At 40.9% G+C, this 144,179-nt stretch overlaps 1 protein-coding gene and 3 pseudogenes across 1 annotated transcript; 1 reads left to right on the forward strand and 3 right to left on the reverse strand.

Annotated features, from left to right (window-relative positions):
* Positions 1-213: 213 nt before the first annotated feature.
* On the reverse strand, positions 214-57,663 carry LOC118918327 (cytochrome P450 3A12-like; annotated as a pseudogene).
* A 397-nt stretch (positions 57,664-58,060) lies between these two features.
* Positions 58,061-61,866, reverse strand: LOC118918352 (complex I assembly factor TMEM126B, mitochondrial-like; annotated as a pseudogene).
* Positions 61,867-70,082: 8,216 nt separating this feature from the next.
* LOC118918353 (cytochrome P450 3A19-like) lies at positions 70,083-88,012 on the reverse strand (annotated as a pseudogene).
* A 39,686-nt stretch (positions 88,013-127,698) lies between these two features.
* Positions 127,699-128,640, forward strand: LOC118918354 (putative olfactory receptor 1F12P). Its single transcript, XM_036897084.1, has one exon. The coding sequence runs from the start codon at positions 127,699-127,701 to the stop codon at positions 128,638-128,640; it is 942 nt and encodes a 313-aa protein (XP_036752979.1).
* Positions 128,641-144,179: the final 15,539 nt, after the last annotated feature.

The raw sequence follows: 144,179 nt of genomic DNA on the forward strand, positions 1-144,179 counted from the left end.
AAGTCATGGTGGAGTAACTCTCACCTATTAATGTAACATTGGATTTCTGAGACAGGCCCCCCACCCAGTGACTGGGATGGTCAAGAACATTGAGTCACTGGAGCTCAGTGGTTGGTTCTATAGATTCCCCCTAATGTACATGAAGACATCAGATAATACTTTGTGGAGATGTTTATTGTCTTGATCAGTGTAAAACAATATAGAAATTCAAAATAAAACATGTTATAATTATCACTGCAAAAATTCCTGTTTTCATCAGAGCTGGCTATGAAATTGTTGAGAAATTTCATTCCTGATCAGATCTCAGGAGGAGCAGAAGGTGCTCACTTGGGGTGGACAGAGAGAGTCCAGAGAACCAGGTAAGCTGGCGCTCATTAGTGTCCTCCTGCATGTTACCAGAATATATAATACTCCACTGGGACACCGGAAAGTGAAATGAACACTCGGAAGCCCTACTCATCACGTGCACTACATTAACAGCCTCTTCATCCCGGGTTTTATTCACAGAGTCAGCTGAGGTCTCTGGTGTTGTGGGATCCAGGTTCCCCGAAGAACAAAGCGGAATCTTTAGGAAAAGTCAGACGCTACTCAGATTCTGTCTCTCAACTCAATCTTTAGAACAATGGGATTCTGCGGTTGAGTAAGTCCTTGATTGCTTAATTTCAAGGGGATCTGCCACACATAATCAAACATATGAGAACCAGCTAATGGAGCCAGCCAAGAACAGAAGTAAGTAGACAGGATACTGTGGGAATTTATATATAAAGTATAAAAATCATATGTATAGTCACATCTGCCTTGATGGTTTGTTTATGGTTCATGATTTGTAGTCAAGACAGAAACAGTAGCCAAGACAGAAAGAGTTTCTGTGTTCGTTCACCATGAGGATTTATTAGTTATCTTTCAGAAGGTGAAACTGTTGAGAGTTGGACTTAATCAATGATTGTGCACGGAAACCCCAATATTGTTGTTAACAACCATTTCATCAATAAATATGAGAGATGCCTTCTCAGCACGACTCTTGCGCTGTCACGCCTTGAGTCCCCTGGCTGATCCTTAAGATCTTCGACAACCAATCGCGTCTCTTCCCTCATCTGTGGGTCAGAGACAGGGAAGGGACCCGACAGGATACATTAATAATACAAACATCTAACAACTATTTTTAGCATCATATATCTTCGATTCTGTTTTCTTAAACTACAATTCAATGCCTTCTGAAGATATAAGGGCAGACAGGATATCTATTTTTCCTTGCATGAATTTTAATACTTGCATCCTTCGATGAACTGGTCTATTTAATTTGTTATAACATACATGGACTTACAATTCTTTGCAGTATTCCCTTATTATCATTTTTCACAATTAAATTTTTTCCACTTTTGTTGAGATAATGGACATACAGCAGTGTATAAATTTTACATGTAAAACATTATGATTTGACTTACATAAATCAGGAAATTATTACCACTAATAGTTAACACTATCATCTCACATACATACCAAAAAGAGAAAGAAAAAAATTTTTCCTTGGAGTGAGAATCCTTAGCATCTCCTCTCTTCACACCCCTCACGTGTGCCATGTGGCAGCGTCAGCAACTGTCACCATGTCGTATGTGACATCCCCAGTACCTGTGCATCTTACAAGAGGACCACGTTCCCCAGCCCCCTCCCTGCTGTAATTCTCTGCACTTATTCTGTGAGCTGTGCCAGGACTGGATGGTGAAAGCTCATCTATCATTCAGTCAACAAATTATCTGTGGAGCAGCTGCTAAGTACCAGGATGGAGACACAATCATGTTGGCTTGAGGTCTGTTATAATTTAAAGTTTAAGTAAAAAGGATGTTTTTTTAAATGTAAGCCAAATTCTTAGCCATTAGGGCAAGTAATTCTGAAAAGCCACATCAAGTTAATTTTGTGTATGTTGAAACCTGCAATGTGATCCTGTGGGGGTAAGCAGATTTTATGGCAGGGCCACCCTCACTTCTAAAGCATCCCATCACCTAACCCAGTAGAACCATCCAGATCATGGCACAGGTCTCGGGAGGCATTACGCCTGTTTTCTAACATCTGGCCCCTGAGTGTAGGGTAAGTGGTGAACTTGTGAAGACCTGTAGGATTCGCACTGACACTCTGAGTGCCTTAAGTCTCCATCACTCCTTCATGTGGGGGCCCCCAGCAGAGTCACCTTGTAATCTCTGTGACTTCCGGGCAAGCACACTATCCTGGGGGGAGGGAAGTACCTAGCTGTGCATGACCAGGAGCTTATGGTAGGGCCTGCCCATCCCAGGCTGCTCTCAGAACCCACGTTCCTGTTTGTCCACACTTATAAGACAGCCACACAGCTGCACTAAAGTCACAAATGACAGGGAAACCCTGTCCATCCTCCTCCTCTCCCTGAGGGCCTGCATATTAAATGCATGACTGTGCCCACACACCCCGCCTTCCTATGCCCTGGAAACCGAATATAAACTTTGCTCAAGTTCAAAGGCCTGTGCATAATTACATCACAGTAACTGCAGGGGCCATAGGTGACCTTTACTACTGGCTCTTTGTAAAGCCACACAGTGCTCCATAGCTGAGGACCCCCAGAGCCATACATGGCTCCAGATAGATTCTCTGGCCTATGGAGCAAATGATTCTTTGAATAGAACACATTCCCTTATACAAATATAGACATATATATCTCTTAGTTAAGAAAAACTCCCAATGAACATTATTTATTCAGTGACTTATCAGTCTAACCTGTGTTTGTTTACAAGGTTTGAAGGAGAAGTGCTGCAGGACTCGACGATAGCAAGTTTCATGTTCAGGAGAGCAAACCTCATGCCGATGCAGTTTCGGGGTCCAGTTCCAAAAGGCAGGTATGTGTACAGATTTATGCCGTCCTTGTTCTTCTTACTGAACCTGGACCCACGATAGTAGATGAAGACAAGTTAAAGTAACATAAGAACCACAAAGGTCCACAGTGGGTTCTCACCCAGGCTCCCCAGCCAGGGGTGCACAGGGCCATGCTATGGGTGAGTCAGGACGTCCCACCCGGGCACTTGGTGTGAGAGCCCCAGCGACAGCCCCTCCTGTCCCCTCTGCCCTGCAGGGGCTTTCAGTCTCATTGAGGAGATGAGATGAGTGCTGTTTAAAAGAAATTCACCTTTGAATGCTGAAATGACATTCAGGGTGGGGAGATGCTCACACTCAAAGGCAAGTAGGAAATGAGGCTGACTGAAGGAAGAGGGGATTCCTGTCTCCCCCCACCACTTACCTGGCCAGATGCTCACAGAGGATGGAGCAGGAGACAGGCCTCCAACTGCTGCAGGTGGTATTTCCCCTTCTCTCCCCTTCCTGGCCCCCTCCCCCTGCTCCTCCTCTGCTCCCTCTCCCCACAGACCAGCTGAAGTCAGGTGATTGCTGTGGGCAGCAGGCTCTGCTCTGCTGCAGTACAATCCCTGCTCTCCTTGTCTGTCTGTTGCACTAGCTTCACATTCCTCCAAGGTTAGCCCCATGAGTTGTTCAAATCTCACTCCTCCATATCTGATTACTTTAAGGAAAAATGTGGATATGGGGAAAGTGATAATGGCAATGTAGTGATATATTAGTTAAAGAGTCATTATTATTTGGAAAACATTCTCGAATAGATACAAATGATATGCATGTGCCTTTGAATACTCTGGGAATTAGGAGAGTAGCCGTGGTGTGTTGGTGGGGTGGCTGACAAGGGTATGGTGGCCAGGCAGGCAGTGGGCTCACACAGATGCACTGAAAGTATTTCACAAACGTGTCTAGGGAAATGCTTGTGTATATGTCAGATACACATACACTTGAGCCAAAACCCCTCCAAATAGGCATTTTTTAACCATTAGATCCTCACTGCCTGACACCATCCCTGACACACAAGGGTAAGCACTTACTCTGTTTGATGCCTGAATCAATCAAAGAGGAGGGCAGTGAGTGGCCTCTGAGTTGTGGTTGTGAAGATGCAAGATGGGGAACTGATGAACATGGAGGAACCACAGAGGTCCTCTGGTCCAGAAAAATGAGGGTGGCTCTAATCTGACATCGTCGTTAGCAAGTACTATGGGTAGACGCTATCCTAGCACTGGGGAAACCTTGGCAAACAAGACAACATCCCACCACCCAGGGGCTTCTAGTCAGGGGCCAAAAAGCCTACATCCTAGGTAGTGCCCCACAGTTCATTCCAAATTCTGCTCACCTACACAGTACACAGGACAGCTTCGACTCTATGCAGAACTCAACCTGTGCTCAAAGCAGACCTTGGTTCTGTATTCCCAGAAAACCAAGCTCCAGGCCCATCCAGGGAGGATGTCTCAGTGTCTGAGGAGCATATGACTTCATTTTGGAAGAGTCACCCCATACCATACAGGAGGGAGCTGGCATGGGACTGCAGCCACGGGCAGTCCTGGGAGCCTGTGCCCACCTCCCCCACAGCAGGGGCTGCTCACCCAGCAGGGAGTGGGTCCCACAGGTCCTCAGCCTGCTCTCTGCAATAACTCAACAGCAAATGGGGGATTGTGGTAAAAAAGATGGTGGTACAGTATGGCAGGACGGAAAACTCCTCCCACATATACATGAAGGAAGCAACTACAGCAAATTCAACTAACCCTGAAAACTATCTGAAGACTGCAGAACAGACCATCCACACCTGGTGAAGAAGAGAAAACCACCCAGAGAAGGGGAAAGGCAGAGCCACAGTCCAGGACCCAAACCCTTCTCCCATTCTAGCCAACAAGTAGGAGTGAGCAGAACAGACTGGGGAGGGGATGAGTGCTCAGGAACCCTGAACACCTGGAGATATGCTCTGGGAACACAAGTTCACATTATACTGAGCCTCAGTGATGATCAGGGATGGACCCCAGGGAGATTGGGAGCCCTTTGGGGGGCTGAGACTGCTGCTGCTTGTGGCAGTAGGCACACTCGGTCATCCCACTGAGACTCAACACAGAAGCAGCAGTTTGAAAAATATGTCAGCAGCAGGAAGTGTGCCAAAGGGTGTGGATTGCTGGGAGCTCTCTCTGAAGGAGAACAGACAGGTGAATGATGCTCCCCCAGCCCTTTTGAGTCCAACTCCTTGGGTTCTCACAGGAGCCTGTTTCAGTTGTTCTATATCCTTAGTTGATGGGTCAGGCCTGAAGCACTTCCCTGTGCACCCTCCCACCTACATGCATGGTGTGCTCCAGCCAGCAGTCATTAGACACTGCTGCCTTGCAGGAAGACGAAGACCTTCCCCTATTCCCAGTCCTCTCTCAGCCCTAATGCTGAGGCATCTATAGGACCCAGCTCCAAATGCAGAATCCATCTCCCTTGTGGCTCAGCCCTGTGTCACACTCCCCTGTGTACCTGCTGTACCTGCACCACTGGCCCTGCAGTGGCTGCCATTTGCTGCCTGGCAGGCAGAAGGAGGCCCTGCTCACAATGATCCCTGCAGAAGCACTGCATCCCATGCAGTGGGGCACCCTGAGGGGATCTTTCAGCCTTTGTTGACAGAGACCATCCACTGCACCAGCAGGCAGGCTGAAAGGCTGTCCCGCCCACAGCCCACCAACAGGAACTGGGGCTCCACCATAAAGGAGAACCAGGCGCTGGTGAGAAAAGAGTCTTAAGCTTCTAGGAATCACAGGATGATATTTCCTCTCCCAGGAGGCAGAGCTGATCTATCTAATCTACATCCTTAGTTGATGGGTATAGAAAGGAAGATATACAGAAACCAAGAAAAAATGAGTAGGCAGAGGAATATGTTCCGTACAAAAGAACAGGATAAGACACCAGAAAGAGGGCTAAGTGAAGTGTAGATTACCAATTTTTTAATAAAGATTTCAAAGTAACAGTCATAAAGATGGTCACTGACCTGAGGAAAAGAATAGATGATTTCAGTGATAACTTCATCAAAGAGATAGAAGAATTGAAAAGGAGCCACTCAGAGCTGAAGAATACAATAACTGAAATGAAAAATAAAAAGGAGGATATAAATAGGAGATTGCTGGAAGTAGAGGAGAGACTCAATGATATGCAAGTTACAGAACAGGAAAACAACTGAGCTGAGGATTACAGAGGAAAAAAATTTCTAAAAATGAGGGGATGCTAAGAGAGCTGTGTGACAAATCCAAATGAAACAATATTCACATAACAGGGGTCCCAAAGGACAAGAGAGCCAAAGGAGTACAAAGCCTCTTTGAAGAAATAATAGCTGAAAACTTCCCCAATCTGGGGAAGGAAATAGACACCCAGGTCCTGGAGGCATAGAGGGCGCCTAACAAAAGGAACTCCAGGGAGACAACACTAAGGGGAACTCCATAAGGCCACCAGAAGATTCCTCAGCAGAAACTTTACAGGCCAGAAGGGAGTAGCATGAAGTATTTAAAGTATTGAAAGGGAAAAGCCTATAACTAAGAATCCCCTACCCAGCAAGGTTACAAGTCTCTCCTCTACTCCCAGCAATCTCCTATTTATTTCCTCCTTTTTATTTTTCATTTCAGTTATTGTAAGAATTGAAGGAGTGCTTATAAGTTTACCAGATAAACCAAGGCTAAATGAATTCACCACCACTAAACTGTTCTTACAGGACATTTTAAAGGGACTTCTGTAGATGAAAATGTTCATAAGTCTAAATATTTTTCATCAGTGAAAATAAACCTATGGTAAAAGTAGTAGACCAGTTACTTACTAAGTGAGTATGAAGTTAAAAAACAAAAGTAGTAAAATCAACTATACACAAAATAAGTCAAGGTATACACAAGAGATTTAGGTTTGACATCTTATACATAAATTATGGAGGCAGAAGAAGAATAAAAAAGAAGTACTTTCAGATTGTGTTAGAAATAGAGTGACCATCAACTTAATATAGGCTGCTATATATTTAGGAAACAGTCTATGAACCTTATGGTAACCACAAACCCAAAAAGTATGATAGATACACAAAAGAATTTAAAAAAGAAATCCAAGCATAACACTCCAGAAAGTCATCAAATAATGAGGGAAGAGATAATAGAGGAAGAATGGAACAGAGAGAAACTTCGTAACCAAAAAGAAAACAATAAAATGACAACAAGTATATACCTATCAATAATTACTCTAAATGTTGGTGGACAAGTGCATCAATCAAAAGATACAGGGTGGCAGAACAGATAAAGAAACAAGACCCATCTATATGCTGCCTACAAGACATTTCAGACCTAAAGAAATATAGGTCTGAAAGTGAGGGGATGGGAAATAATATATTTCATGCAAATGAAGAGAAAAAAACAGAAGTAGCACTACTTTCATCAGTCAAAATGAACTTCAAAACAAAGAAAGTAACAAGAGACAAGGAAGGACATTCCATAAACACAAAGGAGTCAGTCCAAGAAAAGGATATAACAATTTTAACTATGTATACACCCAACATAGGAGCACCTAAATATATAAAACAAATATAAACAGACCTGAAATAAGAAATAACAGCAACACAATCATATTAAGAGACCTTAACACCCCACTTACATCACTGGACAGATCATCCAGACAGAAAATAAATAAGAAAACAGAGACATTGGGGAACATATTAGAACAGATGGACTTAACAGATATATACAGAATGTTCAACTCCGAAGCAGCAGGATACACATTTTTCCTAAATGCACATAGAACTTTCTCCAGAATAGATCACATATTAGGACACAAAAAGAGCCTCAATAATTTAAAAAGATTGGAATTGTATCAAGCATCTTTTCATATCACAATAGTATGAAACTACAAATGTATTACATGAAGAAAACAAAAGAAATCACAAACACATGGAGGCAAAATAATCAATGGCTCAATGAACAAATCAAAGATGAAATCAAGCAATACCTGGAGACAAATGAAAACAAAATACAACAGTTCAAAATAGGTGGGCTTCTGCAAAAGCAGTTCTAAGAGGAAGTACGTAGCAATACAGGCTAACCTTAAGAAAGAACAGCAATCCCAAATAAACAGTCTAAATTCACAAATAAAGAAACAAGAAAATGAAGAACAAATGAAAATCAAAGTTAGAAGGAGGGACATAATAAAGATCAGAGCAGAAATAAATAAAATAGAGCAGATTGAAAAAAATCAATGAAACCAAGAGCTGGGTCTTTAAGAAGAGAAAGAAAATAGACAAACCCCTAGTCAGTTTTATCAAGAAAATTGATGTTGGGAAAATTGGACAGTTACATGCAAGAAAATGAAACTGGGTCACTGTCTAACTTCATACACAAAAGTAAACTTGAAATGGATTAAAGACATAAATATAAGACATAAAACCATATAACTCTTAGAAGAAAACATAGGCAAAAATCTCTTGAACATAAGCATGAGCAATTTTTTTTCCTGGACACATCTCCTTGGGCAAAGGAAACAAAGTAAAAATGTACAATTGGAACTGCATCAAACTAAAAAACTTCTGTACAGCAAAGGACAGTATAAGCAGAACAAAAAGGCATCCAACAGTGTGGGAGAATATATTCATACATGGCTTATCTGATAAGGGTCAACATGTAAAATATATAAAGAACTAATATGCCTCAACACCAAAAAATCAAATAACCCAAGGAAAAACTGGGCAGAGGACCTGAACAGACATTTCTCCAAATAAGAATTCAGATGGCCACCAGGCACATGAAAAGATGCTCCACATTGCTAATCATCAGGGAAATGCAAATCAAAATCAGAATAAGATATCACTCAGACGAGTTAGAATGTCCACTATCCAAAATACAAGAAGTAATAAGTGTTGGTGAGGATGTGGAGAAAAGGGAACCCTCCTACACTGCTGGTGGGAATGTAAATTGGTGCAGCCACTATGGAAAGCAGTATGGAGTTTCCTCAAAAAATTAAAAATAAAAATAGCATATAACCCAGTAATTCCAATTCCAGGAATTTACCTGAAGAAAACATAATCTCTGATTCGAAAAGATATATGCACCCCTATGTTTATCACCACACTTTTTGCAATAGCCAAGACATGGAAGCAACATAAGTGTCCATCAGTAGATGAACGGATAAAGAAGAGGTAGTACATATACACAATGGAATATCATCCAACCATGAGAAAGTAAGAAATCCTGTCATTTGGGACAACAACAATGGGCTTAGAGGCATTATGCTAAGTGAAATAAGCTAGATGGAGAAAGACAAATACCATATGATTTCACTTATATGTGGAATCTATAAACAAAACAAAACTAAATAAAACTGAACAGCAATAGATTCATAGACACTGTGAAGTGACTTGTGGTTACCATGGGGATGTGTTGGGGTGGGTGGGTGGGGTGGGTGATGGAGATAAATGGGCACAAAAATCAATCATAATATAAGTTGGTCATGGGGATGGAAGTGCATCATTAATAATAAAGTCAATGCTGTAAATGCTGGTATAGGGGAGAGCCTAGTAAACATAATATTCGTCATGTAAGTGTAGATTAATGATTTAAAAAAAGCAGTTCCTGTGTGGTGACCTCCACTGAGTTCTACACAATGATATAAAGGGCATATAAAAGTGTAGGCAAAGGGTCTGTTTGTGTTTATACAGAGGATCAAAGCCTAATTGGGCTACCCTGAAAATCAACTAAGATACGATATGAAAAAGAACTTCCAACATCTGCACTCTCTGGAAGACTCATGCCAGAAGATGATCATCAAAAAACCCCAACAAAGATCCACGCACTGCTACAGGTGTAGATGCACTCATCCCACCAGTTCCTGGACTTGCCATGGGAATGAAGAAGGAGATATCAAAGCTGGCCTGTGCATACAGTAAAACAACAAATTTGACTGGATCTATACTGTTGGAACTCAACCAAGAATTAGGAGAAGTGCGAATTGTAGCACTCCAAACTCTTACAACTACAGACTATTTACTGTTAAAAGAACATATGGGATGTGAACAGTCCCCAGGAATGGGTTATTTTAATTTGTCTGATTTCTCTCAGACTGTTCAAGTTCAGTTGGACAATATCCACCATATCATAGATAAGTTTTCACAAATGCCTAAGGTGCCTAACTGGTTTTCTTGGTTTCACTGGAGATGAATGGTAATTACAGGTATGCTTTGGTTATGTAACTATACTCCTATTATGTTAATGTGTGTGCACAATTTAAGTAGTAGCTTAAAACCTATACATGCTGAAGTTACTCCACAAGAAGATATGTCAAAGAAATAATCAATCTTCCCATGTTTTCTTCTGCCTGCTACTTCTATAGCTTTTCTTCTTCCTTCCTAATTACAACCCTTAAATAGAATTCGTGCCTCATATCAAATTTACTGAGTATCATAATTCTTCCAAGTGGTAAAGATACCTCAAGACAAATGCTGGGCATAGAAGCCACAGGGCATTAATATGCAAAGAAGTAAAAAGGAGTATGCAAAGAAGTAAAAAGCTAACCTTTTCAAACAATAAGGCTTCTCTCTCACTTACCAACTTTACATTTTCCTGTATGGCTCCGAAAGATGACTGGTTAACCAGAGATGGGTAAGATTCCTCAAGGGAGGAACAACCTAAGACAGGCACAGTCGCAGGGGGGCCATCAGGTGAGAAATTGGGGATCAACAGAGGTGAGGCCTAGAACCTCCCCCCCACCCCGTTCTGAGAGAAATCTTCTGCATACATGGATGTTTTATTGCCCTTGTCTAGCTTGGATTAACACATAGTCTACAGGCACACACCTGATCATCTACATTTGCTCTCTTACAACACTAAACTATGTTTTCTACCTTTATCTTGTATCTACCTACCACTTCAGCATTTTATTAAAAATAATAATAATAGAGAAATGTGGTATCCACATATAAATCAAGTATAAAAATCAAATGCGTATTCATATTTGAACTGACTGTTTATAGTTCATAATGCATGAGCAAAACCAAAACTTTTGACTTTTGTGATGACTGCCCTTGTACTGTTCACCATGTAACTTATTCACTATGTAAGAATTTGTTCTCCATGTAAGAACTTGTTCGTTATGCTTCAGAAGATTGGAGACTGACGAAAATTAGGCTTGGGGTAGATTAATGATTGTGCATTGAACATTGACTCCCCTATACAGAATTTTATTGTTGTTAACAACCATTTGATCAATAAATATGAGAGATGCCCTCACACACAAAAAAAGTACACACTTCCAATTGTAAAATAAATAAGTAACCGGGATATAATGTATAGCATAAGGAACATAGTCAAAATATTGTAACAACTTGGTATGGTGATAGCTGGTACCTAGAATTATCATGTATATAAATGTTGAATCACTGTGTTGTACACCTGAAACTGATGTAATACTGTGTGTCAACTACCCTTCAATAAAAAATAATTATCTACAAAAAAAAAAAAAAGAATATAGTCAATGGTTCTGTAACATCTTTCTATGTTGACAGATAGTAACTGCAGTAGTTGGGGTGAGGATTTAATAAGGTGAGTAACTGCTGAATCACTGTGCTGCATATTTGAAACCAATATAATATTGTATATCAACTATACCTCAATTTAAAAAAAATTTTAAGACCTAATCACAGCCAATGTTTAAAAACATGGAATATGGGAACATTGGTGTTAAATTTAGAGAGCTCAAGAGAAAAGCAAGGAAAACTAAAAGGAAAAAACCCTACACACATAAAATTAGACAGTGCTTAAGCATATTATGATATATGCAAACAATCACACCCACATACAGAATATTTTTAATAGTTTATAGTTTAATAAGGTAAGGTTAAAAGTCAAATAAGGTATAATACCATTCTAATTTTAAATATATATATATGTCCTAAAGGATAATATCACAACATCACATAATTATGAAACCTGTCTTAGGGTGTTGGTACTGTAGAGAGCTATAATTTTCTATTTCTAATCCTAAGGGTGTAACATTTTAGCAATACACAATGATTATTCTTGTAGTAGAAATCTCCCAAAAATGAATAAAAATATGTACAAATAAATGACTGCATAACCACCTGTTTGTCATCTCTGCTACAAGATGTCAAAATATGCTCCAACCAGAGAGCGTGGCAGCTGTGTAGGGACCAGCGGGACGCCCGCCGGGAGCTCAGGCTGCTGCTCTGCCTCTCCTAGTTTTACCAGAGTGTATGTTTCTAGGGGGATCACGAGAAGACGGCAGCATGAGTAGTTCAGAGGAAATCTCCTCCCCAAAACATATATATTTATGAAAATACAATAAATACAACTATTCCTAAAAGAGACACCAGTGGATGCAGTACAACAGCCAGGATACATCTACATCTGCGAGAACTCAGCATCATACGAAGGGGGTAAGATACAAGCCGTGGTCAGGCAGGACCTGAACGCTCCCCCAACCCAAAACCCGGCAGGAAGAAAGGAATCGGAATGGGGAGAGAGTGTAAGCCCAGAACTGCTAAATCATCAGCTCTAGAAACCCGCACCCAGAACTCAGACACAAGGTGCACGGGGTACTGGATATTAGAGAAACAGAAAAGCAAAACCTGTGGGCAGTTCCCTGCAACCAGTGCCCCTGAGAAAAAAGAAAGGCGAGTGCTTTCTGCAAGCCTTAAAGAGACAGGGACCCCATAGCTGGATGAAGTTGTCCTGGCACAATTAGCCAGCATCTGGGAATCCCGGGGAAACTTAGGCACCCTAAACCCTGGGAAGGCAGTGCAGCTCTGAAGTCCCTCACGGCACTAAGCAGTCTGCCAGTCATTCCTCCAACTGTCACAGACCCCTACATACTGGCCCAGTAGCGGGAGAGTGGCAGCATGTGCCGGGGACGGCAGCACCGGAAGGGACTGAGAGCAGATCCATGCACCAATGGCACCAGAGGAGACCAGGAGAGGCTTGTGCGAGCCCACAGCGGCACGACCAAACAGCCTGGGTGCGGCTCATGCACACCGGTGGCAGGGGAGCCAGAGGAGCCCGGTAGAGGCCTGTGTGCACCTGGAGCGGAGCCAGAGGGAGCAGGCATGCTCCCAGCAGCCAACAGGAATCCCAGCCCAAGGCACATCCACCCAGGCCAGACCCAAAGGCCGCTGCTGGTACAGAGCTGCCTGGCAGGGTCACCGCTAGCACAGAGGAGTGCACCTGGTGTGCCTGCCACTCCCCACAGGGCGCCACGCTGCTCTGATGGACACCCGGCCCACAGAAGCTTAGGGGACTAACCCGGTGGCTGCTCCAGGAGTGCGGGTAACCATCACAGGCAGTGGAGAAGGGCAAGGCATCCAGCAAGCAGGAAAGGACATTCTTCTCCCAGCTGAGACACCCGCAACCTGCCTACAGCCACTACTATCACCATGAAAAGGCAAAAAAATTTGGTCCAGTCCAAGATAGTTCAAACAACACCTGAGAAAGGATTTGCAGAGGCAGACCTAACCAGTATCCCTGAAAAAGAATTCAAAATAAAAATCATAAACATGCTGACAGAGCTGCAGAGAAATATGCAAGAGCTAAGGGATGAAGTCCGGAGGGAGATTACAGATGTCCGGAGGGAGTTTACAGAAGTGAAACAAACTCTGGAAGGATTTATAAGCAGAATGGATAAGATGCAAGAGGCCATTGATGGAAAAGAAACTAGAGAACAGGAACGCATAGAAGCTGATGCAGAGAGAGATAAAAGGATCTCCAGGAATGAAACAATATTAAGAGAACTGTGTGACCAATCCAAAAGGAGCAATATCCACATTATAGGGGTAACAGAGGAAGAAGAGAGAAAAAAAAGGACAGAAAGTGTCTTTGAAGAAATAATTGCTGAGAACTTCCCCAAACTGGGGGAGGAAATAGTTGCTCAGACTATGGAGGCACACAGAACTCCTGAGAGACGAGACCCAAAGAGGACAACACCACGACACATAATAATTAAAATGGCAAAGATCAAGGACAAGGACAGAGTATTAAAGGCAGCCAGAGAGAGAAAAAAGGTCACCTACAAAGGAAAACCCATCAGGCTATCATCAAACTTCTCAACAGAAACCTTACAGGCCAGAAGAGAATGGCATGATATATTTAATGCAATGAAACAGAAGGGCCTTGATCCAAGGATACTGTATCCAGCATGATTATCATTTAAATATGAAGGAGGGATTAAACAATTCCCAGACAAGCAAAAGTTGAGGGAATTTGCCTCCCACAAACCACCTCTACAGGGTATCTTAGAGGGACTGCTCTAGATGGGAGCACTCCTAAAAAGAGCACAGAACAAAACACCCAACATATGAAGAATGGAGGAGGAGGAAAAAGAAGGGAAAGAAACAATCATCAGACTGTGTTTATAACAGCACAATCAGCAAGTTAAGTCAGACAGTAAGGTAGTAAACAAGCTAACCTTGAACCTTTGGTAACCACGAATCCAAAGCCTGCAATGGCAATGAGTACATATCTTTCAATAATCACCCTAAATGTAAATGGACTGAATACACCAATCAAAAGACACAGAGTAATGGAACAGATAAAAAAGCAAGACCCATCTATATGCTGCTTACAAGAGACTCACCTCAAACCCAAAGATATGCACAGATTAAAAGTCAAGGGATGGAGAAAGATATTTCATGCAAACAACAGAGAGAAAAAAGCAGGTGTTGCAATACTAGTATCAGACAAAATAGACTTCAAAATAAAGAAAGTAACAAGAGATAAAGAAGGACATTACATAATGATAAAGGGCTCACTCCAACAAGAGGATATAACCATTATAAACATATATGTACCCAATACAGGAGCACCAATATATGTGAAACAAATACTAACAGAACTAAAGGAGGAAATAGAATGCAATGCATTCATTTTGGGAAACTTTAACACACCACTCACTCCAAAGGACAGATCCGCCAGACAGAAAATAATTAAGGACACAGAGGCACTGAACAACACACTAGAACAGATGGAACTTATAGACATCTATAGAACTCTACATTCAAAATCAACAGGATACACATTCTTCTCAGTTGCACATGGAACATTCTCCAGAATAGACCACATATTAGGCCACAAAAAGAACCTCAGTAAATTCCAAAGATTGAAATCCTACCAACCAATTTTTCAGACCACAAAGGTATAAAACTAGAAATAAATTGTACAAAGAAAGCAAAAACGCTCACAAACACATGGAGGCTTAACAACTTGCTCCTAAATAATCAATGGATCAATGACCAAATTAAAATGGAGATCCAGCAATATATGGAAACAAATGACAACAACAACACAAAGCCCCAACTTCTGTGGGACGCAGCAAAGGCAGTTCTAAGAGGAAAGTATATAGCAATCCAGGTATATTTAAAGAAGGAAGAACAATCCCAAATGAATGATCTAATGTCACAATTATCGAAATTGGAAAAAGAAGAACAAATGAGGCCTAAAGCCAGCAGACGGAGGGACATAATAAAGATCAGAGAAGAAATAAACAAAATTGAGAAGAATAAAACAATAGAAAAAAATCAATGAAACCAAGAGCTGGTTCCTTGAGAAAATAAACAAAATAGATAAACCTCTAGCCAGACTTATTAAGAGAAAAAGAGAATCAACACACATCAACAGAATCAGAAACGAGAAAGGAAAAATCACGACAGACCCCACAGAAATACAAAGAATTAATAGAGAATACTATGAAAACCTATATGCTAACAAGCTGGGAAACCTAGGAGAAATGGACAACTTCCTAGAAAAATACAACCTTCCAAAACTGACCCAGAAAGAAACAGAAAATCTAAACAGACCAATTACCAGCAACAAAATTGAATCAGTAATCAAAAACTACCCAAGAAAAAAACCCCCGGGCCAGCTGAATATACCTCAGAATTTTATCAGACATACAGAGAAGACATAACACCCATTCTCCTTAAAGTTTTCCAAAAAATAGAAGAGGAGGGAATACTCCCAAACTCATTCTATGAAGCCAACATCACCCTAATACCAGAACCAGGCAAAGACCTCACCAGAAAAGAAAACTACAGACCAATATCCCTGATGAATGTAGACGCAAAAATACTCAACAAAATTTTAGCAAACCGAATTCAAAAATACATCAAAACCATCGTACACCATGACCAAGTGGGATTCATCCCAGGGATGCAAGGATGGCACAACATCCGAAAGTCCATCAACATCATCCACCACATCAACAAAAAGAAGGACAAAAACCACATGATCATCTCCATAGATGCTGAAAAAGCATTTGACAAAATTCAACATCCATTCATGATAAAAACTCTCAACAAAATGGGTATAGAGGGCAAGTACCTCAACATAATAAAGGCCATATATGATAAACCCACAGACAACATCATACTGAACAGCAAGAGGCTGAAACCTTTTCCTCTGAGATTGGGAACAAGAAAGGGATGCCCACTCTCCCCACTGTTATTCAACGTGGTACTGGAGGTCCTAGCCATGGCAATCAAACAAAACAAAGAAATACAAGGAATCCAGATTGGTAAAGAAGAAGTCAAACTGTCACTATTTGCAGATGACATGATATTGTACATAAAAAACGCTATAAGACTCCACTGCAAAACTACTAGAACTAATATCAGAATTCAGCAAAGTTGCAGGATACAAAATTAACACACAGAAATCTGTAGCTTTCCTATACACTAACAATGAACTAATAGAAAGAGGATTCAGGAAAACAATTCCATTCACAATAGCATCAAAAAGAATAAAATACCTAGGAATAAACCTAACCAAGGAAGTGAAAGACCTATACCCTGAAAACTATAAGACACTCTTAAGAGAAGTTAAAGAGGTCACTAACAAATGGAAACTCATCCCATACTCCTGGCTAGGAAGAATTAATATCGTCAAAATGGCCATCCTACCCAAAGCAATATACAGATTCGATGCAATCCCTATCAAATTACCAACAGCATTCTTCAATTAACTGGTACAAATAGTTCAAAAATTAACATGGAACTGTCAAAGACCCCGAATAGCCAAAGCAATCCTGAGAAGGAAGATTAAAGTGGGGGGAATCTTGCTCCCCAACTTCAAGCTCTACTACAAAGCCACAGTAATCAAGACAATTTGGTACTGGCACAAGAACAGAGCCACAGACCAGTGGAACAGAATACAGACTCCAGACATTAACCCAAACATATATGGTCAATTAATATATGATAAAGGAGCCATGGACATACAATGGGGAAATGACAGTCTCTTCAACAGATGGTGCTGGCAAAACTGGACAGCTACATGTAAGAGAATGAAACTGGATCACTGTCTAACCCCATACACAAAAGTGAACTCCAAATGGATCAAAGACCTGAATGTATGTCATGAAACCATAAAACTCTTAGAAAAAAACATAAGCAAAAATCTCTTGGACATAAACATGAGTGACTTCTTCATGAATATATCTCCCCAGGCAAAGGAAACACAGGCAAAAATGAACAAGTGGGACTATATCAAGCTAAAAAACTTCTGTACAGCAAAAGACACCATCAATAGAACAAAAAGGTATCCTACAGTATGGGAGAACATATTCACAAATGACAGATTCGATAAAGGATTGACATCCAAAATATATAAAGAGCTCACACGCCTCAACAAACAAAAAGCAAATAACCCAATTAAAAAAGGGGCAGAGGAGCTAAATAGACAGTCCTCTAAAGAAGAAATCCAGATGGCCAACAGGCACATGAAAAGATGCTCCACATTGCTAATCATCAGAGAAATGCAAATTAAAACCACAGTGAGATATCACCTCACACCAGTAAGGATCGCCATCATCGAAAAGACAAACAACAATAAATGTTGGTGAGGTAGTGGAGAAAGGGGAACCCTTCTACACTGCTGGTGGGAATGTAAATTAGTTCAACCATTGTGGAAAGCAGTATGGAGGTTCTTCAGAATGCTCAAAATAGAAATACCATTTGACCCAGGAATTCCACTTCTAAGAATTTACCCTAAGAATGCAGCACTCCAGTTTGAAAAAGACAGATGCACCCCTATGTTTATCGCTGCACTATTTACAATAGCCAAGAAATGGAAGCAACCTAAGTGTCCATCAGTAGATGAATGGATAAATAAGATGTGGTACATATACACAATGGAATATTACGCAGCCATAAGAAAAAAACAGATCCTACCGTTCACAACAACATGGATGGAGCTAGAGGGTATTATGCTCAGTGAAATAAGCCAGGCAGAGAAGGAGAAGTACCAAATGATTTCACTTATATGTGGAGTTTAAGAACAAAGGAAAACTGAAGGAACAAAACAGCAGCAGAATCACAGAACCCAAGAATGGACTAATAGTTACCAAAGGGAAAGGGACTGGGGAGGATGGGAGGCAAGGGAGGGATAAGGGCGGGGAAAAAGAAAGAGGGCATTACGATTAGCATGTATAGAGCGTGGGGGGCACGGGGAGGGCTGTGCAACACAGAGAAGACAAGTAGTGATTTTACAGCATCTTACTACGCAGATGGACAGTTACTGTGAAGGGGTATGTGGAGGGGACTTGGTGAAGGGGGGAACCTAGTAAACATAATGTTCTTCATGTAATTGTAGATTAATGATACCAAAATAAAAAATAAAAAAAATCCTAAGTGGAGCTATAGTAAGTTGGGGACTGCCTGTGTTAAGTGTTTATGCCATTCACTTGCCAGTGTATTTGTTAATTTCAAAATAACTGAAGTATTTTTAAACTATAAAAAAAATGTTTAGGAGGGAGGGGCGGAAGATGGCGGCGTGAGTAGAGCAGCGGAAATCTCCTCCCAAAACAACATATATCTATGAAAATATAACAAAGACAACCCTTCCTAGAATAAAGACCAGAGGACACAGGACAATATCCAGACCACATCCACACCTGAGAGAACCCAGCGCCTCACGAAGGGGGTAAGATACAAGCCCCGGCCCCGCGGGAGCCGAGCGCCCCTCCCCCCAGCTCCCGGTGGGAGAAGAGCAGGCAGAGCGGGAGGGAGACGGAGCCCAGGGCTGCCGAACACCCAGCCCCAGCCATCCGGGCCAGAGTGCAGGGCCCTCGATACTGGGAAAACAGGGCAGCAAGAACAGTGAGCAGGCACTGGAGGCTGGGCGACAGAGGACATAAGAAAAGCGTGCTACCATTTTTTTTTTTTTTGCTTTTTTGCTGCTTTGTTTTGGCGAGCGCTTTTTGGAAGTCTTAAAGGGACAGGGACCCCAATACTAGGGAAACAGGGCAGAAAGACCAGTGAGCAGAGGCCTGAGGCTGGCACCGGAGAATAAAGAAAAACGAACGACCACCTATTTTTTTTTTTTTAATTAAAAAAATTTTTTTTTTTTTTTTAATTAAAAAAATTTTTTTTTCTTGTTTTTTTTTGTGGTCGTTGTTTTGTTTTGGCGGGTGCTTTTTGGAAGTCTTAAAGGGGCAGGGCGGGTCACTTAATCCAGAGGTAGGGAATCCGGGATCTCTGGGCACCCTAACCCCTGGGCTGCAGGGAGCAGGGAGGCCCCTTACGGAGATAAATAGCCTCCCAGCAGCTCCTGCTCCAACGCAACTCCACCATTTTGGAGTAGCTGCCCGAGCCAGGCCACGCCCACAGCAACAGCGGATATTAACTCCATAGCAGCCGGGCAGGAAGCAGAAACACTGTCTGCGTGCAGTTGCACAGCACAAGCCACTAGAGGCCGCTGTTCTCCCAGGAGAGGAGGGCCACAAACCAACAAGAAAGGAAGTCCTTCCAGCCGTCACTCGTCCCAGTTCTGCAGACTATTCCTATCACCATGAAAAGGCAAAGCTACAGGCAGACAAAGATCACAGAGACAACACCAGAGAAGGAGACAGACCTAACCAGTCTTCCTGAAAAAGAATTCAAAATAAGAATCATAAACATGCTGACAGAGATGCAGAGAAATACGCAAGAAAAATGGGATGAAGTCCGGAAAGAGATCACAGATGCCAGAAAGGAGATCGCAGAAATGAAACAAACTCTGGAAGGGTTTATAAGCAGAATGGATAGAATGCAAGAGGCCATTGATGGAATTGAAATCAGAGAACAGGAACGCATAGAAGCTGACATAGAGAGAGACAAAAGGATCTCCAGGAATGAAACAATATTAAGAGAACTGTGTGACCAATCTAAAAGGAGCAATATCCGTATTATAGGGGTCCCAGAAGAAGAGAGAGGAAAAGAGATGGAAAGTATCTTAGAAGAAATTACTGCTGAAAACTTCCCCACACTGGGGGAGGAAGTAATCAAACAGACCACGGAAATACACAGAACCCCCAACAGAAAGGATCCAAGAAGGGCAACACCAAGACACATAATAATTAAAATGGCAAAGATCAAGGACAAGGAAAGAGTGTTAAAGGCAGCTAGAGAGAAAAAGGTCACCTATAAAGGGAAACCCATCAGGCTAACGTCAGATTTCTCAACAGAAACCCTACAGGCCAGAAGAGAATGGCATGATATATTTAATACAATGAAACAGAAGGGCCTTGAACCAAGGATACTGTATCCAGCACGACTATCATTCAAATATGACGGTGGGATTAAACAATTCCCAGACAAACAAAAGCTGAGGGAATTTGCTTTCCACAAACCACCTCTACAGAACATCTTACAGGGACTGCTCTAGATGGGAGCACTCCTAGAAGGAGCACAGCACAAAACACCCAACATATGAAGAATCGAGGAGGAGGAACAAGAAGGGAGAGAAGAAAAGAATCTCCAGACAGTGTATATAACAGCTCAATAAGCGAGCAAAGTTAGGCAGTAAGATACTAAAGAGGCTAACCTTGAACCTTTGGTAACCACGAATTTAAAGCCTGCAATGGCAATAAGTACATATCTTTCAATAGTCACCCTAAATGTTAATGGGTTGAATGCACCAATCAAAAGACACAGAGTAACAGAATGGATAAAAAAGCAAGACCCATCTATATGCTGCTTACAAGAAACTCACCTCAAACCCAAAGACATGTACAGACTAAAAGTCAAGGGATGGAAAAACATATTTCAAGCAAACAACAGTGAGAAGAAAGCAGGGGTTGCAGTACTAATATCAGACAAAATAGACTTCAAAACAAAGAAAGTAACAAGAGATAAAGAAGGACACTACATAATGATAAAGGGCTCAGTCAAACAAGAGGATATAACAATTCTAAATATATATGCACCCAACACAGGAGGACCAGCATATGTGAAACAAATACTAACAGAACTAAAGGGGGATATAGACTGCAATGCATTCATTCTAGGAGACTTCAACACACCACTCACCCCAAAGGATAGATCCACTGGGCAGAAAATAAGTAAGGACACGGAAGCACTGAACAACACAGTAGAGCAGATGGACCTAATAGACATCTATAGAACTCTACATCCAAAAGCAGCGGGATATACATTCTTCTCAAGTGCACATGGAACATTCTCCAGAATAGACCACATACTAGGGCACAAAAAGAGCCTCAGAAAATTCCAAAAGATTGAAATCCTACCAACCAACTTTTCAGACCACAAAGGCATAAAACTAGAAATAAACTGTACAAAGAAAGCAAAGAGGCTCACAAACACATGGAGGCTTAACAACACGCTCCTAAATAATCAATGGATCAATGACCAAATCAAAATGGAGATCCAGCAATATATGGAAACAAATGACAACAACAACACTAAGCCCCAACTTCTGTGGGACACAGCAAAAGCAGTCTTAAGAGGAAAGTATATAGCAATCCAAGCATATTTAACAAAGGAAGAGCAATCCCAAATGAACGGTCTAATGTCACAATTATCGAAATTGGAAAAAGAAGAACAGATGAGGCCTAAGGTCAGTGAAGGAGGGACATAATAAAGATCAGAGAAGAAATAAATAAAATTGAGAAGAATAAAACAATAGCAAAAATCAATGAAACCAAGAGCTGGTTCTTCGAAAAAATTAACAAAATAGATAAGCCTCTAGCCAGACTTATTAAGAAGAAAAGAGAGTCAACACAAATCAACAGTATCAGAAACGAGAAAGGAAAAATCACGACGGACCCCACGGAAATGCAAAGAATTATTGGAGAATACTATGAAAACCTATATGCTAACAAGCTGGGAAACCTAGGAGAAATGGACAACTTCCTAGAAAAATATAAACTTCCAAGATTGACCCAGGAAGAAACAGAAAATCTAAACAGACCAATTACCAGCAACGAAATTGAAGAGGTAATCAAAAAACTACCAAAGAACAAAACCCCCGGGCCAGATGGATTTACCTCGGAATTTTATCAGACATACAGGGAAGACATAATACCCATTCTCTTTAAAGTTTTCCAAAAAATAGAGGAGGAGGGGATACTCCCAAACTCATTCTATGAAGCTAACATCACCCTAAAACCAAAACCAGGCAAAGACCCCAACAAAAAAGAAAACTACAGACCAATATCCCTGATGAACGTAGATGCAAAAATACTCAACAAAATATTAGCAAACTGAATTCAAAAATACATCAAAAGGATCATACACCATGACCAAGTGGGATTCATCCCAGGGATGCAAGGATGGTACAACATTCGAAAGTCCATCAACATCATCCACCACATCAACAAAAAGAAAGACAAAAACCACATGATCATCTCCATAGATGCTGAAAAAGCATTTGACAAAGTTCAACATCCATTCATGTTAAAAACTCTCAGCAAAATGGGAATAGAGGGCAAGTACCTCAACATAATAAAGGCCATCTATGATAAACCCACAGCCAACATTATATTGAACAGCGAGAAGCTGAAAGCATTTCCTCTGAGATCGGGAACTAGACAGGGATGCCCACTCTCTCCACTGTTATTTAACATAGTACTGGAGGTCCTAGCCACGGCAATCAGACAAAATAAAGAAATACAAGGAATCCAGATTGGTAAAGAAGAAGTTAAACTGCACTATTTGCAGATGACATGATACTGTACATAAAAAACCCTAAAGACTCCACCCCAAAACTACTAGAACTGATATCGGAATACAGCAAAGTTGCAGGATACAAAATCAACACACAGAAATCTGTGGCTTTCCTATATACTAACAATGAACCAACAGAAAGAGAAATCAGGAAAACAACTCCATTCACAATTGCATCAAAAAAAATAAAATACCTAGGAATAAACCTAACCAAAGAAGTGAAAGACTTATACTCTGAAAACTACAAGTCACTCTTAAGAGAAATTAAAGGGGACACTAACAGATGGAAACTCATCCCATGCTCGTGGCTAGGAAGAATTAATATCGTCAAAATGGCCATCCTGCCCAAAGCAATATACAGATTTGATGCAATCCCTATGAAACTACCAGCAACATTCTTCAATGAACTGGAACAAATAATTCAAAAATTCATATGGAAACACCAAAGACCCCGAATAGCCAAAGCAATCCTGAGAAAGAAGAATAAAGTAGGGGGGATCTCACTCCCCAACTTCAAGCTCTACTATAAAGCCATAGTAATCAAGACAATTTGGTACTGGCACAAGAGCAGAGCCACAGACCAATGGAACAGACTAGAGAATCCAGACATTAACCCAGACATATATGGTCAATTAATATTTGATAAAGGAGCCATGGACATACAATGGCGAAATGACAGTCTCTTCAACAGGTGGTGCTGGCAAAACTGGACAGCTACATGTAGGAGAATGAAACTGGACCATTGTCTAACCCCATATACAAAAGTAAACTCAAAATGGATCAAAGACCTGAATGTAAGTCATGAAACCATTAAACTCTTGGAAGAAAACATAGGCAAAAACCTCTTAGACATAAACATGAGTGACCTCTTCTTGAACATATCTCCCCGGGCAAGGAAAACAACAGCAAAAATGAGTAAGTGGGACTATATTAAGCTGAAAAGCTTCTGTACAGCAAAAGACACCATCAATAGAACAAGAAGGATCCCTACATTATGGGAGAATATATTTGAAAATGACACATCCGATAAAGGCTTGACGTCCAGAATATATAAGGAGCTCTCACGCCTCAACAAACAAAAAACAAATAACCCAATTAAAAAATGGGCAGAGGAACTGAACAGACAGTTCTCCAAAAAAGAAATACAGATGGCCAACAGACACATGAAAAGATGCTCCACATCGCTAATTATCAGAGAAATGCAAATTAAAACTACAATGAGGTATCACCTCACACCAGTAAGGATGGCTGCCATCCAAAAGACAAACAACAACAAATGTTGGCGAGGCTGTGGAGAAAGGGGAACCCTCCTACACTGCTGGTGGGAATGTAAGTTAGTTCAACCATTGTGGAAAGCAGTATGGAGGTACATCAAAATGCTCAAAACAGACTTACCATTTGACCCAGGAATTCCACTCATAGGAATTTACCCTAAGAACGCAGCAATCAAGTTTGAGAAAGACAGATGCACCCCTATGTTTATTGCAGCACTATTTACAATAGCCAAGAATTGGAAGCAACCTAAATGTCCATCAATAGATGAATGGATAAAGAAGATGTGGTACATATACACAATGGAATACTACTCAGCTATAAGAAAAGGGCAAATCCAATCATTTGCAGCAACATGGATGGAGCTGGAGGGTATTATGCTCAGTGAAACAAGCCAAGCGGAGAAAGAGAAATACCAAATGATTTCACTTATCTGTGGAATATAAGAACAAAGGAAAAACTGAAGGAACAAAACAGCAGCAGAATCACAGAACTCAAGAATGGACTAACAGGTACCAAAGGGAAAGGGACTGGGGAGGATGGGTGGGTAGGGAGGGATAAGGGGGGGAGAAGTAGGGGGGTATTAAGATTAACATGCATGGGGGGGGTAGGAGAAAAGGGAGGGCTGTACAACACAGAGAAGGCAAGTAGTGATTCTACAACATTTTGCTATGCTGATGGACAATGACTGTAAAGGGGTTTATAGGGGAGACCTGGTATAGGGGAGAGCCTAGTAAACATAATATTCGTCATGTAAGTGTAGATTAGTGATAGCAAAAAAAAAAAAAAAGGGCAGTTACTGTGTGGTAACCTCCAACGAGTTCTACACAAGGGTATAAAGGGCATATAAAAGTGTAGGCAAAGGGTATGTTTGTGTTTATACAGAGGATCAAAGCCTAATTGGGCTACCCCGAAAATGAACTAAGATACGATATGAAAAAGAACTTCCAACATCTGCACTCTCTGGAAGACTCATGCCAGAAGATGATCATCAAAAAACCACAACAAAGATCCACGCACTGCTACAGCTGTAGATGCACTCATCCCACCAGTTCCTGGACTTGCCATGGGAATGAGGAAGGAGATATCTAAGCTGGCCTGTGGATACAGTAAAACAACAAAATTGGACTGGATCTATACTGTTGGAACTCATCCAAGAATTTGGAGAAGTGCAAATTGTAGCACTCCAAAGTCTTACAACTACAAACTATTTACTGTTAAAAGAACATATGGCATGTGAACAGTCCCCAGGAATGGGTTGTTTTAATTTGTCTGATTTCTCTCAGACTGTTCAAGTTCAGTTGGACAATATCCACCATATCATAGATAAGTTTTCACAAATGCCTAAGGTGCCTAACTGGTTTTCTTGGTTTCACTGCAGATGGCTGGTAATTACAGATATGCTTTGGTTATGTAACTATACTCCTATTATGTTAATGTGTGTGTGCAATTTAAGTAGTAGCTTAAAACCTATACATGCTGAAGTTACTCTACAAGAAGATATATCAAAGAAATAATCAATCTTCCCATGTTTTCTTCCGCCTGCTACTTCTATAGCTTTTCTTCTTCCTTCCTAATTACAACCCTTAAATAGAATTCGTGCCTCATATCAAATTTACCGAGTATCATAATTCTTCCAAGTGGTAAAGATACCTCAAGACAAATGCTGGGCATAGAAGCCACAGGGCATAAATATGCAAAGAAGTAAAAAGCTAACTTTTTCAAACAATAAGGCTTCCCTCTCACTTACCAACTTTACATCTCCCTGTATGGCCCCGGAAGATGACTGGTTAGCCAGAGACGGGTAAGATTCCTCAAGGGAGGAACAACCTAAGACAGGCACAGTCGCAGGGGGGCCATCAGGTGAGAAATTGGGGATCAACAGAGGTGAGGCTTAGAACCTCACCCCCCCGTTCTGAGAGAAATCTTCTGCATACGTGGATGTTTTATTGCCCTGGTCTAGCTTGGATTAACACATAGTCTACAGGCACACACCTGATCATCTACATGTGCTCTCTTACAACACTAAACTATGTTTTCTACCTTTATCTTGTATCTACCTACCACTTCAGCATTTTATTAAAAATAATAATAATAAAGAGAGAAATGTGGTATCCACATATAAATCAAGTATAAAAATCAAATGAGTATTCATATTTGAACTGACTGTTTAGAGTTCATAATGCATGAGCAAAACCGAAAGTTTCTGTGATGACTGCCCTTGTACTGTTCACTATGTAACTTATTCATTATGTAAGAATTTGTTCTACATGTAAAAACTTGTTTGTTATGCCTCAGAAGATTGGAGACTGACAAAAATTAGGCTTGGGGTGGATTAATGATTGTGCATTGAGCATTGACTCCCCTATACAGAATTTTATTGTCGTTAACAACCATTTGATCAATAAATATGAGAGATGCCCTCACAAAAAAAAAAAAAAAAAAAGGACAGACTTCCAATGGTAAAATAAATTAGTAACCGGGATGTAATGTATAGCATAAGGAATATAGTCAAGATATTGTAACAGCTTGGTAGGGTGATAGCTGGAACCTAGAATTATGTATATAAATGTTCTACCACTGTGTTGTACACTTGAAACTCATGTAATGTAATACTGTGTGTCAACTACCCTTCAATAAAAAATAATTATTTAAAAAAAAAATGTTTAAACATAACGGATAAACTAAACTCCTCTTTGATTATTTCTCACACCCTCATTTCTCCCCTAAGTTTACCACTGTTGGCAGTTTCACTGAGGAGCCCTTTTAAATGTACATATAGGTACAACTGCATACATCATAGACAGTTATGTGTGTGTATAATGTATTATTCTGTAGAAATGTAATGCTTTCAATACTATGTATTACACTTCAAGTATGGCAAAATGGGGGTGCTATAATAACTGTCACAGGAGTAAAATAAAGATTACATGATATGAAAAAAAAAATGCTCCAACCAGCCCAGACCAGGGTGGGTTCCCTCTCCAGGGGCCCTGTACCTTTCAGGGCAGAACTCCTCAGGTTCTGGCCAGAGCTCTGGGTCTTGATGAAGAACAAAGATGGGCACCATCACCACTGTCCCCTTGGGAATGAGCACCCCTTTGATCTCCACATCTTTCTTACAGAGTCGCTCAAGTCTACCAGCAACTGGGAATAATCTGAGAGATTCATTCACCACCATGTCTAGGTACTCCATCTGCACCAGGGCATCGTAGGAAGGGAGCGTCTGGGAAGAAACAGATTTAGAGAAAGTGAGATTTGGGATCAACTCCCAACTCAGTCTAGGCAGTACTGCTGGAGCACAGGAACTCCAAGGGATAATTTATTTTGGTAAAGGACCTTCCCACTTATACACATTTTAGTATCTATCATGTCCTTTGACTGCTTAGTAGCCCATTATATGTGTGGAGAAGATAGGACAATGGGAGGCCACTGGGACAATCCCTAAACAGGCCCTGAAACCCCTCACATTACCACGTAGTGGTTTTTATCATTTGGACAAAGTGGCTCAAGACCATGACCCTCACTGCTAAGTGAAATACGCCAATGTCACTGTTTCCTTTTACAAGAGAGCTTGTGCATCTGTACCAAGGAGAGAGACCATGTAAAGGAGCAACTCCCCTATTCAATGTAAAGTTTATAGTGGAATCCTACTTACAAGCTGACTCTCTGATAATATATAATTTGGGGAGAAGCTCTATATTATATAAACCTCTATAAATAACTTAGGGAGAAACTAGTTCCTTTCCATACCTAATATGACAAATAAAGGGTATGAACGGATGCTACCAGCCACACAATTTTAGCTCTAAAGAGTGATATAAAGAGGATCACAACCCCACCCAAAGCCACTTCCTCTGTTGCTGAAATAGTCTCCCACTTGTCACTTCTGGGTTTGACCATAAGTTTTGAAGATCTCAGACAAGCCACTTGATCCCCAGAGGCAAGGTCTCCTCACACCACAAAGAATTCCAGTTCAGGCAGAGAGATCTGAAAACAGCATGACCAATATGTGGCTATCACTTGGTTTTATATTTAATGGGCGACATTGCAGGGGTTAAGTGTTTGGTTTGGGAGCCAGACATCCACCCATAACTTTGCTTCTTTACCAGTAGTGATAGGAGAGTGCATGAAAGATATTTCACCTTTCTGAAACTCACTTTTTTGGTATGATACTTGAAGATAATGGGAGTTGACCATCACAGGGTTTGGTGGCAGAGACATTCACTGCTCACCAAATATCCATTTGTTCCATATATTTCCAAGTGAACCTGAAGTTAGGGAACACCAGCTTGCAAATGGGCTGTGAACTGAGAGGATGTATGCTAGTTTTGACATAAAAATATTTGAAAAGCCAATGAGCAACACTCTAGGTCTTTATTCTCCAGCCAGAATGAAGGGTTCACATTCCAGAGTGATGTTCTAAGAAAGCAGAGTCTCTTAGCGTGAATCCCTGAGTAACTATGTGGAGAAGAGACTCACTCATCCATCCTCCACCTACAATTCATGTTGGACATAGAAATACAGCTTAGACACAAACCTTTCCTGTGTAAAACCACTGAGATTTGATGGCTAGTGTGTTCCTGAGGCATACCTTGGCCTATCCTAATACAAAATTTTAGCAAGACTGAATTCATTTATAAGTATAAAACATTTAAAACAGAAATACATATAAATGTTAGTAAGAAGCAAATGTTAGCTATTAGTGTTGTTGTAGACATTGTAATTGTTATTACAAAAATGGGGAAACACAGTGCTTAAGGTAAGCTTTGTCTCATAGTGACCTTTCCATCTTATTGCATTCAAAAGGATCACAATATGGGCTTTACAACAGAGAAAAAATAATCGCTAATTTAGGTAAGCCCTAAAATGTATCCTTACCTTGTATTTGAAGGACCTCTGACTCAGGAAGTTGATAACATTGTGAAAACCAGTTAGGAGTGAAACTCACATGTTCTATTTCCTGACCTCTTTCATCCATACCAGGCCTCTCCTGGTCTACAAAGCTATGCAGTGTGATAAATTGCTTCCATGGTTCCAATTCTCTACCCTTTCTGTGTCTGTGCCCTTTGCCATCTAATGTGGTGCCATCCCATTCTGACTTTGGGGTTGACCATGTGGCCTGCTTTGAAGCAATGGAATGGCCAAGTGTGATGCAAGCAGAGTTTGAAAAGGCACCAATAGATTGGGATTCTTGCTTTTTCTCTCTGTTATTACCCTGAGAATATACCCAAGCTAGTTTTCTGGAGTAGGAGAGACACATGGGCATGTGTGGCTTGAGTCTTCCTTGGCAGCCTAGCCAAGGCCACATTAGATCAGTCAACAGCCACACAAAGGCAGGTCAAGCAAATATCAGTAGAAATAACTATTACAGACACTTGCTAGACACCACTGAGGTTTTGGGATTTTTATTTAGCACTTTCTTTCTAACAGATGTTGATCTACCAGAACCAGTGCTTTTTTTGCAAAATATTTTATTTTTGTGAATAACATATATTATGTAAGTTCTCCCTTTGTTTTCTCTCCATAGATCCTTCCTAAACACACAGGTGTAAGAACTGATACTTCTGTGTTTTGCAAAAATCCTCCTAGGAAATGCTGAGGAGTCCTTCTTACCAAACCTTCGCCTTCTCCCACCCTCTCTGGGTATCACCCTCTCACCTTATTTGGGAAAGTTGCATCAATCTCTTCCTGCAGCTTCTGCTGGGCATCAGGGTGAGTGGCCAATAAATACATAAGGAAGGAAAGAGCACTGCTAGTGGTCTCATAGCCAGGAAAAATAAAGATAACAGATTGGGCCACAAGCTCCGTATCAGTCAGAGCTAAAAGGAGAGAAAGACACTGAGGTAAAGCAAGTGAGTGTACAACATCACAGGTCAGATGTGGGGAAATCAAAATTGAACTCCCAAATCCTTAGGGGTAGAAATGGAAACACAATTCAGAGTCCAGCTGGCGGTGGTTTGCGCTCTGATGTCTATCTTTCCGAGCCAAAAAAAGGCCAAAGTGGTCTTGATTCAGTTTTTTCCAAGGCTAATACTATTCTTGGCCTTCTGTGCTTGGTTATAACACCCTCTCTGCCAATATGAATGGGTAATTTCATGACCTAGCATTTCTGTCTATTCCAAACATACATGGGTGATCAGCATATCCCCTGAAGAATCCTAAAAGTACTTTAGCTATAAGGATATGGGATAGCATTCTCCTCCAGGAAAAATTTAAATAATTCTAGCTAATGTATAGCTGATTTTGTTGAGAGATTTTACAATATAAGGCTTCATTGTAAGGAAAAGAAAAAGATCTTTCACCTACACATGTTTGCTGGAACTTAAGACAAAAATAGTGGGCTACAGATAAACTCTTGCTACTCAACGAATGGTCCATGGACCAGCAATACTAGTAGCACCTGGGAACTTATTAGAAATGCAGAATCTCAAACCCCATCATAGAACTCTTGAATCAAAATCTGAACATTCTTGGTATGGGTGATTTGTGTGCACACTCTAATTTAGGAAAAATGGATTATTGTACCTTTAAGAGGTATCAAGTAACAGAAGACCAGAGGCACAGATTTTCAATGAATGATCTCAATAATGCACAGAAATTACAGATATGGACAAAAGGTAGAAAAGTGGTATTGACCCTAGTCTAAAAAATGACTTAAAATAGCAGATTTATTCATGTATCATTACATATCATTTATGTATTATTTATTTAATATATCATTAAAAGGGCATTGACCAGCATGAAACAGAGAAAAACAGGATCAAGTGAGCAGAGTTAGCAGTGTTAATTCAATCATGGTTTTAATGTTACCTTCCTTAGCACATGTCCCCACTCTCTGCTCTACTTCACGCTCAGCAAACAACCCTTGTGAAGATAAGTGGGTCTCCCTTCTGATTTTCTCCCGGCACAATCTAAGCATGGTCAGGTTCTAATATATTTGATTGGGTCTATATTAGAACCTTTAGATAGTTAAGCACTGGAATGAACATGGCACCTGCCCCAGCCATGTGCCTCACAACTAAAAACAATACAAAATGCATGTAAGAAAGGTCTCCAGAGTTCTGATTCTCTGATGGTTTCTAGGATGCTGTTGTGGATAATTCCTCTAGAAAATTCTTTCCTCTATGGAGTTAACATGAAACACATGATACTCAAAGTTTAGAGCTCTGCTTTCAGTATGTTAGCCACTAGCCCCATGTGGCTGTTTAAATTTTCATTCAATTGACTGAATTTAAATATAATGCAGTTTCATCTCTTCAGTAGCACTACCCATATATGAAGTGCTCAATAGCTACATGTGTCCAGTAATTACATAGACTATTTACAGATATTGACTATTTACTTCATCACAAAAATTTCTTTTGAATTATGTAGATAGATTGATTGATACAATAGATGAACAGATAGAAGGAAAAAGATATATTTTAGTGCTGTACTGGAGTCATCCTTATTCTCTACAAATGATTGTTAAACTTTCAAGAATTTTATGTGATGGTTCTCAAACCATTGGTAGCTTAAAATCAACCATCATGGGAGTATTTATGTCATAGAAGTAAACTACACATCAAGGCTTTTTTGTTGTTGTTGAGAGACAACATGTTTACAACAATGGTTATAGGTAGATAAAGAAATATGTATGTTTATCAGTCATGTGTAAATATATTTGATGTTCTCAGCTTTGTGCACTAAGAAGATCTAGAAGCCAAGAAATCCTAGTAACAGTGAGCACTCCTACATCCCAGATTTTGGTTTTTAAATACCATTTCTCACTAAAAGGAACCTAGGTTTCTTGGAGAAATGGTAGATTCCAGATTTTGTCAGGGAAAATAGAAGAGAAACCTAGAATGTCTCCCACCAGAAATCCAAGAAGAGCTCAGAAAATGGTATGTGAAAAGGAAACAAGATAGTCTACATAGTATAATGGGAGATACACAGCACTACACATTTCTGAAAACCCATAGAATATACTCCAAGAGTGAACCCTAATGTAAAGTGTGGACTTTGGGTGATAATAATGTGCTATTGCAGGTTCACTGAGTGTGACAAAGGTCCACTCCTGGGAGGGGTTTGACAGTGAGGGGGTCTGTGTGGGAAGGGGGTAGGGAGTGTGCTGGAAACAGCTGTGCTTTCTGCTCAATTTTGCTGTGAAACTACAACAGTATAGTTTTTACTGTTGCTATAAAAAAGAATTTATTGTAAATAAAATAATTTTTAAAAGGAGAAGAAAAAAATTACATGAAAGCCCACTTGGAAGGGTCTCCAGTGGACAGACCTTGTGGGAATTTGAGGATCAAAATGAAGAATAATGTAAGACAATGAATTATTAATTTATGAGATCTTTGTGATAAAAATAAATGGTAAGTAAACGTGGGAGAATGGAAAGCTCTCCCTGACAATGGAACATCAACTCAGAGATGTAGTAGAAATGATGGAATTTGAAAGTTCATTTTGCAGCCATCACAGTAATTCATAGTTTCAGTCAAAAAACCATCCTTGGGTGATAAAACTAGACAGTGAAAGTTTGAAGAGGAACACAATATTTACACAGGTTCACAGTCATCCACCACGATTACTTTTAATTAAAAAAGGAAAAATAAAACTTTATAGGAGATTAAGCTAGTGAACACAACTTTAACCAAGTGCTGCAAGTCATGCCTATTATTAGTATTAAATATTGTGTCTCTGACCCATTCTCCTATTTCCTTCCCCTACCTCCACCTGCTTGCAAAGTGTTCACACTCTCCTGCTGTAAATTCCAGAGGCCACCAACCAGGAGCTCCTGGATGTGATGAAGCCTTGATGCAAGTCTCCAGGCAGAGGTTCTGATTCAGTGTGTCTGGGTGAGGCCTGAGAACTCACATTGAAGAGAGGCACCATCGAGGTCCTGATGTAGGTGATCCACAGACCAGAGATGGACCTCTCAGCACAAAATAGTTTATGATTGCCTCCAAGCCTTCTACAAAGTTTTGCCTGCATGCTTCTAGAACGTGCTTCTTGCTACATGTTAAATTTAACAATGTCTTTCTGCAACGTGGCATAAATTCTCATCTGCCTGAAAAACTTCCTGCTTGTCTTCAGAACCACCCCTGCCTTTGAGCCCCCCTATAGCAGGCCCTCTGAAGCCCTCCTTGGTTACCTTTATGGCCGTCCATTTCTTTGGAATTCTGGGAGTTACTCATCGGCTGCAGAAGATCCACTCGGTGCTAGAAACAGACAGAGAAATTTCAGTAACAGAAAGTCACTTGTGAAGTCAGAAATATGCCAGTACTTTACCCCTTTCCTGAAAATAGAGTCTTGACTGAGGTCATCAGTGAACAAAAATATACAGCTAAAAATCTTGGAGATCAGGATGTTTCCCTGAGAGGAATCCAGCCATCCGGTCCAACTGCTTTTCAGTTATTGCCTTCTCTGATTCTTGGTCTCTCTGGCTTTTGAACACAGCTTCCTGCTCATCAAGGTGCCTGCACCTCTCTCATCCTGTATGATAGTCAGGAGGAAGTCCTGACTTCAATCCTTTTTATTTTCTCCAGCCTTACTTTGTAATGAAGAGCCACACAGATTAACTTGTGACCTTTGCAGAGTTCACCAGCAGCTTTCATGTGAGCATCATGCAGTGTCCCACCCTTCCACACGTCTCTGCAACCTCCATTGCCACCCTGGGTACCCAGCCCTGTCTCCTGGACTGCAGACAACCTTGTACTGGTGTCCAGGCCTCATAAAGGCAAAGCTGTGTTAGCCGGCCTGGAGCCTCCATGTCCAAAGAAGACTCCTGGCCATGTCCAGATCACAATGGGGTCAAGTTTAACATACTATACTCCATTAGGTAGCCTGATGGGGCTTCCATTAGAAAATGTGTAAAATAAGAGGCTTGAAATTGAAGTGATTCTTTGCCAATCTAAGATTTGGGAAAATTATGAGAAAAGTAAAATGATCTTTAAATGTTAATTTTTATCCTTTGACAATTTATTGAAGGAAGGTGCTAAAGTTTTCATCTCTATGCTATTCATGTAGTGGCATACTGTCATGCCTCCATTAAATTTAAACACTGTCTCTCTGACTCATTTTCTTACATGCTTCCCGAAATCTAGCCTCTACATTCCCACCAAAATGTTAGAACTCTCCTAATCTTAACACAGAGTTTTCTACCTGCCTAAGATTATGCAAAATGTACACACACTGAAAATATACAGTTGAACACATTTTCAAAAAGTGCACACCCCCTTGTAACTGCCACAAGATTTTACCTTTTGTGTATCTTTGAGGTGACTTTCTTTAATTCTTTTTACAGATTTTGTGAAAAAACTAGTGGTACTTTTTGGAAATACAGAGATACTGAATACTTCCCTAATCTGGGGAAGGAAATACACACGCAGGTCATGGAAGCATAGAGAGCCCATAAGAAAAGGAAACCCATGAAAACAACCCCAAGACATATAATGACAAAAATGACAAAGATTAAAGATAATGAGAAAGTATTGAAAGCATCCAGAAAGAGAAAAAAGATTACTTTTGAGGGAAACTCCATCAGGCTATAAGCAGACTTCTCAGCAAAAGCTTCACAGAGCAGAAGGGAGTGGCATGAAATATTTAATGTATTGGAACAGGACTTTCAACCAAGCATTCTCTACCCAGCAAGATTACTATTCATATTTGAAGCAGAGAAAACAATTCCCAGATAAACAAAGGCTTAAGGAATTTATAACCACTAAACTAGCATTACAGAATATGTTAAAGGGGCTGCTGTAGATGGAAATATTCCTAGGGGTAAATAGTTTATAAACCCACATAAAGGTTATAGAACAATTGCTTAACAAGTGAGTATGAAATTAAAACAAAACTAAAGCAGTAAAACCAACTATACACTAAACCAGTCAAGAAATACACAAAAAGTGCAGATTATTACATCTAATACATAAAGAAGAAAAAAGTAGTACTCATAGATTGTGTTTCAATAGAGTAATCATCAACTTAATACAGACTGTTACATAGTCAGAAGCTATCCTTGAACCTTAGGGTAACCACAAACCTAAAGCCTATAATAGATACACAAAGAATTAAAAAAGAGAAATCCAATCACAACACTAAATAAAACCATCAAATAACAAGAGAAGAGTAAGAGAGGAAGAAAAGAACAGAGAGGAACTACAAAAACAAACAGAAAACAATTAATAAAATGTCAGTAAGTACATACTTATCAATAATTACCTTAACTGTAAATAGACTGAATGCACCAATCAAAAGACACAGAGTGGCAGGATGGATAAGGAAACAAGACCCATCTATATGCTGCCTACAAGACACTCATTTCAGACCCAAAGAAATACACAGACTCAAAGTGAAGGGATGGAAAAAGATAGATCATGCAAATAGTAGGGATAAAAAAGCAGGACAGCAGTACTTATATCAGGCAAAATAGATTTCAAAACAACAAAAGTAAGAAGAGACAAAAAAGGACATTGCTAGTGATAAAGGGGTCAGTCCAACAAGAGGATATAACCATTGTAAATATTTATGCACCCAATATAGGAGCAGCTAAACATGTAAAACAAGTACTTACAGAATTAAAGGGAGAAATAGATTGCAACACCTTCATTTTAGGAGAATTTAACAAACCACTCACATCAATAACAGATCAACCAGACAGAAAATAAATAAGGAAAGAGGCACTGAATAATACATTACATCAGATGGACTTAACAGATATCTACAGGACATTCCACCCAAAAGCAGCAGGATATATACTTTTCTCAAGTGTCCTTGAAACATTCTCCATAATAGATAACATACTAGGCCACAAGAAGAGCCTCAAAAAATTTTAAAAGATTGAAATTATATCAAATAGCTCAGACAACAATGGTATGAAACTATAAGTAAATTACACAAATAAAACAAACATGTACAGCTAAACAACATGCTTCTAAATAATCAATGCATCGATGAACAAATTAAAATAGAAATCAAGCAATACATAGAGACAAATGAAAACAAAAGTACAAAAGTCGAAGATTTGTGGGACACAGCAAAAGTGGTTCTAAGAAGGAAGTATATAGCAATACAGGCCAACAGTCAAAACTCACAATTAAACAAACTTAAAAAAGAAAGAAAAAAAAAAGAAACCCAAAGTTAGTATAAGGAGAGATGTAATAAGATCAGAGCAGAAATAAATAAAATGAAGAAAAAAGAATAGAAAAATCAATAAAACCAAGAGCTAATTCTTTCAGAGAATAAACAAAATAGATAAATCCCTAGCCAGACATAACAAGAAAGAGAGAATACACAAAATCAGAAACAAAGAAGGAATACCCACAATGGATGCCACAAAGAATTATTAGAGAATTCTATGAAAAATTATATGCCAATAATTGGGCAACTAGAAGAAATGGAAAACTTCCTAGAAAAATACAACCTTCCAAGATTGACCCAGGAAGACACAGAAAATCTGAACAGACCAATTACCAGCAATGTAATAAAAAAACTACCCCAAAACAAAACTCCATGTCCAGAAGCCTTCACAGCTGAATTCTACCATTTAATGAAAAGCAAATACCCATATTTCTGAAAGTATTCCAAAAAGTAGAAGAGGAGGGAATACTTCCAAACTCATTCTATAAAGCCAGCATCACTTTAATACCAAAACCAGGCAAACACACCACGAAAAAAGAAAATTATAGTCCAATATACCTGATGAACATAGATGCAAAAATGCTCAATAAAATATTAGCAAACCAAATTCAAAAATATATCAAAAGGTTCATCCATCATGACCAAGTGGGATTTATTCCAGGGATGTAAGGATGGCACAATATTGGTAAATCAATCAATATCATATAGCACATTAACAAAAAGAAGGATAAATACAACACAATCATCTCAGTAGATTCTGAAAAAACCTTTGACAAAATTCAACATCCATTCATGACAGAAACTCTCAACAAAATGAGTATAGAAGGAACATACCTCAACATAATAAAGGCCATATATGACACACCCATAGAAAATATCATACTTAATAGTGAAAAGCTGAAAGCCTATCCTCAAAGATCAGGAACAGGCAAGGATGTTCATTCTCACCACTCTCATTCAACATAATAATGGAGGTTGTAGCCATGACAATCAAACAAGATGAAGAGAAAGAAGTCATCCAAATCTGTAAGGAAGAAGTTAAACTATCACAATTTGCAGATGACATAATATTATACATAGAAAACTCAACGGACACCACCAAAAAACTATTAGAGCTAATAACTGAATTCAGCAAAGTTGCAGGTTACAAAGCTAATACACATAAAAATGGTGTGTTCCTATACACTAACAATGAACTATCAGAAATAAAAATTAGGAAAACAATACCATTTACAATTGCATCAAAAAGAATAAAATACCTAGCAATAAACCTAACCAAGAAGGTTAGGTTCTCATAGTATGAAAACTATGAGATACTCATAAGAGAAATGAAAGAAGACACAAATGAATGGAAACCTATCCCTTTTTAGTGGAGAGGAAGAATTAATATTGTCAAAATGACCATTCTGCCCAAAGCAATTTATAGATTCCATGCAATTCCTATTAAAATACCAAAAGCATTTTTCAGTGAACACTAGAACAAATAGTTCTACAATTCATATGGAACCACAAAAGACACTGAATAGCCAAAGCAATCCTGGGAAAGAAGAACAAAGCTGGCCTATTATGCTCCCTGACTTCAAGCTGTACTAAAAAGCTACAGTAATCAAAACAGTATGGTACTGGCACAAGAACAGACCCATATATCAATGGACCAGAATAGAGAGCCCATATAAAACCATGCATATATGATCAGTTAATATACAATAAAGGAGCCATGCAGGGATGCAAGGCTGGTACAAAATTGGAAAATCCATCAACATCATCTATTACATCAACAAAAAGAATGACAAAAATCACATGATCATCTCCATAGATGCTGAAAAAGCATTTGACAAAATTCAACATCCACTCATGATAAAAACATTCAACAAAATGGGTATAGAGGGCAAGTACCTCAACATAATAGAAGCCATATATGACAAACCCACAGCCAACATCATACTTAACAGTGAGAAGCTGAAAGCTTTTCCTCTAAGATTGACAACAAGACAAGGATGGCCACTGTCCCCACTTTTATTCAACATAGTACTGGAGGTCCCAGTCACAGCAATCAGACAACACAAAGAAATAAAAGGCATCCAGATTGGCAAGGGAGAAGTTAAACTGTCACTGTTTGCAGACGACATGATATTGTACATAGAAAACCCTAAAGAATCCACTCCAAAACTACTAGAACTGATATCGGAATTCATCAAAGTTGCAGGATATAAAATCAACACACAGAAATCTGTTGCACTCCTATACACTAACGATGAACTAGCAGAAAGAGAAATCAGGAAAACAATTCCATTCACAACTGCATCAAAAAGAATAAAATACCTAGGAATAAACCTAACCAAGGAAGTGAAAGACCTGTACCCTGAAAACTACAAGACACTCTTGATAGAAATTAAGGAAGACACCAATAAATGGAAATACATCCCATGCTCATGGATAGGAAGAATTAATATCATCAGAATGGCCACACTGCCTAAAGCAATCTACAGATTCAGTGCAAACCCTATCAAAATACTGACAGCATTCTTCAACAAACTAAAACAAATAGTTCTAAAATTCATATGGAACCACGAAAGACCCTGAGTAGCCAAAGCAATCCTGAGAAGGAAGAACAAAGCGGGGAAGATTATGCTCCTCGACTTCAAGCTCTACTACAAAGCCACAGTAATCAAGTCAATTTGGTACTGGCACAAGAACAGACCCATAGATCAATGGAATAGAATAGAGTCCAGATATAAACCCACACACATATATGGCCAATTAATATATCATAAAGGAGCCATGGATATACAATCAAGAAATGACAGCCTCTTCAACAACTGGTGTTGGTAAACCTGGACAGGTACATGTAAGAGAATGAAACTGGATTACTGTCTAACTCCATACACAAAAGTAAACTCGAAATGGATTGAAGATCTGAATGTAAGTCATGAAACCATAAGACTCTTAGAAGAAAGCACAGGCAAAAATTTCTTGAATATAAACATGAGCAACTTTTTTCTGAATGCATCTCCTTGAGCAAGGGAAACAAAAGCAAAAATGAACAAATGGGACTGTATCAAACTAAAAAGCTTCTGTACAGAAAAGGACGCCATCAGTAGAACAAAAAAGGCATCCTACAGTATGGGAGAATATATTCGTAAACAACATACCTGATAAGGGGTTAACATTCAAAATACATAAAGAGCTCATACACCTCAACAGCCAAGAAGCAGATAACCCTATTAAAAATTGAGTGGAGGATCTGAACAGACACTTCTCCAAAGAAGAAATTCAATGGCCAACAGGCACATGAAAAGATGCTCCACATCGCTAATCATCAGAGAAATGCAAATTAAAACCACAATGAGATATCACCTCACACCAGTTAGGATGGCCACCATCCAAAAAACAAGCAACAACAAATGCTGGTGAGAATGTGGAGGAAGGAGAGCCCTCCTATACTCTTGGTAGAAATGTAAATTAGTTCAATCATTGTGGAAAGCAATATGGAGGTTCCTCAAAAAACTAAAAATAGAAATACTATTTGACCCAGGAATTCCACTACTAGGAATTTACCCAAAGAAAATAAGATCCCAGATTCAAAAAGATATATGCACCCTTATGTTTATCACAGCACAATTTACAATAGCCAAGAAATTGAAGCAACCTAAATGTCCATCAGTAGATAAATGGATGAAGAAGAGGTGGTACATAAACACAATGGAATATTATTCAGCCATAAGAAGAAAACAAATCCTACCATTTACAACAACATGGATGGAGCTAGATGGTATTATGGTCAGTGAAATAAACCAGGCGGAGAAAGACAAGTACCAAATGATTTCACTCATTTGTTGAGTATAACAACAAAGCAAAAACTGAAGGAAGAAAACAGCAGCAGACTCACAGAACCCAAGAAGGGACTAGTGGTTACCAAAGGGAAAGGGACTGGGGAGGATGGGTGGGAAGGGAGAGAGAAGGGGATTAAGGGGTATTATGATTAGCACACATAATGTAGCGGGGGCACGGGGAAGGCAGTATAGCACAGAGAAGACAAGTAGTGACTCTATAGCATCTTACTATACTGATGGACAGTGATTGCAATGGGGTATGTGGTTGGGACTTGATAATAGGGATGAATGTAGTAACCATAATGTTGCTCATGTGAAACCTTCATAAGATTGTATATCAATGATAACTTAATAAAAATAATAAAATAAAGGAACCATGAATATACAATGGGGAAAAGACAGCCTCTTTAATAACTGGTGTTGGGAAAAATGGGCAGTTACATGCAAGAGAATGAAACTGGATTACTAACTCCATAAATAAAAGTAAACTAGAAATGGATCAAAGATATGAATATAGGATATGAAACCATAAAAACTCTTAGAAGAAAACATGCAAAAATCTCTTCAACATAAGTATGAGCAATTTTTTCCTGGACACATCTCCTCAGGCAAGGGAAACAATATAAATAATGAAGAGTGGGACTACATCAAAACCATCCAGATGGTTTCGAAGGTGAATTCTATCAAATATTTAAAGAAGAATTAACTCCATAATTTTCACAAACTCTTCCAAAAATAGAAAAGAGAACACTTCCAAACTCAATCTAGGAGGCCAGTATTATCCTGATACTAAAACCAGACAGAGCTATCACAGGAAAAGGAAGCTACAGACCAACATATCTTATGAACGTGGATACACAAATCCTCAGCAAAATACTAGCAAACTGAATCCAGCAACATATAAAAGGAAGTATGTACCATACCCAAGTGAAGTTTACCACAGTAAGTTAAGGTTGTGTAATAGCAATAGAATAAAATCCCAAACCTCATGATCATCTTAATAGATGCAGAAAAAGTATTTGACAAAATCCAACACCTTTTTGTGATAAAAACAAACAACAAACTAGAAGGGAAATTCCTCAAACCTATTAAAAATCCACCATACTTAACAATGAAAGATTGCATACTTTCCATTAAAGTTAGAAACAAGACCAGCATGTCTCACCACTTCTATTCAACATTGTACTAGAGGCTCCAGCCAGGGGAATTAGGGAAGAAAAAAAAAGGTATTCATACTGGAAATGAACAAGTAAAACTATATTATCAGATAATGTGGTATTATATATAGAAAAATCCTAAAGTATCCACTAAAAATCTATTAGAACCAATAAAGAACTTCAGCAGTGTTTCAGGATACAAGGTCAATATACAAAACCAATTGTACTAGTGTGCAGTACAATAAATAGTCCAAAAGTGAAATTAAGAAAATAACTCCACTTAAACAAGATAAAAAAGTATTGAATATGTAGGAATAATTTTAGCAAAAGAAGTGCAAAACTTGTACTCTGAAAACTACAAAACACTGTTGAAATAAATTAAAGATCTAAGTAAATGAAAACATCCCCAAACTCATGTATCAGAAAACTTAATATTGTCAAGATAGCAATACTCCCCAAATTGATCTACAGATTAATATGTTCCCTATCAGAAACCTAACTAGGTTCTTTATAAAACTTGACAAGCTGAATTTAAAATGCATATGGAATTGTAAGGGATCCAGAGTAGCCTAAAAAATGTGGAATAAAAAAAGAATAAATTTGTAGGATTCACACTTCCTGCTTTCCAACTTACCATAAAACTACAATAACCAAGGCAATGTAGTACTAGAATAAGGATAAACACATAGACCAATGAATAGAATTCAGAGTCCAGAAATAAACCCACATGTCTATGGTCAACTGAATTTTGAGAAGGGTTCCAGGACCATTCAATGGAGTAAAAATGTCTTTTCAGTAAGTGCTATTGGGACAACAATTTAACCACATGAAAAAATTGAATTCAGATTCTTACCTCACACCATATAGAATAAGCTCAGAATGGCTCAAAGACCTAAGTATAAGAGCTAAAGCTCATAGATGAAAGGGGTAATTCTTCATAATCAGGTTTGCCATTGAATTCTTGGATATGACACCAAAAACACAGACCAAAAAAAAAGACAAATACACAAATTGTATGTCATCAAAATTAAATAGTTTGTGCTTCAAGGGAAACTATCAAGAAACTGAAAAGACACCAACAAAATAGGTGAAAAAATTACACAAATTATATATCTAATAGAGACTTTTTATTTAGAACATATATGGAACTCTTACAACTCCACAATAAAAAGACACACAAGCCAACTATAAATGGGCAAGGATTTGAATAGACATTTATCTAAAGAAGATATAAAATGGCCAAAAAGTGTATAAAAAGTTGTTCAACATCACTAGCCATTAGGGAAATGCAAATCAAAACCACTTCACACCCACTAGGACAGCCATTATAAAAAAAAGAACGGAAAGCATCGACCAGTGTCTGCGAGGATGTGGAGAAACTGAAACTTTCATACATTACTGGTGGGAAAGTAAAATGGAGTAGCTATTGTGAAAAACAGCTTCGCAGCTCCTTATTAAGGTAAACATAGATTTACTATATACCTCACAATCCCCCTCCTAACAAATACATACACAAATGAATCGAAAACATGTATCCAAACAAAACCTTGCACAGGAATGTTCACAGCAGCACTACTCACAATAGCCAAAAGGTGGTAACACCCCAAATGCCCACCAACTGATGAATGGATAAACAATATGCAGAAAGACCATACAATGGAAATTTTTTGGACATAAGAAGAAAGGAATACATGCTACATGCTATAGCATGGATGAACCTTGAAAACATTATTCTAAAAGAAAGAAGACAGCTACAAAAGACCACATATAATGTGATTCCATTTATGTGAAATGTCCAGAATAGGCAAACCTATGGAGACAGAAAGTAGATTAGTGGTTGTTCTGGGCTAAGTTGGGTGGGAGGTGGTAGCTAAAAGGTACAGGGTCTCTGAGTTTAAAAAATGCTCATTAAAAGATCAAAATAATGGTTATGCACATCAATGAATGGATTAAAACATTTTTTTCATTTTATTGAGATAAAATTGACACACAGTACTGTATAGATTTATGGCGTACAGCATGACGACTTGACATACATATGCTGCAAAATGATTACCACAGTAGGGTTACCTAATAGCCATCGCCTCACACAGATATTAGAACATTTTTTCCCTTGTGATGAATTTTTAGGATGTACTCTCTTAGCAACTTAGGAATATCACATACAGCAGTGTTAACTATAGTCATATATTGTACTGCATGACTATAGTCATCGGGTTGTACATTACATCACCAGTACTTTCCAATCTTACAAGTTTTGTTTGTGTCTCCGACCACCTTCAATTTCTACACCTGAAACCCTACCTCGGGTGGCCACAAATCTGATCTTGCTTTTGTATGAGTTTGCTTTTTCTTAGATTCCACATATGAATGAGACCATACAGTGTTTGTCTTTCTCTGTCTGATTTATTTCACTAAGCATAATGCCCTCAAGGTCCATCCATGTTATGGTAAATGGCAGGCTTTCCTTCCTCTTATGGCTGAATAGCATTGTATATATATAACTTGACTTTTCTTTACCATTCACCTGTTGATGGACACAGGTTGCAAAACCACTGAATTGTATTTGTAAATGGAAGTATATGGCATGTGAATGATATCTCATAAAGCAGCTTGGAAAAAAAGAGAGAGAGAGGGGAGACAGAGTGAGGTAGGAAGGGAGGGAGAATGGAAGGAACAGAAACATAGTGTCCACACACTTATGCAGATAAAGAGTGGATCAAACATATTAAATCTCAAGAGCTTCTTGGCATTTTCCACTAAGGGATCTTGTGGGTTGTTGAGGGAATCAATATTCATTCCAAATGATGTGCTAGTAATCACATCCATGCTGTAGGCCCCAAAGATGCTGAGGAGAGAAAGAAACACATGGAAATTAAAGCCAGCACCTCTTTACTCTCCTTACCCAGCACAGGCACCAGGAAGAGCAGGTAACTTCATAACCAGGGACTACAGGGAGACACACACTCTCAGAGCCACCTGCTGGGACAGCTGAGGTGTCTATGCTGCCATCACACTCACTCCTGGGGTGCTCATGAGGTGCCAGTGATACGTGTTGGCCCTGTGCTGTGGGTACGGGGGCACTGAGATCAGAGACCCACCTCTGAGCTCAAGGAGTTTGGCCACAGAGGGATGGAGACCCACAATCACACAAAATGCAGTCACGTGTTTTGAGTGCGGGCCACGGGAGGTGTGTGAGCCTGTGCTTGATGAGGACAAAGGGAGGAGTAATGAACTCTTCCTGGGTGTCAAGGAAGGTGACACTGAGCTGAGTCTTACGTCACCATAGCAGCTACGCTCAGCTGACTCCTCTTCAGCACACACAGAACAGCAACACCCTGTTCTCACTTGCCGGCAACGTCCTCCCACCTTGTCTGCACCCCTGATAAGTCTCCTGGGAGACCCACTCTTCCTCAGCTACTGTGATCTGAGGGTGCCCTGAGGGCAGACTCGCATCTGTAAATGTAGAACTGAGAAAGCTTTTGTTTAAAAAAATAATGTTATATCACTCGGATTCTGATTTTGGGATCTCATAACAGCTATCGCATGTCCCAGTTGTTCCAGGACAGCCCAGGGTACACCTGCTGTTTCTGAGTAATTAAATATCTGAGCTTAGACTGTAATCGATATGGCTCCCTTACCCATAGCCTGTACAAGGGCCCCTCTGTTTAGAGACTGAAGGAAAGAGATGTAGGGGTAAGGGTCAATATGTAGTATTTTGCTGATATCCTCAGCAAATGGTGAAGGGATTTAGGTTGTTCCAAGTTCCCCACTGTAACTTTCCTGCCCCTCCCAGTGCCCACCAGTAAGCACCAGGTGCCTTCCCCTCCCACCATTCCACGGACTCTACACTCACAACTTTGGTCTGATCATGTCTCTTCATGCTAAGCTATGTATTTTTGTCTTCCAGAATATCCAAGGCCAACAGTAGCATATAAAGTGAATTACCCGAGTGCACAGGAGCAGACCCTTTCTCTGCTGGCTGCCCCACCTGTTGGTCACTCCCTGGTGACCCACTGGAGTTCTACCCCCACACACCCGCTTCTGCTCTGGCACTAGGGTAACTCCTCTGCGGGAGTGTCAGCTCCGTGGCAGCAGCGGGAAGGCCTCAGGGCAGAGCTCAGAACCCCAACAGCTGCCTTCCCCCTTACTCTTTCATGGTGATGGGCTTGCTCTTCTCTGCCTCCTTCCTCAGGTTCCTCACCAGCACATCTCCATACTGGCCAATGATGGGGAACATCTAGGCAGAAAATAAGACGCACTCAAAATAAATGCCAAGGTATGTACTAGAAGGACATGGCATTCATAAGCATGGAGCAGGAAGTTGCAATTTATAACAAATCTTACCATGTCTATTCTGGGATATATAGATAAAATAACTTTTTGAGGGAGCTGAAATTAAGCATATTGCCCTTTGGAAATGGACTGTCACATTTGGCACCTGTTCTCAGATGCAAAAGTTACTTTAAGTTTCTAATCAGAATTCCTCTTATCTTCTTACCTTCTTGAGTTTTCCGCTGGTGAAACTTGGAGACAGCAATGCTCATATTCTCTTCCATTCTTCATCCTCAGACATTGTGAGAGCACTTTTCATAAATCCCACTGGACTAAGATTCTAGTCAAAAACAAAGGACCTTTTGGCATATAAAGTTTGGAGGTCTCTAACGTTCTGTAAAACTTGTTAAATGGACACCAAATATCCAACAAATATTTAGTGACTGTCTTCTTAGTAGCAGGCCTTATGCTAGATGGTCAGTAAATATTTATCCTATAAGGCCTACCTCCCTATGAGGGTTCAGGAGACATCCAGGCATCTGATGTAGTTTCCAGGTTTATGTTGCAATTATCTTTTATAGGCACTTCACCCATGTAGAAGGAAAATTATTCTTCCAGGGGAATAGAGTGTTAAGAACCAGTATACTCTCATGGGCTCTGCACAGTAGAATTGGATTTGAGACATACAGCCAGGCATCCTGGCAAAGAATCTGCCTGAGACCTGTTCTATCTTTACATGTACCTACAGCATGAAAATGTGAAAAACAGATGTCTTGATATGGTGAGTTTTAAAATAATAATTAACACTTAAAAGATTAGAAATCTATTTGATATTCTGAAGAAATGCTGGAATTACCTGGAAATCTTCTTCCCCTACACTTTTCACCCAAGGAGAGAAGGGAAAAAGGGACATACTTCTGTTTCTCACCTTGTGACTGGCCTATCCAACCAACATGCTTGAAACTTTCCTCTATCTTCCAAAATTATATTTTGCTTTAAAATACGTATCTCAAACACCCTGTCATGATAAGCACTCACAAACTAGGGGGAGAGAGAGACTTCCTCAACTTAATGTCAAGGGCATCTTAAAGAAACCATAGAGCCAACATGACCCTAAATGATGGAAGAGTGAGTGACATCACCCTGATGGCAGAAGAGCCTCCACGGCCAAAAGGAAGAAGAGCACTGAGCTATCAGCAAACAAAAGTAGACCAAAGAGAGTTCAGGAGCCCACTTAGAAGATTCAGCAACGTAGCAGAGTGTAAAACTGAAATAGCTGCACAAAGGGAAAGGGTATTATTTTGTTTTGCCTGCACCATCTCATGCCCTGCTCAGTGCCACGAGGGAGCTAGCTCCCCAGCGTGAGAGTGGTCCCACTGAAGGGAAAGGGACAGCAGGTGAGCACACAGTTCTCCAGCCTTTCAGGGCACTGCACAAATGACCCATGTTGGTGCCACCACACCCAGAGGGTGACATAGCTGAGCCATCTAGAGACAGCTAGGAAGAAAGGAGGGACAGGACTACCAGCATCAGCCATGCAGCTGGAGGGACTGTGGTTCTGTGTGTGTCATCCTCTGTAAAAGATCTTAGAAACATTTGCTGATAAGGAAAACAACAGCCAGCACAGCCACTGATGACCCCCTGCCAATTTTGCTGCCTTATCCCCAAGGGTTTCATGTTGGGCACATGCCGCAGTCAGGCCGCATAGATGAATATGTGCACAGCACCAACTCTGGCCACCACCTCTGCAGGCCCCGGTCCTTGGCACTGGGCCTGGAAGTGCTGCTGAGGACCCCAACAGTCCTCGCAGCCACTGCGGGCCCTCGACACCCCTTGCTGCCAGCGATCATGAGTTGGTAATGTTGTGAACCTCAGCTGCATGAACCAACCATGCTCTTGTGGAATGGGAGCCACCACACACACACTCACACTTGCCACCCCTTCCCACTAGACCGAGGACCACAGCACACTCCCATGTGCCCCAACCTGCAAAAGGAGGTCTTTCCTTAGCGAAGTTAGTTCATAAAGTCTGAAAGAGCTAACTACTTCTTCGAACGCACAGACACCATTGCAAGACTACAGGGATCATGAGGAATTAGGGAAACATGATACCAACAAAGGAATACAATAAACTTACATTAGCCGACCCTGAGGAAATGGAAATCCACAAATTGCCTCACAAAGAATTCAAATGAATTGTTCTAAGGAACCTCCAAGAGCTACAAGAGAAACAGAAAAATTATTTAATAAAATTAGGAAAAAATACATAAGCAGAAGGAGTTCAACAAGGAAACATAAAACATAAAAAAAAGAAAGTTTGAAGCTGAAGAATACAATGACTAAACTCAAGAATGCAATATAATTACAAAAGAACACCCAATCAAGCAGAAGAATCAGTGAACTCAAAGACAGAGCATTTGAAATTATCCAGTAAAGAGTAGAAAAACATGAAAAGGAATGAAGAAAGCCTACATGACTTATGGGATACCACCAAGTGAAACAATATTCATGTTATTAGAATCCTAGAGAAAAAAGGGGGGCACAATGCTTATTTAGAGAAATAATGAATGAAAACTTCTCAACCCTTGGTGAATGTATGAATTTCATAATACATGCAGCCCAATGGAGACAGTGGGATTCAAAATGCTAAAGGGAAAAACTGCCAATGAAGTATACTTGACATGGAGAAGTGAGTTTTTATAAGTGAAAGAGAGAAATAATGACATTTCCAGAGAAACAAAAGTAGAAAGAGTTCATCACAACCAGAACTGCCTTACCATAACTGCTAAAGGGAGGTCTTCACACTGAAAATAAGGGACAACAGCTAATAACATGAAGTCATTTGAAAGGATAAAGCTTACTGGTAAATATAAATATGTAGAGAAATCAGAATACAATAGTAGTGTAATGGTTCTGTGTAAATCACATATAGCTCTAATGTAAAGTTTAAGAGATAAGAATTAAAAACAGCTACAGCTAAAATAATTTGTTAGTGGATACACAATAAAAACATGCAAATTGTGAGATCAAAAATACAAAATGGGTGTTGGAAAGTAAAAGCATTGAGCTTTGAATGACAACAGCACAGAATAGGCAGCTTAAAATAGACTGCTACATCTATACACGTTTTATGTAAACCTCATGGAAACCACAAAGCAAAAACTGATGGTAGATGCAGAAAAAAGAAACAGTAAGTACTCAAATTTTACCACTATAAAAAAATCATGAAATCAGAAGATAGAGGAAGAAGGAATAAAGGGTCTATAAAACACTTGGATTAACAAAGTGTCAATCGTAAGTCCTTACTATGAATAATTACTTCATGTGTAGTTGGACAAAATAATGGATAAAGGAAATGTATATACATACACACATACATATACAATGGATTATTCATACTTAAGAAGGGAATCCTATCATTTCACACAACATGGAAGAGTCCGGAGGATGACATGCTAAATGAATTAAGCCTGACACAGAAGAGCAAATATCACTTTATCTCCCTTATATGTGGAATCTAAAAAAAATGAAGTTACAAGAAGAGAAAGTCAAAAAGTAGCTATCAGATTCTAGGGATAGTGGGTAGGGACAATAATGCACAAAGGGCACAAACTTCCAAAATACAATGAATGAATTCTAGAGACCTAAGGTATACGTGGTGAGTTTAGTTAGTAAAATGATATGTATACTTGAAATTTGCTAAGACAGTAGATCTAAAATGTTCCTTACCATATAAAAAAGGAAACTGTGGGAGGTGCTGCATCTGTCAGTCAGTTTCCTTGTGGCAATCAGTTCACAATGTATACATATACCAAAACATCACATTGTGTGTGTGTATATACATATATATATGTACACACCTCAGATAAACACATTTTTATTTGTCAAAAATAAATAAATAATTTTTTAAATAGTGAGACACCGAATGCTTCCCCCTACAACCAGGAACAAGGCAGAAGTGCCCACTCTCACCACTCTTATCATCATACTGGAAATCCTACCTGGTGCGCTAGTATAAGAAAAAGAAATCAAAGGCACACAGATGCAGAGGAAGAAATAGAAGTGTCTCTATTTTCAGTTGACATGATTGTCAATATTGAAAAACCCAAGGAACAGAAAAAGAAAACCTCTAGAACTAATAAATGAACTCAGCAAGGTTGTAGGAAAGAAGGTCAACACACAAAAATCAACCTCATTTCTATGTAATAACAATGAATATGTGAAACCACATTAAAAACACAATAACATTTACAATTGCTCCAAAGAACACAAAATACTTCAGCTGTAAATTTAATGAAACATGTATGGGTTATCTATGCTGAAAACTACAAAATGCTGGTGAAAGGATTCCAAGAAACAGCAAACAAATGGAGAGATGCACAGTGTTCATGGAATGAAATACTTGACCTGGGAAAGATAAAGGTTTTCCCTAGCCTGAGCTATAGATTTAAATCAATTCTTATCAAAATCTGAGCAGCTATTTTGTAAATATACATAAGCTTATTCTAAATTTGTAAGGATGGGAAAGAACCTAGAATAGCTAAAACAATTATGAAAAAATGGGAGGAACCACTCTATGTGATATTAAGACTTACTATAACAGGGACAGTAATCGAGGTTGGGGGCACTGAAGGAGAGATAATTATATCAATCAATGAACAGAACAGAGAATGAGAAACAGACCCACACGAACAGGCCCAACTCATTTTTGACAATGGTGCAAAAACAATGGAGGAAGAATAGCCTTCTCACAAATTGTGGGGAGCAATTAGACATCACAGGGAAAAAGACGAACCTCAACCTAAATTTCACCCTTTATACAAAAATTAACACAAAATGGATCATAGACTTAAATGTGAAAACACAAAACTACATAACATTTAGAAAAAAAGAACTGGAGAAAGTCTTTGGACCTAGGACTAGGTGAAGAGGTTTCAGACTTGACACCAAATTCAGGACCCACAAAAGGAAAAATCAATAGATGAGCCTTATCAAAAAAAAAATTGTTCTGCTGAGGACCCTGATAAGAGGAAAAGACAAGCTGAACACCGTGACTATAAAAGAATAGTAGGAGGGAGCCTGTTAGGGGTGGAACAACTCTGTCACTTGATTGTGGTGGGAGTTATGCTAATCTATATAAATGGTAGTGTCATAGAGCAACACACACCGACACAGACACACACTCACAAATGAGTGCACATAGCACTGCTGAAATCTGATTAGCTCTGTGGATAGTACCCATGTCAAACTTCCTGCTTTGACATTGTACTACAGTTATGCAGATGATACCACTGGGGGACACTGGATGAAGGGTACATGCCCTGTACATTTTTGGTGCAACTTCCTGGAATCAATAATTCTTTCAAAATAAACATTGAATAAGTTAATAAAATTGTAAATTAAAAAATGGGTGCCTACCCGCCGGTTTGTGAAGAAAGAATAACATTCCTTCACTAGTACGGCTTTGATCATGTCTGGATCCGTGATAGCCAACACAGCCTGTCGACCATCATAAAACCTGTGATGGGAAAAGAGCTGATGACATTTAACAAGTCGGTATCTGCAACTGGAGCCACACTAGAAGTCTGAAATTTCATCCTGATATTACATAATCCATACTCTAAGGATCATGGTTAGAAAGAACATTGGGACATTTATTAAGTCTAGGTGGTGTGTACATAGGTATTTTCTATACTATTCTTCATAATTTTTGTATGTTTAAAACATTTCATTTTCAAAAAGGAAGTTAGGTCTGTAGACAATTTTAAGCAAGTAAACTAAGAACAAAAAAATACAGAGGGAGAGACCACCCATTCAATCATTAAAAATTGTAATTTTAAAGACTCATCAAAAACAAAAAACTATATAAAATATTAGATGAGAACTGTAGATATACTGTCCACAAATATTATAAAAATGAGTCATCCAATGAAAAAACTTGGAATGCTCCAAAACAAGTCATAATGAATGGTTTTTGAATGAATGTTTTTTTGTCCTATTTTCTACAGTTACCTTACTTGTGGAAATATGATTTTAATTATTGAAGACAGGTTCTTGGTAGCAGTAAAGTTAGAAAATTTTGAAACAAAAGGACAAAGAGGAAAAACAAACACAGAGAAGCACATATAATTCACTTGTTCAATATTTTCTCTCATCACTTATTTTCTTCTCAAACCTGGGTCCCAGAGGGCCCTGAGCTCCATGCAGGAGACGCCCCTTAGCGGCAGGGCAGGCTCTCTGTGACCCACACACCACACAAAGGGACTCCTTGTATGTGACACATCCCAGTTCAGCCTGACCTCCTCACTGTCAAAATACCCATTACTGGGGATGGGCCCCTGGCACCAGGTTCAGTACGAACTTAATCACACTGTCCTTCTTCAAAATGGCATTTAAATCCAAACAAAGGATTTTTGGCTTTTAGTGAAAGGTGAATTATGTGGAAAAAGGGTCACAGAATGCATTCATGAGCGCACATTAGAAGGTCTGAAATAATGCATTCTATGCAATCAAAGGGGACGTAAGGAAGGAAAAGGTAGAGGAAGGGAGAGCGTGGCATGGGCAGGGAGGGAAGCTGCAGTCCCTGAGCCACCAACGTCTGGAGAGAAGCGATACCCTGCCACCCTCCAGGCCTGATGCAGACCATAGACCTGGACGCCTGTGACAGATGGGAGCCCTCGTAGGACCAGCCCCCAAAAGCTTTCTGGCAAATGACCTCATCTCAAGAAGCTGTGCACTGAGACCGGCCTGCACACCAATGGGGTCCTCAGCACAGCAAGTCTATGCGGTGGAAGTTTCCAGAATACTTACCCCCACATCTTTCCATAGGTTTTAAAACATTTGTTGTCAAAATTCCAAAAGCCCTGCAAGGAGCAACATAATTACATTATTATTGTAAATGGACTGAACCCTACCTCAAATCAGTTCATAAATGACTCAAATGGCATGAAATCAGGTGGCCTACCTTTCACTAGCAGAGGGAAGCCCTCACCAGAGATGTCTGAGAGCAGAGGAGAGAAAATAGGGGAGAGACTTGAAAAGGAGAATTGAAAGTCACTCCTGAGTTTTCTCCCAGGATGGTGGGTACTGATCACTTACCGTGTCTGTGGATACCAGGTAACTGCTTGTCTTTCTGACCTGTCTGTGCGTGTGTTGTCTCTAACATCTCCAAATTCTCTAAGTTATCACCTCCATGGACACCTGAGGACACCGAGCTGGGGGAGGCAGAGTGGCCTGAGCACTCCTTGAACTCCTAGTCAGCAGCCTTTCCTTTGTCTCACGAGCCTCTCTAGTATTCTAGTGGAATTAGGAAGTTAAAGACACCAGGGACCGCCTGTCATCTAGAGGATTCCAGTAAGTCTCAGGCATGTTTGAGTGAGAAAGTGAGTGAGTGAATGAATGAATGACCAAGGGACTCGCCTTCCAGTTTCCAGCTCAACCCAGAGAAGGTGGGAAGGTACCCCCACTGCAGGCGGGAATAAGGAAAGCACAGCACTGGCTCTGACTTTTCATTTCTGGAATTACAAAACACCTCTTACTGTCACTAAGTTTCAGCTGTGGCATTTGAAGTTTTAACTATGCAAAGACAGTCCCAGAAACGTGGGTGTTCAGGTACATCTACTAAAGAGTGGATCTGGGAAAAGTGGAAAGGAACTTACTGCTTTCTCACAGGGAAAAATGTTTCACAAGGAATAAAATACAGCACATTCTTGGGCACTGCAGGCCTAGCTGGAGGAATTAGGATCTGAGAGACAAGCCTGTGTATAGGAAAGGAACTCTGAAGCAAGAGCAGCCTGCTCACAAGGCGCTGCCCGCTGGCCTCCTGGACGTGAGCTGGTCCCTTCTGTCCAGGGTTCGGGCCTGCGGTGAGGGGTCAGAGCAGGATTAGCCACAGACTCCACCAAGCTTCACAGCTCATGCATCACCATTCTGCTCAGTGAAACTTAAACAATTTCATCAAATTGTACACTTTCTAGTGACTTTATCTAATGATTCTGTCTTTGTAACAGCCCATTCAGAGATCAAATATCTGAGTTTGGACAACCACCGTCCTGTCTCAGTTACCCCCACTGCCCACTCAGCCCACCCACACACGCTGCCTCCTTTGAAGGCCCAGAAGGAGGCGGAAAGCTCCTGTCCATCTCTCAAATCCCAACAACGCCATGGGGAGTACCAGGCATTGCTAGGTGATCTGTAAACATCCCATTTCAGGAAAGTCGGGGGACGGACAGTTTTACTGGTGAGCTAAACTGGGATTTGCGACCACAAGAAGCAAAGTGGGAACTCAAACAACACTCACTTTTAGGCAGGACAGGACAGTTCCAAAAAGAGGCAGAGGTGTCGGCCCAGGAATTCCCAGCTTCTTAAAAAGTCCATGCGAGTAGGTCCCATATCTATGAAGTGAAATGAGAAGGCAGGTCACAGGGACTGTGGAGCAGCTGCCGGGGCTGCCGGGCACTGACTCGGAACGGGAGCCGGGAAGCTTGGGCCGAAGTGTGTGGGCTGGAAACACCAGCAGCCAGTCCAAGGGCAATGAGGACGTTCCCGCAGCACCTGCTTCCCCGCCTCCTGGAGACCCCGTGGGCTGGCGGCGATCAGCATATAGCCACTGAGGACTTCGTGGTCCCAGTTCCGGAGGGACCATGTGATGGGAGCTGTCACGTGCAAGTGCTCCTGACAGATTCAGGCTGCAATTCTTCCAGGCTATTCCTTCATGTCTATTTAGTGAGCTGACTTTTCTATGATTATAGAGATTCTCCTTCTAGGTAGAAGGAGAAAAATTTTTTTCTACCCCAGTAATGAGATTTTGCTTACGTTAATCCACCCAGTAAGAGAGTTACTGACAGCCTATCATGACACTGATCTTACAGTTTGCAGAGGGACTTCTGTGCTTTCCTTCCCCCTATGCCCTGACCCTGTTTTAGGATCTGGTTCTTTTTTTTTTCACGTTTTAAAAAATTATTAAGGTATCATTGATTTGCAAGGTCTCCTGTTTCATGAGATCTGTTCTGTTCTCCAGGTGTGTGCAGTCTGGCACAGCCTTCTTTCCTGTTGCTCTTTTAGGATTAGTTGTATTAACTATATTTTCATATTATATGTGGTTTTGGAAGGAGTTCTCTGTCTCACCTCTCACACCACCATCCTTTTTGGGGGGGACTAGGTTCTTCTTAAATCTATCTTCATATAAGGCCTTGTTGCTGCCACAGTGTTCTTAGTTCTATAGAATGAAAACTATTCAAGCCTTGCATTGGCCTTGGAGAAATGTGAGTTCACCTGCACCCATGTCTCTCTTGTCAGGCAGTTTGGTTGACTTGGTTGACTGTAGAGAAGGGTGACTGGCCCAGGTGTCCCCCAAATGAAGGAACCAATGATGCCTTTCCACACCATTCTGCCCCTTGAAGCATCTGGTCCTCCAACCCATTCTATTCTCCAGCTATGCATAGTGCCAGACACACTCCTGCTTCAAGACGGTCACTGAAAAAACAGTTCGTTTTCCACTTCTGTGTGTCAACATCTCATAAATCCACTTAGGCTGGTGCTCTCTTTGACATGCCTGGCACTCCTTCATGTGTTGTGTGTTGTCCCATGACTGGGGGTCCTGGATCCGTGCAGGCCTTCCATCTCCAGTGTTACTGAGAGATGGCAGAATAGAGAAAGCAGAGAGGCTGATGGAAGAGGCAGCCAGTGACTGCTTTAACCATGAATTTGCTAGGCCTATAAGGTTAACCCTATAGAGGCAAATTAAGAAAGTATGTCTGAAAAGTATGCTATGTATAATGGTTCAACCTACATGTGCTTTCAGCTAAAACACAGGAAAACTTCCAGAGTTCAGGTAACTCCCTGTCAGTAGAAGACACACATCCAACACAAAATGAGTAACCATAAAATTTTCCAGAACACTGAATTAAGAGATGTCTCCCTTTTGGAGGTTAGTCCCCAAGGTGGTATAGGTTACAAAGTTTTTGTACAAATCCAGAAAATCTTCAGTGATAAAAATAAATCTGAAAACTGCATGAAAGAGGTGTGTTTGTAGGGCCCAACAGAGATAGCTCGGCCAGGTTGACCCAGGTGTTTCCCTCCTCCAAGGCCGTTGCTGGACACCTGCGCCCTGACTTTGTCCTCAGTTTGTTCCGCCTCAGTTCCTCCCTTTGCAATCACAACCATTACAAATCCCTGCACTTCTGAACTTTCAGCTTGTCACGTGAGCTCTCCAGTGAGCCAAGAAATTGAGTGAATGTCAGCACATTGGTTCCCAAAGAGAGATGTGGTCTAGTATCTACACTCACACAGTTCCCTATCAAGGTGGTGGATGGGCTGGGTGAATCCTTTGCTTTCTTGCCACCTTCCCTCTTTTTGGGAGCATAACCCTGTTGTTAGTACAAATGAAGTGCTCACAATAAAGCACATCATCCTTATTGTGTTCCCCTTGGGTTGGCACAAGGAGGGCATTGTCTACACATACTGACTATTGGCTGTTTCAAAGTCTTCTAAGTCTATAGTGTTTATTGTTCAGGCTGAGAGTATCTAGTGACAGCCCCACTGCCAGACACACCACACACAGTGTGATGTAGATGGTGTCCCTGGCCCAGACTTCACAAGAAGAGATGCTCACCCTCTGCCCTGTGAGTGACCTTCTGCAATTCTGGCACCAAGGAGCATCTCTGGGAGGTCTGCTCAGAGGGAGGAATGTTCTCCTCTCCATCCTGACCTACCTGGATGACTCTCTTAGACACTGGTCACAGTTTCACTTACGCACCTGCCCCTACAGGGCAGGCACACTTAGAAACATACAAACAATCTGTATCACAGAAGCACCCATTCCTATTCTACATTCATATTCCCAACTTTATTCTAGAAGGGTTCCATCACATATGCACCTTTAGAGTCACAATTACTGAACCAACAACCCTCTCTTGTCCATCAGGAAGAACACACTGGAAATAGCCTTATCTTGGTAAACATGTAGCATTAATAGAATGAAATTAAATCATATAAACTAATAATACAATGTCATCAGACAGAAAATATGTTGCCACAATACCCAGAATGCCTAACATTTCTTTGAAAGAATTAAAACGATGTTTATATTTTCTGTGTTCACATCATTATTTCCTACTCTTAATGAAAGTTGAAATTGAGACAGAGGTCTAACATGACTTGGAGGGACCTTCCCTTCCCACATGTCAACTCCTTTCCAACCTGCTCCACGATGCCAGCAATCCCACCTTTGAGAGGAATTCCTCTGCTAGATGGTTTTCATTCATCCTGCTGTACTGTAACTAAGGGGAAAACCTACTTAAAATCCAAATTCTCTTTTGGGCTCATGCCTTTGCAGGCTGCTAGCAGATGTCATGCCAGGGAAGCAGAAAGCCTATACTGATGCTAACCCTCGTAGAGCCTGGAAGGGAAAGGAGAAAGAACAGCAAACAAGTTCAAGAGTTCTCCTCTGCTCTAAGAGCACTCATGGGACACGTTATGCAGTTGGGGAACCAAATCTTAGGAGGGGCTCCTGGGCGATGGGGAGGGGCACCAAAAGGAGGGATGAGCCAGTCTGAAGAGAAAGCAGAGCAGTTCCCAGCCCCCGTGAAGTCTGGGTGCACCAGGCGTCCTGTGTGAGTGATGGTGGGAGGGAGGGGAGCAGGGGCCACCTCAGTGACACAGGGGCCACCCCCTCTACATGTCTTCTGCAGCCGACACAGAACCCGGAAGGCCAACATCATGAGACAAAACCCAACCACATCCTCCTGCTCCCGGGGTCCCTAGAGCCTGGGAGGGGGGTGAGGAGCCTGCTACTCAGTGGCCAGTTGTTTATACCTGTCTCTGCTGCAATCTGGTGCATTAGTCTAGGCCCACCCTGGTAGTGCATGAGACCATCCCCATGAGCAATAATGTCCCCAAGCCCTCCTAGCCTCAGAAATTGGGAGATGGGCATGGTAACTACTCCTTGAGCAGATCAATAATATAGGTTTGTAGAAACAAAGGTTCAGGCATCTTCCCTTTCACTAAATTTTTTCAGATCTTCGAAACACATAAGCGAAAGGAGGGCCTGAATGGCACCCTAGTCCAAGGTTACAGAGGAGGTGAGCTGGACAGTTACTCACAGGTAGAGGAGCACCAGGCTGGTAGCCAGGAGGACCCAAGTTTCCGTGGAAAAGCTTGGGATCAGGTCCATGGCTGCTGTCCTTCTGAGAGTCTGTTCCTGTGCCAGTAGTGTACTGCTATCATTACTGTAGCTTTTTAAATTGAATTTCTCAATATTCATTCAGTAGCTGCTATTTACCAGATCAAAGGAACAAAAACAAATTGTCCAGAGCTATTTTTTTTATTAAGGTATCATTGATATACATTCTTATGAAGGTTTCACATGAAAAACAATGTGGTTACTACATTCACCCATATTATCGAGTCCCCTCCCATACCCCATTGAAGTCACTGTCCGTCAGTGTAGTAAGATGCCACAGAGTCACTACTTGTCTTCTGTCCAGAGCTATTCTCAATTCCTTCAGCAAAATCTGAGTTCTCATCATAAAAAAATCCTTTCACTGATATAGTGTCTATTCATTCTTTCATTAATCTTCATGTACAGTTTTCTCAAGTGTACTTTCAAATATTTCATAATGCTGCAAACCATTAAATATTCCAAAGATGGTCTGAGAGTTGAGAGGAATTTCCATTGTTTTTATCTCTGACTGACAAAACAGCAACCAATAAAGTAAAACCCTTCCTTTTGGTGGCAGTTGAACAGTATGGTACTTGACTGCCAGATGTCCATTCTTAGGAAAATCCAAAGCACCTGGATATAAAAAATTGCATACTATTTTACTATATATCAATGATATATAGTAAGTTTTCTATATATCAATGATACCTTAATTAAAAAACTGTATACTATGCCAATCAGTGAACTTCTCAGGACATAATTTTTCTTGCTAATATTACCTGAATATAAAGCACCTGTTATAAGCAGCTTATAAGCAACTACAGTAGACAAAAATGGAAGTGTAGTCAATGATGCATGTCTCCAAAGCATCATGTTTAACCTTTAAGCAGTGTCTGAAAATAAAGTTTGCCAACATTCTACCAAAACCAGCTGTTGTTCTAAAGAACACTGTTCTGTATATATTTAAATCATTTTCTTTTCTAAGATAATCATTGTTTTTCTATCATTTCAATGACCATTGATCTTTTGAGTTTGGCATCTCCTAGAAAAAGACTGGGCTGACCACGTGTGCCTATTGCCCTCTTGATGTCCTTGGGCACATCCTCAATTCCCACTGGCACCTGTATCCCTCAGTCAAGGAGGGTAATACCCCATCTTTGTTCTTCTTTCTCGGGATTGCTTTGGCTAAACAGGGTCTTTTGAGGTTCCATATGAATATTAGAACTATTTGTTCTAGTTCATTGAAAAATGCTTTTGGTAATTTTATAGGGATTGCGTGGAATATATAAATTGCTTTGGGCAGGAGGGCCATTTTGACAATATTAATTCTTCCTATCCATGAGCATGGGTTAGGTTTCCATTTATTGCATTTATTGGTGTCTTCTTTAATTTCTCTTATAAGTAACTTATAGTGTTCAGAGTACAGGTCTTTCACTTTCTTGGTTAGATTGATTCCTAGGTATTTAATTCTTTTTGATGCAATTGTAAATGGCATTGTTTTCCTGATTTCTCTTTCTGCTAGTTCATTGTTAGTATATAGTAACACATTTTTCTGTGTATTAGCTTTATATCCAGGAACTTTGCTGAATTCAGTTATTAGTTCTAATAGCTTTTTGGTGGAGTCTATTGAGTTTTCTGTATATAATGTCATGTCATCTGCAAATAGTGACAGTTTAACTTCTTCCTTACCAGTTTGGATGCCTTTTATCTCTTTATCTTATCTGATTGCCATGGCTAGGACCTCCAGTATTATGTTGAATAAGAGTGGTGAGAGTGGACATCCTTGCCTTGTTACTGATCTTAGATGAAAGGCTTTCAGCTTTTCACCATTAAGTATGATGTTAATTGTGGGTTTGTCATATATGGCCTTTATTATGTTGAAGTGTACCCTCTATACACATTTTGTTGAGAGTTTTTATCATGAATGGATGTTGAATTTTGTCAAATGCTTTTTTAGCATCTATTGAGATGATCGTGTGGAATTTACCCTTATTTTTGCTAATATGGTGTATGATATTGATTTACAAATATTCTGCTGTCCTTGCATCTCTGGAATAAATCCCACTTGGTTATGATGGATGATCCTTTTGATATATTTTTGAATATAGCTTGACAATATTTTGTTGAGTATTTTTGCATCTATGTTCATCAGGGATATTGGCCTAGTATTTTCTTGTTTTCTAGTGTCTTTGCCTGGTTTTGGTATTAAAGTGATGCTGGCCTTACAGAATGAGTTTGGAAGTATTCCCTCCTCTTCTACTTTTTGGAATATGTTCAGAAAGATGGGTATTAGCTCTTCTTTAAATGGTAGAATTCAGCTGTGAAGCCATCTGGATCTGCACTTTTGTTTTTTGGGAGTATTTTGGTTACCAATTCAATTTTATTGCTGGTAATTAGTCTGTTCAGATTTTCTGTTTCTTCCTGGGTCAGTCTTGGAAGGTTGCATTTTTCTAGGAAGTTGTTCATTTCTTCTAGGTGTCCAATTTTGGCATATAATTTTTCATATACTTCTCTAATAATTCTTTGCCTGTGGTATCCATCGTGAGAATTCCTTCTGTTTCTGATTTTGTGTCCTCTCCTTTTTTCTTGATAAGTCTGGCTAGGGTTTTATCTATTTTGTTTATTCTCTCAGTGAACCTGTTCCTGGTTTTATTGATTTTTTTCTATTGTTTTATTCTTTATTTTATTTATTTCTGCTCTGACCTTTATTATGTCCCTTCTTCTACTACCTTTGGGTTTTGTTTGTTTTTCTTTTTCTAGTTTCTTTAATTGTGAGTTTAGACTGCTTATTTGGGATTGTTCTTGTTTCTTGAGGTAAGCCTGTATTTCTATGTACTATCCTCTTAGAAAAGCTTTTGCAGCATATCACAAATTTTGGACTGTTAAATTTTTGTTTTCAATTATCTTCATGTATTGCTTTATTTCTGTTTTAATTTGTTCCTTGATCCATTGATTATTTAGAAGCATGTTGTTTTAGCTCCATGTGTTTGTAGGCTTTTTTTGTTTTCTTTGTGTAATTTATTTCTAAACCATTGTGGTCTGAGAAGCTACTTGACAAAATTTCTATCTTTTTTAATTTATTGAGGCTGTTTTTATCATCTAGTATATGATCCATTCTGGATAATATTTCATGTACACTTCAGAAAAATATATTGCTTGATTTAATTTTTTCACTGATCCACTGATTATATAGAAGCATGTTGTTTAGCCTCTACATGTTTGTAGACTTTTTTTGTTTTCTTTGCATAATTTATTTCTAGTTTCATACCATTGTGATCTGAGAAGCTACTTGATATAATTTCAATCTTCTTTAATTTATTGAAGCTCTTCTTGTGCCCTAGTGTATGATCTATTCTGGAGAATGTTCCATGTGCACTTGAGAAAAATGTGTATTCTTCTACTGATGGGTGGAATGTTCTGTAGATATCTGTTAAGTCCACCTGATCTAATCTATTGTTCAGTGCCTCTGCTTCCTTATTTATTTTCTGTCTGGTTGATCTATTGATGTGAGTGGTGTATTAAAGTCTCCTAAAACAAATGTGTTGCTATCTATTTCCCCCTTTAATTCTATAAGTACTTGTTTTCCATATTTAGGTGCTCCTATGTTGGGTGCACAGATACTCATAATGGTCATATCCTCTTGTTTGACTGACTCCTTTTATCAATATGTATTGTCCTTCTTTGTCTCTTATTACTTTCTTTGTTTTGAAATTTATTTTGTCTGATTTTCTTCTTATTCCTCCACACTTTTATATCAGATGTAATAATCTGCACTTTTTGTGTATTCCTTGACTGATTTTATGTATAGTTGATTTTACTGCTTTTGTTTTGTTTTAATTTCATACTTGCTTGGTAAGTAGTTGTTCTATAACCTTTACATGGGTTTATAAAACTATTTACCCTTAGGAACATTTCCATCTACAGCAGTCCCTTTAACATATTCTGTAATGTCAGTTTAGTAGTTATAAATTCCTTGAGCCTTTGTTTATCTGGGAATTGTTTAATCTCTGCTTCAAATATGAATGACAATCTTGCTGGGTAGAGGATTCTTGGTTGAAAGTCTTTCTGTTTTAACACATTAAATATTTCATGCCATTCCCTTCTTCCTTGTAAAACTTCTGCTGAGAAGTCTGCTGATAGCCTGATGGGATTTCCCTCATAAGTAATCATTTTTCTCTCACTGGATGCTTTCAATACCCTCTCCTCATCCTTCATCTTTGTCATTTTCATCATTATATGTCTTAGTGTTGTTTTCTTGGGTTTCCTTTTGTTAGGGGCTTTCTATGCTTCCACGACCTGCTTGTCTATTTCCTTCTCCAGATTGGGGATGTTTTCAATTATTCCCTCAAAGAGACTTTCTATCCCTTTGTCTCACTCTTCTCCTTCTGGGACCCCTATTAAGCAAATATTGTTTCATTTTGATTGGTCACATGGCTCTTAATATTCTTTCATCTTTAGAGATTCTTTTGTTCCCTCTGTTCCTCAGCTTCACTGTTTTCCTAATTTCCATCTCACTGATTGTCTCCTCTACTTGCAGCAATTTATCATTCATTCCCTCTGTTGTATATCTTATTTCAGTCACTGTATTCTTCAGCTCTGAGTGACTCTTTTTCAGCTCTTGTATCTGTTTGTTGAAGTTCTCCCTTGGATGTTCAATACTTTTCTGCTGGTCAGTAAGCATACTTATGACTTTTACTTTGAAATCTTCCAACAAAGGGAGGTAGCCAAGGAGGATGTCCCCATGGCTGCTCTCTCTCTGCTTCATCCAGAGGCTCCTTCCTAATGAACTACCACTGCATATCCACTGCTATGTGCAGGTTACCAAGTGCCTTCACAACACTCTTATGGGTCCTCACAATAACCCTGTGACAACAGCAGAAAGGGGATTATTTTACTTCCACTTTGCAGATGTGAAAACAGACACTCAGGGTGGTGAGGAGCCTTGCCCAAGCAGTGACACTGGAGAGCCAGGGCATGGAGCCATGTTCTGGCCTTTTTCTCTCTCCAGATCCTGGCAATCACCAACCTGAATTCTGTCTTCATGGGTTTACCTAAAATAGATGTTCACATGAATTGAATCATATTATTATGTGCCCTTGGTGTCTGCTTTCATTTAGAGTAAGTTTCAGTGTTCATCCCTGCTGTAGCATGTATCAGTACTTTATTCCCTTATGACTGAATAATATTCCATTGTGTTGTATATTTACCAAAGTTAGTTTATCTGTACATGCATTGACTTGCATTTTTTCCGCATTTGGCTATTGTGACTGGTCTGTAATGAACATGTGGGTACATGTATTTGCTTGGAAAACTGTTTCCAATTCTTCTAAGTATATACTTAGGCAAGGAATTTCCTGGTTGTATGGTAATTCACCACTTCCCTTTTTGAGAAACTGCCAAACTGTTCTCTACAGTGGCTACACCACTGTATAGCCACTTGAATTTGACATTCTCACCAGCAATATTCAAGGGTCACCATTTCTCCACATCCTCACCAACATTTGTTATTTCTGTCTTTTTTCTTTTTCTTCTGGTAAAGTAGTAAAATTTTGGGATTTTGACTCAGTGCAATCACAATTTGTAAATAATCTAAGAGTACATGCCAGAGACAGAGGGGGACAAAGAAAGGGGTGGGGACTTGGTCCAGGTGACCCCTGAGCTCTCTCTGGACTCCGAGGACATCTGTGCTCTCTATTGTGTAGACAGCAGGCAAGTAGGAATCCACAGTGTGACTAACAGATTCTCTGTGAGTTATGTAAACACCCTCTGCCTCTAGAAATGTTCACTCAACATGAACCCAAGCAGGGGCCAAGACAGGACAAAAGTTATAGAGTAACTGCAACTGTGTAATGTTTTTCTTTTAGAAAGAGGAGGAAAGGTGAACGCTAGTTCTAGTTTAAATGATGAAAAGGTTGGGAGTTTGCCGAATGTTTACCTTTTTTCTTCTTGATTGTGTTTAAATCAATTAGTTGATTTAAACACAATTAAATCTTTAAAAAGATTTAATTTTTTACCATGGGTATGTGAGGAGCCCCTGAGGTCCAAAATATTTAGAGAGTTCATTTCCTGGATTCTAACTGGACCTGGTGGTGTCTCTCTTGCTATTGAACACAGGGCCTGGAAATGTGGCACCCTACCTTTTCCCACCTCTGTAGCATTTTGTGAAATGAAGAAAAGTTGACCAGTAAACTAGGGACCACCAAAAAGATTTCTAAAGCTGGTTGTGGGTAAAATTGTAATGTTTCCAGAATATCTCGCCTGGCTTTGGTACATCTGCATATCAACAGGCGTTCAGAGGTGTAAAGAAGTAGGCTTTAGTGCATTTGTATCTTTCATCTCTGTATCAATGGGTAATTACCTGGGTAACAGAGGGCTTACCTGTACTGGAGAAGTGAGAGAGGGGGCCGGGGGTTGCTGCTTGAGCAGGAGAGAGATGGGCCGGATGGCAGTTTTGTAAGACCCTTTTACCCCAAAGAGCGTTTTGCGGTCAATTTCTTTGGTCACACTGAATCCATAGCGAACTTGCCTGGGCTGAAACCCATTAACAAGACAATTGGCAAAGTCGACAGGGTTCACTGTTGACCAAGGGAAAAGACAGGCTGCCCTTATGGGAGGGGTACTTCAGCGGGCTGCCCCTGTGAATGGGGAAACAGTGGATCATCCCCCAATGGGTATGTGGTCTGAGGTGGCTTGCCTCCTGGAGGACTGGGCCCCACCCCAGGACTGGAGGCAAGTGGAGGTGACACCTGAGGCAGTAGGAGTGGCTCTTAGTATAATAAGCTGAGCCTTTGAGAAGCAGAGTGCCTGTGAGGCAGCGGGGACTGTGGGTTGGCTGCTTCTCACAGTCTTAAAAAGATTTACAGAGGAGACCCAAGGAATGGCGGCACGAGAACACGAGCTGCAAACTTCAGTAGATTCCCTGAGGAGGGAAGTGGCATTGTTGCAAGATGCTGCACGAGAACATGAGCTGCAGACTTCTGTGGATGCCCTGAGGAGGGAAATGGTATTGATGCGGGAGGCGGCACGAGAACGGGAACTGCGAACGTCTGTGGATTCCCTGAGGAAGGAGATGGCCTTGATGTGGGAGGAGGCAGCACAAGTGCGCCGGCAGCAAGGAGCCATTGGAGATGAGACAGCAGCACTGCCAGGTGTTCTGAAGGAGGAAGAGGCCATCAAGGAAAAAGATGAGCTCCTGAGGGAAGCACAGGCAAGGTGGCACGAGAACGTCAGCTGCACAGTATTGAGCTGAAGGTAAGAGAGCTTCTGAAGACAGAGGTAGAATTGCTGCAAGGCACAGTAGAAAAGGTAAAGGTTGTAGCAGAGGAGGCACTCAGGGAAGGGGAGAGAAAGGTGCCATCAGCCCCAGAAATGGAGGAGCTGGGGAAGGATGAAGGGGTGGTGCCTGAGGCACTGGCACCTCCTGTATCGAAAATACACCCAGTGGTTGTAAAGAAAATAAAAACTCAGCAGCTGAAAGTTCCCCAAGGAGAGGAGCAGCCCCCTCCCCAGGTCGTGGAGCACTCTATGGTCCGCCCCTATACTCAGGCTGAGCTGGTGGATTTGGGCTCCTGGTTTAGACAGAAGCCCTTGGAGTCAATATCAGCTTGGCTCCTGCATCTGTGGGACTTAGGGGTGGATGGAATTGTTCTGTCGGGATCAGAGATGGGAAAGCTGGCTTCCCTGACAGTGCAGCCTGCCTTGAGGCAGCGATTACAAAATGCACATCAGACCCCAGGGAGTCACCCCCTCCTCCATTGGCTTATGGCTGCACTTCATGCTGTGTGGCCCAATCCAGGTGATCTGCCATCCTCTCCTATTAGATGGCAGACATATGCTAAGCTCCAACAGGTGCTACGAGAGCTAGGCATAAGAAATGCCATGTATAGTCCAGACAATTATGGCCCAGATGAAGAGGTTTCCACTACTGGGATGAGAAATATTTTACTTCAAACAGCTCCTACATCCCTCTTTGGGTCTCTAGTGGCCATTCTTTCCCCTCACTTAGGGCATCCCATAAGCGAGGTGACACGTACAGTAGCAGACTTAGGAGGGGCAGAAGCAATGAGAATACGGAAAGAAATAAGACCTGTTACTCACAAGAAGAATTTACAGGGCCCCATGAAGGTTTTGAGGACCCATATGTGGGTTGGTTTAATACGGGCAGGAGCAGATGGAAGGAAATTAGATGGAAAGTTCAATAGGATCTTACTAGAGCTGTGGCAATAGCTGAAACCAGAGCAGCAGTTCCAGCCATTATGACCAAAGAGGCAGAGGTCAGAGACAGAGCCACGAGTCCGGCCTGTGTGTTTGCAAGACTTCCTGCTGGGGAGTGAGCCAACCTCCCGAGTCCACACAGGAAGGTGATTGGGGAACACGGTTTGACTGAGGGAAAGGTCTAGGTATCTGCCCTGAGGGACCAGAGGGTGACCGGAGGCCACATGTTGAAATAGCTATCCATTGGTCCCCACTGAACATACAACGTGTCCTGGCTCTAGTGGACACAGGGGCTGAATGTTCATTGATTTATGGTAACCCTGAATGGTTCTCCAGGACCCCCACTATCATAGATGGATACAGGGGGAAGGCTATCAGAGTAAAAAAAGCCCAAATCCCTTTAGGAATAGGGCATCTACCCCCAAAGGAGTATACTGTATATATATATATATCTCCTATCCCTGAGTATATGTTGGGGATTGATATCTTGCAGGGCCTATGGCTGCAGACCACTGCAGGTGAGTTCAGACTGAGAGTACGTGTGGTGAAGGCAGTTCTGAGGGGACATGCTAGGCACCCACCCATAGCTTTGCCTGTGCCTCGGCGGGTGACTAATACCAAACAATATAAACTGCCTGGAGGGCATAAAGAAATTTGAAAAACTCTCCAGGAGCTGGAAAAGGTGGGTATTATAAAGCCCACCCATGGTCCTTTCAATTCCCCAGTGTGGCCTGTAAAAACGCCAGATGGCTCCTGGCATATGACTGTGGATTACAGAGAACTGAATAAGGTCATATCCCCTATGCATGCTGCTGTCCCCTTTATTGCAGGCTTCATGGATACCCTCAGCCATGAACTAGGAACATACCAGTACATGGTAGATCTTGCTAATGCCTTCTTTTCCATTGACATTGAGCAGGAAAGTCAGGAACAGTTTGCCTTCACATGGGAATGATGGCAATGGACTTTCACCATTCTTCCACAGGGATACCTCCACAGCCCCACCATCTGTCATGGACTTGAAGCCCAGGACTTGGCTACATGGGAGAAACCGCCAACTGTGCAGCTGTACCATTATATTGATGATGTCATGCTCACGTCTGATTCTCTTTCGGATGTAGAAGGTGCAGCACCTAGACTGCTGCAACATTTACAGGAGAAAGGATGGGCTGTGAACAGCACCAAGGTTCAGGGACCTGGCTTGTCTCTTAAATTCTTGGGGGTCGTCTGGTCAGGTAAGACCAAGGTTATACCAGAAGCAGTTATAGACAAAGTCCAGTCCTTTCCTACCCCCACAACTGTAGCATTGCTACAGGAGTTTCTGGGTCTTCTAGGCTACTGGAGAGTGTTTATCCCACACTTGGCACAAATTCTGAAGCCCTTATACCGGTTGGTATGAAAGGGTGTCAGTTGGGACTGGGATGAGACATGTGCATCTGCCTTTACTACAGCAAAATGGGCAGTCAAGGCCGTGCAGGCCTTGAGTGTGATAGACCCATCAAGGCCCTGTGAGCTGGATGTTCATGTCACTGAAGATGGTTATGGCTGGGGTCTCTGGCAGCGGCTTGAATGAACTCGCCAACCTGTTGGATTCTGTTCACAACTCTGGAAAGGGGCAGAGGTATGATACACTTTGATAGAAAAACTGGCTGCCATGTATCATGCCTTGCTGGCTATAGAACCCATCACTGGAATGGCCCCAATAAAGGTAATAACCACCTATCCCATCTTGGGGTGGGTACGAGACTGGACCCAAAAGCCAAGGAGTGGTGTGGCACAAACACCCACACCAGCCAAGTGGGGTGCTTACCTACAGCAGCGGAGTGCCCTCTCTAGTATCTCCTTGAGTGAAGAACTCCAACGCTTGTTGGGGCCGGTGACATACACTAGTGAAAAACAAGAAGAACTTGCTTTCGAACCATTAGCAGCAGAGAGTCCCCTTCAGGAGGGAAAAGCCCCTATACCCGAAGATGCATGGTACACAGATGGCTCCAGCCCCCTTAAAGAGGGACAGAGAGGGTAAATCATCTGGGCAAAAATCACATAGCCACAGAGCCAGGATGTCAACCCAGGTGGTCTGGCCCCTGGATCCATTGCTGTGACCACAACATGTCTGCCATGAAAGGTCACTCACTTGGCAGGACAGAGAAAGCTGACGCTGAAGCTGCAGCTCCGGGGAGGTGAGAAGCAAGCAGAAGCACACCGCAGAGCCCACTGGCCACAAAACCAAGTGCCCCAAGCACCTGAGTCGGAAGGTGGGAGGACTGTTTCACATCTGTACAGGAAAGAGGTGGGCTTCCAGATGCCCTTCTGTGCAGGTTGACTAGTGGTTCTCCCCAGTCCCCATCACCAGCAGCCTTAACATGTGGCCTTATTTGGAAACGGCCTTTGAAGGTGTAATTAGTTAAAATGAGGTCACACTGGAGTGTGTGGGTGTGGTCCTAACTCAGTGATTGCTGTCCTCACAGGAAGAGACAAGGAGACACACAGACAGAAAAGGCAGCTTTGTGAGGACGGAGGCAGAGGTTAGGTTTGACATGGCCACTAGCCAAGGAGCGCCAAGGAGAGAGGCAGCTCCTGGAAGCTGGAAGAGGCCTGGAGCACATTTTCCCTCTGAGCCTCCAGTAGGAACCATCCTGCCACACCTTGAACTTGGATGCGTGCCTCCAGAACAGTGAGAGGATCAAGTTTTGCTGTTTAAGCCACCCAGTTTGTGGTACTTTGTTATGGCCACCAGAGGTCACATCACTCTGGAAGCAGAGCAATTAATTAATCTTTAATTGTGTGTGTTTAAGAAAACTGGCATTAAAAGTGCCAGTTCTTATGGCATCACACAAAAAGTACCAGGGCACAATGATATAAGCCACTTGTAAGTCACTGGAGTAGGGGAGTGGACCTTTGATGATGATAGATAGATAGATAGATAGATAGATAGATAGATAGATAGATAGATAGATAGATAGATAGATAGATAGATAGATATAAATGGATTATATAAATGGATAGGTGAATAGATGATAGACTATGATTGACAGATATAGACAGAGAGATGATAGATAAAATCATATATACACATATACATGTTTATAGTACAACACGTTCAAGGAGTTTCTGCATCTTCAATCAAGTTTCCATGGAAAGGATAAATCTTGGCCAGAAGAGGTGAATGTGAAAATTTGGACCCAGCAGAGGCCCTCCTGCCCCACGGCCAGTAGCCAATCTGCAGAATTCTCAGCCAGCCTGTCACAGGAGAGGCAGCAAGTCCCTGAACTAACCAACGTTGGCTCAGCATTTCCCTAGTCCCTCCTATCTTTGACCCTTGAAGAGGGAAACCTGTCTCAGCCTAGCTTTTCATGTATCCCGGGCACCATGCAGCCTGCACACCACGAGAGAGTCTTGTCGGAACTCTAGGCCCAGCAAGTGATTCCGAGGGAGGGCTGGAGAGAGGCCCCGTGAGCGCGGTGGGAGCCTGTCCCTCAGGCCCTGCAGCGCATCCCCCGCGGCTGCCCCCGCTCCGCGGTGACAAGGGCCCTCCTGGAAGGGGGATGTTCACAGTGCTTGGGGAAAGGCTTGATCAGCATCAGCTGTGACCCAGTGATTTCATGCTGAAACCTCTGTGAAAGGTGTTTGCAGTTATTTTCCAAAATAGCAGATGAACCTGGAGCTGGCAACACCGGAGCCCAACTTCAAGACCAGTACTGGCCTCCTGAGGTCTGGGGAGAATTAGTCTATGAAAATAATAGCTGACAGGTACTCAGCGCTCCCTGTTTGCTCCATGGGCTGATTATCCAGGAGGGAAGCACAAGGGAGGGAGAGTAGGGAAGGGAAGAGAAAGGAAGGGAAGGGAAGGGAAGGGACAAAAGGGGAAAGGGCGCAGGAGGAGGAAGGGTGCAGAGGGGAGGCAAAGGGGAACAATGAGCTCCTGATACCAGCTGAAACTGTCGCATGCTGGTTGCCTTTCTGCTCAATGAATTGACCAATGAATTACTTGGTAGGATTAAAGTATGAATATACTTACTAAGCAATGGGCAAAGTCATGGTGGATGAACTCTTATCTATTAATATAACATTGGATTTCTGAGACAGGCCCCCCACCCAGTGATTGGGAAGATCAAGAACATTTAGTCACTGGATCTCTATGTTCAGTTTATAGATTCCCCCAATGCACACAAAGACATCAGATAATACTTTGTATAAAGAGATGTTTATTGACTTGATCAATGTAATACCTAATATAGAAATTCCAAATAAAATGTGATATAATCATCACTGCAATAAATCTTGTTTTCATTGGAGTTGGTTGATGAAATTGTTGAGAAATTTCATTCTTGATCAGAGCTCAGGAGGAGCAGAAGGTGCTCACTTGGGGTGGACAGAGAGAGCCCAGAGAACCAGGTAAGCTGGTGCTCATTAGTGTCCTCCTGCGTGTTACCAGGATATATAATACTCCACTGGGACACCGGAAAGTGAAATGAATATATGGAAGCCCAACTCATCACGTGCACTACATTAACATCCTCTTCATCCCCGGGTTTCATGCAGTCAGCGGAGGTCTCTGGTGTTGTGGGATCCAGCTTCCCCAAAGAACAAAGTGGAATCTTTAGGGAAAGTCAGGTGCCACTCAAGGTTCCATCTCTCAACTCAACCTTTAGAACAATAGGCTTTTGTGGTTGAATAAGTCTCTGCTTAATTTCATGGGGATCTGCCACACGTAATCAAGCATATGAGAACGAGTTAATGGAGCCAGCCAAGAACAGAAGCAAGTAAACAAGACACATTAAGGATACAAACATCTAAAAACTACTTTTAGCATCATATATCTTTGATTTTTTTATTAAAGTTTTATTAATATTCAATCTTATGTTGGTTTCAAATGTACATCACAGTGGTTCAACAGTTCCTATAATCCACTTATTTTGTGATTGGGAATTATTGTGCCCTTTGTCCTCTTCCTCCACCCCTCCCTGCACCTGCACCAATCCTGTCCCCTTGGTAACCACTATCACCTCTCATGCCTATGAGTCTACTGATGTTTTGTTTCTTCTGTTTTGCTTTGTTTTTATATTTCACAAATAAATGAAATCAAATGGTATTTGTCTTTCTCCACCTGACTTATTTCACTGACCATAAAACCCTCTAGATCCATCCATGTTGTTGCAAATGGGAGCATTTCTTTTCTTCTTATAGCAGAATAATATTCCATTGTGTATATGTACTACATCTTCTTTATCCATTCACCTCTTGATGGACAGTTAGGTTGCCTCCATATCTTGGCTATTGAAAATAGTGTGGCAATAAACATAAGAGTGCATATATCTTTTGAATCAGGGATTTTGTTTTCCTTGGGTAAATTCCTAGGATTGGAATTACCGGGTGAAATGGTATTTCTATTTTTAGATTTTTTCGGAACCTCCATACTGCTTTCCACAGCAGCTGTGCCAATTTACAGTCCCACCAACAATGTAGGAGGGTTCTAATTTCTCTACATCTTCGCCAGCATTTGTTGTTTTTTGTATTTTGGATAGTGGAACTGGTGTGAGGAGATACGTTTTTGTAGTTTTAATTTGCATTTTCCTGATGATTAGTGATGTGGAACATCTTTTCATGTGCCTGTTGGCCATTTGTTTTCTTCTTTGGAGAAGTGTCTTTTCAGGTCCTCTGCCCATTTTTTGATCAGGTTATTTGTTCTTTGGGTTTGGAGACATACAAGTTCTTTATATATTTTGGATGTTAACCCCTTATCACATGAGTCATTTATGAATATATTCTCCTATAATGTAGGATGCCCTTTTGTTCTGCTGGTAGTGTACTTTGCTGTTCAGAAGCTTTTTAGTTTGATGTAGTCCCACTTGTTCATTTTTTTTTCCCATGCCCGAGGAGATGTGTTCAGGAAGAAGTTGCTCGTGTTTATATTCAGGAGACTTTTGCCTATGTGTTCTTCTAAGAGTTTTATGGTTTCATGACTTATATTCAGGTCTTTGATACATTTTGAGTTTATTTTTGTGTATGGAGTTAGACAGTAATCCAGTTTCATTCTCTTACATGTAATTGTCCAGTTTTCCCAAAACCTGTTTTTGAAGAGGCTGTCTTCTCCCCATTATATATTCATGGCTCCTTTATCGTATATTAATGGATGATAGACATGTGGATTTATATCTGGGCTCTCTGTTCTGTTCTATTGATCTATGGGTCTGTTCTTGTGCCAGTACCAAATTGTTTTGATTACTGTAGCTTTGTAGTGAAGCTTGAAGTCAGGGAGCGTAATACCTCAGCTTTGTTCTTCTTTCTCAGGATTGCTTTGGCTATTCAGGGTCTTTTGTGGTTCCATATGATTTTTTTTTGAACTATTTGTTTTAGTTCATTGAAGAATGTTGTTGGTATTCTGATAGGGATTGAATTGAATCTGTAGATTGCTTTGGACAGGATGGCCATTTTGATAATATTAATTCTTCCTATGTATGAGCACAGGATAGATTTCCACTTTTTGGTGTCTTCTTTAATTTCTCTAATGAGAGACTTGTAGTTTTCAAAGTATACCTCTTTCACCTCCTTGGTTAGGTTTATTCCTAGGTATGTTATTCTTTTTGATGCAATTGTAAATGAAGTTGTTGTCTAATTTCTCTTTCTGCCAGTTTGTTGTTAGTATATAGGAATGCAACAGATTTCTGTGTATTAATTTTGTATCCTGCAACTTTGCTGAATTCAATTATTAGTTCTAGTAGTTTTTAGTGGATTCTTTAGGGTTTTCTATCTATAATGTCATGTCATCTGCAAATAGTGACAGTTTAACTTCTTCCTTACCAATTTGGATGCCTTTTATCTCTTCATCTTATCTGATTGCCGTGACTAGGACCTCCAGTGCTATGTTGAATAAGAGTGGTGAGAGTGGGCATCCTTGTCTTGTTCCCAATCTTAGAGGAAAAGCTTTCAGCTTCTTGCTATTAAGTACGATGTTGGTTATGGGTTTTTCATAGTTGGGCTTTATTATGTTGAAGTACATACCCTCTATACCCATTTTGTTGAGAGCTTTTATCACGAATGGATGTTGCATTTTATTCACGTTTTTCAGCATCTATTTAGATGATCGTGTGGTTTTTATCCTTTTTGTTAACATGGTGTATGATATTGATTGATTTACAAATATTGTACCATCCCTGCATCACTGGAATAAATCCAGCTTGGTTATGATGGGTGATCTTTTTTATGTATTTTTGAATTTGGTTTTCCAATTTTTTTGAGGATTTTTGCATGTATGTTCATCAAGGATATTGGTCTTTAATTTTCTTTTTTTGTGTTGTCTTTGTCTTGTTTTGGTATTAGAATGATGCTGATCTCATAGGATGCATTTCAAAGTATTCCTTCCTCTTCCACTATTTGCAATTCTTTAAGAAGAATGGGTATTAGCTATTCTTTAAATATTTGGTAGAATTCAGCTGTGAAGTCATCTGGGTATGGAGTTTTGTTTGGGGGGAGTTTTTTGATTACCAATTCAATTTCATTGCTGGTAATTTGTTCAGATTTTCTGTTTCTTCCTGGGTCAGTCTTTGAAGGTTGTATTTTTCTAGGCAGTTGCCCATTTCTTTTAGGTTGTCCAATTATTGACATATAATATTTCATAGTATTCTCTAATAATTCATTGTATTGCTGTGCTGTTGTGATTATTCCTTTCATTTCAGATTCTGTCTATGTGTGTACACTCTGCTTTTTTCTTGATATGCCTAGCTAGGGCTGTAATCTATTTTGTTTATTTTCTCAAAGAACCAGCTCCTGGTTTCATCATTTTTTTCTATTGTTTCATTCTTCTCTATTTTATTATTTCTGCTGTGATGTTTATTATGTTCCTCCATCTACTACCTTTGGGTGTCATTTGTTCTTCTTTTTCTAGTTTCTTTGTGATTTTAGACTGTTTATATGGGATTCCTCTTGTTTCTTGAGGTAAGCATGTGTTGCTATGTACTTTCCTCTTAGAACTGCCTTTGCCACCTCCCACAAATTCTGGGCTGTTGTGGTTTTGTTTTCTTTGTCTCCACGAATTGCTTGATATCCATTTTAATTTGTTCATTGACCCAGATTATTTAGAAGTGTGTTATTTAGCCCTCCATGTGTTTATAAGCTTTTTTGTTTTGTGTAATTTATTTCTAGTTTCATACCATTGTGGTCTAAGAAGCTGCTTGATACAATTTCAATCTTTTGAATTTATTGAGGCTTTTCTTGTGGCCTAGTATGTGATCTGTTCTGGAGAATGTTCCAGGTGCACTTGAGGAAAATGTGTGGAGTGTTCTATAGATACCTGTTAAGTCCATCTATTCTAATGTATTGTTCAGTGCCTCTGTTTCCCTATTTATTTTCTGTCTGGTTGACCTACTTCCCCCTTTAATTATGTTAGTATTTGTTTTACATATTTAGGTACTCCTATGTTGGGTGCATACTCATTCATAATGATTATTGATAGCTATATATTTATTGCCATTTTATTAATTGTTTTCTGGTTGTTTTTGTAGTTTCTCTCTGTCCCTTTCTTCCTCTCGTACACTCTCGTTTTTGATGTTTTTCTTTACTGTTGCAATTGGATTTCTCTATTTATGTATGTATGTATTTATTTTTGTGTATTTATTGCAGACTTTAGTTTTTTGGTTACCAAAAATTCAAGAGTACCTTCCTTACTATATAGTAGTTTATCATAAATTGCTGATTGCCCTATTTCAAACACAATCTAAAGGTACTTTTTTTCCTTATTGTTCCTCCTCCATATTTTTCATTTTAGATGTCATAATCTGCACGGTGTATCCCTTGACTGATTTTAAGTATAGCTGATTTTTTTCTGTTTTAATTTTGTACTTGCTTGGTAATTAGTTGGTCTACTACCTTTATTGTGGGATTATTTTCACTGGTGAAAACTATTCAGCCTTAGGTACATTTCCATCTACAATAGTCCCTTTTAACATATCCTGTAGGGATGGCTTAGTGGTGGTGAATTCCTTCAAGTTTAATCTGGAAACTGTTTAGTCCCTGCTTCAAATTTAAATGATAATCTTGCCAGGTAGAAGATTCTTGGTTGGAGGTCCTTCTGTTTCAGTGTATTAAATATATCATGACACTCCCTTCTAGATTGTAGAGTTTCTGCTGAGAAGTCTGCTGATAGCCATTGCTTTATAAGTAATCCTTTTCCTCTCACTGGCTGCTTTCAACACTCTCTCCTTATCCTTGATCTTTGCCATTTTAATTATTATAGGTCTTGTTGTTGTCTTCCTGGGGTTCCTTTTGTTAGGGGATCTCTACACTTCCATGGCCTGAGTGTCTGTTTCCTTCCCCAGACTGGGTAGGTTTTCAACAGTTATTTCCTTGGAGACATTTTCTATCCCTTTCTCTCTCTCTTTGCTTCCTGGTACCTCTATTATGTGAATAATGTTTCATTTGGATTGGTCACCAGCTCTCTTATTAATTCCTGTTCTCTAATTTCCATCTCATTCACCATCTCCTCTAACTGTACTAATCTACTCTTAAATCTCTCCATTGTATGTTTAATTTCAGACACTGCATTCTTCAGGTCCGAGTGGCTCTTTTTCATGTCTTCTCTTTGTTGAAGTCCTCCCTGAGATCTTGAATACTTTTCTATAAATGCAAGAGCATGTTTATGACTTTTATTTTGAAATCTTTATCAGAAAGATTGGTGATCTCCATTTCATTTAGCCTTCCTTCTGGGGTCCTGTCCTGCAGTTTTGTTTGGAACATATTCATCTGCCTACTCATTTTATCAGGGTTTCTGTGTTTCTTCCTTTATATTAGATGGCTCTGTTATGCTTCCTGTCCTATGGAATAATAGCTTTATGAAGAAGGCATCCTATGGTGCCCCAGAAGCTCAAGATTCTTTACTCTCTAGTGCCTGTTTCTTTTTTTTACAGGGACCCTGGATTGGCATACAGTGTGGTGGTAGGGACATCTTTCTGTCAGTGTTGGCAGTTTGCTTCAGCTGCTGCCTTTTTGATCAACTCAGGAATCTCTGTTGAGCTTGCTGTGGGAAAGGCCACCCTCTGTCTGGCCTGCAGCAATAGAGGGACTGCAGGGATAATACAGTGGGCAGCGGATATACAGCTCTGTCTGGGCTCGATACACAGCACCAGGCTTGGACACCCACAGGAAGGAAAGAGCTCTTAGGGCTGGATCCTGTGGGCACCTCCCTGATTGGGCTGAAATGGAGCTGAGGAAGCTGGGAGAGTCTCCCCTCTGCCTGCCAGGTGGCAAAGTCTAACACTGCTGCTGAGCTGAGTGGTTTGGTCAGCAGTGTGCACATGGAGGAGCCTCAGGGCTGCATTGCCAGCTATGAGGATGAAGTGTCTGGGGCTCCCAAGAGTTCCTGATCAGTTGGGCATAGGAAGGGCTGGGGAGGTATCCTCCACCTGCCCTTTCTCCTCAGGAGACCATTCAATCCAACCCTTAACCTTCTGGCCCCCCTCCCACTGCTGGCAAGTCTTTCAAACTGCCACTTCTGCTTTGGATCTCAACTGGCATGCCTGTCTTCTATAATGGGTGGAGTATGTTTCCCAGAGTGTTCCAGTTGTCCCTGATTTCCAGCACCACTAATCACCAGAAACCATGTAATGTGGGCTCATGCTCCCAGAGAAGAACTCCAGGGCTAGGTATTTTGCAACCCTGGATTCCTACCTACCCCCCCAACTCCCCTCACCCCCCGCTCCATTCATTTCTCCTGCCTGTAGGCTGGGATGGGAGGACTTGGGTCCTGCTCTCTCATAACTCTGCCACTTTACCCTTTTCTGTGCTGTCTTTTCTTCTTCCTCATGTGTAGGGGGTCTGTTCTGTAGTATTCAAGTCATTTTCAGGTTTAGTTGTATTTGCTCTATGTTATTCTCTTATGTGTTTTTGGGAGGTGGTTTCCGCCTTGCCATCCTAATCTGCAATCTTTTTCCAGAAGTTGATTCTTTTTCAAAAACTATCAGTCAATATCTTTCAAAGATATAGGGACAGTCAGGTTACCTATTTTTCCTAGCATGAATTTTAATACTTGCTTCTTTCAAGGAATTGGTCTATTTAATTTGTTATAAAATGTATGGACATAAAGTTCTTCACAGTATTCCCTTATTTTCACTTTTAAAATTTTTTCCACTTTTGAGATATTGACATAAAGCAGTGTGCAAATTTAAGGCATACAACATTATGATTTGACTTACCTAAATCAAGAAATTATAGTCACTACTAGTTTAGTTAACATAATCTCATGTTGATACCAAAAGAAGAAAAAGAAAATTTTTTTCCTTGCAATGAGAATTCTTAGTATCTCCTCTCTTCACACCCTTCATATGCGCCGTGTGGCAGTGGCAGTAAATATCACCATGTTGTGTGTGACAGCCTCAGCACTTATGTATCTTACAACAGGACCACGTTCCCCAGCCCCCTCCCTTCTGTAATTCTCTGCACTTATTCTGTGATCTGGATGGTGAAAGCTCATCTGTCATTCATTCAACAAATTATCTATGCGGCAGCTGCTATGTACCAGGACAGAGACATACTCATGTTGCCTTGTGATCTGTTTTGATTTAAAGTTTAAATATAAAGGATGAGTTTTTTAAACGTAAACCACATTCTTAGGCATTAGGGCAAGCAATTCTGAAAAGCCACATCGAGTTGATTTTGTGTATTTTGAAACCTGAGATGTGATCCTGTGTGGGTACAACACATGGCAGGACCATCCTCACTTCTAAGGCATCCCATCACCTCACCCAGTGGTAACATCCAGTTCATGGCTGATGTCTTGGGAGGCACTACTCCTGTTTTCTAACATCTGTGTTCTCCCAAGTGTAGAACAAGTAGTGAACTTGAGAAGACCTTCAGGGTTTGAAGTGACAGGTGGAGCCCCTAAGTCCCTATCACTCCCCAGCAGAATCATCTTCTAATCTCAGTGACTTCAGGGCAAGCACACTGTCCTGAAGGGTGAGAAGCACCCAGCTATGCATGCCAGGAGCTTATAGGAGATCCTGCCCATCCCAGGGTGCTCTCAGGCCCAGGGTTCTTTTTGTACACACTTATAGGACAGCCACACAACTGTGCTAAAGCCATAAACAACAAGGAAACCATCCTCCTTCTCTTCCTGAGGGCCAACATATTAAATGCATGACTGTGCCCACACACCCTTCCTTCTAGTGCCCTGAAAACTGAATTTAAACTTTGTCCAAGTTCAAAGGTCTGTGCATAACCACATCATGGTAACCTCACACGCTGTAGGCAACCATTACGATTGGGTCTTGATAAAGCCACACACTTAGTGCTCCATAGCTGAGGACCCCCAGAGGTCATACATGGCTCCAAATAGATTCTCTGTTCTATTCACATTCATTTCTACACATATATACATACATTCATTTTTTAGTTTAAAAAACTCCCACTAAACATCCAGAAAGTTATCTGTCTGACCTGTGTTTCTTTACAAGGCTTGAAGGAGAAGTTCTGCAGGACTTTAATAATAACAAGTTTCAAGTTCAGGAGAGTAAACCTCATTTCAGTGAAGTTTCAGGGTCTGGCTCCAAAAGACAGATATGTATATGTATTTATGCCGTCCTTATTCTTCTTACTGAACCTGCATCCACAATAGTAGATGAAAACAAGTTAATGAAACAACCACAAAGGTCCACAGTGGGTTCTCACTTAAGCTCCTCAGCCAGGAGTGCACAGGGCCATGCTGTGGGTGAGTCAGGACGTCCCACCACAGGTACTTGGTGTGGGAACCCAAACGAGAGCTCCTCATGTCCCCTTTGCCCTGAAGGAGCTTTCAGTCTCATTGAGGAGATGAGATGAGTACTGTTTAAAGAAATTCATGTTTGAACACTAAAATTACATTCAGAGTGGGTAGGTGCTCACACTCAAAGGCAAGTAGGAAATGAGGCTGACTGAAGGAAGAGGTCTCCCCCCACCACTTACCTGGCCAGATGCTCACAGAGGATGGAGCAGGAGACAGGCCTCCAACTACTGCAGGTGGTATTTCCCCTTCTCTCCCCTTCCTGGCCCCCTCCCCCTGCTCCTCCTCTGCTCCCTCTCCCCACAGACCCGCTGAAGTCAGGTGATTGCCATGGGCAGCAGGCTCTGCTCTGCTGCAGTACAATCCCTGCTCTCCTTGTCTGTCTGTTGCACTAGCTTCACATTCCTCCAAGGTTAGACCCATGAGTTGTTCAAATCTCACTCCTCCATATCTGATTTCTTTAAGGAAAATGTGAATATGGGGGAAGTGATAATGGCATTGTAGTGATATATTATTTAAAGAGTCATTATTATTTGGAGAATGTTCTGGAATAGATACAAATGATGTGCCTTCAAATACTATGGGAACTAGGAGAATAGCAGTGGTGTGTTGATGGGGTGGCTGACATGGGTTGATGGTGGCCAGGCAGTCAGTGCACTCATACAGATTCACTGAGAGTATTCCATAGGCTTGTCTAGGGAAATGCTTGTGTATATGTCAGATACAAATATACTTGAGCCAAACCCCCCATAATAGGCACTTTTTAACCCTTAGGTTCTCACTGCCTGGCCTGATCCCTGACACACAAAGGTAAGCACTTACTCTGTTTGATGCCTGGATAAATCAAGGAGGACAGCAAGTGGTCTCTGATTTGTGGTTGTGAAGATGCAGGATGGGGAAGTGATGAGCTTGGTGGAACCACAGAGGTTTCCTGATCCAGAGGAAATAGGGCTGCTCTATCTGACATTGTCTTTCAGCAAGTACTATGTGTAGACACTATCCTAGCACTGGGGAAACCTTGCAATCAAGATAAGGTCCCACCACCCAGGGGCTTCTAGTCAGGGGCCTAAAAGCTTACATCCTAGGTAGTGCCCCAGAGGTCATTCCAAATTCTGCTCACCAACCCAAGACGTAGGAAAGCATCAACTCTGGGCAGAACTCAACCTGTGCCCCAAGTAGACATTGGTTTTGCATTCTCAGAACAGCAAGCTCAAGGCCCGCCCCAGGAGGAAATCTTAGTGTCTGAGGACCATATGACTTCATTTTGGAAGAGTCACGCCATACCAAAGAGGAGGGAGCTGACACGGGACTGCAGCCACAGGCAGTATGGGGAACCTGTGCCCACCTCCACCCCCATGAGGCTGCTTTCCCAGCAGGGAGCAGTTTCTGCAGGTCCTCAGCTGCTCTCTGCAGTAACTCAAGAGCAAATGGCAGCCAATGTTTAAAAACATGGAATATGGGAATGGTGGTGGTAAGGCAGAAAGCTAAAGAAAAAAACACAGAAAAACTGAAAGGAAAAAAGTCCTAGAATTTAAAATTAGAGAGTGGTTAAGTTAATTATGGCATATGCATACAGTCACACCCACATATAGGATGTTCTTTATAGTTCAGTGTTAAATAAAGTAAGAGTGGAAAAACAAATGGGGTTTAATACCATTCCAATTTTTAACTATAGTTATGCATAGAAAAATGTCCTGAAAATCATACATCACATTATTAATGAGAACTGTTAAGGCATGGGACTGTCTATGGCTATAATTTTCTATCTTGTGGTGTATAAAATTTTGACAATACAAAATGGTCACTCTTGTAATAAAAAAATTATGAAGTTAAAAATATGTACAAATTAATGATCATACACCTACACGTCTGTCACCTATTCTTAGAGGTGTCAGAATATGCTCCAACCAGCCCAGACCAGGGTGGGTTCCCTCTCCAGGGGCCCTGTACCTTTCTGGGTGGAACTCCTCAGGTTCTGGCCAGAGCTCTGGGTCTTGATGAAGAACAAAGATGGGCACCATCACCACTGTCCCTTTGGGAATGAGCACCCCTTTGATCTCCACATCTTTCTTACAGAGTCACTCAAGTCTACCAGCAACTGGGAATAATCTGAGAGATTCATTCACCACCATGTCTAGGTACTCCATCTGCACCAGGGCATCGTAGGAAGGGAGCGTCTGGGAAGAAAGAAACAAATTTAGAGAAACTGATATTTGGGATCAACTTTCAACTATGTCTAGGCAGTACTGTTGGAGCATTAAGAACTAAAAGGAATAATTAATTTTGGTAAAGGACCTTTGCATTTCTATAAATTTTAATATCTATCATGTCCTTTGACTGCTCAGCAGCCCATTAGATGTGCAGAGTAGCCAGGACAACAGGAGACCACTGGGACAATCCCTAAGGAGGCCCTAAAACCCCTCCGGTTACCATGTCGTGGTTTCTATTTCTCATTTGGACAAAGTGGCTCAAGACTATGGCCATAACTGTTAAGTCAAATATACCAATGTCACTCTTTCCTTTCACAAGGGAGCTTGCACATCTGTGCCAAGGAGAGAGAACATGTAAAATAGCAAATCTCCTATTCAACATAAACTTTTCAGTGGAAAAATCCTACTTAATAGCTAATTCTCTGATTATATGTATAGAATTTGGAGATAAACACTCTATAAAATCTCTGAAAATAATTTGGGGAGAAATTAGTTCCTTTTGATACCTAATATGACAAATGAAGGGTATGAATGGATGCTACCAGGCACACAATTTCAGCTCTAGGATGTTATAAAGAGGTTTGGAACCCCACCCAGAGCCCCTTCCTCTGTTGCTGAAATAATCTCCCAGTTGTCACTTCTGCGTTTGACCATAAATTCTGAAGGTCTCAGACAAGCCACCTGAGCCCCAGAGGCCAAGTCTCCTCACACCACAAAGAATTCTGGTTTGGGCAGAGAGACATCTGACAATAGCATGGGCAATACATGGCTATCATTTGGTGTTATATTTCAAGGGCAACATTATAAAGGTCACATGTTTAGTTTTGGAGCCAGACACCCTGGTCCATAGCTTGGCTTCCTCACCAGTAGTGATAGGAGGGTGCATGAAATGTATTTCACCTCTCTGAAGCTCAGTTTTCGTTCATGCTATAAGCAGATAATTGGAGCTGATCTTCAAAGGGTTGTGTGGCAGAGACATTCACTGCTCACCCAATATCCATGTTGTCCCCCACTTTTCACAGCAACCCTGAAGTTAGGGGACATGAACTTGCAAATGGGCTGTGAACCAAGAGGATGTATGCCAGTTTGGGGGGTCAAAACATTTGAAAAACCAGTGAGCACCACTCTTGGTCTTTATTCCCCAACCACCATGAAGGCTTCATATTCCAGAGAGTGGTGCTATAAGAAAGTGGAGCCTCTTTAGCCTGAATCCCTAAGCAACTATGTGGAGCAGAGACTCACACCCCCACCCTCCATCTAAAATCCATTTTGGACAAATAAATATGAGTTGGAAGCAGATCTCTGCTATGTAAAGCCACTGAGATTTGAGGGCTAGTCTGTTCCTGAGGCATAACCTGGCCTACCCTAATACAGAATTTTAGCAAGATTGAGTTCATTTACAAGTATAAAGCATTTAGAAGAGATAAATATAGTATGAAGCAAATGTTATCTATATGTGATTGCTGATATTGTAATTATTACTTTAAAAAGAGGAGTACACAGTACTTTAGTTAGGCTCTGTCTTATAGTACAATCAAAAGGATCCCAATTTGGGCTTTCCCACAGACAAAATATCATCTCTAATACAGGTAGGTCATAAAATGTACCTTTACTTTATATTTTAAGGACCTATTGAAGTTACCACCTCAGGAAGGTGAAAACCAGAGTCTGGACTCGAATTTATGTCTTCTATTTCCTACCCGATGCTCTTTCCTGTTTACCAGGCTTCTCCTGATCTGCAAAGTTACTCAGTGTTGGTAATTGCCCAAATGGTCCCAGTTCCCCACCCCCTCTTAAGTCTGTGCCCTTTGCCATCTAATGTTGTGATTCTCTCCCATTCTGACTCTCGGGTTGGCCATGTGGCCTTCTTTGAAGCAATGGCATGTTGGTCAAGCAGAGTTTTGAAGGGCACCCATAGATTGGGCTTCTTGTTCTTGCTCTTGCTCTTGTTCTCTGTTACTGTCCCAAGAAGAATACCCCCAGGCTAGTTTTCTGGAATAGGAGAGATGCATGGATCCATGGGTGTGGGGCTGAGTCAGTCCAGCCAGCCTAGCCAAGGCCAGCCTAGATCAGCCAACAGCCTGATGAAGGCAGGTGAAGCATGTATCAACAGAGATAGCTATCCAGACACTTGTGAAATAAATGCTTACTCTTAGGTGCCACTAACATTTTGTGATTTTTTATTTGGCACTATTGTGGTAACAGATAACTATATACCAGAATGAGTACTTTTTTCAAAGATCTTTCATTTCTGCAAATAGTATATATTACCTATGTTTCTCCTTTATTTTCTCTCCATAGATCCTTCCTAAATGTGCAGGTATAGGAATTGATGCTTCTGCATTTTGCAAAAATCCTCAGTGAGGAAGCCTTCTTCCTAAAGTTTAACCTTCTCCCACCCTCTGTGGGTATTACCCTCTCACCTTATTTGGGAAAGTTACATCAATATCCTCCTGCAGTATTTGCTGGACATCAGGGTGAGTGGCAAATACATACATAAGGAAGGAAAAAGCCCTGCTGGTGCTTTCGTAGCCAGCCACAAGCAAGGTAACATTGGTGCACAGCTCCACAGCAGAAAAGAGGAGGAAAGACATTTTAGGAAAAGCATGAGAATGGAAAACATCACAGTTTAGATGAGGGGAAATCAAAATGAAACTTCCAAATATGTAGGGGGGAAAATGGAAAAACAATTCAGAGTACAGCTGGGAGTGGCATGCCCTCTTATGTTTATCTTTCAGAGCCAGGAAAAGGCAAAAATGGTCTTGGTCCAGTTTTTCCTAAGATCTATACTATTGTTTGCATCTGGTCTTGGTTATGACACCATCCCCACCCACATAACTGAGTAATTTCATGAGATAGCATTTCTCTCAAATGCACAACGCTATCAGTATATCCCTTGGAGAATCCTAAACGTACTGTAGCTAGGAGGAATATGGGGTAGCATTGTCCCTGAGGAAAAAACTTAAATAATTTTAACTCAAGGATAGCTTGAAATATTTTGAGAGAGTTTATAATATATGGCTTAATTGTAGGGAAAAATAAAGGATCTTTCATCTAAACATGTTTTGGGGGGAATTTAGAGAATAATATTAGGCTATATATAAACTTTTGCTACTCAAACTGTGGTCCATGGACCAAAAGCACCCAAGAGCTTACTAGAAGTGGAAAAATCTCAAAACTCTTCCTAAATTACTGAACCAAAATATGAACTTTCAGGAGATGTGCTGATTGGTGTGCACAACTCAGCTTGTGAAGCATGGATTACATCTTTGTGAGGCATCAAGCAATAGAAGTCCTGGTGCTTAAGTCTTTAAATGGATGTTCTCAGATATTTATAGAAACCATGGACATAGACAAAAATCTAGAAGAGTGGTGACTGACACTACAGTAAGCAATGATATTAAAATTGCAGGAGATAGAGTGTGTCAATGGAAGTGAATTGGCCAGCTGAAATATAGAAATATATGATGCAATGAGTTGAGTTAGCAGTGTTAATTCAATCGTGGCCTGACTGTCTTCCTTAGTATATGTCCCCACTCTGTTCTATCTTATGGTCAGAAAACAGCCCTTGTGAATATAAGTTGATCTCCCTTTTGATTTTCTCCTGCAAGAAACTGAGCAGGGTCAGGCTCTAACCTATTTGACTGAGAAGAGATTAGGACCTTTAGATACTTAGAGCTTTGAAATGAACATCACCCCTGCATAAAAACAGTGTAAGAAAGGTCTACAAAGTTCTGATTCCATAAAGATGGTTTCTGTGATGCTGTTGGGTAAATTCCTCTAGCAAATTCTTTCCACCATGGGGTTTGCATGAGCCACATGGTACTTAAAATTAAGAGCTCTGTTGTCAATATGTTAGCCACTAACCAGATGTGGCTATTTAAAATTTTATTAAAATTAAATACAGTATAAGTTTCAATTATTTAGTGACACTAGCAGCACATCAAGTGCCCAACAGCCTTTTGTGTCTAGTGGTTATTGTAATGAAAAGAGTAATATAGAATATTTCCCTCATCACAAAAATTTGTTTTGGATCATATGGATAGACAGATTGATAGATACATAGAAGTAGATGTAGACATAAATACAGACATATTTTAGTGGTGTGATAGAGTCATACTTTCTAAAATCAACTATTAAGTTTTCAGGAATTTGGTGAGATGGCTTGAGATTAACCATGATGGGAGTATTTATGTCATGTAAGTAAATTATACATAAAGCATTTCTTGTTGTTGAGAGACGGCATGTTTACATCAATGGTTATAAGCAGATGTGCAAATAGTTATGTTTTTCAGTCCTATATAATATATTTGATGTTCTTAGGTTTGTGCACTGAGAGGATCTAGAATCAAAGAAACCCTAATAACAATGAGCACTCTTACATCCAGATTTTCGTTTCTAAGTGCCATTTCTAAATACCATTTCTCACAAAGCTCCACATCTGGCTAGTGGCTAACATACCGAAAGAACAGCTCTAAATGTTGATTATAGGGCTGATCAGGGAAAATAGAAGAGAAACCTGGAATGTCTCCCACCAAAAAGCAAGGAACAACCCAAAAAATGATATGTGAAAAGGAAACAAGACGCTCTCTATACTACAATGTGAGATACATATCATTATACATACCTCAAAACCCCTAGAGTAAACACTAAGGTAAACTATGGACTTTGGGTGATTGATTGTAACAAATACACTATTCCTGTGAGGGATTTTGATAGTGACAGAGGCTGTAATGGGTGTAAGTATACTGGAAATATCTATAACTTCAGCTTAATTTTGCTGTGAACAAGGTACTGCTGTAAAAAAAATGTATTGACAAAATAAAAAACTTGAAAATGAAGAAGAAAAACAATGACATTAGAGCCCACCTGAAAGGGTGGACAAACCTGAGAGAATTTGAGAATCAAAACAAAGAATGATGTAAGAATTTATTATTCTTAATTTATTAGATCATTCTGACAAAAATAAACAAGCTAGTAAGTAAATGGGACGAATGGAAAGCTCTCCCTGACAATGGAACATAAACTAATGAATGTAGAAGAAATGATGAAATTTGAAGGTTCTTTTGCAACCACCATAGCAATGATGTTTAAGTAAAAAACCATCCATGAGTGATAAAACTAGACAGTGAAAGTCTGAAGAGGAAAAGAATACTTACTCAGACTCAAAGTCTTCCACCACACTTTTAATTAAAAAGGAAAAAATAAAACTTTATAGATTAAGCTAGTGAACACAACTTTAATGAAGTGTTCCAAGTCATGCATATTATTAAACATTGTCTCTGACTCGTTTTCTTCTTTCTTTCCCTTACCTCCAACTGATTATTCCCTACAAAATGTTCAAACTCTCCTGATCTAAGTTCGAAAGGTCACCAACCCAGGGCAATGTGCCTCCTGATGTGATGAGGTCTTGATGCAAAGTTCTAGGGAGAGGTTCTGATTCAGCAGGTCTAGATGAGACCTGATAATTGACATTGGAAAGAGGTTCCATCAAAGTCCTGATGTAGGTGATCCACAGACCACAGATGGACATCTGGGCATGAAATATTTGTTTGTGATTGTTTCCAAGCCTTCTACAATGTTGTGCCTGCAAGATTCTAGAATGTGCCTCTGGCTACCAGTTTAATCTGAACAGGTGTCTTTCTGCAATGTGGCAGAAATTTTCATCTGCCTGGAGAACATCCTGCATGTCTTCAGAACCACCCCTACCTTTGAGTTTCCCCAGTGCAGGTCCTCTGAAGGACTCTTTGGTTACATTTATGGCCGTCCTTTTCTTTGAAATTCTGGGAGCTAGTCATCAGCTGAAGAACATCCACTCAATGCTAGAAGCAGAAAGAGAAATCTCAATGACAGAAAGTCACTTGTGAAGTCAGAAATCAGTTAGTACTTAACCTCTTTCCTGAAAATATGGCTCTTCAAGTCCAGAGTCTGACTGGGGTCACCAGTGAACAAAAATATGTAGCTATAAATCTTGCAGAGCAGGATGTTTCCCTGAGAGAAATCCAGCCATCCTGTCCAACTGCTTTTCAGTTCTCACCTTCTCTGATTCTCAGTCTCTTTGGATTTTGAACGTAGCTTCCTGTCCATAGAAGTGCCTGCACCTTACCCATCTGTCCACCTGCTCAGGATGAAGTCCTGATTTCAATCCTTTTAATTTTCTTCAGCCTTACTTCTTAATGAAGAGCCACACAGATTAACCTGTGTCTTTTGCAGAGTTCATCAGCGGCTTCTGGGTGAGATTCTTTAAGTGCCCCACCCTCCCAGAATTCTACACAACCTACAGTGCCACCCTGGGTACCCAGCCCTGTCTACTGGCCTGCAGACATCCTTGTACTGGTGTCCAGGCCTCATAACGGCAAAGCTGTGTTAGCCATCCTGGAGCCTCAATGTCCAAAGAAGACTCCTGGCCATGTCCAGATCATGATGGGGTCAAATTTAACATACTATACTCCACTAGGTAGCCTGATGGGGCTTCCATTAGAAAATGTGTAAAATAAGAGGCTTGAAATTGAAGTGATTCTTTGCCAATCTAAGATTTGGGGGAAATTATGAGAATCTCTCTCATAATTGATCTTTAAATGTTAATTTTTATCCTTTGCCAAGTTATTGAAGAAAAGTGGTAAATTTTTCATCCCTATGATATTCATGCAGTAGTGACATACTGTCATGCCTACATAAAATTTAAACATTGTCTCTCTGACTCATTTTCTTATGTCTTTCCCCAAGTCCACCTTCTTCATTCCTACCAAAATGTTAGAACTCTTCTGTCCTAAACCCTAGAGTTCTCTAGCAACCTTAAAATTATGTGCAATGTACACAAGCCAAAAGTATACCGTTGAACACTTTATCAAAAAGTAAACACCCCCATGTAACTGTTACCAGCTTTTATCTTTTGTGTATCTTTGAGGTGACATTATTTCATCCATTTTACAGATTTTGTGAAAAAATTAGTGACACTTTTTAAAAATGTGAGGTATTTAATACCTCAAAGATAGGGCCAAGGAATGGAAATAGTACTGTATGGTGGAGGGAGGGGAAGCACAGTGAAAATGCATAATTTACTTGCAATATAATATTCTATACCAATTGGAAGAGTAAAATCACCAGGCTTCTCAACCAGGAGCCATTCCCTGTATGACTTCTGCTTGGACTTCCAAGCCAACAGCTGAACAAAGGTGAGCCCAAACATAGGGCCCTTCACTATAGCAGTGAGATCAGTGTAGCAGTGAGATCAGTGTCCCCTACTGCATTTTTTGAGTGACTAAAGGAACAGGATTAAATTCCTTGACCTCTTAGCCTTTTATCTATTGACCCCAGAGTCTGTTTGGTTGAACCACAACCATACTCTAACACTTTAATCGTGCTGTTCAAAAAACTGTACTCACAATGCAAATAATAATATGTATGCCTGTCAACCACAATGGAATGAAATTAGAAATCAAAGCACAAAGAAAATTGGAAAACTTATAAGTATGTGGAAATTAAAATAATACTCTCCTAAGGAGCCAGTCTGTCAAAGAAGAAATCACAGGGCACTTAGGAATTACTTTGAGATTAATAAAAATGAAAACAGGATGTATTAAAACTTATAGGTGTAGCAAAAGCAGTGATCACAGAGAAGTTTATGGCTATAAATAGTTACATTTAAAAAGAACAAAGATCTCATATCAATTACCTAACCTTTCCCTTAACACACTGGAAAAAAAACACAGTGAACTAAAGGTAAAGCAGAAGGAAACAAGAAACATGAGAGCAGAGACTAAAGAAATAGAGAATAAAGATAATAGTGAAAATAAATGATGCCAAAAGCTGATTCTTTTAAAAGACCTTTAGCTAGATTGTCCAAGAAAAAGTGAGAGAAGATTCAAATTAGTAACATTAGAAATGAAAGAGGGGAGAGTATTACTGACATAAAAAAATGAAAAGGACTGTAAAGGAATACAATGAACAATTGTACACAAGTAAATCAAATAACTTAGAGGAATAAAAAAATTCCTAGAAATGACTCAAAAAGAAAAAGGCCATCTTGAATAGACAAGTAAATTATTGAGTCAGTAATCAAGAAACTATCCACACACCAAAAAAAAGTCAGCTCCAGAAGCTTTCAATGATGAATTCTATCAAATATTTAAAGAAGAATTAACACCAAATTTTTTACAAACTCTTCCAAAAATAGAAAAGGGAACACTTTCAAGCTCAATCTGTGAAGCCAGTATTACCATGATACTAAAACCAGACAAAACTATCACAGGAATAGAAAACTACAGACAGACATATATTATGAACATGGATGCACAAATCCTCAGCAAAATACTAGCAAACTGAATCCAACAACAAATAAAAGGAAGTAGACACCATAACCAAGTGGAGTTTACCCCAGAAGTTGTGTAATATACCATATCAATACAATAAAAACAAAAACCTCATGGCCATCTCAAAACTTCAGATAATCATTTGACAAAATCCAACACCCTTTTGTGATAAAAACAAACAACAAGCTAGGTAAAAAAGGGAATTTCTTCAACCTAATTAAGGATACCTATGAAAAACCCACCATATTTAATAGTGAAAGACTGCATGCTTTCCACTAAATTTAGAAACAAAACTAGAATGTGTCTCTTAGCACTTCTATTCAACATTGTACTAGAGAATATAGTCAGGGGAATTAGGGAAGAAAAAAAAGGTATCCATATAAGAAATTAATAAGTAGAATTATATTACCAAATAAAATGGTATTTTACATAGACAATCCTAAGGTATCTGCTAAATATCTATTAGAATTTAAAAAGAAGTTTAACAGTGTTTCAGCATACAAGATCAAAATACAAAAACAATTGTACTTATGTATACTGCAATAAGTGGTCCAAAAGTAAATTTAAGAAAATAACTCTAATTAAATAAGATAAAAAATAATTGAATATGTAGGAATCATTTTAGCAAAAGAAGTGCAAAACTTATACTCTGAAAGCTACAAAACATTGTTGAAATAAATTAAACATCTAAGTAAATGAAAAGATCCCAAATTCATGGATCAGAAAACTTAAAACTGTCAAGATGACAATACTGCACAAATCAATCTATGGATTAACACATTCCCTATTAGAACTCTAACTGAGTTCTTTATAGAAATTGACAAGATGAATTTAAAATTCAAACGGAATTATGAGGTACCCAGAAGAGTCAAAATAATGTAGAATTTAAAAAGAACAAATTTTTAGGACTCACAAATTTAACAAAATTAGAATGAAGTTACAAAAACTAAATGAGAAGTTCCACAAGGAGAAATAAAACATAAAAAAGATAATTTGAAGCTGAAGAATACAATGACTGAACTAAAAATGCAAGAGAATTACAAAAGAAGACTCAGTTAAGCAGAAGAATCAGTGAATTTGAAGATAGGTCATTTGAAATTATCCAGTCAGAGTAGGGGGAAAAAATGAAAAGGAATGAAGAAAGCCTCCATGTTCATGGGATACCACTAAGTGAAATAATATTCATATTATTGGAGTCCTAGAAGACAGAAAGGGGCAGAATGATTATTTAGAGAAATAATAGACAAAAACTTCACAAACTGTGGTGACTATATGGTTTTCATAATATATGCAGCTCAATGGCCCCGAATGAGGTTTAATACAAAAAGAATTCATGAAAACACATTATAATAAAAATGTCAGTGGTAAGAAGGAGGAGGGGCGGAAGATGGCGGCGTGAGTAGAGCAGCGGAAATCTCCTCCCAAAACCACATATATCTATGAAAATATAACAAAGACAACCCTTCCTAGAATAAAGAACCAGAGGACACAGGACAATATCCAGACCACATCCGCACCTGAGAGAACCCAGCGCCTCACGAAGGGGGTAAGATACAAGCCCCGGCCCGGCAGGAGCCAAGTGCCCATCCCTCCAGCTCCCGGCGGGAGAAGAATAGGCAGAGCGGGAGGGAGACGGAGCACAGGACTGCCGAACACCCAGCCCCAGCCATCCGGGCCAGAGTGCAGACACAGTGCGTGCCCAGGGGACCCTGGATGCTAGGGAAACAGGGCAGCAAGGACAGTGAGCGGGCACCGGAGGCCGGGCGCCGGAGGACATAAGAAAAGCAGGCGACCTTTTTTTTTTTTTTTTTTTGCTGTTTTGTTTGGCGAGCACTTTTTGGAAGTCTTAAAGGGATAGGGCCCCCGATACTAGGGAAACAGGGCAGCAAGACCGGTGAGCAGATGCCTGAGGCTGGCGCCGGAGAATAAAGAAAAACGAGCGGCCACTTTTTTTCTTTTTTTAATTTAATTTTTTTTTTCTTTTTTGTGGTCGTTGTTTTGTTTTGGCGGGTGCTTTTTGGAAGTCTTAAAGGGGCAGGGTGGGACACTTAATCCAGAGGTAGGGAATCCGGGGATCTCTGGGAACCCTAACCCCTGGGCTGCAGGGAGCAGGGAGGCCCCTTACGGAGATAAATAGCCTCCAGGCTGCTCCCCCTCCAACGCGACTCCACCACTTTGGAGCAGAGGCCTGAAGCAGGCCACAACCACAGCAACAGCGGAGATAAACTCCATAGCAGCCCTGCAGGAAGCAGAAACCCTGTCTGCGTGCAGCTGCCCAGCACAAGCCACTAGAGGTCGCTGTTCTCCCAGGAGAGGAGGGCCACAAACCAACAAGAAGGGAAGTTCTTCCAGCAGTCACTTGTCCCAGCTCTGCAAACTATTCCTATCACCATGAAAAGGCAAAGCTACAGGCCGACAAAGATCACAGAGACAACACCAGAGAAGGAGACAGACCTAACCAGTCTTCCTGAAAAAGAATTCAAAATAAGAATCATAAACATGCTGACAGAGATGCAGAGAAATACACAAGAGAAATGGGATGAAGTCCGGAAGGAAATCACAGATGCCAGAAAGGAGATCGCAGAAATGAAACAAACTCTGGAAGGGATTATAAGCAGAATGGATAGGATGCAAGAGGCCATTGATGGAATTGAAACCAGAGAACAGGAATGCATAGAAGCTGACACAGAGAGAGATAAAAGGATCTCCAGGAATGAAACAATGTTAAGAGAACTGTGTGACCAATCCAAAAGGAACAATATCCATATTATAGGGGTTCCAGAAGAAGAAGAGAGAGGAAAAGAGATGGAAAGTATCTTAGAAGAAATAATTGCTGAAAACTTCCCCAAACTGGGGGAGGAAATAATCGAACAGACCACGGAAATACACAGAACCCCCAACAGAAAGGATCCAAGGAGAACAACACCAAGACACTTAATAATTAAAATGGCAAAGATCAAGGAAAAAGAAAGAGTTTTACAGGCAGCTAGAGAGAAAAAGGTCACCTATAAAGGAAAACCCATCAGGCTAACACCAGACTTTTCGACATAAACCCTACAGGCCAGAAGAGAATGGCATGATATATTTAATACAATGAAACAGAAGGGCCTTGAACCAAGGATATCCAGCACGACTATCATTCAAATATGACGGTGGGATTAAACAATTCCCAGACAAACAAAAGCTGAGGGAATTTGCTTCCCACAAACCACCTCTACAGAACATCTTACAGGGACTGCTCTAGATGGGAGCACTCCTAGAAAGAGCACAGCACAAAACACCCAACATATGAAGAATCAAGGAGGAGGAATAAGAAGGGAGAGAAGAAAAGAATCTCCAGACAGTGCATATAACAGCTCAATAAGCGAGCTAAGTTAGGCAGTAAGATACTAAAGAGGCTAACCTTGAACCTTTGGTAATCACCGATTTAAAGCCTGCAATGGCAATAAGTACATATCTTTCAATAGTCACCCTAAATGTTAATGGGCTGAATGCACCAATCAAAAGACATAGAGTAACAGAATGGATAAAAAAGCAAGATCCATCAAAACGCTGCTTACAAGAAACTCAACTCAAACCCAAAGACATGTACAGACTAAAAGTCAAGGGATGGAAAAACATATTTCAAGCAAACAACAGCGAGAAGAAAGCAGGGGTTGCAGTACTAATATCAAACAAAATAGACTTCAAAAAAAGAAAGTAACAAGAGATAAAGAAGCACACTACATAATGATAAAGGGCTCAGTCCAACAAGAGGATATAACCATTTTAATATATATGCACCCAACACAGGAGCACCAGCATATGTGAAACAAATACTAACAGAACTAAAGGGGGATATAGACTGCAATGCATTCATTCTAGGAGACTTCAACACACCACTCACCCCAAAGGATAGATCCACTGGGCAGAAAATAAGTAAGGACACGGAAGCACTGAACAACACAGTAGAGCAGATGGACCTAATAGACATCTATAGAACTCTACATACAAAAGCAACAGGATATACATTCTTCTCAAGTGCACATGGAACATTCTCCAGAATAGACCACATACTAGGCCACAAAAAGAGCCTCAGTAAATTCCAAAAGATTGAAATCCTACCAACCAACTTTTCAGACCACAAAGGCATAAAACTAGAAATAAACTGTACAAAGAAAGCAAAGAGGCTCACAAACTCATGGAGGCTTAACAACACGCTAATAAATAATCAATGGATCAATGACCAAATCAAAATGGAGATCCAGCAATATATGGAAACAAATGACAACAACAACACTAAGCCCCAACTTCTGTGGGACGCAGCAAAAGCAGTCTTAAGAGGAAAGTATATAGCAATCCAAGCATATTTTAAAAAGGGAGAAAAATCCCAAATGAATGATCTAATGTCACAATTATCGAAATTGGAAAAAGAAGAACAAATGAGGCCTAAGGTCAGCAGAAGGAGGGACATAATAAAGATCAGAGAAGAAAAAAATAAAATTGAGGAGAATAAAACAATAGCAAAAATCAATGAAACCAAGAGCTGGTTCTTTGAGAAAATAAACAAAATAGATAAGCCTCTAACCAGACTTATTAAGAAGAAAAGAGAGTCAACACAAATCAACAGTAACAGAAACGAGAAAGGAAAAATCACGACAGACCCCACAGAAATACAAACAATTATTAGAGAACACTATGAAAACCTATATGCTAACAAGCTGGGAAACCTAAGAGAAATGGACAACTTCCTAGAAAAATACAACCTTCCACGATTGACCCAGAAAGAAACAGAAAATCTAAACAGACTAATTACCAGCAACGAAATTGAAGCGGTAATCAAAAAACTACCAACGAACAAAACCCCCGGGCCAGATGGATTTACCTCGGAATTTTATCAGACATACAGGGAAGACATAATACCCATTCTCCTTAAATTTTTCAAAAAATAGAAGAAGAGGGGATACTCCCAATCTCACTCTATGAAGCTAACATCACCCTAATACCAAAACCAGGCAAAGACCCCACCAAAAAAGAAAACTACAGAACAATATCCCTGATGAATGTAGATGCAAAAATACTCAACAAAATATTAGCAAACCGAATTCAAAAATACATCAAAAGGATCATACACCATGACCAAGTGGGATTCATCCCAGGGATGCAAGGATGGTACAACATTCGAAAGTCCATCAACATCATCCACCACATCAACAAAAAGAAAGACAAAAACCACATGATCATCTCCATAGATGCTGAAAAAGCATTTGACAAAGTTCAACATCCATTCATGATAAAAACTCTCAGCAAAATGGGAATAGAGGGCAAGTACCTCAACATAATAAAGGCCATCTATGATAAACCCACAGCCAACATTGTATTGAACAGCGAGAAGCTGAAAGCATTTTCTCTGAGATCGGGAACTAGACAGGGATGCCCACTCTCTCCACTGTTATTTAACATAGTACTGGAGGTCCTAGCCACAGCAATCAGACAAAACAAAGAAATACAAGGAATCCAGATTGGTAAAGAAGAAGTTAAACTGTCACTATTTCCAGATGACATGATACTGTACATAAAAAAACCTAAAGACTCCACCCCAAAACTACTAGAACTGATATCAGAATACAGCAAAGTTGCAGGATACAAAATCAACACACAGAAATCTGTGGCTTTCCTGTACACTAACAATGAACTAACAGAAAGAGAAATCAGGAAAACAACTCCATTCACAATTGCATCAAAAAAAATAAAATACCTAGGAATAAACCTAACCAAGGAAGTGAAAGACTTATACTCTGAAAACTACAAGTCACTCTTAAGAGAAATTAAAGGGGACACTAACAGATGGAAACTCATCCCATGCTCATGGCTAGGGAGAATTAATATCATCAAAATGGCCATCCTGCCCAAAGCAATATACAGATTTGATGCAATCCCTATGAAACTACCAGCAACATTCTTCAATGAACTGGAACAAATAATTCAAAAATTCATATGGAAACACCAAAGACCCCGAATAGCCAAAGCAATCCTGAGAAAGAAGAATAAAGTAGGGGGGATCTCACTCCCCAACTTCAAGCTCTACTATAAAGCCATAGTAATCAAGACAATTTGGTACTGGCACAAGAGCAGAGCCACAGACCAATGGAAGAGACTAGAGAATCCAGACATTAACCCTGACATATATGGTCAATTAATATTTGATAAAGGAGCCATCGACATACAATGGTGAAATGACAGTCTCTTCAACAGATGGTGCTGGCAAAACTGGACAGCTACATGTAGGAGAATGAAACTGGACCATTGTCTAACCCCATATACAAAAGTAAACTCAAAATGGATCAAAGACCTGAATGTAAGTCATGAAACCATTAAACTCTTGGAAGAAAACATAGGCAAAAACCTCTTAGACATAAACATGAGTGACCTCTTCCTGAACATATCTCCCCGGGCAAGGAAAACAACAGCAAAAATGAATAGGTGGGACAATATTAAGCTGAAAAGCTTCTGTACAGCAAAAGACACCATCAATAGAACAAAAAGGAAACCTACAGTATGGGAGAATATATTTGAAAATGACACATCCGATAAAGGCTTGACATCCAGAATATATAAAGAGCTCACATGCCTCAACAAACAAAAAACAAATAACCCAATTAAAAAATGGGCAGAGGAACTGAACAGACAGTTCTCCAAAAAAGAAATTCAGATGGCCAACAGACACATGAAAAGATGCTCCACATCGCTAATTATCAGAGAAATGCAAATTAAAACTACAATGAGGTATCACCTCACACCAGTAAGGATGGCTGCCATCCAAAAGACAGAGAACAACAAATGTTGGCGAGGCTGTGGAGAAAGGGGAACCCTCCTACACTGCTGGTGGGAATGTAAGTTAGTTCAACCATTGTGGAAAGCAGTATGGAGGTACATCAAAATGCTCAAAACAGACCTACCATTTGACCCAGGAATTGCACTCCTAGGAATTTACCCTAATAATGCAGCAATCAAGTATGAGAAAGATCAGTGCACCCCTATGTTTATTGCAGCACTATTTACAATAGCCAAGAATTGGAAGCAACCTAAATGTCCATCAATAGATGAATGGATAAAGAAGATGTGGTACATATACACAATGGAATACTACTCAGCCATAAGAAAAGGGCAAATCCAACCATTTGCAGCAGCATGGATGGAGATGGAGGGTATTATGCTCAGTGAAACAAGCCAAGTGGAGAAAGAGAAATACCAAATGATTTCACTTATCTGTGGAATATAAGAACAAAGGAAAAACTGAAGGAACAAAACAGCAGCAGAATCACAGAACTCAAGAATGGACTAACAGGTACCAAAGGGAAAGGAACTGGGGAGGATGGGTGGGTAGGGAGGTATGGGGGGAGAGAAGTAGGGGGGTATTAAGATTAGCATGCATGGGGGGGTAGGAGAAAAGGGAGGGCTGTACAACACAGAGAAGGCAAGTAGGGATTCTACAACATTTTGCTATGCTGATGGACAGTGACTGTAAAGGGGTTTATAGGGGGGACCTGGTATAGGGAAAAGCCTAGTAAACATAATATTCATCATGTAAGTGTGGATTAGTGATACCAAAAAAAAAAGGGCAGTTCCTGTGTGGTGACCTCCAATGAGTTCTACACAATGATATAAAGGACATATAAAAGTGTAGGCAAAGGGTCTGTTTGTGTTTATACAGAGGATCAAAGCCTAATTGGGCTACCCCGAAAATGAACTAAGATACGATATGAAAAAAACTTCCAACATCAGCACTCTCTGGAAGACTCATGCCAGAAGATGATCATCAAAAAACCCCAACAAAGATCCATGCACTGTTACAGCTGTAGATGCACTCATCCCACCAGCTCCTGGACTTGCCATGGGAATGAGGAAGGAGATATCTAAGCTGGCCTGTGCATACAGTAAAACAACAAATTTGACTGGATCTATACTGTTGGAACTCAATCAAGAATTAGGAGAAGTGCAAATTGTAGCGCTCCAAAATCTTACAACTACAGACTATTTACTGTTAAAAGAACATAAGGGATGTGAACATTCCGCAGGAATGGGTTGTTTTAATTTGTCTGATTTCAGATCTCAGACTGTTCAAGTTCAGTTGGACATTATCCACCATATCATAGATAAGTTTTCACAAATGCCTAAGGTGCCTAACTGGTTTTCTTGGTTTCACTGGAGATGGCTGGTAATTACAGGTATGCTTTGGTTATGTAACTATACTCCTATTATGTTAATGTGTGTGCGCAATTTAAGTAGTAGCTTAAAACCTATACATGCTGAAGTTACTCTACAAGAAGATATGTCAAAGAAATAATCAATCTTCCCAGGTTTTCTGCCACCTGCTACTTCTATAGCTTTTCTTCTTCCTTCCTAATTACAACCCTTAAATAGAATTCGTGCCTCATATCAAATTTACCGAGTATCATAATTCTTCCAAGTGGTAAAGATACCTCAAGACAAATGCTGGGCATAGAAGCTACAGGGCATAAATAAGCAAAGAAATAAAAAGCTAACCATTTCAAAGAATAAGGCTTCTCTCTCACTTACCAACTTTACATTTCCCAGTATGGCCCCGGAGGATGACTGGTTAGCCAGAGACGGGTAAGATTCCTCAAGGGAGGAACAACCTAAGACAGGCACAGTTGCAAGGGGGTCATCAGGTGAGAAATTGGGGATCAACAGAGGTGAGGCTTAGAACCTCACCCCCCCATTCTGAGAGAAATCTTCTGCATTCGTGGATGTTTTATTGCCCTTGTCTAGCTTGGATTAACACATAGTCTACAGGCACACACTTGATCATCTACATTTGCTCTCTTACAACACTAAACTATGTTTTCTACCTTTATCTTGTATCTACCTACCACTTCAGCATTTTATTAAAAATAATAATAATAAAGAGAGAAATGTGGTATCCACATATAAATCAAGTATAAAAATCAAATGAGTATTCATATTTGAACTGTTTATAGTTCGTAATGCATGAGCAAAACCGAAGGTTTCTGTGATGGCTGCCCTTGTACTGTTCACCATGTAAGAACTTATTCACTATGTAAGAATTTGTTCTCCATATAAGAACTTGTTTGTTATGCCTCAGAAGATTGGAGACTGACAAAAATTAGGCTTGGGGTGGATTAATTATTGTGCATTGAGCATTGACTCTCCTATACAGAATTTTATTGTTGTTAACAACCATTTGATCAATAAATATGAGAGATGCCCTCACAAAAAAAAAAAGTATTCACTTCCAATGGTAAAATAATAAGTAACCAGGATGTAATGAATATAGTCAAGATATTGTAACAGCTTGGTATGGTGATAGCTGGTACCTAGAATTGTCATGTATATAAATGTTGAATCACTATGTTGTACACCTGAAACTAATGTAATGTAATACCGTGTGTCAACTACCCTTCAATAAAAAAATAATTATCTACAAAAATAAAAATAAAAAATAAAACTGTCAAAAATCAAAGACAAATAGCAGCAGAAGAAAAGGAGATTATCACATACAACAGAATGCTTGTAAAGCTGTAAGTGGATTTCTCAGCAGAAAGCTTGAAAGCCAGGGGATAGTGGGATTCATAATGCTAAAAGAAAAAAAACTACTAACCAAGAATACTCTACATGGAGAAGTGAGTATTTATAAGTGAGACAGAAGATAATGACATTTCCAGAGAAACAAAGAAAGAGTTCATCACCACTAGATATGCCTTATCATAACTGCTAAGGGGAGGTTCTTGAAGCTGGACATAAGGGCCACTAACTAATAATATGAAGTAATTTGACAGGATAAAACAACTGGAATGTGAATATGTAGTCAAATCCAAATAAAGTAATATTGTAATGGTGGTGTGTAAATCACATATAACTTCAATGTAAACTTTAAAATACAAAAGAATAAAAAATTACTGTAGCTAAAACAATTTGCTAGTGGGTACACAACAAGAATGATGTAAATTGTGACATCAGAAATATAAAATGGGTGTTCAGCAGTTAAAGCACTGAGCTTTTGGATGAGCACAGCATAAAATATAGACTGCTTAAAAGAGACTGCTGCATCTATACATGTTTTATGTAAGCCTGATGGTAACCACAGAGCAAAAGAAAAAAATAGTAGATACTGAAAAGTAAAAGACAAAGGAATCAAAGAATACCATTATAAAAAACATCATCAAATCATAAAGAAAGAGAGGAAGAAGGAACAAAGGATCTATAAAACACTTGGATTAACAAAGTGCCAATGCTAAGACCTTACTATCAATAGTTATTTTATGTGTAAGTGGACAGACGAATGGATAGAGGATATGCGATATACATACACACACACACACACATACTTATATGTATAAATACATATGTACAGTGGAATATTATTCACCCTCGAGAAAGAAGGATATCCTACTGTTTCCAACCACATGGAAGAACCTGGAGGACAACATACTAAGTGAGTTAAGCCAGATGCACGAGAGCAAATATCACTTCATCTCACTTACACATGGAATCTTAAAAAAATAAGTCAAAGTTGTAGTAATGGAGAGTAGAATAGTGGATATCATTCTAGGGAGAGTGGGTTGGGGTGATATTGATCAAAGCATACAAACTTTCAGCTTTATAATGAATAAGTTTTGGAGACCTAATGTATACATGGTGACTTTCCTTAGTAAAACTGTATTATATACTTGAAGTTTGATGAGAGAGTAGATCTAAAGTGAAGTACAAGGAAAAGAAATAAAAGGCACACAAATGGAAAGAAAAAAAAGAAGTGTCTCTATTTTCAGGTGACATGAATGTCAATATTGAAAAACTCAAGGAGTAGAAAAAAAACTTTAGAACTAAAAAATGAGTTTATCAAGGTTGTAGGAAACAAGGTCAACACACAAAGATCAACCACATTTCTATATAATAAAAATAAATATCCAAAAACACATTAAAAACACAATGCCATTAACAATCACTCCAAAGAAGCTGAAATAATTCAGGTAAAATTTAATGAAACATGTATGGGATCTCTATGCTGAAAACTGGAGATATTGATCAAAGGGTAGAAATTTTCAGTTTTATAATGAAGAAGTTTTGGGACCTAGTTAATAAAGCGGTATGTATACTTGAAATTTGCTAAGAGAGTAGTTTGAAAGTGTTCTTACGACACAGCAAAGGAAAATCTGGGAGGTGCTGGATATGTCAATTTCCTTGTGGCAATCATTTCACAATGTATACATATATCAAAACATCACGTTATATACATATACACCTCAAATAAACACATTTTTATTTGTCAATTATAGATAAATAAAATTTTTAATGGTAAAAGACCAAATGATTCCCCCTACAACCAGGAACAAGGCAGAAGTGCACTCTCACCACTCTTACTCACCATCATACTAGAAATCCTAGCTAGTGCAGTAGTACAAGAAAAGGAAATAAGAAAAGATGGTGGCATGAGAGATGAGGCAGAAACCTCCTCCCAAAACCACATATAATATGAAAATATAACAAAGACATCAAATCCTGAAAGAGCAACAGGGAAGAAGGCTGTAGCAGACTGTCTACACCTGGGGAAACCAGCAGACCTCAAGGAAAGAGGTAATGTACCAAAGGCATGATCTGGAGGGACACAAGACCTTCCCCCACCCCAGCTCACTGGAGGGAGGAAGATAAATGGAGCAGAAAAGGGGTGGAGGCCTAGGACTGCTGAACACCCAGCTCCAGAAATCTGCTCTGGGAGTACAACGAACCTATATTACATGGTGCTCTGGAGATAATTGGGGTTGGAAAGCTAAGACAGGCAGAATACTTGGAAAGACTGAGATTCCAGCTGTTTGTGGAAAACAGGGATTCACATCCAGCCCCTCTGGGACAAAAGAAAGGCAGGCAGTCTGAGAGACTTCCTAACAGCAAGAGGGCTGCTAAAGGGGCAAAGATTGCACAGAGGATGCTGCTCAGAAGAAAGGGCATGTGGACAAAATTGTATGGGCGCACTCTGCCCAGTAGGTTGGGAACTTTAGGAGCTTAAGGCACTCCATCACCCTGGCTGGCTATGCAGCCCTGAAGCACCCCCACCATGATATGCAGCCTGCTGTGCCTTCCTCCCAGCTGGCACTGGCTCGCAAACCAGCTTTCCCTGCCTTGCTTCCTATCGTACTTACAAGCACAAAGCACAGAGGATTTTCCTTGCATGCTTGGCCCATTGGCCCTGGTGGTGGAGATAGGCACTGCAGCCACGAAGCAGGAAAGACCTCATTAGTCCCAACAGGCACCAGTGCTGCTACCCTGCGACCCCTGCCATCGCTCCAGGGGCAGAGCAGCTCCAGAGAGTAGAACTTCTGGGCACTAGAGGGTGCCACCTACAAATATGAAAGGTCAAAGGAACCTGGTTCAAACCAAAATCCCACAAACACCAGAAAAAGGACAAAGTAAAAGTGAACTCATCAATTTCCCTTAAAGAGATTTCAAAATAAAAATCATAAACATGCTCATGGAGGTACAGAAAAGTATTCAAGAACTCAAGGAAGAATTCAGGACTGAGATTCAATCATTATGGAATACAATATCTGAAATGAAACACAATGGAGGGATTTAAAAGCAGATTAGATGTAGTAGAAGAGACAGTAAATGGAATAGAAATTAGAGAAGAGGAATACAAAGAAGCTGAGGCACAGAGAGAAAAAAGGATCTCTAGGAATGAAAGAATACTGAGAGAACTGTGTGACTAATCCCAACAGAACAATATTAGCATTATAGGGGTACCAGAAGAAGAATAAGAAAGAAAAAAAAGATAGAAAGTGTCTTTGAGGAGGTAATTGCTGAAAATTTCCCAAATTTGGGGAAGGAGATAGTCTCTTCCTCCTGGAGGCCATGGAGGTGCACAGATCTCCCAACACAAAGGACCCAAGGAGGACAACACCAAGACATACAATAATTGAAATGGCAAAGATCAAGGATAAAGACAGAGTATTAAAGCAGCCAGAGAGAAAAAAGATCATATACAAAGGAAAACACATCAGGCTATCATCAGAGTTCTCAACAGAAACCTTACTGGCCAGAAGGGAGTGGCATGATATATTTAATGCAATGAAGCATAAGGGCCTTGAACCAAGAATACTCTACACAGCAAGATTATTGTTTAAATGTGAAGGAGGGATAAACAATTTCCAGATAAGCAAAAGCTGAGAGAATTTACCTCTCTACAGTGTATTTTAGAGGGACTGCTATAGAAGGAAGTGCTCCTAAGACTAAAAAGCTATCAGCAGAAGAAATAAAACCATAGTAAAGAAAGTAGACCAATTAATTAATAAGCAGGTGGAAAATCAAGTCAACCACCCAAAAAGTCAGTCAAGGGATAGGAAAAGAGTACAGAATATGAAACCTAATATATAAAGAATGGAGAAGGAAGGAATAAAAGAACCTTTAGATTGTGTTTGTAATAGTATACTAAGTGAGTCAAATTACACAGATAGTAAGGAAGTTACCTTTGAACCTTTAGTAACCATGAATCTAAAGTCTGCAATGGCAATAAGTACATACCTATCAATAATCACCCTAAATGTAAATGGACGGACTGCACCAATCAAAAGAAATAGAGTTAGAATACCCAGCCAAGATGGCGACATTAGTTCAGTGGAAATCTCCTCCCAAAACATACATATTTATGAAAATACAATAAATACAACTATTCCTAAAAGCGACACCAGTGTATACAGTACAACAGCCAGGCTACATCTACATCTGCGAGAACTCAACATCACACAAAAGGGGTAAGATACAAGCCGTGGACCAGCGGGACCTGAATGCCCCCGCCACCCCAGAACCTGGAGGGAAGAAAGGAGTCGGAACGGGGAGGGAGTGAAAGCCCAGGACTGCTAAACAACCAGCTCTAGAAATCCACACCCGGAATGCAGACACACGGTACACAGGGTGCTGGATATTAGAGAAATGGAAAAGCAAAACCTGCAGGCAGGTCCCTGCAACCAGCACCTCTGAGACAAAAGAAAAGCGAATGCTCTTTGTAAGTCTTAAAGAGACAGGGACCAACAGCTGGACAAAGTCATCCCAGCACACTTAGCCAGCAGCTGGGAATCCCGGGGAACTTTAGGCACCCTAACCACCTGGGCAGCACAGCTCTGAAGCCCCTCACGGCAATAAGCAGCCTGCCAGTCGTTTCCCCAACTGGCGTGGACCCCGACACACCAGCCCAATAGTGGGAGAGTGGCAGCGCATGAGTGGCCCATGAGCAACTGAGCAGCCTGGGAGTGGCCCGCGCATGCCGGGGGCCATGGCGCCAGAGGGGACCAGGAGAGTCCCGTGCGAGCCCACGGTGGCAGCGACCAAGTGGCCAGGGAGTGGCCCACGCAAGCCTGTGGTGACTGAACAGCACAGGAGCGGCCCGCGCATGCTGGTGACAGTGGCACCAGAGGGACCCAGGAGCGGCCTGCGGGAGCTGGCGGCAGTGGTGGAGGAGCAGCCCAGGAGCAGCCGCGCCCCCAGCAGCTGTTCAGAATCCCAGCCTGATGCACAGACACCCAGGCCAGACCCAAAGGCAGCTGCCAGGACAGAGCTGCCAAGCAGGGGCGCCGCTTTCACGGGGGAGTGCACCCGGTGTGCCTGCCACACCCTGCAAGGCTCAGAGCTGCTCTGATGGAGACCCCACCCACAGTAGTTTAGGGGATTAACTCGGTGGCTGCTCCAGGAGTGCAGGTAATCAACACAGGCAGTGGAGAAGGGCAAAGCGTCCAGCAAACAGGAAAGGACTTTCTTCTCCCAGCTGACACACTCGTTATCTGCCTACAGCCACCACTATCATCACAAAAAGGCAGTAGAATTTAGTCCAGTCCAAAATAGTTCAGACAACCCCAGAGAGAGGACCTGTGGAGATAGACCTAACCAGTCTCCCTGAAAAAGAATTCAAAATGAAAATCAAAAACATGCTGATGGATCTGCAGAGAAATATGCAAGAGTGAAAGGAGCAAGTACAGAGGGAGACTACAGAAATAAAACAATCTCTGGAAGGACTTAAAAGCAGTATGGATGGGATGCAAGAGGCCATTAATGGAATAGAAATCAGAGAACATGAATGCATAGAAGCTGATGCAGAGAGAGATAAAAGGATCTCCAGAAATGAAACAATATTAAGAGAACTGTGTGACGACTCCAAAAGGAACAATATCCGCATTATAGAGGTACCAGAAGAAGAAGAGAGAGAAAAAGGGATAGGAAGTGTCTTTGAAGAAATAATTGCTGAGAACTTCCCCAAACTGGGGGAGGAAATAGTTGCTCAGACTACAGAGGCACACAGAACTCCCGAGAGATGGGACCCAAAGAGGACAACACCAAGACACATAATAATTAAAATCGCAAAGATCAAGGACAAGGACAGAGTATTAAAGGCAGCCAGAGAGAGTAAAAAAGGTCACCTACAAAGGAAAACCCATCAGGCTATCATCAGAATTCTCAACAGAAACGTTACAGGCCAGAAGAGAATGGCACAATATATGTAATGCAATGCAACAGAAGGGCCTTGAACCAAGGATACTGTATCCAGCACAATTACCATTTAAATATGAAGGAGGGATTAAACAATTCCCACACAAGCAAAAGTTGAGGGAATTTGCGTCCCACAAACCACCTCTACAGGGTATCTTAGAGGGACTTCTCTAGATGGGAGCACTCCTAAAAAGAGCACAGAACAAAACACCCAAAATATGAAGAATGGAGGAGGAGGAAAAAGAAGGGAGAGAAATAAAGAGTTATCATACAGTGTCTATTATAGCTCAGTAAGTGAGTTAAGTTAGACACTAAGATAGTAAAGAAGCTCACCTTGAACCTTTGGTAACCACAAACTTAAAGCCTGCAATGGCAATAAGTACATATCCTTCAATAATCACCCTAAATGTAAATGGACTGAATGCACCAATCAAAAGACACAGAGTAATAGAATGGATAAAAAAGCAAGACCCATTTATATGTTGCTTACAAGAGACTCGCCTCAAACCCAAAGACATGCACAGATTAAAAGTCAAGGGATGGAAAAAGATATTTCATGCAAACAACAGGGAGAAAAAAGGAGGTATTGCAGTACTAGTATCAGACAAAATAGACTTCAAAACAAACAAAGTAACAAGAGATAAAAGAAGGACATTACATAATGATAAAGGGCTCAGTCCAACAAAAGGATATAACCATTATAAATATATATATGCACCCAATACACGAGCACCAATATATGTAAAACAAATACTAACAGAATTAAAGGAGGAAATAGAATGCAATGCATTCATTCTAGGAGACTTCAACACACCACTCACTCCAAAGGACAGATCCACCAGACAGATAATAAGTAAGGACACAGAGGTACTGAAAAACATGCTAGAACAGACGAACAAACCTAATAGACATCTATAGAACTCTATATCCGAAAGTAACAGAATACACATTCTTCTCAAGTACACATGGAACATTCTCCAAAATAGACCACATACTAGGCCACAAAAAGAGCCTCAGTATATTCAAAAACATCGAATCCTACGAACAAACTTTTCAGACCACAAAGGTATAAAACTGGAAATAAATTGTACAAAGAAAGCAAAAAGGCTCACAAACACATGGAGGCTTAACAACATGCTCCTAAATAATCAATGGATCAATGACCAAATTAAAATAGAGATCAAGCAATATATGGAAACAAATGAAAACAATAACACAAAGCCCCAACTACTGTGGGATGCAGCAAAAGCAGTCTTAAGAGGAAAGTATATAGCAATTCAGACATATTTAAATAAGGAAGAACAATCCCAAATGAATAGTCTAATGTCACAATTATCGAAATTGGAAAAAGAACAAATGAGGCCTAAGGTCAGCAGAAGGAGGGACATAATAAAGATCAGAGAAGAAATAAATAAAATTGAGAAGAATAAAACAATAGAAAAAATCAATGAAACCAAGAGCTGGTTCTTCGAGTAAATAAACAAAATAGATAAGCCTCTAGCCAGACTTATTAAGAAGAAAAGAGAATCAACACACATCAACAGAATCAGAAACGAGAAAGGAAAAATCAGGACGGACCCCACAGAAATACAAAGAATTATTAGAGAACACTATGAAAACCTATATGCTAACAAACTGGAAAACCTAGAAGAAATGGACAACTTCCTAGAAAAATACAACCTTCCAAGACTGATGCAGAAAGAAACAGAAAATCTAAACAGAGCAATTACCAGCAACTAAATTGAAGCAGTAATAAAAAAACTACCCACGAAAAAAAACGCCGGGCCAGATGGATTTACCTCGGAATATTATCAGACATACAGAGAAGACATAATACCCATTCTCCTTAAAATTTTCCGAAAAATAGAAGAGGAGGGAATACTCCCAAACTCATTCTATGAAGCCAACATCACCCTAATTCCAAAACCAGACAAAGACCCCACCAAGAAAGAAAACTGGAGACCAATGTCCCTGATGAACGTAGATGCAAAAATACTCAACAAAATATTAGCAAACCAAATTCAAAAATACATCAAAAGGGTCATACACCATGACCAAGTGGGATTCACCCCAGGGATGCAAGGATGGTACAACATTCGAAAATCCATCAACATCATCCACCAAATCAACAAAAAGGACAAAAAGCATGTGATCATCTCCATAGATGTTGAAAAAGCATTTGACAAAATTCAACATCCATTCATCATAAAAACTTTCAACAAAATGGGTACAGATGGCAAGTACCTCAACATAATAAAAGCCATATATGATAAACCCACAGCTAACATCATACTGAACAGCAAGAGGCTGAAAGCTTTTCCTTTAAGATCGAGAACAAGACAGGGATGCCCACTCTCCCCACTGTTATTTAACATAGTACTGGAGGCCCTAGCCACGGCAATTAGATAAACCAAATAAATACAAGGAATCCAGATTGGTAGAGAACAAGTTAAACTGTCACTATTTGAAGATGACATGATATTGTACATAAAAAAAACCCTAAAGACTCCACTCCAAATCTACTAGAACTGATATTGGAATTTAGCAAAGTTGTAGGATATAAAATTAACACACAGAAATCTGTGGCTTTCCTATACACTAACAATGAACCAATAGAAAGAGAAATCAGGAAAACAATTCCATTCACAATAGCATCAAAAAGAATAAAATACCTAGGAATAAACCTAACCAAGGAAGTGAAAGACCCATACCCTGAAAACTACAAGACACTCTTAAGAGAAATTAAAGAAGACACTAACAAATGGAAACTCATCCCATGCTCTTGGCTAGGAAAAATTAATATTGTCAAAATGGCCATCGTGCCCAAAGCAATATACAGATTCAAAGCAATCCCTATCAAATTACCATCAGCATTCTTCAATGAACTGGAACAAATAGTTCAAAAATTCATATGGAAACACTAAAGACCCCGAATAGCCAAAGCAATCCTGAGAAGGAAGAACAAAGCAGGGGAGATCTCACTCCCCAACTTCAAGCTCTACTACAAAGCCATAGTAATCAAGACAATTTGGTACTGGCACAAGAACAGAGCCACAGACCAGTGGAACAGAATACAGACTCCAAACATTAGCACAAACATATATGGTCAATTAATATATGATAAAGGAGCCATGGACATACAATGGGGAAATGACAATCTCTTCAACAGATGGTGGTGGCAAAACTGGAGAGCTACATGTAAGAGAATGAAACTGGATCACTGTCTAACCTCATACACAAAAGAAACTTCGAAATGGATCAAAGACCTGAATGTAAGTCATGAAACCATAAAACTCTTAGAAAAAAACACAGGCAAAAATCTCTTGGACATAAACATGAGTGACTTCTTCGTGAATATATCTCCCCGGGCAAGGTAAACAAAAGCAAAAATGCACAAGTGGGACTATATCAAGCTGAAAAGCTTCTGCACAGCAAAGGACACCATCAATAGAACAAAAAGGTATCCTATAGTATGGGAGAATATATTCATAAATGACAGATCCAAAGGGTTGACATCCAAAAATATAAAGAGCTTATACATCTCAACAAACAAAAAGCAAATAATCCAATTAAAAAATGGGCAGAGGAGCTGAATAGACAGTTCTCTAAAGAAGAAATTCAGATGGCCAACAGACACATGAAAAGATGCTCCACATCACTTGTCATCAGAGAAATGCAAATTTAAACTACAATGAGATATCAGCTCACACCAGTAAAGATTTCCAACATACAAAAGACAAACAAAAACAAATGTTGGCGAGGTTGTGGAGAAAGGGGAACCCTCCTACACTGCTGGTGGGAATGTAAATTAGTTCAACCATTGTGGAAAGCAGTACGGAGGTTCCTCAAAAACCTCAAAATAGAAATACCATTTGACCCAGGAATTCCACTTCTAGGAATTTACCCTAAGAATGCAGCACCCTAGTTTGAAAAAGACAGATGCACCCCTATGTTTATTGCAGCACTACTTACAATAGCCAAGAAATGGAAGCAACCTCAGTGTCCATCAGTAGATGAATGGATAAAGAAGATGTGTACATATACACAATGGAATATTATTCAGCCATAAGAAGAAAACAAATCCTACCATTTGCAACAACATGCATAGAGCTAGAGGGTATTATGCTCAGTGAAATAAGCCAGGTGGAGAAAGACAAGTACCAAATGATTTCACTCATTTGTGGTGTATAAGAACAAATAAAAACTGAAGGAACAAAACAGCAGCAGAATCACAGAACCCACAAATGGATAAACAGTTACCAAAGGGAAAGGAACTGGGGAGGATGGGTGGGAAGGGAGGGATAAGGGTGGGGAAAAAGAAAGAGGGCATTACAATTAGCATGTATAATGTGGGGGGGTATGGGGCGGGCTCTACAACACAGGGAAGACAAGAAGTGATTGTACAGAATCTTACTATGCTGATGGACAGTGACTGTGAAGGGGTATGTGGGGGGGACTTGGGGAAGGGAGAAGCCTAGTAAACACAATGTTCTTCATGTAATTGTAGATTAATGACACCAAAAAAAAAAAGACATAGAGTCACTGAATGTAATGGTATGAATGCGCCAATCAAAAGGCATAGAGTCGGCAGTAAAACAACAAATTTGACTGGATCTATACGGTTGGAACTCAACCAAGAATTAGGAGAAGTACAAATTGTAGCACTCCAAAATCTTACAACTACAGACTATTTACTGTTAAAAGAACATATGGGATGTGAACAGTCCCCAGGAATGGGTTGTTTTAATTTATCTGAATTCTCTCAGACTGTTCAAGTTCAGTTGGACATTATCCACCATATCATAGATAAGTTTTCACAAATGCCTAAGGTGCCTAACTGGTTTTCTTGGTTTCACTGGAGATGGCTGGTAATTACAGGTATGCTTTGGTTATGTAACTGTACTCCTATTATGTTAATGTGTGTGCACAATTTACTTAGTAGTTTAAAAACTATACATGCTGAAGTTACTCTAAAAGAAGATATGTCAAAGAAATAATCAATCTCCCCAGGTTTTCTTCTGCCTGCTACTTCAATAGCTTTTCTTCTTCCTTCCTAATTACAACCCTTAAATAGAATTCGTGCCATATATCGAATTTACTGAGTATCATAATTCTTCCAAGGGGTAAAGACATATCAAGACAAATACTGGGCAGAGAAGCCACAGGGCATAAATATGCAAAGAAGTAAAAAGCTAACCTTTTCAAACAATAAGGCTTCTCTCTCACTGATCAACTCTCACTGATTTCCCTGTATGGCCCTGGAAGATGACTGGTTAGCCAGAGACGGGTAAGATTCCTCAAGGGAGGAACAACCTAAGACAGGCACAGTCGCAGGGGAGCCATCAGGTGAGAAAATGGGGATCAACAGAGGTGAGGCTTAGAACCTCCCCCCCCACGTTCTGAGAGAAATCTTCTGCATACGTGGATGTTTTGTTGCCCGTGTCTAGCTTGGATTAACACATAGTCTACAGGCACACACCTGAGCATCTACATTTGCTCTCTTACAACACCAAACTATGTTTTCTACCTTTATCTTGTATCTACCTACCACTTCAGCATGTTATTAAAAATAATAATAGAGAAATGAGGTATCCACATATAAATCAAGTATAAAAATCAAATGAGTATTCATATTTGAACTGTTTATAGTTCATAATGCATGAGCAAAACCGAAAGCTTCTGTGATGACTGCCCCTGTAATGTTCACCATGTAACTTATTCACTATGTAAGAATTTGTACTCCATGTAAGAACTTGTTCGTTAAGCTTCAAAAGATTGGAGACTGACGAAAATTAGGCTTGGGGTGGATTAATGATTGTGCATTGAGCATTGACCCCCCTATAGAGAATTTTATTGTTGTCAACAACCATAATAAACAATATTATGTCAACAATAAATATGAGAGATGCCCTCACCAAAAAAAAAATATATATATATACACACGCACTTCCAATTGTAAAATAAATAAGTAACCGGGATGTGATGTATAGCATAAGGAATATAGTCAAAATACTGTAACAACTTGGTATGGTGATAGCTGGTACCTAGAATTATCATGTATATAAATGTTGAATCACTGTGTTGTACACCTGAAACTAATGTAATACTGTGTGTCAACTACCCTTCAATAAAAAAATTAAAAAAAGACATAGAGTCGGAAGGATTAAAGATGGTGGCATGAGAGGAGAGACAGAGGCTTCCTCCTAAAACTGGATACAATTAGAAATTTTAATTGGCCCAACTAATTCTGAGAGAGCAACAGGAAAGAGGATGGCATCAGACTGCACACACCTGGAGAAAAGAGCAGACCTCACGGAACAGGGTAACGTACCAGAGCTGTGCTCCACAGGACCCGAGCCCCTCTCCCACACCAGCTCACCAGTGGGAGGAAGACAAATGGAGCAGGGAGGGAGTGGAAGGCCTGGGACTGCTGAATACCTAGCTCCGGAGATCTGCACTGGGGGCACAAACCTACATTTCATGGTGCTTTCATGAGACTCACATGACTACCGGGTTGGAAAGTTAATACAGGCAGAGTTCCTGGGGAGACTGGGATTCCGGCTACTTGTGGAAAGCAGGGATCTATCTGGCTGCTCTGGGACAAAAACTTATACCTGTGTGACCAGCCCACTGGCTCAGGCAGTGGACACAGGCACAGCAGCCAGGAGGCAGAGAACAGCTCTTTCCTAACCCCAGGCACCAGTACCACTCCCCTGCGACCCCCGACATTGCTTCAGGGGCTCAGCAGCTCCAGAATAGAGCTTCTGGACACTAGAGGGCACCATATACAAACATGAAACGCCAAAGGAACGTTATCCAGAGTAAAATTGTTAATACAACTCCCGAGAAAGATTTAAATTATATGGACCTCTTGACTCTTTCTGAAAGCGAGTTCAAAATAAAAATCATCAACATCTTAATGGAGGTACAGAAAGACATCCAAGAACTCAGGGATGAATTCCGGTCAGAGATCCAATCATTGAAGAACACGATGGAGAGTATTAAAAGCAGGTTGGATACGGTGGAGGAGACAATAAATAAAATAGAAACTAGAGAAGAGGAATACAAATAAGTTGAGGCACAGAGAGAAAAAAGGATCTCTAAAAATGAAAGAATATTGAGAGAACTGTGTGACCAATCCAAGCAGAACAATATTCACATTATAGGGATACCAGAAGAAGAAGAGAGAGAGAAAGGAATAGAAAGTGTCTTTGAGGAGGTAGTTGCTGAAAACTTCCCCAATCTGGGGAAGGAGATAGTCTCTCAGGCCATGGAGATCCACAGATCCCCCTACACAAGGGACCCAAGGAAGACAACACAAAGACACATAGTAATTAAAATGGGAAAGATCAAGGATAAGGACAGACTGTTAAAAGCAGCCAGAGGCAGAAATAAGATCACATACAAAGGAAAGCCCATCAGGCTAACATCAGACTTCTCAGCAGAAACCTTATAGGACAGAAGGGAGTGGCATGATGTATTTAATGCCATGAAGCAGAAGGGCCTGGAACCAAGATTACTTTATCTGGCAAGATTATCATTTAAATTTGAAGGAGGGATTAAACAATTTCCAGATAAGCAAAAGCTGAGAGAGTTTACCTCCCACAAAGCACCTCTGCAGTCTATTTTGGAGGGACTGCTATAGATGGAAGTGTTCCTAGGGTTGGATAGCTGTCACCAGAGGTAGTAAAACCATGGTAGGGAGGGTGGAGCAGCTGATTATGAGGCAAATACAAAATTTAATTGACTATCCCCAAAGTCAATCAAGGGATAGACAAAAAGTACAGAATTTGATACCTAATATATAAAGAATGAAGGAGGAAGAAAAAGGAGGAGAAATAGAAAAGAACCTTTAGATTGTGTTTGTAACAGCATCCTAAGTGAGCTAAGTTAGACTCTTAGATAGTAAGGAAAGTAACCTGGAACCTTTGGTAACCACGAATCTAAAGCCTGAAATGGCAATAAGTACATACCTATCAATAATCACCCTAAATGTAAATGGACTGAATGCACCAATCGAAAGACATAGAGTCACTGAGTGGATAAAAAAACAAGACCCATCTATATGCTGCTTACAAGAAACTCACCTCAAACCCAAAGACATGCACAGACTAAAAGTCAAGGGATGGAAAAAGATATTTCAGGGGGTGGAGCCAACATGACGGCGTGAGTAGGACAGTGGGAATCTCCTCCCAAAAACATATATACTTTTGAAAATACAACAAACACAACTAGCCCTAAAAGAGAGACCAGAAGACGCAGGACAGTGGCCAGACTGCAGCTACACCAGCGAGAACCCAGCGACTGGTGAAAGGGGTAAGATACAAGCCCCGGCCCTGCGGGACCCGAGCGCCCCTCCCCCCAGCTCCCGGCGGGAGAACAATAGGCAGAGCGGGAGGCAGACGGAGCCCAGGACTGCCGAACACCCAGCCCCAGCCATCCGGGCCAGAGCGCAGACACAGTACGTGCCCAGGGGGCCCTGGATACTGCGGGAACAGGGAGTAAGACCTCTGAGCAGGTGCCGAAGCTGATGCCCCTGTGACAAAGAAAAGCGGGGGCTTTTTGAAAGTCTTAAAGGGACAGGGACTTAACAGCTTGACAGAAACAACCCAGGTCACAGTACAGCAGCTGGAAATTACAGGGAAAACCGGGTGCACTAACCCCCTGGGCAACAGCTCTGAGACCCCTCACGGAGGCAAACAGTTAAGCAGCCCCCCCATCCATTACCCCACCGGGCGCTGCGAAAGCAGAGAAGCAGCCTGAGACAAACTCCGCCCACAGAAAGGGCGCTGCGAAAGCAGAGAAGCAGCCTGAGACAAACTCCGCCCACAGAAAGGGAAATTTCTCCCTTCCGGCCAGGCAAGACACAAAGACCCACTCTACACGCAATTACCCAACACAAGCCACTAGGGGTCGCAGTTGTCCCAGTAAAGAAAGGCCAGTAGCAAGTGAAAATTTTGGCCCTCCCAGCTGACAGTCAATAGCACCTGTCAACATGAAAAGGCAAAAAAATATGATCCAGACAAGACTAACCCAGACAGCTTCGGCATCTGCTACATCTTCCCCTGAGAAGGAATCTGGGGAGATAGATTTAGCCAGTCTTCCTGAAAAAGAATTCAAAACAAAAGTCATAACCATGCTGATGGACTTGCAGAGAAATATGCAAGAACTAAGGAAGGAGAATTCAGAAATAAAACAAGCTCTGGAAGGACTTCAAAACAGAATGGACGAGATGCAAGAGACCATTAATGGACTAGAAAACAGAGAACAGGAACGCAGAGAAGCTGATGCAGAGAGAGATAAAAGGATCTCCAGGAATGAAAGAATTTTAAGAGAGCTGAGTGACCAATCAAAAAGGAACAATATAAGAATTATAGGTATTCCAGAAGAAGTAGAGAGAGAAAAGGGGATAGAAAATGTCTTTGAAGAAATAATTGCTGAAAATTTCCCCAAACTAGGGGAAGAAATGGCCTCTCAGACCACAGAGGTACACAGAACTCCCATGACAAGGGATCCAAGGAGGGCAACACCACGACACATAATAATTAAAATGGCAAAGATCAAAGACAAGGACAAAGTATTACAGGCAGCCAGAGAGAAAAAAAAGGTTACCTACAAAGGAAAACCCATCAGGCTATCATCAGACTTCTCAACAGAAACCCTACAGGCCAGAAGAGAATGGCATGATATACTTAATGCAATGAAACAGAAGGGCCTCGAACCAAGACTACTGTATCCAGCACGAATATCATTTAAATATGAAGGAGGGATTAAACAATTCCCAGACAAGAAAAAAGATATTTCATGCAAACAACAGGGAGAAAAAAGCAGGTGTTGCAGTACTAGTATCAGACAAAATAGACTTCAAAACAAGGAAAGAAACAAGAGATAAAGGACATTATATATTGATAAAGGTCTCAGTCCAACAAAAGGATATAACCATTATAAATATATATGCACCCAACATAGGAGCACCAGCATATGTGAAACAAATACTAACAGAACTAAAGAAGGAAATAGAATGCAATGCATTCATTTTAGGAGACTTCAACACACCACTCACTCCAAAGGACAGATCCACCAGACAGAAAGTAAGTAAGGACACAGAGGCACTGAACAACACACTAGAACACATGGACCTAATAGACATCTATAGAACTCTACACCCAAAAGCAACAGGATGCACATTCTTCTCAAGTGCACATGGAACATTCTCCAGAATAGACCACATACTACGCCACAAAAAGAGCCTCACTAAATTCAAAAATATTGAAATTCTATGAACCAACTTCTCAGACCACAAAGGTATAAAACTAGAAATAAATTGTACAAAGAAAGCAAAAAGGCTCACAAACACATGGAGGCTTAACAATACACTTCTAAATAGCCAATGGACCAACGACCAAATTTAAATGGAGATCCAGCAATATACGGAAATAAATGACAACAACAACACAAAGCCCCAACTTCTGTGGGATGCAGCAAAAGCAGTCTTAAGAGGAAAGTATATAGCAATCCAGGCATATTTAAAGAAGGAAGAACAAACCCAAATGAATAGTCTAATGTCACAATTATCAAAATTGCAAAAAGAAGAACAAATGAGGCCTAAAGTCAGCAAAAAAAGGGACATAATAAAGATCAGAGAAGAAATAAACAAAATTGAGAAGAATAAAACAATAGAAAAAATCAATGAAACCAAGAGCTGGTTCTTTGAGAAAAAAAACAAAATAGATAAGCCTCTAGCCAGACTTATTAAGAGAATCAACACACATCAACAGAATCAGAAACGAGAAAGGAAACATCATGATGGACCCAACAGAAATACAAGGAATTATTAGAGACTACTATGAAAATCTATATGCTAAGAAGCTGGAAAAATACAACCTTCCAAGACTGACCAAGGAAGAAACACAAAATCTAAACAAATTACCAGCAAAGAAATTGAAGCGGTAATCAAAAAACTACCCAAGGAAAAAAAAGCCCGGGCCAGATGGATTTACCTCGGAATTTTATCAGACATACAGAGAAGATATAAAACCCATTCTCCTTAAAGTTTTCCAAAAAATAGAAGAGGAGGGAATACTCCCAAACTCATTCTATGAAGCCAACATCACCCTAATTCCAAAACCAGGCAAAGACCCCACCAAAAAAGAAAATTACAGACCAATATCCCTGATGAACGTAGATGCAAAACTACGTAATAAAATATTAGCAAAACGAATTCAAAAATATATCAAAAGGATCATACATCATGACAAAGTGGGATTCATCCCAGGGATGCAAGAATGGTACAACATTCGAAAATCCATCAACATCATCCACCACATCAACAAAAAGAAAGACAAAAACCACATGATCATCTCCATAGATGCTGAAAAAGCACTTGACAAAATTCAACATCCATTCATCATAAAAACTCTCAGCAAAATGGGTATAGAGGGCAAGTACCTCAACATAATAAAGGCCATATATGATAAACCCACAGACAACATCATACTGAACAGTGAGAAGCTGAAAGCTTTTCCTCTGAGACTGGGAACAAGACAGGGATGCCCACTCTCCCCACTGTTATTTAACATAGTACTGGAGGTCCTAGCCACAGCAATTAGACAAAACAAAGAAATACAAGGAATCCAGATTGGTAAAGAAGAAGTTAAACTGTCACTATTTGAAGATGACATGATATTGTACATAAAAAAAACCCTAAAGACTCCACTCCAAAACTACTAGAACTGATATTGGAATACAGCAAAGTTACAGGATACAAAATTATCACACAGAAATCTGTGGCTTTCCTATACACTAACAATGAACCGATAGAAAGAGAAATCAGGAAAACAATTCCATTCACAATTGCATCAAAAAGGATGAAATACCTAGGAATAAACCTAACCAAAGAAGTGAAAGACCTATACCCTGAAAACTATAAGACACTTTTAAGAGAAATTAAAGAGGACACTAACAAATGGAAACTCATCCCATGCTCTTGGCTAGGAAGAATTAATATTGTCAAAATGGCCATCCTGCCCAAAGTAATATACAGATTTGATACAATCCCAATCAAATTACCAGCAACATTCTTCAACGAACTGGAACAAATAGTTCAAAAATTCATATGGAAACACTAAAGACCCCGAATAGCCAAAGCAATCCTGAGAAAGAAGAATAAAGTGGGGGGGATCTCACTCCCCAACTTCAAGCTCTACTACAAAGCCATAGTAATCAAGACAATTTGGTACTGGCACAAGAACAGAGCCACAGACCAGTGGAACAGAATACAGACTCCAAACATTAGCACAAACATATATGGTCAATTAATATATGATAAAGGAGCCATGGACATACAATGGGGAAATGACAATCTCTTCAACAGATGGTGGTGGCAAAACTGGAGAGCTACATGTAAGAGAATGAAACTGGATCACTGTCTAACCTCATACACAAAAGAAACTTCGAAATGGATCAAAGACCTGAATGTAAGTCATGAAACCATAAAACTCTGAGAAAAAAACACAGGCAAAAATCTCTTGGACATAAACATTAGTGACTTCTTCTTGAACATATCTCCCCGGGCAAGGAAAACAAAAGCAAAAATGCACAAGTGGGACTATGTCAAGCTGAAAAGCTTCTGTACAGCAAAGGACACCATCAATAGAACAAAAAAGGTACCCTACAGTATGGGAGAATATATTCGTAAATGACAGATCCGATAAAGGCTTGACATCCAAAATATATAAAGAGCTCACACACCTCAACAAACAAAAAGCAAATAATCCAATTAAAAAATGGGCAGAGGAGCTGAACAGACAGTTCTCCAAAGAAGAAATTCAGATGGCCAACAGACACATGAAAAGATGCTCCACATCGCTAGTTATCAGAAAAATGCAAATTAAAACCACAATGAGATATCACCTCACACCAGTAAGGATGGCCACCATCCAAAAGACAAACAACAACAAATGTTGGCAAGGTTGTGGAGAAAGGGGAACCCTCCTACACTGCCAGTGGGAATGTAAATTAGTTCAACCATTGTGGAAAGCAATATGGAGGTTCCTCAAAATGCTCAAAATAGACTTACCATTTGACCCAGGAATTCCACTTCTAGGAATTTACCCTAAGGATGCAGCACTCCAGTTTGAAAAAGACAGATGCACCCCTATGTTTATTGCAGCCCTATTTACAATAGCCAAGAAATGGAAGCAACTGAAGTGTCCATCAGTAGATGAATGGATAAAGAAGATGTGGTACATATACACAATGGAATATTATTCATCCATAAGAAGAAAACAAATCCTACAATTTGCAACAACATGGATGGAGCTAGAGGGTATTATGCTCAGTGAAATAAGCCAAGAGGAGAAAGGCAAATACCAAATGATTTCACTCATCTGTGGAGTGTAAGAACAAAAGAAAAACTGAAGGAACAAAACAGCAGCAGAATCACAGAACCCAAGAATGGACTAACAGTTACCAAAGGGAAAGAGACTGGGGAGAATGGGAGGGTAGGGAGGGATAAGGGCAGGGAAGAAGAAAGGGGGTATTATGATTAGCATGTATAATGTGGGGTGTGGGGGAAAGGGGAGGGATGTGCAACACAGAGAAAACAAGTAGTGATTCTACAACATGTTACTATGCTGATGGACAGTGACTGTAATGGGGTTTGTGGGAGGGACTTGGGGTAGGGGAAAGCCTAGTAAACATAATGTTCTTCATGTAATTGTACATTAATGATAACAAAAAAAACACTTATAATAAAAAAAAAGACATAGAGTCACTGAATGGATAAAAAAACAAGACATGTCTATATGTTGCCTACAAGAGACTCACTTCAAACCCAAAGACATACACAGAATAAAAGTGAAGGGATGGAAAAAGATATTTCATGCAACTAACTGGGAGGAAAAAGCAGGAGTTGCAGTACTTGTATCAGATTAAATAGACTTCAAAACAAAGAAAGTAACAAGAGACAAAGAAGGACATTCCATCATGACAAAGAGGTCAGTCCAACAAGTGGATATAACCATAATAAATATCTATGCACCCAACACAGGAGCACCAACATATGTGAAACAAATACTAACAGAATTAAAGGGGGAAATAGAAAGCAGTGCAATCATTTTAGGAGACTTCAACATACCACTCACTCAAAAGGACAGATCAACCAGACAGAAAATAAGTAAGGAGACAGAGACACTGAACAACACACTAGAACAGATGGACCTAACAGGCATCTACAGAACACTCCACCCAAAAGCAGCAAGATACACATTCTTCTCAAGTGCACATGGAACATTTTCAAGAATAGATCATATACTATGCCACGAAAAGAGCCTCAGCAAATTCAAAAAGATTGAAATTGCACTGACCAGCTTCTCAGACAAAAGGTATGAAACTAGAAATAAATTAAGCAAAGAAAGCAAAAAAGGCCACAAACACATGGAGGTTTAACAATATGCTCCTAAATAATCAATGGATCAATGACCAAATAAAAACAGAGATCAAGCAAACAATATATAGAGACAAATGACAACAATAACTCAACACAACAAATCTGTGGGACACAGCAAAGGCTGTGCTAAGAGGGAAGTATACTGCAATATAGGCTTACCTCAGGAAAGAAGAACAATCCCATATGAACAGTCTAAACTAACAACTAATGAAATTACAAAAAAGAAGAACAAATAAGGCCCAAAGTAAGTATAAGGAGGGACATAAAAAAGATTAGAGCAAAAATAAATAAAATCAAGAAGAATAAAACAATAGAAAGAATTGATGAAAGTAGGAGCTGGTTCTTCAAGAAAATAAACAAATTAGATAAACCCCTAGCCAGATTTATCAAGAAAAAAAGAGTCTACACATAAACAGAATTAAAAATGAGAAAGGAAAAATCACTATGGACACTACAGAAATACAAAGAATTATTAGAGAATACTATGAAAAAATATGCTAACAAACTGGATAACCTAGAAGAAATGGACAACTTTCTAGAAAAATGCAACCTTCCAAGGCTGACCCAATAAGAAACAGAAAATCTGAACAGACCAATTACCAGCAACAAAGTTGAACTGGTAATCAAAAAACTACCTAAGAACAAAACCCCTGGACCAGATGGCTTCACCGCTGAATTTAATCATTTAGTGAAGACCTAAGACCCATCCTCCTTAAAGTTTTCCAAAAAGTAGAAGAGGAGGGAATACTTCCAAACTCATTCTATGAGGCCAGCATCACTCTAATACCAAAAACAGGTGAGGACACCACAAAAAAAGAAAATTACAGACGGATATCCCTGATGAAATAATGCAAAAATACTCAAAAAAAATATTAGCAAGTCAAATTTAAAAATACATCAAAAAGAGCTTGGAAGATATGCGAGATTGGACAACACACAAAGAATATGAATCCTGTTTGGCAGATGGTTTCCCCCAAGTAGTGGATGAAGAGGAGGAATTCTCATCTACCACAAAGACTCCAAACACTCATGGCGATAAACAAGATAAAGTCAAACAGAAAGCATTTGTGAAACCATATTTTAAAGATGATGAAAGAGAGGCTAGCTACAAAATATTCCTCATATTGAGGTAGTTCGGAAAAGAGAAGACAGACGAAAATTGCTTGGACACACATGTAGGAATGTGAAATATATTAAGTAGATATTCCAGCAGAGGAAAGAGAAAAGAAGTTGGCTTCCTGCTCAAGACACCGATTCCTCTACATTCCATCCAACACACCAGAGAATTTTGGGCAAGTTGCTTTTCCTCCCACTCAGACTTGTACGGAAAGAGGTTACATTAAGGAAGATCTTGATGCTTGTCCTCCTCAAAAAGACCACAGCCTTGCAATGCAATGTTTTCTCCAAAGGGCAAGGAGCAGAAGACATAGACGCTGAAGCAAAAACAGGACAATTTTTTTCTTTTTATTTATTTATAGATAACGTTAGTATTCGACATTGATTTTTTTGATCTTCTGTAAACTGATTTATAAATCATTTTTCTATTGAGAAAAAAATACATAGAAAAGTCATCCATCATGATCAAGTAGGATTTATTCCATGGATGGAAGGATGGTACAATACTCAAACATCCATCAACATCATACACAACATCAACAAAAACGACATGATCATCTCCATAGACGCTGAAAAAGCATTCGACAAAATTCAACATCCATTCATGATACTCAACAAAATGGGTATAGAGGGCAAGTACCTCAACATAATAAAGGCCATATATGACAAACCCACAGCCAAAATCATACTTAACAGAGAAAACCTGAAAGCTTTACTTTTAAGATTGGGAACAAGACAAGATGCCCACTCTCTCCACTTCTATTCAACATAGTTCTGGAGGTCCTAGCCATGGCAATCAGACAACACAAAGAAATAAAAGGCATCCAGATTGGTAATAAAGAAGTGAAACTGTCACTGGTTGCAGATGACATGATATTGTGCATAAAAAAACTGAAGAATCCACTCCAAAACTACTAGATCTAATACCTGAATTCAGCAAAGTTGCAGCACACAAAATTAATACACAGAAATCTGTTGCATTCCTATATACTAACGACCAACTAGCAGAAAAAGAAATCAGGAAAACAATTCCATTCACAATTGCATCACAAAGAATAAAATACCTAGGAATAAACCTAACTAAGGAAGTGAAAGACCTATACCCTGAAAACTACAAGACACTCATGAGAGAAATTAAAGAAGATACCAATAAATGGACATACATCCCATGCTCATGAATAGGAAGATTTAATATTGTCAGAATGACCATCCTGCCTAAAGCAATCTACAGATTCAATGCAATCCCTATCAAAATACCAACAGTGTTCTTCAATGAACTAGAGCAAATAGTTCTAAAATTCACATGGAACTGCAAAATACCCTAAATAGCCAAAGCAATCCTGAGAAGGAAGAATAAAGCTGGGGGGGTTATGCTCCCTGACTTAAGTTCTACTACAAAGCCAAAGTAATGAGGACAATTTGGTACTGGCACAAGAACAGACCCATAGATCAGTGGAACAGAATAGAAATCCCAGATATAAACCCAAGCATATATGGTCAATTAATATACAATAAAGGAGCCATGGATATACAATGGGGGAAATGACAGCCTCTTCAACTACTGGTGTTAGCAAAACTGCCCAGCTACATGTAAGAGAATGAAACTGGATTATTGTCTAACTCCATACACAAAAGTAAACACAAAATGGACTGAAGACCTGAATGTAAGTCATGAAACCATAAAACTCTTAGAAGAAAACATAGGCAAAAGTCTCTTGAATATAAACATGAGCAACTTTATCCTGAACACATCTCCTTGGGCAAGGGAAACAAAATAAAAAATGAACAAATGGGACTACATCAAGCTAAAAAGCTTCTGTACAGCAAAGGACATCAGTAGAACAAAAAGGCATCCTACAGTATGGGAGAATATATTCATAAACAACATATCTGATAAAGGGTTAACATTCAAAATATATAAAGAGCTCTTACACCTCAATACCCAAAAAGCAAATAACCCTATTAAAAAATGGGTAGAGGATATGAACAGACACTTCTCCAAAGAAGAAATTCAGATGGCCAACAGGCACATGAAATGATGCTCCACATCGCTAATCATCAGGGAAATGCAAATTAAAACCACAATGAGATATCACCTCACACCAGTTAGGATGGCCAACATTGAAAAGACTAGGGTCAACAAATGCTGGCGAGGGTGCAGAGAAAGGGAAACCCTCCTACACTGCTGGTGGGAATGTAAACTATTTCAACCATTGTGGAAAGCAGTATGGAGGCATCTCAAAAATCTAAAAATACAAATACCATTTGACCTAGGAATTCCACTCCTAGAAATTTACCCTAAGAATGTAGGATCCCAGTTTCAAAAAGACATATGCACTCCTATTTTTACTGTAGCACTATTTACAATAGCCAAGACATGGAAGTAACCTAAGCATCCATCAGTAGATGAATGGATAAAGAGGAGGTGGCACATACACACAATAGAATACTATTCAACCATAAGAAAGAAAGAAATCCTAAAATCCTACCATTTGCAACTACATGGATGGAGCTAGAGGGTATTATGCTCAGTGAAATAAGCCAGGCAGAGAAAGACAAGTACCAAATGATTTCCCTAATTTGTGGAGAGTAACAAGGCACAACTGAAGGAACAAAACAGCAGCAGACTCACAGACTCCAAGAAGTGGCTAGTAGTTACCAAAGGGGAGGGGTGGGGGCAGGCAGGTGGGGAGGGAGGGAGAAGAGGATTGAGGGGTATTATGATTAGTACACATCGTGTGAGGGGTCACAGGGAAGACAGTGTAACACAGAGAAGACAAGTAGTGACTCTGTAGCATCTTACTATACTGTGGACAGTCTTGACTTCAATGGGGTATGGGGGGGACTTGATAATATGGGTGAATGTAGTAACCACAATGTTTTTCATGTGACCTTCATAAGAGTGTATATCAATGATACCTTAAGAAAAAAAAAAGAGGGCTAGGTGGAAAAAAAAAGAATTGAAAGCAAAATCTTGAAAAGATATTGATACACCCATGTTCACAGCATTATTCACAATAGACAAAAGGTGGAATCAATGCCAGTGTCCATCAACAGGTGAATAAATAAAATGTGCCATATCCATACAATGGAATATTACTCATCCCTAAAAAGTAAGGAAATACTGACACATGCTACAACACTGATGGACCCTGAGGATATATTAAGCAAAATAAGCCAGTCACTAAAAGAAAAACACTGTGATTCTTCTTATTTGAAGTACGTTGAGTAGGCAAATTCATAGAGACAAAGTAGAATGGTAGCTGCCAGGGGCTGGGCAGCCAGGGATGGGGGGCTGTCTAATGGGTACAAGGTTTCTTTTTGGAAAGATGAAGAGTTCTGGGTATTAGTTGCACACAATATGAATGTAGTTAACAGTACTAACTGTACACTTTGAAATAGTTAAGATAGTAAATTTGATGTTTTGTGCATTTTATCACAGTTCTTTAAAAATTACAATCAACATGAACATCGGAGTTCTGACCTGATTTTGCATAAACAAAATGAATTCCCTGGATGAAGTAAGATTTCCCCAGTAAACAAAAGTAAAAAACTATTAAATGCAGTAACTCTCTTGCAGAAAAACCCTAAGGAGAAGATGTCCTGGAGCCCAAGAGCATTGGACCCAGCTAGACTCAAGGCAATTACTAAACATTTATTTTTAACAATGCCCACTGGATATTGCTCCCCAGAGGCCAAGAGTAGCCCTGAAAATAATCCAGGTGTGAGGCCCACACCCCTCTCCCTGGCCTAAGAACCTGGAAAAGGGTCCCTGCTCTCTCAGCCTCCTGGCTTCCTGGCTCACCCTGCCTTTCCACCCACAGACTTCCTCCTCACCTTGCTTTCCTTGGGGCCCTGGGTTGTGTCTCTGGCTCCAGGTTGCTGGTGAACCACCTGCCCTTCCTTAGAGAGGAGGAAGAACTCATCAGGCAGCAGGTTACTTGGGTGGGCTGGCATAAATCAGATCAACTGGACAGGTCAGTGCCAATGTTAAGCCTAAAGTTACCTCCTCCCTAACTTCTCAGAGACCAGCAGAACTAGAGGCTTGTAGGAGACCTTGGAAACCATGGAGGGATCCAACCCCACCACTTTACACACAAGAGAGTAGAGCAGAAACTTCCTAAAATCACACAGGATTAGATTCCTGGACAACCTTGCAGGCCCTGCTCTCATTCCTGACTATGGAGGTCTATCCAGTAATTCCAAACACTTCTAATGCTTATCCTTGGCAGAGACATCCAAAAATGTTTGCTGGTACCAAGACTCAGAAGCAGAGCAGGTGACTGCCTGCAATGGCCTGATTTTCACATCATGTTGAGTATAAGCAACTTAGTAGGGAAAAAACTAAGCAGAAATTAAACTTCTAACTGTTCCCACTGAGCTCCAAATTAAGCATTTTATTTTTGGATGTACAAACATTCTGGAAGATGCCATCTGTATGTACATGCTATCTTATGCTCTGCTTTTAAAGGTTATGTCATAGACAAATATCCCAAAATTGATATTCTTTCATTTTTAATATATATATAGTATTCCACTGCATTAATACATCACAGGTGCAAAGCTATTCTGTTATTTTGAACATTTGGTTGTTTCAATTTTTTTAAATTTAGGAATAATGTTTCTACAAATATCTTTGAACAAATGATCTTCTTTTTCCAACTGATTTGTTTCTTGCTGTACAGTCCCAAATGTACAATTCCTACATGTATATGTATTTATTTAATCTCTGTAAATCTGTGAGTTAGATAGTAGTACCCACCTTTAGAGTCTGGGGCAGAATTAAAAAGCTAAATTTTCAACACGTACAGTGCCAGCTATAGACTATTTATTAATTTATTATTAATAACATCTATAATGCTTGGAAACATGATCATCTGAATATATTTAAACTTTTCAATTAGAATCTGTTTATATTTTAGATATTCTTTTACTTTATCCATTATAATTTTCTCTAAGTATTTCATTTTCCAAGTTGAATTAAATTCCAAATACTCATTTTCATTAGTATGAATGAAATCACCGTTTTCATTCTTTTTTTTGGCAGTGGTTACCTATTGTTAATATACCAATAAGCAATTCACTGATTTTTGTGTGCTATTACACCCTGCAGCTTTGCACACCTAACTTTATTTTTAGTAATGACTTCATTTCTCTTAAAAACTTATAGGATAGATATTTTGCAAAAAGTTACGTTTTTTATTTCTTTTTTCTTTTCAGATAGCCATCTAGTGAAATATTAAATAAGGAATGATAACAAAGAACATCCATATCTTTGTTCTTCTTTTTAGAAAGAAAGCTTGTATCTTCCATAAATGTGATGTTAACTGTTGTTTCTAAATCCACAGTTTATCATATTAAGAAAAAAACATTCCTGATATTTTCAGAGTTTCAAACTATAAGGTGATGATAAATTTATCTGGATCCAATTACATTATTTTGATATTCTGTTTTTGATAACTACACTAATGGATTTCCTCAAATTTAATAGCTAATTCTTTTAACATATTGTTTTATTAGTTTATAGATATTTTATTTGGAGCATTTGCACCTATGTCTATAAACAAAATTTGTCTAAAATATTTCTTTCATTGTCTTTATTTAGTTTACAGATTTAGTTTATCTACTTTACAGATTATTAACATAATTTTTTACATTTTTAATTTTTTATTATTGAATTAATTATTTGTTCTTAGAAAGTCAGCAGATTTTCTTCATTGGAATCAGATGCCATTTTAGTAACTATTTAATAATTTTATATTTCTTTCTCTATTAGTATTATATTCATGTTCTCTAATTCTTTTGCATGTTTTGGGGGTATTTTATGTACTTGTCAGTAGCCATCTATTTTATTTGATATGATGTATTAGCCTATCACACTCCTGCATTTCCTTTTTTTTTCATTTTAAGCCTGTGAGCAAATTTATTAGCCATCTGCATATGGATATATTGAGAATACTACTCAAAATTGGTATTTTGTATTAAAGTATCACTGATATACACTCTTATGAAAGTTTCACAAGAAAAACAATGTGGTTATTACATTCACCCTTATTATTGAGTCCCCCCACCCCACACCCCATTGCAGTCACTGTCCATCAGTATAGTAAGATGCCACAGAGTCCCTTACACTGCTGCGTTTCTATCTTACAGTTAGCCTTTACCCAAAGATTTCTGCTTTTGGATGGCCAAATACTGGAATCCTTTAAAAACAATCATACCAGTAAAACATTAATTCAAAAATTTATCTTCCATACTAAGGAACAGCTCTCAATAAAGGCCAAGCACTCAACTGGGACCTGCTGCCTAGCCGAAATCTCCACCCCTCCAAGATCCTCCCCAATTGTACTGGTAAGGTCCTTTGCTCCAAGCAGGCTCCACCTTAACAAAACGGTGATGCACAAAGTCAGCCTCCCGAGACAGGTTGCCCCATCACTTCCATGACCCACCTGCACAGCTTTTCCAGACTGATGTCCCTGTCAGCTGTTCGCCTATCCCCAGTCAACACACTTACTCCAGTTCTTTATCCCCTCTATGATTCACATTCTCATAGGACCCAAATCCCAATTAACTATGTCTTGTGAGGCAGTGAAAAATAATTTACATTTTATCTAGTGAAACTTCAGCTGATCTCACACTCAACTGTTATGACCTCCAATTTATGGGGTCCCTATGTTGCCCTCCTGCCAATTCCATTACTTTGGGCAATATCACATCTATAGGGTGTTTTCTGCAGGGACAACTCTTACCCTCCAGAGGCGAGTACCTTCCTGGGCTAGCCCAGATAGAAGGGTCAGCTGAGCTGTCCCAGTCAGCAGCTCTTCTATACAGGCTTGCCCTGACCAGCTCCATCCCACAGTCACGTCGCCAGGACCAAGGTGAGCCAGGGTCAGTGATGTGTGGCAGCTGGAGGACCCTGAGGCCTGGGCTCTGTGTGAGTGAGGGAATAAGGGGAAGGTGTGTGAACAAGTAATACCTTCTGGTTCTACATGTGAGCCACGGTGATTCCAGAGTTCTGTAGAAAAAGGGCCTTCAGGTGGCAATCTTATTGTGAGTAAGAGGAAACTATAGGTCTTTACGTCACAGTAAGACATCAATTGCTCATATAAAGAGTAAGAGTATGATGGTAATTTGGGGAGCTAAAACACCTGAAATACACCCCCACTCTCCCAGCTATTGTTACTACCACTGAGTATCTGGCCGCAAGTCACAAGAATTCTTCTTGGAGGGCTGGGAAATGGAGCTTTGTGGGATTCAGGACTGGCAGCATTTTGATGGTAAAATAATTAAAATCCTGATCTTCACGTCTGTTGGGGCCCTAAAACCCCATGGTTGAGGCTTTTCCTTTGGCAGATGGAGAGCTTTCTTTGGGGTTTGTACCAAATTAAAATAGAGATGTGACCTGATGAGAGTGAGGGACTGCAGGAGGGAAGGTGGGATGTATGGGCACCCCGACCTTCTCTCCAGCCTGTGCCGGTCTGGCTCTCCCAGCAGGATCAGTCGACCATGGACAGAGGAAACCACACTGCCTCTGAGTTCATCCTCCTGGGGCTGTCCAGCTGGCCCAAGAGGCAGGAACTGGTCTTTGGGCTCTTCCTTGTAATGTACCTGGTCGGGGCAGCAGGGAACTTGCTCATCATCCTGGCTGTTGGCTCAGATTCCCACCTCCACATGCCCCTGTACTTCTTTCTCAGCAACCTGTCCCTGGTAGATTTCTGCTTCCTCTCTGCCACAGTCCCCAAGATGCTTGTGAACATCCAGGCGCAGACTCAGTCCATTTCCTATGGGGGCTGCCTGGCCCAGATCTACTTCTGCATTTTGCTTGCCAACATGGACAACTTCCTCCTGACAGCAATGGCTTATGACCGCTACGTGGCCATCTGCCACCCCCTGCACTACTCCACCAAGATGGGTCTGCAAATCTGTGTCCTGATGCTGGGCAGCTCCTGGCTCATTGCCAACATCCACTCCCTGCTACACACCCTCCTCATGGCTCAGCTGGAGTTCTGCGCCAGCAACGTCATCCCTTACTTCTTCTGTGACCTTGTTCCCCTGCTCCAGCTCTCCTGCTCCAACACCCAACTCAACCAGCTCATGATTCTGCTGGTGGGGGGATTGATTGTCCTCATTCCCTTCTTTGGCATTTTCATCTCCTACATCTATATTGCGTCTGCTGTGCTCAAGGTCCCATCTGCCCAAGGAAAACAGAAGGCCTTTTCCACCTGTGGCTCCCATCTCACCATAGTCATCCTCTTCTATGGGACCATCACAGGGGTCTACTTGAGTCCCTCATCCTCCCACTCAGCTGACAAGGCCTCGCTGGCCTCAGTGATGTATATGGTGGTCACCCCCATGCTGAACCCCTTCATCTACTGCCTGAGGAACAGGGACATGAAGGGAGCTCTAAGGAAACTGTTCAGTGTGAAGGCTTTATCCTGTGAGCTGTGACAGCAGGGGATGAACCCCAGGGACAGGCTTCACCTACAGAGAGCAGGAGAAACACAGACCTCAGTGTCTTGGGTTGTGACCATGGTCAGGGAACCCTCTCATTGCTCATAAGTAATTGCAAGGTTGAAACTTGGGCCCCTGTACAGACCTCTGAGAGCACTAAACTGTCCCCCAGACAGAACCACACAACCAGGTACAAATTAGCTTCACCTGCACACCTTCTGGAGCAGGTTCACATGAAAAAGGTGAACTCACAGGAATCTTTGACCTGTACTGATAAGCCTGTGCCAAAGGGATGCCCTCTGGGAATTTCTCAAATCTGTAACCCTCATCATCCCAATATCCAGACTCCTCCACTGCACCCCTACTGCCTCAGCCACCACCCGCACATTCCAGGTTGAACTTAGGAGACAGGCTTGGAGTATCCTCCCAAAGCTGTCCCAGTCTTGGCCTTGGGTCCCACCAGATGGGGTCCTATAGCATTAGGTACTTGATTCAGGAATGCCTAGCGATTATCTCAGCTGAAAGCCTAGGCAGGCCCCACACTGTCCCACTCACATGTTCTTTTTTCTCTTAGCAAAGAGAGAAGGTCTGCTGTCTGTGTGGTAAGGAGAAGAGAGGCTAGACTTAGAGCTGGTTCTCGGGGTATGAGAGCATAAAGAGAATGGGTCACCATAATCCTAATGAATGTGCTTCTCTACAAGTTGATTTGGAGAAGGAGAAGAAGAGACTGTCTCATAAAAATGAGCTGCAGCTGGAAAAGCTGAACCAGCTTCCTACACAATCTGGTAATATCCCAGGCCCCAGGTGGGGTGGTATAGCTCAAAAGCAGTCATGACAATTACCAGCCATTTGACTCCAGTCTGAAATTCACCATTGTGCCAACATACTGTGTTTTTTAGGCCCTACTCATGCTGTTCCAGTGGGCCCAGCCTGCCCAATTTTATCAAAAGTCTAGTTGTCCTTCAAGGCTCAGATAAAACACCCTGCTCTTCAGGAAGCCACCTCAAGACTTCCCAGCCAAAAGAAACTATTCTGTGTCCTCTGGAACACCATTTCATTCAAGCTCTATTACAATCCTTTCACACTCTGCTTTGCATGATTCATGTTCACACCAACTCCACTCCAAACAGGATTGAGTCCTTTTTAAGTTTTATAAAAGATACTGTTCATCTTAATAAATTCATCCTCAGAAAACACTGCGCAGGGCCTGGTTTAAAATAGTGGTTCAACAGAAGCGTGCTGTCAACAGCGGTCATGACAACAACAGTAAGGGCAGCAAACGCTGGGGAAAGAACACTTACAGCCTTTCTTCCCATGACTTTTTCTTAACCAGTAAGTTTGTATCTCCCCATCCCCTCCGAGGAAAAAGGGTTACCCACCCAGTTGGTCAGAGCCCAAGGAGTTCACTGGTCCATACTTTATCAAGGGCAGTGGGCCCCAAGGGGTCAGCATCCAGGAACAAAGCTCCCTTCCCTCTGGCCTGGACCCTGGTGGGTCCTCTTCTAATTTATGTGTCTGGTTGGAGCCCCCACTTGGGTCCAGGCACCCCTCTCTCTCCACACCATGCCTGAACACACAGGTCCTCGATTCAGATTTGGGGCTGAGAGAGGGAGACAGGGGAGACCTCAGCTCTTTTCCAGCTCACCCTTTACCAGTGAGCCCATGGTGGAGGTGACAGGGCATGACTTAGAGACCAGGGAAGCAGTACTTGGCCCAAAGTTTGCTTTTGTTCCTTGAGCATACTCTTTCCTTGGGAGCCCTCAGGAGCTGGAATGATTGGCAGGGTAGGGTTTAGGCACTCCTGGGTCTCTGACCCTAAAACCACAATGAAAGCACTACCACCTCACCTCAAACGTGTAAAAATGTGCAAAGAAAAGTTGATGTCAACACAGAGAATAGGTCTTCCTTTGATATGTATTTGCTAGAATGGTGAATAATACAATGGGTTGGTCCCAAGGTTAAAAAAAAATTTGAACAAGGCAAAAAAGAAGAGGGGCAGCAATGAGAAAATATGAAAAAGAACTTCAACTGACCTTGCTCAGCGGTGGGCTATGAGAAGGCTTTCTGGCTCTGTGGTCTCTCCTCCAGGGAAGGGCATAGGGCAAGGTAACACTCTGATGGCAAACACCTCTTCAGACTGGCTCCAGTCCTGGCCCAGAGGCTTGCTGCTGCGAGGTATTCCTTTCTTCTTCATGAGCCAATTACAAAAAGTTCAGAAGCTCAGTCACCGTAACAGACTTGACAGCTCAAACCCAATCCTGTGAACATAACCAGATTGTTCATTTCTATTTTTAAAATAGTGTTTAAGGGGGGCGGAACCAAGATGGCGGCGTGAGTAGAGCAGCGGAAATCTCCTCCCAAAACCACATATATCTTTGAAAATACAACAAAGACAACTCTTCCTAAAATAGTGTTTAAGGAAAAAAGAGTTCCATTTCCCCATTTTAAAAGTATATTAAGGACCTACTAGTGGTAGGAAAGTGGAACTACCTTCAAGAATGAGAATAAAACATGGCATTGTCAAAGTCATATAACACTTTCGTTCCATTATATTCTCTGTTCACTTTAGATGTCTTCTCCACACCAGAAGGCCACAGGTACATCCACTTAACAAACATGACTTTTGCTCGAGTGACAGTTATATACGAGGTACTGTTCTAGATACAGGGGATATAGCAGCAAACAAAATTAAGTTCCCACTTTCATGCAGCTGATATTCCAGGGCACAAGGCAGGAGAACAGAAAAAAAAGAATAAATAAGCATGCACTATGTCCGAGAGCTGTAAGTACTATAAAGAAACCTCAATCTGGGTCAGGGACAAGAGACTGATATTGTAGGGTCATGCTTCAGTTAGCTGCTGATGCGTAACAAGCCACCCAAACTTAGTGGTGTTAAAGACAAAATTCAACTGAGTAACTCTGAAGATCTAACTGGCTTTATTAATTGATTCAAGAACTGGGCAGTATCCCATCTAGCAAGTACATGCATACCCCACTGAAGCAGAAAGCAAAGGTTTCTAAAGGTAGAAAAGGATTAGGTAAAAGAAAATTATTAAGGTGCCTCGTTAGCGCAGTAGGTAGCGCTCAGTCTCATAATCTGAAGAAAATTATTAGCAAAGGCCCCATTGTTTTAGGCAAGGTTTCCCTCCTCAGAGAGAAAGGATGGGGGCCTACCAGTAAATTTCCTACTGCTGATGAGGAAATTCCATGTAGACTGGTTAAAGGTTACATTCCTGGAGTTGCTGAGATAGCAGTTAAGTTAGGTATTAAGTCTTGGTTTGACAACAAAGGCCATTAACATGTGTAACCCCATCTGTGGGCCTATGGTTTTCTTTTTACCAGGGTCTTAAAATAACAGTAATCATTTACTCTATTTCTCATGTTTCTAGTGATGACTGGGCTGAGCAAGGCAGTTCTCCCTCAGGGTCTGTCATGTGGCTGTGCACAAACAGGCAAGGACTGGAGTCATCTTGAAGGATTGCTCGTTCACATGTCTGACAACTGACACTGGCTGTCAGGGCAGACCACTGTTAGGGCTGTTGCTGGAATATCCATGCGTGGCCTGTCAGTGCAACTTGGGCTTCCTTGCAACATGGAGGCTCGGTTCTGAGGGAAACATCCCAAGTACTGCCTTTTATGACCTCGTCTGAGGAGTACAGTACCACTGCCTTTACATGCTACTTGTTAGAAATGAGTCAGTAAAACTAGACAATATTCAAGAGGAGAGGAATTGGACTCTATCTCTTGATGGGAAAAGTGTCAAAGAATTTGCAGACATGTTTTAAAAACATCACAGCTAGTTAGGGAAGTGTTTTGAAAACATCACAGGTAGTTTCTCAAAACAGAAACACACATGAAGAGAGAGCCAAAGCTGTGTAAAGGCCTTGAGGAAGCAGATTCTAGACAAAGAGGACTAGCGTGCAGCCCCTGAGAAGGAGCGTTCTGGCATGTCAGTCAACGTGCTCCAGAAAGAACTCTCAGCCAAGTAAGGTCTTTGGCTTTTACTCCAAAACGGGAAGTCTTTGAAAAGTTCTGAACAGAGAAGTGAAGTTATCTCATTTACATGTCTTAAAGATTATCTGGTTATTACATGGTAAAGAGACTATGGAGGGGAAGGAATAGAAGTAGGGAAATTCATTAGAAGGCCACTGAAATCGTCCAACAGAGAAATGCTATAGGTAGTGAGAAGCTGCCGGACTCTGTGTGTGTTCTGAAAGTGGATTTCCTGATGGTTTGGATGTGAGGTATGGGACAGAAGGCTCTAGGCTTTTTGGCCTGGGCAAATAGGGGAATGGAGGGCCATTCACTAAGATGAAGAAGAAATAGGTTTTGACTGTGTTGTGTATTTGAAACCATGATAAGATTGCATATTAATGATACTTTAATAAAAAATAAAAAGAATGAAAGTTAAAAAAAAAACAAAGAAATAGGTTTGGATGGTGGGGAAAGAACAAAGGGTTTGGTTTTTTTGTATGTGGTAAGTTTGAGATACCAATTCAATCTTTAAGTATATAGTTGGACATGAGTTAGAATTCAAGGGGGAGATTCAGACCTACTGGAATCAGCATCCCCCACTATGCCACTGAAATTGCTCTCACCAGTGTCACCAATGAATCTCTAAGTTGATAAAGCCAATGCACATCTCTCACTCTTGTTTTTAATTGTGGTAAAATGCCTATAACATAAAATTTACCATCTTAATCATGCAACGTGTACAGTTTAGTGGCAAGAAGTACACGCACATTGCTGGCTACCATTACCACCATCCCTCCATAGAATTCTTCATTTTGCATAACTGACACTCTGCACCTGTTAAACCACTCCCTGTTCCTTCTGCTCCCAGCCCCGAGAACTCACCATCCTACTCTCTGCCTCTATGAATTGGACTATCCTAGGTCTCTCATACAAGTGTAATCACACAGGGCTAGTCCTTTTATTTCACTTAGTATAATGTCTCCAAGGTTCATCCATGTTGGAGCATGTGTCAGAATCTCTTCCCTTTTTAAGGCTGAATAATATTCCCTTATAGGATAACGGCAAATTTTCTTTATCCATTCATCTGTTGATGGACACCTGGGTCAGTTCCACCCTTTGACTATTACGAATAATGCTGCAATGAACATGGATATCCAAATAATGTACAGCATTAGTTGGTACAAAAACCAACTCAAACACTTTTGAGTCCCTGCTTTTAATTCTTTTACCCAGAAGTGGAATTACTGGGTCATAGAGTAATTCTATTTTCAATTTTTAAAGGAACCATCATACTTTTTTCCAAAGCAGCTACACCATTTTACATTCTCAGCAACAGTGCCCAGTGTTCCAATTTCTCCACATCCAAACTAAGAGATAAAAAACTGACTGGAATCTCTATTCAAGGACTTCAGTGGAAAGCCCCATGTCTTCATTATCTATCTCTAGTTTTGGGTTATACTAAATGCTTTCTTTTGCTGCTACACTCAGTAAAGAAGGAAAGGAAGACGAAATGCAAGAATATAATACCTACTGAGTTAGGATCTAATGTTACAGTGTCAGTGTTTTCTGTATGGATTGAGTTATTCTGACATGATGTGGTCTCTTTAAGTTGCAGTAGACAAATGGTTGTCCCCTTAATGGCCGCTAGAGCTCAGTTCCATGCAAAGTAAGTTAGGTGGGACAAAGGAACATATTATGTAGGAGGGTGACTGAGAAATATTAAGACTGAGAAAGGACACAGTGGAGTGAGAAAAATAAGAATTATTCTTGTTTTCTCTGCAAAATAAAGGACCCATGCTTTTGTGATAGCCTCTCCCTACGCAAGGTGACAGCTGAATCCACAGATGGCCCTGCTTTTGCTCTTCCTCTGCCACGTGTCCTCACCCTTACCTTCCTTTTCCTTCAATCAGTACAATACTTTCATCAAGCACAAAAGAATTACATCTTAAGATAGTTTACTAATAAACCAAGGTAAAATAAGAAAACAACATTCAAAAGAAAGCAAAAGTGAAGTTTTCTCTTGTTTTTTCTTGAATAGAGATTCAGAACCATCTAGAATCCAGCCTGTTCTGTTGATCCAGCTTCTGGATTGGGCCTGATTCTCCATCAGTCACAGACGCTATGCTCTTTCTCAACCTTTTGTATATTATTTCAGAGGTGTCCCCGTCAAGGTCCTCAACAGCCTCTGAGTCCCTCTCTATAGTTATGCAGAACAAAGAGCTATCCGTTTCCCTAATAGGATATCGTTAGAGATAAATTTTACTCAGATTTCAGAACTTGCAGGTATCATTGTTAGATTTTCTATGGATCCTCTGCAGCACTCGACTCCCCCAGCTTCGTCTCATCTGCTTTGTTGTGCTCTTCACGCCCAGCCCAATATCCCTAGTCTTGGACATGCACGACTTCATCTGATTCAGAATTCAGCCATTTCACACAGAGCTGCACTCTTGGGATACCCAAAGGCAAGTGCTCCATCTGCCTCCCCCATTAAGGGGACATGGGGGAGGAGCAGAGCAATGGCAACCAAGAACATTAGGGAAGGGGTACCAGGCAGAGGAGAGCGTAGGTAACTGCTGCAAAAGGCATGGATTCATTAAAGACATCTTTATTAAGGTGGCACTGTGCTGAGTAATGAGTGGATTTCCGACCCCAGGAAAAAAAAAAATCCAAAATCCTTTCTTAGTGAGAGATCAGGATATAACTACCCTGTACTACTGAAGAGACTCATGAGTTAAGACTACCAGCTGAAAATAGTAAAACTTGCCGATCATTTGCAGAGCCATCTCCTATCCGCTTTGGGTGGGTGGGAGGAAACTTCAGGATCTGTTCAAATGTTTGAATAAGTGCTCTGGTACTAGTGTTCCACTTGATGGAGTAATCATTCTTGGAATGTATTTATGTTATTATCACCTGGGGAGATGGGTAAAGTGAGGATTCCTAGGTCCCAGTGGAAAACTGCTCCACCCCCAAATATATTTTAAAGAAGTTTGCCAGGTGACCTTGACATAAGTGGTCTTGAGATAATACTTTCAGAATCTCTGTTGAAAAGTGCTGTTAAACATGTCAATATGCTTCAGTTTATCTGTTAAGTTTGTCAGAGTAAAAGTCAATTCAGCACCAAACTAGAAGTGGTTACCAGAGCTCCACCTGGTGGAGGTAAAGACATCTGTAGAGAAAACACAGGGAAAGGAAGCAAGGAAATTGATTGGCTTTACCTTAAGATTGACTTATATGGGAAAGCCTAGTAGGTTGGTTGTGATTGGCATTCCTAAGGTTTTGATTTCTTAACCTTGAGGCAGTTTCAGCCTTTAGGTTTTGCCTTATGTAGCTGCCAAGACATTATAACCACCTCAGTCTAACAGCCTCCTAGTTTAATTAATTTAACAATGTGAAGGACAGAATCTCAACCTGGAATATCCTAAGAGTAGTTTTGACCTTGAGCATTAAGTATGTTAGGGACTTGCCAACTCTACCCCTAGCAAAGCTAAAACTGTGAATACCCAGTAGCAAGCTGATAGAGCTGCTCTACAGAGCGCTGAATGCCACCAAGAGGCAGCAATATCTTCTGCGGTATCAGGGAACGTTCTGAGCAATGCAGCTGCATCACATCTAAACCCACTACATTCAATCTTTTGAATTAGATGCCATTATTCTGTGAGGAAATTATCTTCCAGAGGGCCAAACCTCACACCATCTAGTCATCTGCCCTACTGCTCGTGAGTTTCTAGCAGTATCAAGCTCCTCAGTGTGGAGGTATGATTTACCAGAGAGGTATTTGGGGCACATCATTGTGGGGAAGGGTAAAGAAGCAGGAATAGCAAGGACAGGATGCTGGAATGTTCAGGTCTCCAGATGAAAACAGCTCCTGCTGCCCTAACTACACATGGAGGTACTGGGCGTGGGCTGGAGCTGAGATCCTGTGGGCCTTCTTGGGGTCTAGTGTCAGGGAAGCTTTCCAGATGTACACCCACAGTCAGTAGGTAGTGTTTATCACACACACACTAGAGGTGGCACACTCATGCTTTCTGGGGACCTAATTATCTGAATTTAAAGCAAACAAACAACTGGGCTTTCAACACTGATTAGCCTTTTGAAGATCAGTTCTGAACATCTAACCATCCTTCACATCCACCAATTCTAAAATTAGACTCAATTTTGCCTGTAGAGTTCCTCTTATTTGGATCTTAACTCAAAGAAGCTTTTTTTAAAAGTATCTTTTTTTTGTACAAACGTTAATTGGGAATTAAGGAATTGCCCGCTTTTCTAAGGTATGGTAACAGTGAAGGGCCCCCACCCATAAGATGGCGAACTTCCTGCTTCTCTTCTGGGTCCTCGGTTCCCACCGGCGCCACCTGAAGCCCAATCACCCCTCGCCCCCCTAATCCCAGCACCTAGCCAATAGCCACCAGCCCTGTAGAAGTGACACCTCAATCAGCTCATGCCCCTTCCTATATAACCCAGCACCTTTCCCTAATAAAGCGGAATTCTCTGGTGAATTGCTGCTGTGTGTCGCTCCTTTCCTTTCATTGGTGCCGAAACCCAGGAGACGGGACACCCCAACTGGGCCCTGTCTTCCCCCGACACCAGCAGCAGCTTTCCCTCGTCCTCTTTTTCCGGCGCTGGCTCCTCACACTCACCACTCCTCTTTGGCCTTTGGGTAAGTTTTCCCCCGGAGCGGGCCACTCTTCCCCGAGCTATCGCAGCGCCATTGACCGTGATCGTCCGGCAAGACCCTGATGCTCAGGGACGAGGAGGGAACTCTCCCCACCTTAGGCCTTCACGGCTGCGGCAGACCCTCAGGACCCTCCTCCAACAGCCATAAACGAGGTGACTCCTTTGCTCTCCCCGCCTCAGGCCTTCACGGCTGCGGCGGACCCTCAGGCCCCTCCTCCAACAGCCATAAACGAGGTGACTCCTTTGTGGATGAGAACGCTCCCTCCCCCACCGTCTTCCGTTCCTTCTGCCGAAAATTCCTTCCACCAAAAATTCCTAGTACTAGGTTCCTCGTGACTCCGGCACTCTGCCTTCTTAGAGAAGTCTGGGTGACGACCCACACTTCCTAAGAAATTCCGACTCGTATACGAGTTTCCGCAGACCACCAGGGATCATCGGGGACGCCCTTTGTCTCCTTGCCGTCTGCTCCCAGTCCGAGGGTCTCCGTTCGTCTTCCCCTGTTTGTCTCCTTCTCTGTCCTTTAGCCATGGGAGCCTCCTCATCCCTCCCTGAAAGTTCACCTCTTGAATGCCTGCTCAAGCATCTAACTACCCTCTCCCTGACGCCTGATATAAAACCAAAACTTCTCCATAAATACTGCTCCCAAGATTGGCCGACATACCCCCTAGACAATAACAACCAATGGCCCGCAGGGGGAACTCTTGATCCTAACATCACTTGCGATCTCTTTAACTACTGCCAGCGCCTGAAAAAATGGAAGGAGATTCCCTTTATCGAAGGTTTCCGCCTCCTCCCCCCGCCTCCCCCCAAGTTCTCCTAGCCTGCAAGCCGTCTCTCCCACAGAAGCCTCCTGCCCACTCCCTTCCCCCTCCTCTCCTACAACAGCCCCTCCCCCTTCCTCCACCACCATCTCCTCCCCCACCTCACCCCCCTGCAGATCAAGCCTGAGCCTTTCAGCCCCCCTCTAACTAAGTCCCAGGAGCCTCCTCTGTCTTTGCCCCCATCACCTGTTTCTCCCCCATAGACTGAGCCAGAACCCTTCAGTACCCCACCACCGTGGGTCTCCACTCTCGAGATATCTTCACCTGCTGCTTAATAGCAGGTCTGAAAAAGGCAGCTCGTAAAGTAGTCAATTTTCAAAAGCTCCAAGACATTATTCAAAGGAGGGAGGAAGCTCCCTCCGAGTTCTTAGACAGACTCACCCAAGCCCTATCACAGTTACCAGCCTGGACCCAGAAACGCCTGACGGGAGACATGTCCTTATGACATACTTCCTAGCTCAAAGCTACCCCGACATTAAAGTTAAACTCAAAAAGTTAGAACAGGGCCCCGCTACCCCACAGACTGAGATCCTAACAGTGGCCTTTAAAGTCTTCCATAACCGGGAGGAGGAGAAAGAACGCCGTAAACAAAAGGCTGATCAGGCCAATTTCCAAATGCTGACCCAGCTGATAAAACCACAACCTGGGCGCCCCTCTACAAACAAGCCCCCCCCAGGAGCTTGTTTCAAGTGCGGAAAAGAGGGACATTGGTCAAGGGCGTGCCCCTCCCCCAGATATCCCACCCCATGCCCCAGATGCCACAAAAAGGGTCACTGGGGGTCTGATTGCCCAACCACCCGAAGGGGAGGCTGGACGAACAACCCCCATCCTAAGCCCGCCGTAGTGGGCCTGGCAGAAGAAGATTGACAGGGCCCGGGGGCTTCTCGCCCGACCATTTCCATCACCAAACAGGAGCTCAGGGTTACTTTAATAGTAGACGGTCGCCCCATCTCCTTCCTCCTAGACACAGGAGCCACCTTCTCAGTCTTGCGGGAATACCGGGGCCCTACCACGCCTGCCATTACTCCTATAGTCGGGGTAGGAGGTAAACAGATTTTCCCATTAAACCCCCCCCTTTTATGCACAATCCAGGACAATCCCATACCTTTCTCCCACTCCTTCCTGGTTATGCCCCAGTGTCCCATCCCTTTACTAGGAGGGGACATCCTTTCTCTCCTCCATGTTTCCATAACTATATCCACTCCCACAGCCCCCAGTACTCCCTTTCTGATGGCCCTCATAGCCGACGAACCCCCTCTACCCAATGAAAGTTCCAGTTCTGCCCTCATACACCCTGTAAATCCCAGAGTTTAGGACATTACAAGCCCCTCCGTGGCTCTATGTCCTCCTGCCTCTATCAAATTACGTGACCCTTCTCAGTATATCTGTCAGGCCCAATACCCCCTAACCACTTCAGCCCTCATAGGCCTCCAACCCATCATTCAAGATCTTTTAAACAAAAATTACCTCAGACCCACTCACTCCCCGTTTAATACCCCCATATTAGCTGTTAAAAAAACCAACAGATCTTTCCGCCTCATCTAAGACCTTTGCCTCGTCAACATGGCCATCATCCCTATCAATCCCTTAGTTCCAAATCCATACACCCTTTTATCGCGGATCCCTGCCTCGGCCTCCCACTTCTCAGTCCTAGATCTCAAGGACTCATTTGTGTTTTTTTTTTCTATCCCTCTGGACCCCTCCTCCCAAGATTTTTTACAGAAAACGGCTCCTCTCTGACCTGCCCGTTTCCCAAAACCAAGACAGAAATCCTTTCCTTTCTAGGCCTGGCTGGGTATTTTAGAGCGTGGATCCCTAACTTCTCCCTGTTGGCAAGACCCCTATACGACCTCAGCAAGGGCCCCCCTGAAGAACCATTATCCTCCTCACCCCGACACTCCTTCATTAAGCTCCATCAAGCCCTTGTGGAAGCCCCAGCTCTCCATCTTCCTGATTTGTCGAAGCCCTTCTCATTGTACATTCATGAGAGGTCCAGTCAAGCTCTAGGAGTCCTAGGCCAACATTATGGCCCATCCTTTGCCCCAGTAGCTTATCTTTCCAAGCAATTAGACCCCACAGTTCGGGGATGGGCCCCCTGCCTACGGGCATTAGCCGCTGGACAGCTCTTGCAGAAGGAAGCTCATAAACTGACATTCGGGGCACCCCTTACCATTCTGTCCCCACATCACCTAAAGGATCTCTTAACCTACAAAAGTTTACAGACTCTCCCTCCCTCCAGACTCCTGACCTTACTGTCCTCTTTCCTCCAAAATCCCGTTCACCCTCTTTGCCATCCATACCCGAATCATGACTTTTTCCTCCTTTACTGCTCCCTCGCTCTCTCTCGCTTTTTTTCCTCATTCCTATTGTCTTCCCCGCCACCCCAGCCTCCTTTGTATGGCGATTCAAAGCCAGACAGACTTACACACAGCATCAAACAAAAATTACTGCCCTCATTGCCACATCAGACTGCCCTCTGAAAGGCTGCTACGAGCCTTTATACCTCCACTTTTCTCCCTCCACCGGTGTTCACTAGCAGCTACCTTTATTCTCCCTACCTCTGCTTCCTCTATGACCAAAAATGAGCCTGTTGCAGGCGATGGCCAGACACCTACGGGGGATGTCCCTACTGGTCTTGCGCCATTCACTACATGGGTAACTCCTGGTACCCACAGTATCACTCCTCCAACCCATTCTCTTCAATACTAACAAACCCCTTCCTTACCTGGCTTTGGCCCATTGCAGGCCCTATAATAATCATTCTCCTCGCCTGTCTCTTCTTGCCTTGTAAAGTTTATCAAATCCCAAGTTGGTAAAAATCTCTAATCAAACTTTCAACCAGCTTTTACTCAGGAACTACCAGCTTTTAGCCACAGAAGATCCCTCACCCTCACATAACCTCCTCACCACACGCTGAGATGGACCCCTCTCTCCGCTGGAAACTGTTCCTGGAAACAATGGCCGCAGACGCTTGGCTTCTGGCACCTGTATCCTCTTGGCACCATTAGAATCAACAAGTCCTCGACCTATGGTTACAGGGAACCTTCATTGATTTCCAACCTGAAGAAATCCACATCTACTCGTCCTTACTGTGGGGAGTCCTATCAACCCTTTCCTCCCGGTCCTCAAGCCCTCACTCCCTTCTCCGCCTCCGTTCAGCAGGAAGCAGTCAGAGAGAAAGCAACGTCCACAACCCCATAGAGGAGAAAGGGGGGAATGAAGGGCCCCCACCCATAAGATGGCGAACTTCCTGCTTCTCTTCTGGGTCCTTGGTTCCCGCCGGTGCCACCTGAAGCCCAATCACCCCTTGCCCCCCGAATCCCAGCACCTAGCCAATAGCCACCAGCCCCGTAGAAGTGACACCTCAATCAGCTCATGTCCCTTCCTATATAACCCAGCACCTTTCCCTAATAAAGCGGAATTCTCCAGTGAATTGCTGCTGTGTGTCGCTCCTTTCCTTTCAAACAGTATTATGGATTTTTAAGAATCCTTACCTTTCAGAGGTGCACACTAAAATATTTATGAACAAGAAGATTTGGGATTTGCTTCAAAATGCTTCAGTTGGGGAGGAAAACAGGAGGTGGTGGTAGATATGAAACAAGACTGGCTATGAGTTTGTAATGAGTAAAGCCAAATGGTGAGTATGGGAGGATTAATTTACATGTGTTTGAAATTTTCTATTATAAAGTATTTCTAAGTAGAAAAATACACAAAACAAAACATTTGATGTATGAGTAGGTAACAAAGATAAGGCTACAATTCAATTCCATGGGAAAAAATTATCTTTTGAGGCTTTTTTGTGTCATCGTTGTGGGGAAGTTGGGGTTCCTATCATCAGGATCCTCACTGAACTTAAACCATCTGATGATGTAACTAGACTGTTGCTAGTCTACTGCTTCCACACCCATAGGCAATAAGCTCTTATTGCACTATATAGAGAGCTTGACCCAGTGCTCTGGGTGGAGGAAGAGACCCTATTGCTTGACCTATCGCTGGGAGAATAAGAGGGGTAATAAACCCTTTCACCCCAAGAATGTTTTACTGTCATTTTCTTTGGTCATATTGAATCCATAGTGAACTTGCCCAGGGCTGAAACCCATTGGCAAGACAATTGGCATAGTCAGCAGGATTCATTGTTGACCAAGGAAAAAGACAGGCTGTCCTTATGGGAGGGGTGCTTCAGCGGGCTGCCCCTGTGAATGGGGAGACAGTGGATTGTCCCGAGGCACTGTAGAAAAGGTAGAGGATGTAGTAGAGGAGGCACTTGGGGGAGGGGAGAGAAAGGTGCCATCAGCCCTGCAAGTGGAGGAACTGGGGAGGGATGAAGGGGTGATGCCAGAGGCACTGACCCCTCCTCTATTGAAAGCACACCCAGTGGTTGTAAAGAAAATAAAGACCCAGCAGCCCAGAGTTCCCCAAGAAAAGGCACAGCTCCCTCCCCAGGTCGTGGAGCACTCTATGGTCCACCCCTATACTCAGGTTGAGCTGGTGGATTTGGGCTCCCGGTTTAGGCAGAAGCCCTCGGAGTCAATATCAGCTTGGCTCCTGTGTCTGTGGAACTTAGGGGTGGTTGGAATTGTTCTGTTGGGATGAGAGATGGGAAAGCTGGCTTCCCTGATGGTTCAGCTTGCCTTGAGGCATCGGTTACAAAGTCACTCCCTCCTCGATTGGCTTATGGCTGCACTTCGTGCTGTGTGGCCCAATCAGGGTGATCTACCATCCCCTCCTGATAGATGGTAGATGTATGCTGAACTCCAACAGGTGTTATGAGACCTAGGCATAAGAAATGCCATCTACAGTCCAGAGAATCATGCACCCGATGAAGAGACTTTCACTACTGGGATGAGAAATACTGTGTTTCAAATGGCTCCCACATCCCTCTTTGGGTTTCTAGTGGCCATTCTTTCCCCTCACTTAGGGCAGCCCTTAAGCGAGGTTATACATACAGTAGCAGACTTAGGAGAGGCTGAAGCAATGAGAGCACAGAAGCTCTCACAAGGTCTGCTACTCACAAGAAGAATTTAAAGGGCCCCATGAAGGTTATGAGGACCCAGATGTGGTTGATTTAATACAGGCAGAAGCAGACAGAAGGAAATTAGACGGGAAGTCAAATGGGATCTTACTAGAGCTATGGCAACAACTGAAACCAGAGTAGCAGTTCCAGTCATTTAAATCAAAGAGATAGAGATCAGAGACAGAGCCACAAATCTGGCCTGTGTGTTTGCAAGACTTCCTGCTGGAGAGTGAGCCAACCTCACTCAAACCCACACAGGAAGATGCTTGGAGAACACAATTCGACTGAGGGGAAAGTCGAGGTACCTGCCCTGAAGGACATTGGGGGACTGAAGGCCACATGTTGAAATAGCTATCCATTGGTCCCGTGAATATACAATGTGTCCTGGCTCTGGTGGACATAGGGACTGAATGTTCACTGATTCATGTAACCCTGAGCAGTTCCCCAGGAACCCCACTATCATAGATGGATAGTGGGGTAAGGCTATCAGAATGAAATAAGCCCAAATCCCTTTGGGAATAGGGCATCTACCCCCAAAAGAGTATACTGTGTATATATCTCCTATCCCTGAGTATATTTGGGGGATTGATATCCTGCAGGGCCTATGGCTGAAGACCACTGAAGGTGAGTTCAGACTGAGAGTATGTGTGGTGAAGGCAGTTCTGAGGAGACATGCTAAGCACTGACCTTTAGCTTTGCCTGTGAATAGGCCGGTGACTAATACCAAATACAAACTGCCTGGAGGGCATAAAGAGATTGGAGAAACTCCCCAGGAACTGCAAAATGTGGGTATTATAAAGCCCACACATAGTCCTTTCAATTCCCCAGTGTGGCCAGTAAAAAAGCCAAATGGCTCCTGGCATATGACTGGATTACAGAGAACTGAATAAAGTCATACCCCCTATGCATGCTGCTGTCCCCTCTATTGCAGGCCTGATGGATACCCTCAGCCACAAACTAGGAACATACCATTATGTGGTAGATCTTGCTAATGCCTTCTTTTCCATTGATATTGAACAGGAAAGTCAGGAACAGTTTGCCTTCACATGGGA

Source organism: Manis pentadactyla, chromosome 10 (genome assembly GCF_030020395.1).
Source record: "Manis pentadactyla isolate mManPen7 chromosome 10, mManPen7.hap1, whole genome shotgun sequence".
NCBI classification, from domain to species: Eukaryota; Metazoa; Chordata; class Mammalia; order Pholidota; family Manidae; genus Manis; species Manis pentadactyla.

Bases quoted from the DNA above. Each gene is read 5' to 3' on its own strand.
- LOC118918354 (XM_036897084.1), top strand. From the start codon at position 127,699: ATGGACAGAGGAAACCACACTGCCTCTGAGTTCATCCTCCTGGGGCTG.